The 140,128-nt window shown below is 36.2% G+C and overlaps 7 protein-coding genes and 1 long non-coding RNA gene across 10 annotated transcripts in view; 5 read left to right on the top strand and 3 right to left on the bottom strand.

Moving 5' to 3' along the window:
- The first annotated feature begins 53,003 nt into the window (after nucleotides 1-53,003).
- LOC110882811 lies at nucleotides 53,004-53,329 on the top strand. The gene is made up of 3 exons (XR_004869615.1): nucleotides 53,004-53,020; nucleotides 53,113-53,209; nucleotides 53,282-53,329. It is a non-coding gene; the product is annotated as an uncharacterized LOC110882811 (long non-coding RNA).
- A 26,956-nt stretch (nucleotides 53,330-80,285) lies between these two features.
- On the top strand, nucleotides 80,286-83,577 carry LOC110882810. The gene is made up of 6 exons (XM_022130740.1): nucleotides 80,286-80,493; nucleotides 80,601-81,818; nucleotides 81,939-82,371; nucleotides 82,449-82,666; nucleotides 82,716-82,845; nucleotides 82,935-83,577. The coding sequence occupies exons 1-6, from the start codon at nucleotides 80,286-80,288 to the stop codon at nucleotides 83,575-83,577; spliced, it is 2,850 nt and encodes a 949-aa protein (XP_021986432.1).
- A 7,540-nt stretch (nucleotides 83,578-91,117) lies between these two features.
- On the top strand, nucleotides 91,118-94,699 carry LOC110885953 (persulfide dioxygenase ETHE1 homolog, mitochondrial). The gene is made up of 9 exons (XM_022133695.2): nucleotides 91,118-91,565; nucleotides 93,125-93,253; nucleotides 93,345-93,452; nucleotides 93,560-93,694; nucleotides 93,781-93,822; nucleotides 93,932-93,991; nucleotides 94,060-94,113; nucleotides 94,286-94,310; nucleotides 94,393-94,699. Exons 1-9 carry the CDS (start codon nucleotides 91,332-91,334, stop codon nucleotides 94,482-94,484), a joined length of 879 nt encoding a protein of 292 aa, XP_021989387.1. The 5' UTR covers nucleotides 91,118-91,331; the 3' UTR covers nucleotides 94,485-94,699.
- Nucleotides 94,700-95,540: 841 nt separating this feature from the next.
- On the top strand, nucleotides 95,541-98,514 carry LOC110885951 (60S ribosomal protein L18a-like protein). The gene is made up of 4 exons (XM_022133694.2): nucleotides 95,541-95,937; nucleotides 96,400-96,475; nucleotides 97,845-97,959; nucleotides 98,124-98,514. The coding sequence occupies exons 1-4, from the start codon at nucleotides 95,742-95,744 to the stop codon at nucleotides 98,166-98,168; spliced, it is 432 nt and encodes a 143-aa protein (XP_021989386.1). The 5' UTR covers nucleotides 95,541-95,741; the 3' UTR covers nucleotides 98,169-98,514.
- Nucleotides 98,515-103,825: 5,311 nt separating this feature from the next.
- On the top strand, nucleotides 103,826-109,582 carry LOC110885950 (cytochrome P450 CYP72A219). Its single transcript, XM_022133693.2, has 5 exons — nucleotides 103,826-104,120; nucleotides 106,808-107,025; nucleotides 108,063-108,310; nucleotides 108,379-108,733; nucleotides 108,954-109,582. Exons 1-5 carry the CDS (start codon nucleotides 103,841-103,843, stop codon nucleotides 109,377-109,379), a joined length of 1,527 nt encoding a protein of 508 aa, XP_021989385.1. The 5' UTR covers nucleotides 103,826-103,840; the 3' UTR covers nucleotides 109,380-109,582.
- A 341-nt stretch (nucleotides 109,583-109,923) lies between these two features.
- LOC110885949 (dynamin-related protein 5A) lies at nucleotides 109,924-114,210 on the bottom strand. The gene is made up of 8 exons (XM_022133692.2): nucleotides 113,788-114,210; nucleotides 112,816-113,007; nucleotides 112,529-112,735; nucleotides 112,031-112,459; nucleotides 111,714-111,941; nucleotides 111,446-111,641; nucleotides 110,402-110,969; nucleotides 109,924-110,321 (listed from the first exon to the last, which is right to left on the bottom strand). The coding sequence occupies exons 1-8, from the start codon at nucleotides 114,133-114,135 to the stop codon at nucleotides 110,135-110,137; spliced, it is 2,355 nt and encodes a 784-aa protein (XP_021989384.1). The 5' UTR covers nucleotides 114,136-114,210; the 3' UTR covers nucleotides 109,924-110,134.
- Nucleotides 114,211-115,332: 1,122 nt separating this feature from the next.
- Nucleotides 115,333-119,010, bottom strand: LOC110885948 (solanesyl diphosphate synthase 1, chloroplastic). Of its 2 annotated transcripts, none has more exons than XM_022133690.2 (6): nucleotides 118,401-119,010; nucleotides 117,898-118,004; nucleotides 117,174-117,301; nucleotides 116,996-117,099; nucleotides 116,757-116,884; nucleotides 115,333-116,249 (listed from the first exon to the last, which is right to left on the bottom strand). In XM_022133690.2, the coding sequence occupies exons 1-6, from the start codon at nucleotides 118,642-118,644 to the stop codon at nucleotides 115,701-115,703; spliced, it is 1,260 nt and encodes a 419-aa protein (XP_021989382.1). In that variant the 5' UTR covers nucleotides 118,645-119,010; the 3' UTR covers nucleotides 115,333-115,700. The 2 variants fall into 2 exon arrangements, with proteins under 2 accessions (XP_021989382.1, XP_021989383.1); XM_022133691.2 differs by having other exon boundaries at nucleotides 117,898-118,001.
- Nucleotides 119,011-136,340: 17,330 nt separating this feature from the next.
- The window catches only part of LOC110885947 (ubiquinone biosynthesis O-methyltransferase, mitochondrial), a 5,230-nt gene continuing 1,442 nt past the window's right edge, over nucleotides 136,341-140,128 (bottom strand). Inside the window, exons 5-11 of one of the 2 annotated variants that reach the window (XM_022133689.2) lie at nucleotides 139,402-139,479; nucleotides 138,841-138,889; nucleotides 138,635-138,684; nucleotides 138,408-138,557; nucleotides 138,235-138,315; nucleotides 138,034-138,157; nucleotides 136,341-136,572 (exon numbers count right to left, since the gene is read on the bottom strand). In XM_022133689.2, coding sequence (XP_021989381.1) covers nucleotides 138,047-138,157; nucleotides 138,235-138,315; nucleotides 138,408-138,557; nucleotides 138,635-138,684; nucleotides 138,841-138,889; nucleotides 139,402-139,479 — 519 coding nt within the window. In that variant the 3' untranslated portion in view covers nucleotides 136,341-136,572; nucleotides 138,034-138,046. Of the gene's footprint in view, nucleotides 136,573-137,878; nucleotides 138,158-138,234; nucleotides 138,316-138,407; nucleotides 138,558-138,634; nucleotides 138,685-138,840; nucleotides 138,890-139,401; nucleotides 139,480-140,128 lie in introns of those variants that run through there. The other variant, XM_022133688.2, reaches the window with a different exon arrangement.

Genomic DNA, 140,128 nt, shown 5'->3' with positions numbered 1-140,128 from the left:
GATAAAATCGTAAATTAAATGGACCAATTAAATGGACCAATGAGGGAGTCGCAGGCAGCTGCCGGCATGACTGTAATTTTCATTGGGGGCAGAATTGTAATGTAACCAGGAAAACAAACAAAAACGATAGAGAAAATGTAAATTTAAGTTGAGAGCAAAATCGTAACTTGGCTGTGAGAAAAAAAAATCTAATGGCAAAACTGTAAATTTAAACGGGGCAAAATCGTAAATTTGAACCGATGACAAATTTGGAATTTTTAGCTAGAAGCAAAAGCGTAAATTTATTTTTATGTGGAGGTAAAAACATAATTTTGAACTGATGGCAAAATCGTAATTTTAAGGGGAAAAAATTAATGGCAAAACTGTAAATTTAAACGGGGCAAAATGGTAAATCGAACCGCGAGTAAAATTGAAATTTTTAGCTAGGAGCAAAAACGTAAATTTATTTCTAAGTGGGGGGTAAAATCATAATTTTGAAGCAAAACCATATTTTTATTTTGAACTGGGTGCGAAAACGTATTTTTGAAATGAGGGTAAATTCGTAATTTTGAGCAGTGGGCAAAAGCATATGTTTATTTTTAGGGGGGAACATAATTTTAAACTGGAGGCCAAAAACGTAATTTTAAAGTGGGTGTAAAATAATAAACTGGTGTAAAATCGTATTTTTTAGCTAGGGAAAACATATTTTTATTTTGAACTGGGGCAAAACCGTAATTTTGGCGGAGGGTCAAATCGTATTTTTTTTCTACCGAGGGCAAAATCGTAATTTTGAGCTGGGGGCAAAAGAGTAAATATATTTTTAACTGGGGGCAAAAATGTAATTTTGAACGGACGGTAAAATCATAATTTTAAAACGGGGATAAAATCATAAATTAATTTGGCCAATAGGGAAGTGTCAGGCAGGTGCCTGACACTATTCCCCTTGCCGTCCCTTTCCTCCAATCAATTGAAGGCACTATTGTCGCCGACTCTTGTATTTGTTGTGTTTAGATAATTTTTTTGAGTTAAATGTCATTTTAGTTCCTGTGGTTTGGGTAATTTTAGCAGTTTAGTCCAAAGGTTTCATTTTTTCCTGTGGATCCAAAAAGGTTTCACTGTTGCCATTATAGTCCACTGAGTTAACTTCATCCATTTTTTCTGTTAACGAGAAGGGCAATTCGGTCATTATATATGTAATTCTGTGAACTAGAAGGGCAATTCGGCCATATAAAATGATCGAATTGCCTTTCTCGTTAATAGAAAAAATGGATGAAGTTAACCCAGTGGACTAAAATGGCAATGGTGAAACATTTTTGGACCCACATGGGAAAAATGAAAACTTTGGACTAAACTGCCAAACTGGCCCAAACCACAGGGACTAAAATGGCATTTAACTCTATTTTTTTAGAGTAAATTGCCAAAATGATAGTACCAAGATCAAAAGTTAGTGATCAGTTAACGACGTTGTGACAAAACACACTAAGTTGGGGGTGACGGGCGTCAAAGTGATAGTTGGGGGTGGCACCGGCAAATAGCCAATAGTTAGGGGTGATAAAATTCAATAACCCTTAATTTGGTTATTGTAAAAGATAGTTTGGTTAATTCGCCGGCCAATGCTAGTTATAGGCATGGGTTGATTCTAGAGTTTAGGCAAGAGAAAAAATCAACTATATTAATTCCCCATATATTAATTAATGGCCGGCGGAGTACCGTACAATCCTTAAGTATCACCTCATAATTTATTTGTTCCCAGTTGATTTGATGAGGTATGCCCTGCTTGTCATAAGGCGTGTTTGGATTCTTTTGGGGAGCATGCAATTTATTGTAGAGAGCTCCCGGGGTTCAAATACCGACATAATTTGGTTAGGGATGTCCTTTTTGACATATTCAGGGGCGCTGGTATTTCTGCTAAGAAAGAGGCATCCGTTAATTTCTTGACAGACCCGTTGGAAGGGAGATCTACCATTCAACCAGCCGACATTCTAATCTTTGGATGGGTAGGAGGAAAACATGCCTGTGTGGATCTAACAGGGGTTTCCCCGCTTGTGGGGTTAGGGGTAGTGTTTCACGGTGGGTTAGGCGGCTTTAAAGGCTGCTTCGGGTAAAGTGACCAAACATGAGAAAGCGTGCCTTGACAACCAGCACGTGTTTATCTCATTTGCTTTTGATACTTTTGGTTTTCTGGCACCAGAGGCTGTGGATCTACTTAGTCGAGTTCAAAGGGTCATGCATAGTAATATTATGACCCCGAGATCTATGGACGTAGTTTTTAAAAGGCTTAGTTTTGCTATTCAAAAAGAGGTAGTGGCGCAGCTTGTTACCCATTTACCAACTATCTCGATGTAAATTCGAACTAAATGTAAGTGAGTATAAATTATTAATTAATAAAATTGATTTTTTAGGAACTTTTATACAAATGTTTATATACAAGTCTTAAAGCTATGTGTACAAGCCTCTATTATATAAATATTTATGTTTTTTTCCCTTAGACTATTTCAAAAAATAAAGATCTTTCCATAGAGTATTAGCGTAAGTATCAAATAACCCTTATGATTTACTTTTAATTTTAACAAACCATATACTTTATAAATTTACTAATGGGAGACTCGCGCGTTACAGAGGAGTCGATAATACCGGGCATGAATATATCACCAAGCCGAGACGGTGAAGGTTAAAAGGGTCGTGGGAGTTTTACGAAAGTTTCGCATAAGTCACCTTGGTTACCAAGTTGTTGATAGAGAGTCATGTATTCATCTCCTGTAATGGTTGCATTGAACTCAAGACATCCTGGTTTAGGCGGATAGGATTAATTGTTGAATTGGGATTAACGGAACCGTAAGGTTTTGTGTAAATTCATCTACCCTACACAAGGGGATGCGTAAATATCCAGTTGTGCTTACAGCTTACATCAACTTCTTTTTCTGGTTATACAAATGTTTGTTATTTTTTTAATAGAACAGTGTAGTTTGGATGTGGTGGTTAAAGACGTGATAATTTGAAATTGAAAAGACAGGTTTTAAAAAGATAAACATTATTGAGTTATTCACTATTGAGTTAAAAAACACGTCATAAAACCATTAGGATGTATTCGTATAGAGGTTGTTCATTTGGTGTTACGAGGGCTGCATGCGTCGATGATCTCGTGTATATTGGTTGACCACCATTCATCATCTTCCCAATCGTCGTCATTTTTTTCCTGGTCAACGCGTTTGTTTTCCAGTTCAGAGGGATAACAATAGCTCCCTGGTTCTTGTTTGTCTGTTTTGTTGGGTTGTTCGTCGACGTTGCTGAAATGGGATTTTGTTCGTTAATGAAAATGATGTTGACAATGTAAACGTAATTGATTTGTAAAAGTTGAATATGTTTTGGCGTACCTGATGTGGTCATGTTAACGTGCTTTGTTGGGGAATCCGCTTGCGGGTCATACTCACTGAGTGATGGTTTCGTTACAGCTGGTGTTTTCCTTTTCTTATTATGGTTGACTGTTGGGGCAGTTTCTGTTTCATGGGGACATGCGTTTTATGAACGTTAAAATGTGGCAGAGAAATAAATTGTGTGTAATTTGTTTTGAAGTGTGGTTGGTGCTATTGACGTACCGGGATGTGTTGGCTTTGGTTGGTTAGTTGTTCCCTCCATTGTTCCTTAGTTGGTTCCTGAAAAAGAGAATAATCGTTATCAGTAATTGAGGCCATGATTTTCATCGTAACTGGCCAGACGTAACAGTGAGCACCCGTAAGAATATGACCCATTTCAGTTTTCTTTTAGACGAAAATAATCCACTGGTTTTCTTACCATTGTTGCCCAGTGAGACAAGTCGAAAACAATAGTACGCCCATTACAATCCACCATATTTTGGTAAAGTCCAAACGAACCAATGTACGTAAATGTGAGTTAGGATTGGCGTTACTCCATAACACATGGCGTAAGTGCAATGTTAGATGATTTTTAAATGTAAATAGTAAAAGATTGTTGTTCAAATTTCAAAGCATAAAAATGTCGTGGGCTGCCTATTGGGGCTTGATGGATGTCCTGAAATTGGCCAGTTTATTAATTTTGTATTGTACTTAAATAAAGTTTACCAGGTATTTCATCAGTATTGTCCTCTTAAGAAACAAAATTCTGCACCACCGGAATCAGTCAATGGCATTTAATTTTTGTATTTTTTAAATCAATATTTTCAAAGACAACTCACATGCCATTGTTACTTTATTGATTTATTGGCTTGTAGGAAATAAGTTTAAGTATCCATACTTTAAAAGTCAAACACGTATAAAGATAAGAGAGGTTCGAAAGTAAATTAAATAGAATATTATTGAATCCATCACTCAACAATGCAATGTGAACATTAATTAACGAAACATAAATAATAATTCAGAAAGTTTAATGCTACCAAGGTTGGATATTCATACATCTGAATAATCAGATGTATTAGCATGTGGGGAAAAGAAATACGGTTTTGATGATGTGCGGGCTAATTTAACTGAGTTGGCGACACAAGCGTCTCAGTGAAGATTCCCCTATGTCTCCTTGAAACCAATTTCCTGCGTAGAAACGGTCCAATGGGTTGCCTTCTGTTGGGAATTCATAGAGCTTTCTTGGGCCACTCATAAGATACCACGTTCCGTTTGTCATGAAGTATGTAAATGTCACCCATGTTGAGAATGGTATGCGAGTCACTGGTGGTGTTGAGAAGACGTTGTACCAGCGATCGCCGTTAAGTGTCCATAAGTCTGATTTCTTTTTAGTCCCGCCACTTGTAGTCATTAAAAGCATTTGTAGTGAGTCTTGTACATTTGCCAAAACCCCCTCATAAATGGATGTCGGTGGAACTCATAAATGGATGTCGGTGGAACTGGGGGGAATGGCATCTCGATAATCTTCTTGGTGATTGTATTGAATGCAATAACGACGTTTATAAACACATCCCAAGATTCTGAGATTGTGAAGTACAAAGTGTTTCCACATAAAGTCCCATGCGACCAAATGAACAAACGTGTTGCATATTCAGGTTTTGTGTCGAAAGGTATTTGTCTCCAGGTTCCAAAACTCCTGGAGTAGATCTGTGTTGTAGTCACACCTGTTGGTCTCTTTATATGTAATACGTTGTAGTATTCTATAATTTCTACTATATGTCCTTTTGTTAACATATTATAAACTGCAGAATGAACAACTTACTGGGTACGAACCGAGTCCTATTTTGGTTAACAACCGGTTTCAGGTAGGACCCTGTTCCAAGTGAAAACCGAACCCAGGTACGTTCGGGTTCTTTACTGGGGTTGTATTATATTCGAAGGAGCAGTGGTGTTTCTAAATCATTATCAAATCCTTATGATTATATCAATGAAGGTACAAGACTACAGGTATAAGTATCATGATTATCAATCTGTTATATAACTTGATGTTATTATTAACTATTTCTAAACTTTTAAAGAACCTCAAAAAATGGTGCAGCTCTGAAGTGAACCAAGGAAACCAAACAGACTGAAGTAATGAATTTGCCGAGTACGAAAATAGGAGAAAATTGGCACCTGATAAACGGGGGGTTCGGACGCCGCGGTGTGAAGCGAGAAGCCTGTGCAGACCTGTTCATAATTGAGAAAGTCAGAATGTCTTTCGCTTACTTTTTCGGAAAACCGTATCATATTATAAACTCTCATACAAGCCACACCAGTATCATTTACAAAACAAGTTTGCTGACTTTTTGGGAAAACTGGAGTCACCGGTTGGACCCAAAAATGCATAAAAACCGGCTGACCCAATTTAATTTTAGCACGGCAAGTTATTGTAAAATATCCAATTCCTCCTTTTCTTTAGAATGGTGATGAGCCAGTTTACTGCAATTGAAGTTTTCAATGAAATCACTGTTTTGAGGAGCAACGGGATATTTTTTTAGTTGTTTCACTTTGAGGATCACATTCCACTAATCCACTCCACTAAGGTACTCTCAGTTTTTTCAGCTAAGCAATCCCAGAGTTGTTTAGCACTCTTGCAATGGAGAAATTGATAGACTTCATTTGAAAGAGCCATAGATAACATTGCTACGTTAGAGCACCATATCTCCTTTAGTACCTATATTTTTACCTCTACAACCAGAAAGAGGACACTCGAGTATCAAGTGTAGAAGAAAACACGTGTGGTTACAAGTAGTGACGGATCCAGAAGTTTTGTGAGTGGGTTCAAAAATGGTATGAGTCGATAATAGTTGGTTAAAATAGAAGTTAGAACAAATGAGTTAGGCCGAAACATGTCAGGCCAAAATAGACTGGCTAAAAAACTTAATATTCATCGAGTCAAGTGTATTGTAATCCTATCATACTTATATACTTACAAGACAAAGAAGTTTAAAACATCTTTTATCAAACCTAAAAATGCATAAATAATTGATATAACACAATAATATTCATTTCCACTCCTTTTTGTAGTTAATAAGGTATGACCAGGAAGTTTTTCATAGTAAATCAAATCCAGAATTCATAGACTGAGTATTAAACCGATGAAATACGACAAACAAATCAGCAATTGACAGAGCATTAAAAGACGATAGAATTCGCACCTGACGTAGGGGGATTCCGTATGCAGCCGTGTGAAATAAGGAGCGTGTGTGGACCTGGTTCAGAATTGAGAAAGTTACAATGTATTGAGTGGAACCGAAAGGAGAAGAAGAGTGGGTAATCCAAACCTGATAACAAGGCACTGAAGTGGCAAAGAAGTATAGAATTGAAGCATGGGTTTGATCTTAAATATTGGTGGATGAGGAGAAAATTCAATCATCATCTTCAATTTCACGGTCCACCTTTCCATCCTTCAATCTGCTCTTCGCCTTGATGGTTCCGTTTCAATCTTGGGATGACTATTAGGTTTCTTGAGGGGGCAGTTGAGGAAAGGTTTTTTGTGCGTGAGTATGAAGTGTGGGCTAAATTACTGTTCTGAGTGTCTTAAAATTTGCTACTTTTTACAATTTCACTCTTATAAAATAAGCATTGTTTAGTTGTACATATTGCATAAAATAATAGATGCCATGTAAAATTACATGTGTGTACATCACTTTTCCTTTATATATATTACTATAATATAATTATTCAATTCAAACCCATTTGAATTGTGAGTTAACACTTAACGCATGTGCGTGGCTTAACCTTTTTATGTCTAATTTTTTTTTCGATTAAATGGTAGCGTCATAAGGCGTTTCACTTTGCTTTTCACATAGAAATTCTTTTTCTTTTTACATTTTGGTATAAATTTTGCGTTTAACGTTTTTACGTCTATTTTGGGTCTGGTTTAACGATCTCGCCGTAACGCGCGTGTCTTAAATACTAGTTATATATTAATTTACAAATATTCTTCCTCTGACTCAAACATTATTCAATTTCTTTTTGCTTTTAACCCTTTAACTTTTCAATCTTTCATGTTTAACCCCTTTTTTTTCTTTTTAACCCTTTAACTTTTCAACCTTTTATGTTTAACCCTTATACTTTTAAAATTATCATACTTAACCGTTATACTTTTCATTCATTTTTTTACTTTTTAACCTTTATACTTTTAAAACTTTCATATTTAATCCTTATACTTTTCATTCAATTTTTTTTTACTTTTTCACCCTTACACTTTTAAACCTTTACATATTTGTCATGAAGAGTTTATTGTCACAATTGTTTTATGGTTTAACGGCACATTCGCAACGTGTGAATCCCATGTCAACTTAGTAATTTTTTTTATGTTTTACGTATCGGTCAAATTTTTACGAGTTAACACACTACAATGTGTGTGCGTGGTTCAACGACTTTTACTATTATTTGTTTATTTTTAGCCTTATACTTTTCATATTTTACAAACTTAACACAAAATTTTCATTTTTACGTTTCGGTTTAAATTTTGCGAGTTAACAAACTGTAACGCGGGTGTGTAGTATAAAATTTTTACATCTATATATTGCCCGTTTAATGGCCTAGTCTGTAACACCCCATGTTTCGGAAGTCAAAGTCAAAGTCAAGAATTAAGTCAAAGGAAGAAAATATTGCTAATTGCAATCTGTCTCTCCTTGCTCAATTCCTGTTTTGACTTCTTTGACTTATAGATTAGTATATTTTATTTTTCGCTTTAGTTGTATTATGTGGAGTAATTGTTAAGAATCGCAGTAATCAATGTACACTTATCGCTATGAGTCACCTTACGGCTGTGAATAATAGGAAGTAACAATGCGATAAAGTCAACTAAACGCTAATCGAACTAATCTAATCAGCATCGCGCTCGCAACTCGAATTACACATTTTGGTGATTGTTATACGTGTGTGTGCCTTATGTGTTAGTTGTGCATGTTTATTTATGTTATGATCGAATCGCAATCGAACTCAATCGCAATCGAATCGCAAACGCTAAACGAATACGAAATAAGGATGATTGTATGTTGATATAGTATGACAATTGGTGGAGAAGAGATAGTGCGAGATATGAGTAGTTGGGATTAAAAGTAATTTGACTAGGAAACTCCATCGCATCGCAACGCTTGCAATCGAAATCGAAACGGAAAAACTCGTTGCACCGAACACTCGAACCAGGCGACCGATCGATCAGGCAATCAGCCGATCGACCAACCGTCCGCTCGGACTGCCGTCCGATCGGACAGGCTGTCCGATCGAGCTGCCTGGCCGATCGGTCAGCCCTTTCCTCTTTTGGAACTCTATAAATACCTCCTGTCTCTTTCATTCTTTCCACTTTTGGAAACTCTCTGACCGAACAACTCGTGCTCCTCACCTTTTCTTCGATTTCTCTCGATTCCGGTAAGATCTCGTCCTAAATCTTGTACATTCTTGATCTACACGCACTCCTACACCTTTCTATCTTTTGAATCTTAACTTTTTACCGTGAAATCACCAAGATTCAAGGTGTTCTACGATGACGTCATCATGTGTTCTTGAGGAACTTCATGTTTTGGCCTTAATCCACCAAGAACAACTTAGATCTAACCGATTTCCACATAAACTAACAAAGATCTTTCATAGATCTAAACATCTTCACCATAAATAGGATTGAAAGATGGTTTTTCTAACTTTCTTTCAACTCTTTTACACTCAATGCACTCAAAACTGATAGAATCGGAGCTTGTGCCGACCTACTACTCATTTCCGCGGTTGAGTGACCAAGATCTGGATTCTATCTACGAGGTTCACTGTTTCGGGTTAAACATGGAACACCGTCACGAAAAGTTAACTGACCGGATCTGGGTGATTCCTGTTCGATCAGGAGTACCAAGTAGTGACGAGGTTACTGTTGTTTTGCACGTTGTCACAACTCCTCGATAAAAACGACAAACAATCAAACAACCAAGGGTAAGACGAACAGGTCGACCAGGACGGAGTGCCGTCCGATCGGACTGCTGTCCGACCGAACAGCAATCCGATCGACTGGCCAAACCGAACGGCTTGCACCTTGGGTCCCACACTTAAACTATTAACCAACATATAAAGCATGATCGTTAAACGAGTTGTTGTCCGATCGAACTACCATCCGATCGGTTAATCGCTCGAACGTGTGACCATTAGACTTCAACACTTAAACAATTTTCAACATGTTCAATGCACTAGGAATGCCACCTGATCGAACTGCTGTCCGATCGAGTGACATCCTGCTGTGAACTTGTTCTCACTGAGGTGCCCAACCGAACGGGTTGCCGGCCGATCGACCGACCGTCCGATCGACCGACCTGAAAGGTAGAGACACTTCAATGCTTTCAAATACTACAACAAAAACTTCAAAAGTCAAGCCATCATAAACAAACACATCCATCCCAAAGGAAGAAACAATCCACTCGAACGGCCATCCGAACGGACAGCCGTCCGAATGGACTATCACCCGCACGATCAGCTGTCCGATCGGACTACCATCCGACCGACCAGCTGTTCGACCCATCGACACTTGTTTTCGTTTTACGCATCACTTATCGTTATACTATCGAACTATTCAGGCTAACCTTACTCTCAAGCGCTCCCTTCAATCCATCAACCGCTGTGAGTATACTCGATCCCTTTTTGCTTTCGCACTTTTGGGTGTTACGTACGTTACTTATTCGAAATCACATCGAACACACTACACAATACTTTTAACGCTAACCGTTACCGCATGTTATACGCGACTTAATGAATGCTTGTTTGTTATGTTTACACATGGAATGCTGTCTACCTGCCTTAGCAACGATAGTACTATAGTTTGGACTCAGCACCCGTTCACACGGGGGTTGTTAAGGACAATTACTTGCATGGGTTACTGTGGTGATCATGTATTGCGAACTGCCTTGGGCAGTCAACCTGCAGTCATTGGTATCGATAGGTTCATGTCGATAACTAACATGCTTCGTTTTACTCAGTGTACGTGCTGGTTATGCGTAAACTATTTCGAACTCTATATGCTATTATCAAACATGTATGCTCGCCTTTACACTATGTGTATTGACTTTATTTTAACGTATGTGACAGGTGCTTAAGGTGTCTATTTGCTTGGAAATCAAGGCTAGGAAAGAGTCTTAGTGACCAACAAATAGTTGTCTGTACTAATGAAACCTGAGTTGTCAGAACAGAACAATTTGCCTAGATTTGTGCTGTAATAATTATTTTATCTTATATGACATCGTATGGGATGTGTTACTTAAAATATTTGGTAAATGTAATTGTTATGGAAACTTCTGGACAATCTGTTTCGCTCAGTGTCGCGCCCCGATGTTTCCGCCATCGGGTGGGGTGTGACATAGTCACAACGCGAGGATCTTAAGTCGAGTTATTATTCTTTGCTATGTTTTACATTCCGGACTAATTTTTCGTGTTAACATGTTGCAATGGACGTGCGTGATTTAATGTTCCGTCACAAAGCGCAGGTCTTAAGTACTAGTTAATTAATAAAGAAGAATGAAGGGGAACTAATATATCATATGTAAAGATAAACTAGATCAAAAATTTCCAACCTTTAATTGTTTTGTAAAAGTGAATAATATAAGTGTTGATGTTAACACTAGTTCGGATCAGTTATATGTATACATATAACGTCATGTGTAGTGGTAACCCACATAACCTCACATAAGCTCGTATAATGTAACATTTGTGCTTGAAATCATTGTGAACAGTTCAGTTATCAATAAAACAATGTTATTTGATCCCAATGTTTGTTTGGTTATGTTTTACATTTTCCATGTTTTGACTTTTGTTCGATTTTAAACTCTACATCGCTTTCTGGAGAATTATACGCAAACTGATGTGTAAACGTACTCAGTTTAATACAAAAAATACTCCGGAACATCAACATATACCTAACATACCTTAAATAACCTTTACATAGCTTAGAAATAAGTTTTGAAGGCTTTGGTATGGCAAAAACAACTTAATTCGCTTACAGGGACTAAATTTGACAAACTACGAAAGTATGCCAATTTGGACTGTAACAGACATTCCGGAACATGACCATAAGTTACACATACCATAAATATCCTTTACATAGCTTAGAAATAGGCTTTGAGGTGTTCGGTGTGCTAAAATAAACTTTTGGATCATTCAGGGACTAAAAGTGTCAAAAAGTGCATAAGTTTGCACTTTCGCGCATAACTTACGTTCTGAATACATCCGGACATCCAAAAATTTATGTCAGCATCATAATATTATGCCTTAGTGTTTGGCATGAGAAAAATCCATTCGTCGCGTCATTTGGATCGTTTTTCGCGCTTATGTGCATTCCGTCGTAATTAAGCGAACATCGTGATTGTACGGCCAAACGAACCGACATCTGCTATATTTTTTAGCATGTTTCATGTCCACAATGTTTAAGCATCATTTTAGGGCCTTAAAGATGGCTTAACAGGCCTTAAACATGTCGGAAATGGCCTTAAACCACAACAGGGACCTAAACTGTCATTTCTGAAACTTGTTTTCTGATCAGGACACCCAGGCGGCCCGCGTAAGCCTAAGGTGATCCTTTACACGGGCCGCGTCAGCCTCCCAGACCAGATTCAATGTTTTAATCCACTTGCAACAGCCTTTCAAACCTCCAAAGGGCAATGCCACTTGTCAAATCCCTATGGTGGGGGCAAAATAAGCCACCACAACATTGCGACAAGTGTACGGGTTAGATCGAGGCACGATATTCAAGAAACAATCCAAACGGTCTTGCATATCCTATAAATACCCCCCATTTGGTGTAAAACCCACAAATCTGATCTAAAAGCTCTAAGTTGATGCCATTGCTTCATACCTGAGCTCCTGGATCAAGATTAGCTTTCGGGGACCCTCCGTATGTGTTCTTTCGTTCTTTTATTCGCTTTTCGAGTCCGAAAGTCAAGCTTTGTTTGACTTTCTGCGTTGACCAGTTTATGGTCAACACGAAGTTCGTTTGAACTTCATAACGTGAGCGTGATCACGATGGTTATAGTCCCTAGTGACTACACCTACTGATTACCACGTTATCTAGGCTCAGTGACGAGTCGTAGTTTCGGCCAAAATGCGCATTCTTGCGTATTTTGTAACCAAACTACTCATAAGTATCAAAACTGTTTGTCTTAATACCAAACCTGTTTTCTAAACTTAGTTAAGCATGTTCTAACATGCTTAGCTCGTCACTTTTAGTATAGTGCTTATATAGGGTCGTAAGGTAAGCGATCTAAACAATCGCTTATACTTTCGAACCCGACCCGTTTGGTCGATCGTTAGGATCTGACCAAACACTTTAGGTGACCATAGTTGTATAGGGAATAACCTTCCGAGGTTATACCTTATGGTCACGACGTTAGGCGTTCCAAACGCGTTTTACGCGAACGACGCGTTAAAGTAGCATAAGCTACCTAAACGGGTCGTAATGGGTCGTAAGCACTTAGGTTAAGTTTCATTTTAGTATGTGGGCTTTGTTAAACCATATTACACGAGTCTCAATACTCGTTTGGTTTACGAACCCTCATCCTATCCAATCCTCCGATTTAGGTCCGGTATATTAACATAGTTACCTATATTAGGTGCCGTTTGATATCCGTGATCTCTAGCATTGTTTGGTTGTTATACAAGGACTTCAAAGCAATCTCAAGTGAGTACATTGAACCCCATCTTTTAAATGCTTTCAAGGTGTATATGTGAGTACATATACCCCTCTTTTACTGTTTTCAAACTGTTTTGGGGTGAAACACATGTGCCTACTTGTTACTTTCGTGCCTTTCATGCTTTCGTATCATATGCTTGATATGTTCATTAGTACATTATAGTACATGATTTCATTACATCTTATGCTATGTATGTCCATTGTGTGCATACTTAGTACATTGTTTTACTTTACATTTCTGCTATGTATGCTGATTGATAGCACACTAGCACTTTGATTTACATGACTTTTCTGCTTTGTATGTTAACTTAGCATACTTAGTACATGGTTTTCATATAACATGTGCACATTTGCTATAACATTTGGTTTGCATAAACGAGACTTATATACGTTCATTAACATTGGCTACGCCGCTCGGTAGTAAGTAGTGGTACCATAGGACTTGACAAATCCCATTCCTGACATCCCGGGTTTGTTTGGATGTAAGGAATGACTGAATCCGAAAACATTTCTCTTGATAACCTTGACTTAGGGTTATCCGACTGTCTCAAGGCTTGAATGTATGCATTAACTTACCACATAAATGTTTGTATCAATGTAACATGCATTTACTTTTCAAAACATAACTTTTGATATACTCAAAATACTTTGTTTTGTACATTTCTACATTTATAATTGTAACAATACTTTACTTACAATACATAACATATGTTGCACATTACTTGACTACATTTGGATTTCTGAACATTTGACATGGCTTATACAAGGACTTTTTGACAATTGGTGTAAACTTGGACTGTATACATTGGTGGTTTGTTTAAGTGATTAAGTAACGAAACGTGTGTAATATGATACAAGCATGGTGGATACGCCGCTGGTACTTCCTATATATAAGTGTTTGTATGGTATTACATATCGTAGCGTTATTTGAATCATTTCAATTTAGACAAATAACATTCTATACAAATATCACATCTTCCACAAGACATTGCTTTACAAACAATTTCTTTTACCCGACTCATTTTACTTGGTTATTTATTTAACCATGTATTACTCTTTTACGTATGCATATCATCTGATCTTATCGCTTTTCAAATGACTTACAAAACAAAACAAAACAATTTACAAGGTTCATGACTGACTGTTATTAAACGTTTTCTTTAAACTCAAGTCATGAATCCAATTTTCACAAAACCTATGTATCTCACAGGTATTTTTATGCTGACGTACCTATTTTCACATGTGTTTTCAGGAGCTTTTGCATAGGACGATGATCATGACACTAGGGCGGACCTGTGCCTTAGAGACATAAAAATGAAGATAGACTTAGATTAACTATGTTATGTACTCTTGATTTTCATGTTTAAGACAATGTAACACTCTTGTTGATAAATAAAATATAATTTTGTATGACATGGTTGTGAAACAATTAATTTTGTTACAACACTCCCCGACGTTTCCGCCACGCTTGGTTGTCCCACGTGGTCGGGGTGTGACAGAAGAGTTGGTATCAGAGCCAATGGTTATAGGGAATTAGGTTATTAGTAATGCTTTGACCTAGACTATAACATTCTAGGACCTTAACACAAGTTATCTTGTGTTTAGATTTTAAAACATGCACTTCACCTATCCTTAGGTGATAACCACAACGAGAACATCAATTCCGAATCCGCTTTGAAAATTAATCATCTGTTCTAGGATGATTGATTACTAGGTTTTGAACCCTCTGTTATAAGGTTTTGAACCCCTTTGAATTTTCAAAAATCTCGTCAAAGTTTTGGGTGCTAATAGTGTGAACACGTGCAAACTGGAAGAGTGAATGCCTGTACCCTGAGTTTTCTGTCTAAGGCTAGAGTGTTCGTACAAATCCACATAATCGGGCCAGTCACTCTTACCTGGGAACTCTTGGGGTGAGTGTTCACTTATAGGCGAACATGTCTTCGCGATGCATTATTTTGACCCATTTACTTTGATTAGACATTGTGTGTCGCTTGTTTGCTTAGCGATGCATGACCACCATCTTTGCTTTTGTTGAAATTGTTTCATCTCATTCTCTTCATCCAATCATCTCACTCGTTTCCTTTTATGTTTCCTCTTTTAGAATGCCTCCTCGACGCGACAATCAGATAGCAAATGCCGAACTGGCAGAAATCATTGCGCAGCAAATGGCTGCTGTTTTTCCAAACCTTATTGCTCAATGGAACCAAGCCAACAACAACAATGCTCCATGCAATTTCAAGAACTTTAACTCGGCTAAACCACTCAAGTTTAGTGGTTCTGAGGGAGCAACTGGGCTTCTTCAATGGTTTGAGAGCATTGAGAATACTTTCCGTCACGTTCAGTGTCCTGACAGTCGCAAGGTCGAGTTTTCTTCAAGTGTGTTCCAGAAAAGGGCTCTTACATGGTGGAACGGGGTTATGAGGGACCGTGGTGTAGAAGTTGCTCTAGCTCAGACTTGGGTTGAACTTAGGGCTCTTATGATGAGGGAGTTCTGTCCTCGTCATGAAGTGCGAGCTTTGGAGAGGGAGTTTGATGATTTGAAGCAAGATAGTGGTGAGCACCGGGCTTATACTGATAGGTTTGAGGAGTTGAGTCTGCTTGCCCAACAATGGTTACCCCACTCGACAAGGCTATCGAAAGGTACATCGATGGTCTACCTGACTTAGTGCAAGACATTATTACGGGTAATAACCCTACCACACTCCGTCAGGCGATCGAGTTAGCAGCGACATTGACTGAGTCGCAAGTTCGAAAGGAAAAGCTGCACAAAAAGGGTGACAAGGGTAAGAAGCAGGCGTCTGACAAAGAAGATAGCAAGAAAGGTCAAAACAAGAAGCGAAAGGCTTCCCAAAACTATGTCGTTACTGCACAGGCTCAAGCTGCACCAAATTAGCCTGCGCAACCACTAGCCAAGAAGCCTTATCTTGGTAATGCACCTTTGTGCAACAGGTGTAACGGCCATCACCCACCGCATCTTCAGTGTCGTCAATGCACCAACTGTGGAAGAAATGGTCATCTTGCTGCCACCTGCCGCATTCCTGCTACCCAGAATCAGGCAGTTCAGAACCAAGCCCAACAAATTGCTCAGCCTCTTGCTCAGCAACAAGGTCAAGCTGCACGACCTCATTTCCCTCCTGGTTCGTGCTACAATTGTGGGGATCTGACCCACTACAGAAACCGGTGCCCAAGACTAGCCAACCAGAATCAGAATCAGGCTCAGGCTCGAGGTCGAGTCTTCAACATGAACGCACAAGAGGCACAAGCAGATGATAATGTGGTGAACGGTACGTTCTTTATTAATAATCAGCCAGCATCTGTTCTTTTTTATTCGGGTGCCGATAAGAGTTTTGTGTCTTTATCTTTTGAGCCTTTTCTTCGCGTGTCTAGAACGAAACTAGGTAAGCCTTTGACAGTAGAAGTGGCTAATGGTGAACCCATTGTTCTTGATTCTGTTCTCTGCAACTGCCAGTTGAACCTTAGCGACCATCTTTTTCCTATTGACCTCACGTCTATGCAACTTGGAAGCTTTGACGTTATTGTGGGTATGGATTAGTTAGCCAAGCATCATGCAGAGAGAGTTTGTTTCGAGAAGATCATTTGTATGCCGCTTTCGACAGGTGAGATCCTACAGGTTCGTGGTGAGAAACCTGCTGGTGGTCTCAGACTCATGTCTTGTTTTAAAGCTCGGAAGTATCTGCGAAAGAACTATGTGGCATTTTTGGCACATGTTGTAGCAGATAAGGGCAAAGGTAAGTCTATTCAAGATATTCCTGTTGTTCGGGATTATCCTGAAGTATTCCCTGAAGAGTTACCTGGTCTACCCCCAACACGCCAAGTCGAGTTCCGCATTGATCTCGTACCTGGTGCAAATCCCATTGCCAGAGCTCCATATCGTCTTGCACCGTCCGAGATGCAAGAGTTGTCTAAGCAGCTTCAGGAGCTCTCCGACAAAGGTTTTATCCGTCCTAGCTTTTCACCTTGGGGTGCTCCCGTTCTTTTTGTCAAGAAGAAGGATGGATCTTTTAGGATGTGTATCGATTATCGTGAGCTTAACAAGCTCACCATCAAGAATCGATATCCCCTACCTCGCATCGATGATCTCTTTGATCAATTGCAGGGCGCTTCTTATTTTTCAAAGATTGATCTGCGATCTGGATATCATCAACATCGTGTGCATGAAGAAGATATATCCAAGACAGCGTTCCGCACTCGTTACGGGCATTATGAGTTAACAGTCATGCCATTCGGTTTGACTAATGCTCCTGCAGTTTTCATGGACTTGATGAATAGGGTCTGCAAGCCTTATTTGGATAAGTTCATCATCGTATTCATTGATGACATCTTGATATATTCTAAGACGCGAGCTGATCATGAGCAACATCTTCGTCTTACTCTGGAACTCCTAAAGAAAGAGCAACTTTTCGCCAAATTCTCCAAGTGTGAATTCTGGCTTAAAGAAGTTCAATTTTTAGGACATATTGTCAACGAACAAGGTATTCATGTAGATCCCTCCAAGATCAGTGCGATTAAGGATTGGGATACGCCTACTACCCCTACTGAAGTTCGTTCTTTTCTTGGCCTTGCGGGTTATTACCGCCGCTTCATAGAGAATTTCTCGAAGATTGCAGTTCCTCTAACTGCTCTAACACAGAAGAACAAACCCTTTGATTGGGGATTCAAGCAAGAGGAAGCGTTTCTGACTTTGAAACAAAAACTTTGCGACGCACCTATCCTGACTTTGCCCGAGGGAAATGATGATTTCGTCATTTATTGCGATGCATCTAAACTAGGTCTTGGCTGCGTCCTGATGCAAAGAAACAAAGTCATAGCATACGCATCGAGGCAGTTGAAGGTACATGAGAAGAACTACACCACTCATGATCTTGAGTTGGGTGCAGCTGTCTTCGCTCTTAAGATTTGGAGACACTATTTGTACGGTACAAAATGTGTGGTTTTTACTGACCACAAAAGTCTTCAGCATATCTTCAATCAGAAAGAACTCAACATGAGGCAACGACGTTGGGTGGAGCTTCTAAACGACTCTGACTGCGAAATTCGCTACCATCCTGGTAAGGCGAATGTCGTAGCCGATGCTTTGAGTCGCAAGGAACGTACTAAGCTTCATTGTGTTCATGCTCAATCTGATATTCAAGCTCAATCCGATATCCAAGCCCGCATTTCTCAGGCTCAACAATCTTGTGTTTCACAAGGTTTGATGGATAAGGAATTTCCTTATCACATAACACCTGATCTGGAACTGAAGGACAATGGATCGTATTACTTCATGGACCGTTTGTGGGTCCCGAGCCAAGATAACCTTCGTACCTTGCTTATGGATGAAGCCCATAAGTCTCGTTATTCTGTTCATCCTGGCTCAGATAAGATGTATAAGGATCTTCGTATTCAGTACTGGGGGCCTGGTATGAAGAAAGACATTGCCTTATATGTATCAAAATGCCTTACTTGTCTTAAGGTTAAGGCCGAACATCAGCGTCCTTCTGGTTTATTGGAGCAACCAGAGATCCCAGTTTGGAAATGGGAAAACATTACTATGGATCTCATTACTAAACTCCCGCGCACAAAGAAAGGTCATGATGCCATCTGGGTAGTCGTTGATCGTCTTACCAAATCAGCGCATTTCTTGCCAATCCGTGAGGATTTTTCGGCTGACAAACTTGCTCAAATCTATGTGGATGAAATTGTAGCTCGACATGGTGACCCTTTGAACATCATTTCTGACAGAGATGCTCGTTTCACTTCTCATTTTTGGAGAACCATGCAATCTGCTATGGGGACCCAACTTAATCTGAGCACAGCTTATCATCCGCAAACGGATGGTCAGTCTGAAAGAACAATCCAGACTCTGGAGGATATGCTTAGAGCTTGTGTGATCGATTTTGGTGGTAGTTGGGATTCACATCTTCCGTTGATTGAATTCTCCTACAACAACAGTTATCACTCCAGCATCAACATGGCTCCTTTCGAGGCTATCTATGGTCGAAAATGTCGTTCACCAGTCTGCTGGAATGAGATCGATGAGGCTCAGCTTACTGGACCTGCCCTCATTTTAGAGACAACTGATAAGGTTAAGAAAGTTCGTGATAACCTTCAGACAGCTAGAAGCCGTCAAAAGAGTTACGCGGACCTAAAACGCAAGCCCTTGGATTTTCAGGTCGGTGATCGTGTATTACTTAAGGTCTCACCTTGGAAAGGTGTGATCAGATTTGGGAAGAAAGGAAAACTTGCACCTAGATACGTTGGACCATTCAAGATCGTCGAAAGAATCGGTAAGGTAGCCTACAGACTTGAGTTACCTCCTGAACTTGGAAATGTTCATCCAACCTTTCACGTGTCCAATCTCAAGAGGTGTTTAGCTGATGAGAACCTCCACATACCGCTTGACAAAATTCGTGTCCAATCTCAGTTATATGTATACATATAACGTCATGTGTAGTGGTAACCCACATAACCTCACATAAGCTCGTATAATGTAACATTTGTGCTTGAAATCATTGTGAACAGTTCAGTTATCAATAAAACAATGTTATTTGATCCCAATGTTTGTTTGGTTATGTTTTACATTTTCCACGTTTTGACTTTTGTTCGATTTTAAACTCTACATCGCTTTCTGGAGAATTATACGCAAACTGATGCGTAAACGTACTCAGTTTAATACAAAAAATACTCCGGAACATCAACATATACCTAACATACCTTAAATAACCTTTACATAACTTAGAAATAAGTTTTGAAGGCTTTGGTATGGCAAAAACAAGTTAATTCGCTTACAGGGACTAAATTTGACAAACTGCGAAAGTATGCCAATTTGGACTGTAACAGACATTCCGGAACATGACCATAAGTTAAACATACCATAAATATCCTTTACATAGCTTAGAAATAGGCTTTGAGGTGTTCGGTGTGCTAAAATAAACTTTTGGATCATTCAGGGACTAAAAGTGTCAAAAAGTGCATAAGTTTGCACTTTCGCGCATAACTTACGTTCTGAATACATCCGGACATCCAAAAATTTATGTAAGCATCATAATATTATGCCTTAGTGTTTGGCATGAGAAAAATCCATTCGTCGCGTCATTTGGATCGTTTTTCGCGCTTATGCGCATTCCGTCGTAATTAAGCGAACATCGCGATCGTACGGCCAAACGAACCGACATCCGGTGTATTTTTGAGCATGTTTCATATCCAAAATGTTTAAGCATCATTTTAGGGCCTTAAAGATGGCTTAACAGGCCTTAAACATGTCGGAAATGGCCTTAAACCACAACAGGGACCTAAACTGTCATTTCTGAAACTTGTTTTCTGATCAGGACACCCAGGCGGCCCGCGTAAGCCTAGGGTGATCCTTTACACGGGCCGCGTCAGCCTCCCAGACCAGCTTCAATGTTTTAATCCACTTGCAACATGTAGGATCGTTCTCGGCCCTGTTTGAGTCGTTCAGAGAAGTTCGTATCCGAATTAAGAGGCGGAAACTAATAATTCGGTGCTATTGAAGCTGTATTCACTTTAAACTTGCTGTATTATTGATATTGAACGTGATTACAAGATTTGACAGCACTTCGGCAGCATACCGGAACAAACACCTTCAACTATGTGTTTATGGATCGCTCATATGGACCTATTTATAGACAACCTGGTTCGCTTATACGTACATGTACGTATAAGCGGACCTACATCGTGACACATGAGCGGACCAACTACATACCATATGAGCGAACCTAGACCTAAACATGACATAAAAGCGGACCTAACCTAGTGACTGATAAGCGAACCTTATACAAACATGTATTTCTAGGTTTCCGTTCCATATTTGATCTGTTCAACTTCAAGACTCAATGAAAGACGTAGTCAGCAGACGTAAGTGCACCAACAGACTCCCCCTCGGATGTTGACGGAGTCTTCATAGAGTCTTCGCACATGTCTATCTACAATCTTCATCAGTCGACAATCTGCCTCTGAAATATCTGTCGCTTCAAGAATCCTCGTTTTCTTTCTTCATTATCACCAAACTCCTCTCTCTCAGCTGTTGACACGGTGTCTTCAGACTCCCCCTCTCAAACAGCTAATCTGGAATTCATATCTTCATTCTGTAAGATCATTAACAGGCTCCCATCAGGTTCCAGATCGACACCTGGCTCCATTCTCTCTCAGGATCAATATCTGGCTCAAGTCCTGCACAATCTCTACCGAACCATAAGTTTCTACAAAGATTAAAAATTTTCGACAATTTAGAAACTATGTTGAACCAAAACAATAATGATTTTGCATTCAAGAAATGATTACTGATTCTTATCAAAACAACTTTACCATCTACACACAAACACTCCCCAAACCAGTTCTTCAAGTTTAGCACTTTGAATTTCGAAAATCAGCATCTCAACACCAGTTGTCGAAAATCTTTTTGATTTTTCAAAATTTATGCTAAAACACACCAAAAATCTTTTTGGATTTTCTGAAAGAAAGTAAATGCAGAAATGAAATATTTACAGACAATATTTTTGTGAGTTTGTGCAAGAGGATCATATCAGTTATGAAACATATCACAAACACCGTTAAGCTTGATTACATATTCAGTTCTAAAAAATTTACCTAGATTGTCAGTATGTTTGTCCACTTAAATTTTCACACAAATTTCAACTGATTCGAGATACGATATTAATGTTTTAAAGACTTAAACTTAATTGTGTATCACTCCACTTGAATATACTCCCGTATCCAGATCCCAAATATTCAGTCTTACAGGTGAGTATACCACAGATGATATCTGTAAAGGGGTAGATGCGAAACCGTGAGAGCTCAGGTCAGAACTTCCGTTCAGCAGAGAGATGACGGCTCAACTTTTGGTGGGTCCCCTTTAGAGGATCTTTTTTACAACAGCAATGACTATCAATTTTATTGTTTAATCAGATTGCTGAGGGTGAGCTTATGTTTCAAAGCTTTTAGCAGAAAGTATTATTCGGGGACTAGGTCAGTATTTCCATACAGCAGAAGTCCCGGAATAATACCCCAGATATCACTGAGCATAAAGACCTAGTATCTCAGAATACGGGACCTTTCAAACAAGATTTCGGGGGTTACCCATATATTCAAGAATAGTTACCCACGAATTAAGTAAGTTTGATTTAGGTTTATATCTCGTTTCAATTTACTAAATGTGCGAAAATCTACTGACACATCCGCAGTAAGATTGTTTATCACATTTTGGCTTTACAATTCTTTAGCATGCTGTGATAGTTCACTGATGTACTATCACTTCCTCTTTTATGCAGCTAAAACTCATTTTTCTGTTTTATCATGTTTTTGGTTTTATCAAATTTTCTGATGTTTTTGGATTTTCTAAAAATTCTTACTCCCCCTAAAATACAAATACATCTAAAGAAAATTGAAAACAAACTGTACAGAACATGACAACTGATATCGAAACACTTCAATTCTCCATCCGTTTGGCTTAAACAATCAGAACTCCCCCTCACAACAAACTATTTTCCCATAATGATTTCAAAACACTTAAGTTTGTTTTAATCAGAATGGTTTTTCCGGAAAATAAGTTTAGTTGCTTTTACCTTTTGTAAAAATGGGGCAAAATCATCACATTGTTTACCAATTTCATGAATGATAATTAAATCAAGTTCAATTTAATGACCTTGATTTAACCACTTGTAGGATCAACTGGTTCTCATTCTGAACCACTTTTAACATCCACAAACATACAACCACTTGAAGATTTAGCAATTAAGGTTTTCAAACCTGTTTTTCAACCAATTACCATCTTTTGGTTGAATTCTCAAGGTGCCGATTCCTACTCCTCGCTTACAAACCTGGGAGTTCCGGCAAGTCCTGCAAAACCTCAAACACAGATTAAGAAGGATGCCGATTCATGATCCACGATACCAACTTGGGATCTCCGGCAAGTCAGGATTTTATTCTTGAAAAAATATATCCACCCAAGCCTGACCTTCCTTGGGTGTAACCTCATTGTTTTCATTGTTCCTTTCAACCGACTTGTAAACCCATCCTTTGGAAGCATAAAAATCCTTAATGCTTTGGGCCTTACCACTAACCATTTTTCCAAAGATGCGTTTTACATTTCCGTTGAAAGTTTTTTCAACATCAATTTTCTTCTTGTCAGAATAAAATTGATTTGAAATTTCAACTTTTCCAATTTTAGATTTGTAATTTTTAGCATTCAGTGGCGGAAAATTTACATCGTCCACTTTCGGAATTTTTCTTACAATCGCTTTCTCAACATGTGGCTCCTCTGATTTTATGGAATCAGAATCATTACCAGACTTTTTACCTGAACCTTTTATAACCCATTTCTGATTTGTGGCATTGTCTATTCTTTTGGAAGCACTCTTTGAAGATTCTCCTTTTTCATAAGTTGAATTCTCAAAACCTGTGAACTTCCGGGTTGACAGTTCAGTTTTCTCAACAATTTTTTCTTTCATTTTTCTTGAGACTTCTTGTTTTGGTCGAAATGTCTTTGGACAATCTTTCGCAACATGACCCACAGCTTTACACTGAAAACAAGATCTCTTTTCAACCTTCTTCGGATCTTCCTTCTTCTTCATGTCCTCTTGCTTCTTAGCAAGGAATTCTTGATTCGTCTGATTTCTGAATGATTTTTCTTTTTCAGCTTCTGTAGTTTTTCCTGCAACAAACATTGTTTTTGGTTTATACATTTTCTCATTTTTATAGTTTTTCGGTGGAACAAAACCAAGACCTTTCTTTTTGTAATTATGATTATGGTTTGGTTTCTTTTGGAAACTATAACCACAATTGTAACCCATTTTCTTGTTGATTCTCTATTGATCTCTTGAAGTGTATTGGTTGGGTTTTCCATTAAGATTTAAATCTTTTATTTCAGAAATATCAATTTCTGTTATTTTGAAAACCTTTTGAATCATTTCAAGTCTGACACTTCTTATTGGAAAACTTTCATCTGAATATAATTTGTCAGAACCTTTCAAAGTATATGCCACTTTGACTGATTCATCATTCAAATTAGATTTCGAAAGTAAAAATTCTTTATCATAAACCCGTTTGTCCTTTTTGACTGTTGGCTTTGACGCACTGGACCCAGACTTTGACTCGGGTTTTGACTTCGGTTTTGATTCCTCATTGTCATCTGTGTCTAACACCTGATCGACCATACTTTTTATTAACTTTGACTCATGATCAGTGTCTGATGACGTATATGTGACATCAATACTTTCTGGTAAGTTATTCGACGACCCAGACTCCCATTTCAAATTGATCGCTTTATTGACTCTTTCTGAATTTGGATTTCGAGGTGAATATCCATTTCGACCGGGGGCGGACATCTATTGTAGGATACACTCGGTTTCTTACCAGAAGCTTTCAACTTTTCTTCATCATTTGTCACACACTTTTCTTCATCCGATGTCTGCTCTTCTTTGAACGTCTTCAAATCTTTCACCACCGGATAAATCCTATCAACCACAAAAGTAGAACATGAGTAACTATCTAATAATTTCTTAATTTTCTCAGTTTCTATCTTTTGTGTTGCCAACTCAAGCTCGAGATCTGCACATTTTTTTATGTTAAAGTTTGCCGTATCAAGCTGTCTCAGATAAGCTATTTTCAAAGTATTCATAGCTTCAGCTTGTTCACCATCAGAATCGGTATATTTGTTGATTTCTCTGTTCATAGTATCATACGATTCTTTCAACTTGTGAATATTGTGCAGCAGCTCATTGTTCTGCTTAATCAGCGAATCACAGTTTAAGCACTTTTCAGAAACTTCAACTCGTTCTGCATCAATCTTCACTTCATATTCTGGAACTTCTTTGACATTTCTGCTCGGTTGTAAAAACTCAGCTCTTCTTCTTTTCTCAGCTTTCGCTTCTTCCTTCAGTCTCTCTTCCTCTTCTGCCTCTTCTCTATTCCTTCTTCGTTTTTCTTCAGCAGCTTCCATGACTTTTCTGCACCTTTCTGCACATTTCAAATCATAAGCATTAGCAAAGAAAGCATGAGAAGTGTTTTTGGACATCTCTTTGGCCATAAGATTTTGATCTGGACAAAAATCATCCCAGGTAAAACCTTCAGCCAACTTCTCATCATCTTGTTCAGCCAAACACACTTTGCTGTCTTTCGGAAGATACTTTTCCCAGGTAAAATTATCATATTTTCCCTGACTAACAACACATGCTCTTTTCGAATTATCCATCACATCTCTCCCATGAGCTGTTTGTGCCTGCTGCTGTGCTGGTGGTGTGATTTGATGATAGATGGACTTCTTGTGATAGTCGTTGTTTCCGAAAGGATTCTGGGCACCGGTAGCTTCACGGTTTTTGCACTCCCTCTTGAAATGCCCCTTCTCTCTACAACGAAAACACGTAACTTTAGATTTATCAAAACTCAAAGCTGAAACATTTGCATCACGAAAATCATCACGGCCTGTAATTTGTTTAAACTTTTCAGCACGTCTCATCACACTCGCCATACACCATTTTATATCCATCAATTCCATTTCCTCAGCATCAATTTGATCGTAATCCTCTTTCGTGAGCATTGGATTTCCGATCTTTCCTGCAACAAAACAACTATAAGACTCTAAAATCATCCCTAACAAAGACATTTGATTTTTAGCAATCTCTTTAGTGTAGTCTTGATCATTTTCAAGGCTTAATACAATGTCACACTGAAGTTTACTACCATTCTTTGTTACAGAGATGTTAGGATCGAAAGATGAAAATCTTGTGCTGTTGCTTGATCCTTGAGATGCCTTCTTCTCAGGAGAATCTTTAACACTGTAAGCAGTTTCGATCTTAGGAGAAAACTTTGTTGAATCAGTAACACCATGCTTGTAGTACAGACTGATATCCTGTTCTCCATCGTAATTCTTCATTCTAGCAATCTTTCTCTGCTCCATCTCTTGAGCTTCCAGATGCTTTATGAAGTCTCCTAGTGTCATCTTTTTATATTCTGCTTTGTTGGACTTCAGCATCATCAAAAATGTTCCCCATGTTTCATATGGAAGCGCATCTGCAAGTTTTTCAATTAACTCATCAGTATCTTTCTTAACACCAAGTTTCGTCATATTTCTAACCAAGTTACAATATCTATCAATAATTTGCTTGGTGTTTTCATTTTTCAATCCCCGAAACAAATCAAATTCTTTCTTCATGAGAGACATTTTGTTCTTTAACATATCATCACTTCCTGTAAACTTTGCTTCCAACTCTGTCCAGATCGAATATGCAGTTCCATCATGTTGAAGCAATATCAAAATATCTTCTTTTATCGCTTGCTGAAGTAAACTCACCATCAATTTCTCATCTCGATATTTCTTTTTATCTGCAGTACTCATCTCTCTAAGTGTTAGCGGAGTACCATTCACAACATCGTTCTTTGTGGGTTTAACATATGGTTCCTCGGTGTGTTCCCACGCATCAAGATGATAAGCTTCGACCCAATTGCCAAAACGTTCAGACCACACGTTATAATCGTCAATATCCATAAGTTTCGGTGGTTTCTAAGACGTTCCGGTTTCGTTTTCAATCAAAGCACTCTGAGTAATCGAGGCCGGGGTTGCAAAAGCGTTATAAAATTCAGTATCCATCGTTCACAACTATCAAATTTTAACACCCTGTTCACAAAAGCGAGACTGATACAAAAGCGATACTATAACTGTTCCCAAAAGCGAACCAATACAGTGTCTTAAACGCGAACCACGATTTTAACCTTTGGAGCGAACCAGTAAATCTGATCAATAAGCGGACCAGTTGACTTGGCCAGATAAGCGGACCAACTAGACAAACCGTTCGAGCGAACCGTCAAACAAGCGGACCTGATTATGTCGATACGAGCGGTCCTGATGAGCTGACTAATGAGCGGACCAATGAATTGACTAATACGCGGACCGTTCGAGCGGACCGACCAATAGGCGAACCAAAAAAAACTTTGACCGGATGAGCGAACCGAGCGAACCCAATCAATGCCCGTTCGAGCGGACCAGAAGCTGTTCATTCGAGCGGATCAAGCTGAATTTTCGAGCGAACCTATCTCAAAAATGTTCCTTGGAGCGAACCAGACAGGTATTTTGGAGCGGACTTGATTGATGACGTCACTTTTTGTGCGAGACCGTAAAAGCGAACCCTCTAAAAATCAACTTTCTAGGTCGATTTTAGATCTGAAAACTTCTAGGGTTTGTTAATTCATGATTCCGAGTGCACTGTGTGATTTTGAGCTTGTTTTACCGTGAAAATTTTTGAAAAAAATGAAGAAAGTGTAGAAAATCAGAAGAAATGCAGCTAAAATGGTAAGAACTCCTCCTCCTGAGCTCTGATACCAATTGTAGGATCGTTCTCGGCCCTGTTTGAGTCGTTCAGAGAAGTTCGTATCCGAATTAAGAGGCGAAAACTAATAATTCGGTGCTATTGAAGCTGAATTCACTTTAAACTTGCTGTATTATTGATATTGAACGCGATTACAAGATTTGACAGCACTTCGGCAGCATACCGGAACAAACACCTTCAACTATGTGTTTATGGATCGCTCATATGGACCTATTTATAGACAACCTGGTTCGCTTATACGTACATGTACGTATAAGCGGACCTACATCGTGACACATGAGCGGACCAACTACATACCATATGAGCGAACCTAGACCTAAACATGACATAAAAGCGGACCTAACCTAGTGACTGATAAGCGAACCTTATACAAACATGTATTTCTAGGTTTCCGTGCCATATTTGATCTGTTCAACTTCAAGACTCAATGAAAGACGTAGTCAGCAGACGTAAGTGCACCAACACAACAGCCTTTCAAACCTCCAAAGGGCAATGCCACTTGTCAAATCCCTATGGTGGGGGCAAAATAAGCCACCACAACATTGCGACAAGTGTACGGGTTAGATCGAGGCACGATATTCAAGAAACAATCCTAACGGTCTTGCATATCCTATAAATACCCCCCCCCCATTTGGTGTAAAACCCACAAATCTGATCTAAAAGCTCTAAGTTGATGCCATTGCTTCATACCTGAGCTCCTGGATCAAGATTAGCTTTCGGGGACCCTTCGTAAGTGTTCTTTCGTTCTTTTATTCGATTTTCGAGTCCGAAAGTCAAGCTTTGTTTGACTTTCTGCGTTGACCAGTTTATGGTCTGTCACACCCTGGCTTTGCGGAAGCGTGGTTAATTTTGGTGTGACTTCTTAATACCATATCTTAGTCATAACAAAGCTATATGAATTAAAAACATGCAAGATCATCCATTAAGTTTTGAAAACCAAATACGATACCATTGTTTTAACGGGAATACACCCTAACAACCATAATCTTGTTCAACAAACAAACAAAACATAAACACAGTTTAAGGACTGTGACTTGTCCAGGAAAGAGTCACATTCCCTAAACCCCGGATGACCTCGGAAACTAGTGCAGCGGGAAAACGTGCCATACCGTGCCAGATCCTTTAATTCCCTGAAATACATGTAAGTTGTAAAATCAACAATAATGTTGAGCGAGTTCATGTGTTTAGTATGTGCGCGCGAATAAACCTTTATAACCATTGTAAGTGTGAATATTTTGCAAACTCTGGTATGAAAGCAAATAAGGAAACATATCAGTTAATGTGTAACCACATGGTCCAACCTGCGGGCGCATGAGGGGGGGGGATAGGACAAGGTCACCACATGGTCCAACCTGCGGGCGCATGGGTGGTGTTACGACAAGGTCACCACATGGTCCAACCTGCGGGCGCATGGGTGGTGTTACGACAAGGTCACCACATGGTCCAACCTGCAGGCGCATGGGTGGGGTTTGTTATGCTCAAATAGGCCTATCACTTGTATCCCTCGATCGTACTACGAGGACTAATGTTCTTAAGGTTTCACCTACCCAAATCACATAACCTAACAGTTCCTTCCTTAGCTGACCATACCATGTAAGAAATATGCGTAATCATAGTAACATGTATTTCACCCCCGCAGTTTAGAAAACTGAAAACAGTTAAGAGAAAAGGGGGACATGAACTCATAGTCAGTGCGTCTCTACCAAGTACTCCGAATGTCAGCTGTGCGACGACCTACATGTACTAATTCTATTAGACGGATGGCCGTGCCTTAGCTTTATAGTTTAGGTTTTTGGGAAATAGTTAGACAACTATTTCGTATTTATATTTTGCATGTACTTGGTAGTTAATCTCCTTCCCAAGGATGGGGGATTTAATACATGTGCGTTCAATTTATAATATTAAGTCTCACTTAATATATTTTCCTTTCTAATTCCAAATATAAATATTTTTCTCAAAAATATTATATTTTCATTTCACATAATTTTTCCCCAAAAATAATACGTTGATAAAATATTCGTTCATAATCATTTCCGTATAATGCGTAAGTTACGTTTTAGTAATCGTGTGGTAATAATAATTACCGTTGTAACTTATATGTTTATCGTGAAAGCGTTCGTATTATTTTGGATTCGTCAACGTTTGTAAATATTATTTTTACTCTAAAAATAATATTTGTGTATTTTCACAAAATAATCATAAACTGTGTTGTGAAAAAATATATTTACCAAATATATATTTACCACGTTTAATTTTGTGAAAATCCCACCTCCGAATATTTGTAAATAAAGTCATGGCGAAATATATTTTGAAAACATATCAAAAATAATTCTAACACTTGTAAATAATTCTAAGTGTTATGTTTTTAGAAAAATTTCGCCAGAGTTTCCCCTGTAACTGGAGATGGCCACGCTTTCAAGCGTATCATTTTCTTTTACAAAAATCGTTTCAACAACTTCTTGATTCAATCAAACAATTTCCGACACATCAACTAATCGACAAGTATGTAAATCGCATAAATCACATGAACTTGTAGTTTTTCCGAAACTATAGTGTAAATCCCATTATATTTTATGGATTTTTATATAAAGTAGCTTAATCTCGTAAAAACCTCGTTTTTAGAGTAAACCCATCTTTACAACTTCCCGTCATCTTTCACAAAGATTGTTATTTTGTCGAAACTTTTCATTTCACAAGTGTTTTATACACTTGTGGTTTATAAAAATCATACTTGTTAGTGTGATATCCGTCTTTTAGAAAACATGATTTTCTTGACGCTTGGTTCTATGAAAATACCATTTGTACATACGTAGATCCGCCCATTTTAAACACTATTTTACAAGTAAAAATACTTTTACACAAGTTCATGTTTCTCGTGTGGTAGAGTTTCACCTTTTAACCCTTGTACCATTCAAAACAAGCTTATGTCAAGATCCATGATCTTAACCAAACCGGGTTAAATGGTGATCCGAGCTACCACAACATAGATCGAGCCTAGATAACCACAAATTTCAATTACTACATCATTTACACAACTTATGATCTTTTAACCAACAATATTCATGTTTTTAGTAGACTTTTGTGCTTCAAATTGTAAGTTTCCGACTTTTAACCGTTACAACACATTTTAACCACCTTAGAATAGTTCGAGAGAGTGTTTTAAGTGTTATACCTCTAGCTCGGGGCTAGGGAAGATTCTATGCGACAAGGTGGTGGATAAAAGCAAGGTAGAAAGGTCCTTCGCCTTCCGTTAGCTCCAAGACTCCTCGTATGCGATCTTGAACACTTGTATATGCTTGTAATGAGAAGAATCAAACTCGAAAATGGATGGGGTGTCCAAGGGGGGTCTCGGCCATGAGTTGAGCAAGAGGGAGAGAGAGAGCTTTGTGGAGTTGTGTGAAGTGTAAGATCTCTTGTGTCATGACATGTTACTTATAGGCAAACACAAGTTCACTAACCCTTGGTTAATATGCTATCTAGATATCAAACATATCATATTAAAATAATCAATTTAGTACAAGGTATGTCCCCTTATAGTTGGGGCCGGTTAGGATGGGGGGGGGTCTTGGTTCGATTCCAACAAGTTTAGTTAGGGTTTAGTTTGGTTAACTAGGTTAGATTTAGGGACTAACTTGGTTAGTCACATGTTGTGCTTTATAGCGGGTGTTAGGGTGTTCAGGGACCCTAACTGGCTCAGAAAAAGATAAATAATGTTTCTGTCAATATTTTTATGTCCCGGGTATAGTCCGGTTGTTCGGTTGGATAGAAATCCGTTAAAGTGCTTAACAAAGCTTTTAAGTGTCGTAAATAACATTTTTAGTGACACAACTTATTCCCCAAAGTGTCAGGAATATTTCCTCATGTTTTGGCACTTTATTAGTTAGCCAGAGGCTGAAATGTTAATTAAAGTGCCGTGTTTTGTGTTCTGTGTATGTTTTAGGCACATCCAGTCACTGTAACTTATTCCTAGAGACGCAGTTCTACAACCCTTGTATCCCTACACTCACTATGGGTGTAGTAAAATATTTCTGGCTCATACAGGCCTTAGAGGCAGTGTCTGCCTGATGCTGGCTTTATCAGCATGTTCAATAGGTTATCCGTTCAAACGCTATTGTGCTTTTGTGCATCATGTTTGTCACTAAGGTTCGACATGTAAATTGTGTAGTGACAGTATGTAAAGTATGATGCAGGAATATACAAGTATTAGAAATCAAGTAGCAGTTCATCAGCAATTTCAGGTAAGCACAGTAATTAGGCAGCAATTAATTATCAATTAAATCGTACGGATACCTGGTTTAGTGAGGGTTGTCACATGGTCAACACGAAGTTCGTTTGAACTTCATAACGTGAGCGTGATCACGATGGTTATAGTCCCTAGTGACTACACCTACTGATTACCACGTTATCTAGGCTCAGTGACGAGTCGTAGTTCGGCCAAAATGCGCATTCTTGCGTATTTTGTAACCAAACTACTCATAAGTATCAAAACCTTTTGTCTTGATACCAAACCTGTTTTCTAAACTTAGTTAAGCATGTTCTAACATGCTTAGCTCGTCACTTTTAGTATAGTGCTTATATAGGGTCGTAAGGTAAGCGATCTAAACAATCGCTTATACTTTCGAACCCGACTCGTTTGGTCGATCGTTAGGATCCGACCAAACACTTTAGGTGACCATAGTTGTATAGGGAATAACCTTCCGAGGTTATACCTTATGGTCACGACGTTAGGCGTTCCAAACGCGTTTTACGCGAACGACGCGTTAAAGTAGCATAAGCTACCTAAACGGGTCGTAATGGGTCATAAGCACTTTGGTTAAGTTTCATTTTAGTATGTGGGCTTTGTTAAACCATATTACACGAGTCTCCATACTCATTTGGTTTACAAACCCTCATCCTATCCAATCCTCCGATTTAGGTCCGGTATATTAACATAGTTACCTATATTAGGTGTCGTTTGATATCCGTGATCTCTAGCATTGTTTGGTTGTTATACAAGGACTTCAAAGCAATCTCAAGTGAGTACATTGAACCCCATCTTTTAAATGCTTTCAAGGTGTATATGTGAGTACATATACCCCTCTTTTACTGTTTTCAAACTGTTTTGGGGTGAAACACATGTGCCTACTTGTTACTTTCGTGCCTTTCATGCTTTCGTATCATATGCTTGTTATGTTCATTAGTACATTATAGTACATGATTTCATTACATCTTATGCTATGTATGTCCATTGTGTGCATACTTAGTACATTGTTTTACTTTACATTTCTACTATGTATGCTGATTGATAGCACACTAGCACTTTGATTTACATGACTTTTCTGCTTTGTATGTTAACTTAGCATACTTAGTACATGGTTTTCATATAACATGTGCACATTTGCTATAACATTTGGTTTGCATAAACGGGACTTATATACGTTCATTAACATTGGCTACGCCGCTCGGTAGTAAATAGTGGTACCATAGGACTTGACAAATCCCATTCCTGACATCCCGGGTTTGTTTGGATGTAAGGAATGACTGAATCCGAAAACATTTCTCTTGATAACCTTGACTTAGGGTTATCCGACTGTCTCAAGGCTTGAATGTATGCGTTAACTTACCACATAAATGTTTGTATCAATGTAACATGCATTTACTTTTCAAAACATAACTTTTGATATACTCAAAATACTTTGTTTTGTACGTTTCTATATTTATAATTGTAACAATACTTTACTTACAATACATAACATATGTTACACATTACTTGACTACATTTGGATTTCTGAACATTTGACATGGCTTATACGAGGACTTTTTGACAATTGGTGTAAACTTGGACTGTATACATTGGTGGTTTGTTTAAGTGATTAAGTAACGAAACGTGTGTAATATGATACAAGCATGGTGGATACGCCGTTGGTACTTCCTATATGTAAGTGTTTGTATGGTATTACATATCGTAGCGTTATTTGAATCATTTCAATTTAGACAAATAACATTCTATACAAATATCACATCTTCCACAAGACATTGCTTTACAAACAATTTCTTTTACCCGACTCATTTTACTTGGTTATTTATTTAACCATGTATTACTCTTTTACGTATACATATCATCTGATCTTATCGCTTTTCAAATGACTTACAAAACAAAACAATTTACAAGGTTCATGACTGACTGTTATTAAACGTTTTCTTTTAACTCAAGTCATGAATCCTATTTTCACAAAACCTATGTATCTCACAGGCATTTTTATGCTGACGTACCTATTTTCACATGTGTTTTCAGGAGCTTTTGCGTAGGACGATGATCATGACACTAGGGCGGACCTGTGCCTTAGAGACATAAAAATGAAGATAGACTTAGATTAACTATGTTATGTACTCTTGATTTTCATGTTTAAGACAATGTAACACTCTTGTTGATAAATAAAATATAATTTTGTATGACATGGTTGTGAAACAATTATTTCTGTTACAACACTCCCCGACGTTTCTGCCACGCTTGGTTGTCCCACGTGGTCGGGGTGTGACATATAACATTTCGGTGTAGTGGTTAACACCACGTAACCCACCACATACTTCACAAAACACATTCCTCAACTCTTCGACACCCACATTCACCCTATTACCACCATCACGAGGAAGAAATTCACAAACCATATCGTCTGGTGGCGGTGTTTGTAACACCCCCAAAATACCACTTGCGGAGACTCCGCGAGGCGTGTTACGCATCAGAGTCTGAGCCACCAATCACATTGAACCAATGATAAACATTTAAATAAAACATATTATTAATTACCAAGCAAGTCTAATACCAACGTTAAATCCAAAAGATATGTTTAGCGGAAGCATAAGTGAAATAATATTCAATTGTTTAAAGTTCAAAACCACCAAGTCAACTGTTTAATCAAAAGGCACGATCCATGACCACTCCAGCACTCCCAGATAGCAAGTCCATGTCTCCAACCCTAACGACCTGCAGCATGCAGACAAGTGTGTCAGACCACGCTGGTGAGTTCAAGTTTTGTTAACGTGTTTTGTTACCAGATATATGTTAATGCGTTTCAACGTTGCGATACGATGTTGCTCATGCTAGATACCCTAGGGAGTGTGCCCATGTGTATCCGGGGAGTGTGCCCCTTAGCAACCCCAATGCTCCTAACCGAGCACTGGTAATGATCGATCCCATGTACAATAACCAAGACCCGATTTAATTGTTTACCCAGAGTTTCCCTTTCCAAATGTTTACCAGTTGTCCCAAACCACCGGGACGCATGCTAGAGAAATGCAATGAACTCACCTGGGATTGCTCGGTATGATACACAACAGTTCAATTAAGCTACAAAGTGATCAACCACGTCCTATCACAGTTATCATACCAATCAGATTCGTACACTAGCATTGCACGTATGTTCCGCACATATAGTAACAAGTTGTGTACAAGCATTGATCATCATGTTCACGTTTAAGCATGGCAGTTCTACAGTAACTTCACATAAGCAAGTCCAAATACGTGGCCCAATCAATTGGGCTGGTAACTGTGGGCCAGTCCTACAACAGGGTGTGCATGTTCTCGGTCTCGAGTCGAGACTAGCAATCTCGAGTCGAGACTAGTCGGTCTCGGGTTATATTGATCTCGAAGTCTCGAGTCGCAACAGGGAGTTCTCGGGTCATCTTGGTCTGGCCGAGACTACACGGTCTCGAGTCGCAACCGGACCCGCAACCGTGGTCTCGAGTTGTGTTGTTTTGTGCCGGTGTTATGGTCTCGAGTCGAGACTAGGAGTTCTCGACTCGCAATCTCTTGTCGAAACAAGGTGTGTAACAGATTTCCATGGTTAAACAGCAATAATCACTCCGTAATTCCAGCAACAACTTATCGGTTTCACAAATCGGATCAAACACCATGTTCAACAGTTTCATTTATTCAAATCATCATCAACAAGAACAGTAATTCATCATCAACATAAATATGCAACCGGATCATTTGATTAACAACTTCATAGCCGATTAATTCTAAGACTCGAATCTATGACATAACATCCGATTACATGAGCATATTCCAAAACACACATACAGGCCGATTACATGTATCCATTCGGTCTTCATACAACATGGACAATCCGATTCTTTCATGAACATTATCAATAATTTAACAAGCATCATCAAATCGGTTCTAGCTTATCATTCCACATACATTCCTGATCGATATAGTCTAAGCATGATATCACATCATCATTCAACACTTAAACAATAACAAAATACTAACCGATAAGAAGATGGTAAACAAGAATTGATCCAAACAAGTGGTCTTGGTGCCGTCGGTTCCGAGAGAGAGACGAGAGAGAGCTAGGGTTTGCAACTTGTGTGTGTTTTGATAAAAATGCGAGATGTTTACAACATCTCCTGTGTAAATCGGCTAAGGGAATGGGCCGAACCCACTTGGGCTGCCCTAAGGGTCCGCGCACAAGTGCAAAGCCCAGATGACTTGTGCGGTTGAGTGTAGTGTCGTGCGGTTCGGTTTGGTTGCATATACACGCATTCACGTATAATAAAACATAACCTTCATACATTAATTCAATTAACATAGTTCACGTAAGCACGTAACGTTACATAAAGTAGGTTCGAATTACGAGTTGTCACATCATCCCCAACTTGAAAGAAATTTCGTCCCGAAATTTGATAAGCACATCACAAACAGAAGTAAATCACAAAACGGTGCAATGCTAAATCAAGAAGGCTGTGCATTTTCCGCGGGTGTCACATCATCCCCCACTTGAATGGGAATTTCGTGCCGAAATTCACTAGTGGCATTAACATTAGGTTTGCTAGGTTTTGACTTGTCTTTGGGGAACAAATGTGGATACTTAAGCTCCATCTGGTCCTCGCGTTCCCACGTGAACTCTGGTCCACGTCGCGAGTTCCAACGGACCCTCACAATTGGGATACGACTATGCTTATGAACCTTAACTTCCCGATCCATAATCTCAACTGGTTCTTCGACAAACTGTAATTTGTCATCTATCTTTAGCTCTTGAAATGGTACTACTAGTGTTTCATCAACCAAACACTTCTTTAGCTGTGATACGTGGAACACATCATGGACATTACCCAACTCAGCAGGTAATTCCAACCTGTAGGCCACCTTTCCAATTCGTTCCAGAATTTTGAATGGCCCCACATAACGAGGGTTTAGTTTGCCGCGTTTCCCAAAACGCACCACACCCTTCCAGGGTGAGACCTTTAACATGACTCGATCATTAACTTCGAATTCCAACGGTTTACTACGCTTGTCAGCGTAGCTTTTCTGGCGATCGCGAGCTGCGGCCATACGGTTTCGGATCTGCACAATGTTTTCCGATGTCTCAAGCACAAGTTCAGGGCCTGTGATCTGACTGTCACCCACCTCAAGCCAACAGAGAGGTGAACGGCATTTCCGTCCGTACAGTGCTTCGAACGGAGCTGCCTGTATACTAGTGTGGTAGCTGTTGTTGTAGGAGAATTCTATCAACGGTAAGTGCTTCTCCCACCCCTTCCCAAAATCGATTACACATGCCCGTAGCATATCTTCAAGTGTCTGGATGGTGCGCTCGCTTTGACCATCCGTCTGCGGGTGATAAGCGGTACTCATGTCGAGTCGTGAACCGAACGACTTATGCATTGCTTGCCATAGATCGGAAGTGAAACGTGGATCTCGATCTGAGATGATGGAAGTTGGTACTCCATGTCTAGAGACGACTTCCTTAAGATAAACCGCTGCTAGTTGCGAAAACTTGTCTGTCTCCTTAATTGCTAAGAAATGTGCGGACTTCGTGAGGCGATCAACAATCACCCAAATGGTATCGTTTCCAGCCTGAGTTCTTGGTAGTCCTGTCACGAAATCCATGGCGATCTGTTCCCACTTCCATTTGGGTATCTCTGGTTGCTGCAGTAGACCCGAGGGCTTTTGATGTTCCGCCTTGACTTTAGCACAAGTCAAACATTTGCTGACGTAGGTCGCGATGTGAGCTTTCATGCTAGGCCACCAATATGTAGTTTTCAAGTCGTGGTACATCTTATCTGATCCAGGGTGTACGGAGTAACGTGACTTATGCGCCTCCTCCATTACAAGTTCCCGCAAGTCACCATAAAGTGGAACCCAGATGCGTCCGGTTACGTAGTAAGCGCCGTCTCCCTTTTGCTCCAGGCGTTGTCTTGAACCACGCAAAGCTTCAGCTCGGACGTTCTCTGGTTTCAACGCTTCTAACTGAGCGTCTCGTATCTGGGAAGGAAGATTGGACTGGATCGTGAGTTGCAATGCTCGCACACGCCTAGGTGCGTTATCCTTCCTGCTGAGGGCGTCAGCCACAACGTTCGCCTTGCCCGGATGATACTTGATGGAACATTCATAATCATTTAACAGTTCAACCCATCGTCGTTGTCGCATACTCAATTCTTTCTGGTCGAAGATATGCTGAAGACTCCTATGGTCGGTGTAGATGGTGCATTTGGTGCCGTATAGATAGTGCCTCCAGATCTTCAACGCAAACACCACCGCTCCTAATTCCAAATCGTGAGTCGTATAGTTCTTCTTGTGCACCTTCAACTGACGAGAAGCATAAGCTATCACCTTCTCGCGTTGCATCAACACACAACCGAGACCCTGAATCGAAGCATCACAATAAACCACAAAATCTTCGGTACCCTCTGGTAACGACAAGATCGGTGCACTACATAGTTTCTGTTTTAACAACTGGAAGGCCTCTTCCTGCTTCGTTCCCCAAGAGTATACCGTGTTCTTCTGTGTCAACGAGGTGAGAGGTTGTGCGATCTTCGAGAAATCTTTAATAAACCTCCGATAATATCCAGCAAGACCAAGAAATTGGCGCACCTCAGAGGGAGTCTTTGGTGCCGCCCAATTTTTAACTGCGTCCACTTTCGCAGGATCCACATGTATCCCTTTTTCATTAACAACGTGGCCAAGGAAATGTACTTCTCGGATCCAAAAATCGCACTTAGAAAACTTCGCATACAGCTGCTCCCTTCTTAAAAGTTCCAAGATGAGACGTAGGTGACGCTCGTGATCCTCCCTATTCTTCGAATAGACTAAGATGTCATCGATGAATACTATAACGAATTCATCGAGATAAGGCTTACACACACGGTTCATGAGATCCATGAAAACCGCTGGTGCATTTGTCAATCCAAAAGGCATGACCAAAAACTCATAGTGTCCATAGCGCGTTCGAAAAGCCGTCTTGGGAATATCCTCTTCCCTAACCCTTACCTGGTGATAACCCGACCTTAAGTCGATCTTCAAATAGAAACTTGACCCCTGTAACTGGTCAAACAAGTCGTCGATCCGGGGTAACGGATAACGGTTCTTAATGGTCACCTTGTTGAGCTCCCGATAATCAATACACATACGGAATGACCCATCTTTCTTCTTTACAAATAGTACTGGGGCTCCCCAAGGCGAAGAACTGGGTCGAATAAAGCCCTTGTCCAACAACTCTTGCAGTTGGTTAGACAGTTCTTGCAATTCCCCTGGTGCTAAACGGTAAGGAGCACGTGCAATTGAAGCTGCTCCCGGCGTAAGATCAATCTGGAATTCTACTTGACGGTGAGGAGGTAACCCTGGTAGCTCCTCTGGAAATACATCAGCGAAGTCTTGCACCACTGGTAGGTCTTCGATCTTTCTCTCCTCAGACTGAGCATTAGTAACTAACGCTAACATTGCAGGATACCCCTTTTGTAGATACTGCTGTGCACGCATGGCCGAGATAATACCGACCATCGTCCCACTACGATGCCCTTGAACTAATAATGACTCCCCATCAGGGAGAGGGATACGCACAATCTTCTCCTTACATAAGATTTCTGCTTGGTGCTTAGACAACCAATCCATGCCTACTACTATGTCGAAACTTCCGAGCGTAACGGGAAGAAGATCAATATCAAACACTTGACCCACGAGATCTAGTTTGCATCCGAAAAGGACATTCGAGGCTTCTATCGTTTTACCATCTGCTAGTTCTACTACTTGCTTAACTTCTAAGGGTGTTGGGGTTATCCCTAATCGTTGACTAAATTCTCTGGACACATAACTCCAATCGGCGCCGGAATCAAATAATACAGAAGCAATATGATTGTTTACAGGAAACGTACCAGTTACAACGTTGCCGTCATTCCTGGTATCCCCTGCTCCAAGCTGGAACACTCTGCCTCGAGCACCATTTCCCCCATTGTTGCCGTTGTTGTTGTTGTTCTCCGTATTGTTGTTATTCGGATGATTGTTGTCGTTAGCGTTTTGATTCAACTGAGGGCAGTCCCGCTTAAAATGACCCTCATCCCCACACTGATAGCACCCCTTCCTGAAACCCTGGTTCTGCTGGGGTGGTTGCCTCTGTTGTCTCTGGTTCTGCTGGTTCTGTTGTTGCTGGTGTTTGGGCTGTGGGGCCCTACAATCCCTGGACTCATGGCCCGCCTTACCACACCTGTTACACGTCCGTCCACACGGCCCAAAATGATGATAGCCACACTTGTTACACCGTGGCTTCCTCCCTGCATATGAACCCTGACTTTGGCTACTTCCCTGGCCTTGATTGACAGAAGACGACTGGCTGATGTTGCGGTTGTTGTTGTTGTTGTCTGGCCTTTTCTGAGTCTGACCAGCACTGGATGCTTTGTCGTAGTCGCTCCACTTCCGTTTGTTATCATTAGCAGATGTAGTAGCAGTGGGTGCCACAGCAGTAGTGGCTGAAATGCGCGGGGGTAATGAATTGCTCTCTACCTCTTGGTCCACAATCTTATGAGTCAGACGAACAATCTGTGTCAAATCATTGAGATGGGCTGCAGTGACCAAACTCTTCACACGCGGAGGCAACCCTTTGATGAATAACTCAATCCTCCGAGACATAGGCCGGGACAAGTTTGGGCACATGTCGGCCAGTTCATACGATCGCTTCACATACGCTTCGACTTCAGATCCAACCATCTTCAAGTCATAGTACTCGTTTTCCAACTTCTGGACTTCATCCCGAGGACAGTACTCCTCCCTGATTAGTTCTTTAAAGTCATCCCAAGTTGTGGCATTCGCCGGCTCGATGCCCAACAACTGTACCTGGGCATTCCACCACGTTAGGGCACCATCCGCCAAGGTACCCGCAGCATATTTCACCCTGTCCCCAGCGGGACAGTTACAGATGGCAAACACAGACTCTGCTTTCTCGAACCATCTCAGAAGTCCCACAGCCCCCTCAGTCCCGGTGAAGGTCTGTGGCTTACAGTCCATAAACATTTTAAACGTACACGCAGGCTGGTTGGGTTGAGGTTGCACTTGCTGACCAGCTTGATAGGCTGCTAAGGCCTCAGCCACACGGGTATTGATTAAGTCAGTCAACTCAGCCTGAGTCATGTTGATGTTGCCACGTCCGTGTCCTCGTCCACTCATGATTCTATATATAGAGATGAATCGATTCAGGAAATCGAAACGAGATGGAAATCAAGGATCGTGTCGATATCTATGTACTACCAAATTCACACATAATAGGGCAGAACCCTTCTCACGCTCGATAAGCCTCACTGGGACTTGCATGCACCCCACGATATTATTAAGTGTGCACCCATAATAATAAGGTAATTTGCATGCTTATCTCAGTGCCTCTTAGCTTGCGCTCAAAGTTTCCCCCGTTCACGCAACACAACAAATGGCATCACAGGTCTATGATTCACATGAGTCAAAGAGTAGTGTCACACTATCAAGTCACTATAGTATCAAGTGTATCGTGTCATGCAAGTTATGAGTGTGTGACAACTATGGGTGTATGCATAAACCAAACAGAGGACAAACCTTGCGATCTGGAGCTGAGTGTCATGATCGATTCTTCGAAGGTATTCGGTTATAGTCTGGTTTTATAAAACGTTTTAAAACCTAGTTCACTATAACCAGTGGCTCTGATACCAAACTGTAACACCCCCAAAATACCACTTGCGGAGACTCCGCGAGGCGTGTTACGCATCAGAGTCTGAGCCACCAATCACATTGAACCAATGATAAACATTTAAATAAAACATATTATTAATTACCAAGCAAGTCTAATACCAACGTTAAATCCAAAAGATATGTTTAGCGGAAGCATAAGTGAAATGATATTCAATTGTTTAAAGTTCAAAACCACCAAGTCAACTGTTTAATCAAAAGGCACGATCCATGACCACTCCAGCACTCCCAGATAGCAAGTCCATGTCTCCAACCCTAACGACCTGCAGCATGCAGACAAGTGTGTCAGACCACGCTGGTGAGTTCAAGTTTTGTTAACGTGTTTTGTTACCAGATATATGTTAATGCGTTTCAACGTTGCGATACGATGTTGCTCATGCTAGATACCTAGGGAGTGTGCCCATGTGTATCCGGGGAGTGTGCCCCTTAGCAACCCCAATGCTCCTAACCGAGCACTGGTAATGATCGATCCCATGTACAATAACCAAGACCCGATTTAATTGTTTACCCAGAGTTTCCCTTTCCAAATGTTTACCAGTTGTCCCAAACCACCGGGACGCATGCTAGAGAAATGCAATGAACTCACCTGGGATTGCTCGGTATGATACACAACAGTTCAATTAAGCTACAAAGTGATCAACCACGTCCTATCACAGTTATCATACCAATCAGATTCGTACACTAGCATTGCACGTATGTTCCGCACATATAGTAACAAGTTGTGTACAAGCATTGATCATCATGTTCACGTTTAAGCATGGCAGTTCTACAGTAACTTCACATAAGCAAGTCCAAATACGTGGCCCAATCAATTGGGCTGGTAACTGTGGGCCAGTCCTACAACAGGGTGTGCATGTTCTCGGTCTCGAGTCGAGACTAGCAATCTCGAGTCGAGACTAGTCGGTCTCGGGTTATATTGATCTCGAAGTCTCGAGTCGCAACAGGAAGTTCTCGGGTCATCTTGGTCTGGCCGAGACTACACGGTCTCGAGTCGCAACCGGACCCGCAACCGTGGTCTCGAGTTGTGTTGTTTTGTGCCGGTGTTATGGTCTCGAGTCGAGACTAGGAGTTCTCGACTCGCAATCTCTTGTCGAAACAAGGTGTGTAACAGATTTCCATGGTTAAACAGCAACAATCACTCCGTAATTCCAGCTAACAACTTATCGGTTTCACAAATCGGATCAAACACCATGTTCAACAGTTTCATTTATTCAAATCATCATCAACAAGAACAGTAATTCATCATCAACATAAATATGCAACCGGATCATTTGATTAACAACTTCATAGCCGATTAATTCTAAGACTCGAATCTATGACATAACATCCGATTACATGAGCATATTCCAAAACACACATACAGGCCGATTACATGTATCCATTCGGTCTTCATACAACATGGACAATCCGATTCTTTCATGAACATTATCAATAATTTAACAAGCATCATCAAATCGGTTCTAGCTTATCATTCCACATACATTCCTGATCGATATAGTCTAAGCATGATATCACATCATCATTCAACACTTAAACAATAACAAAATACTAACCGATAAGAAGATGGTAAACAAGAATTGATCCAAACAAGTGGTCTTGGTGCCATCGGTTCCGAGAGAGAGACGAGAGAGAGCTAGGGTTTGCAACTTGTGTGTGTTTTGATAAAAATGCGAGATGTTTACAACATCTCCTGTGTAAATCGGCTAAGGGAATGGGCCGAACCCACTTGGGCTGCCCTAAGGGTCCGCGCACAAGTGCAAAGCCCAAATGACTTGTGCGGTTGAGTGTAGTGTCGCGCGGTTCGGTTTGGTTGCATATACACGCATTCACGTATAATAAAACATAACCTTCATACATTAATTCAATTAACATAGTTCACGTAAGCACGTAACGTTACATAAAGTAGGTTCGAATTACGAGTTGTCACAGTGTTCCTCAGCGCTTTAGAACGCTATCGGCTACATCACACCTGATAACCCCACCACTACGAATAATCTAAGTATAGCTAAACTATAAAATAAAATCGGCTAGAAAAATAAAACTGAACCATCTGATTGGTAAACAACTATGTAGCACGGGAACGGGTACGGGATTGGGGTACGGGGACGATACGGGTACGGGGAACGACAAACTGAGAAATCCAAGATACGGGTATAGCAAAAAAATATAAAAAAATAAAAATATACAGTATTAAACAAAGTCCAAAATATATTAAACAAAGTCCATATAATGTGGTACGGTCTTAAACTTTGTGCTATTTTTATAAACTTAAAAGTTTAGGGACCAAATGTAAACTAGTCAAGATAGAGGGGTTAAATGGAAAAGAAGCAAACTTTTTACTAAACTCTTCCTTAAAAGTTAGTGCTAAGAGTGTAATAAAAGAAAACTAGAGGGTGTAAAGTGACAAAAAGACAATTTATTAAAAAAACCCTACAAAAATGAGAGCGCCGACCCTTTCTTTTTTCATCTTCCAACATTTGTGGCTGCTTACCAATACAGAACTACAATTCCGGCGAGATTTTTTAGTCGCAGAATTACCAGAGCTGTGGTTTCTCCGGCGAGATAATCCGACAACAATGGATACGTTTGGTTGCCGTCCCCGAAACGTTTGGTTGCCGTCCCCCGATTTCAGGAAACGTTTTGGAAACGTCCCCAGCCGTCCTCGTGGCGTTTCGGTTCCCGGGACGGGTACTACAGGCTCATAGCCGTCCCCGTGCTTCATAGGTAAACAATAAGTGGATACTTAATTTTGATTTATTTATGCTAATAGTTTCTTGTTTTAACTTTGGTTTTATGTATTTAAAACTTCTTTTTGAACGACATGAATTTAAAACTTAATTTACCTATATATTAAAAACAGAATTGAATGAATAGTAACATCACTAAGGAACGAGTAAATGGTATTGGGTATCGGTACCAGTATCAAATTTACTAAACCGAGTGTATTTTCGTTACCGGTTCGGCGTCGGTATTCATCGGTTTTTACCCTCAAATGTCGGTGCCGTATCAGTACCGATCCGTACCGTACCAGGTATATTCGGTACCGGTACCCACTTTTGGGGATTTCGATAACGTTATTTTCGGTATCTGTTGGTACTGAGCTCATCAAATCTTGTAGCAACGAAGCAATGCAAGTAATTGCACCGTTTAGATTACTTTTCATACACACAGTAAGTAAACTGTATTTCGTTTGAATGAAGTTTTATATACACAACAACTTATTTTGCTTTATTTTTTGTCTTTTTCTGTAATGAATGAATTTTAGCATGTAATATTAACTTGGATATTTAGATTATTGATGAGCAAATCGTATCAAATCCTGTAATCAAACCGGTATCATATCGATACCAAATCCTTTTCGGTGCCAATTTGGTACCCACCTTTTGGCGTTTTCGGAATCGTTACTTTCGGTTCGACACCAGTCTAGCACCATACCTGTATTTATTGATTTTTACCTTCAAATACCAAACCTTATTGTATCGAGCATTTTCGGTGTCAGTACCTAATTTCGATGATTTTCCGGATCGGTACTTCGGTTCCGTTACCAGTACCGAGCTCATCCATATTTTAACGTGTTAGCACCGTAATAATTGAACTGAAAACAACCGAATTTCCAACGTGTAGGACGTGTGGGCCCTATTATTATATATTAGGTTATTTAAAATCGCTTTTTTCAGGACGAACTGACTATCCTTTTCACGAAATTTTTATTTATGTTTTGCTATTCGGTATATGTTTGCCGTTACTAACACGCGTTTTGCAGTCGTTGGGTTCCCGCCGCAACGCGCGGGCGGAAAATCAACTAGTTTATTTTAATAACATCATATCCAAAATATCTTAAGAGGGTCCCCAATGTTGGGGAATTTCAGAAAACTGGATAATCAGAGAGGCGTGTAATCACTCTTTGATCAAATTATTTCGATGGTTCACCCGAATAATTCAATCAGATACAACTCTGATTTCGAGAAATTGAACCAGGGTATGTTGTTTTGTGTGCGAATTTTTGTGAACCAGGAAGAGGATGATCAAAAACTGTATGAGAATTTTGGGGTGTTTTGTAGATAACTGCCTCTGGCAGTTATGTTCGAATTTTAATCAAACTGCATTAAAACTGCCTTGACTTTTATAGGTTATGATTGTAAAAACATTTGGGTATTTTAATCAAGTGGAAAGAGGCCATGGTAACATGTTGTTTAGGAAACATAATAAGCATTGTATGAATATAAACCCCACACATTGCCTCTAAATGGTCTAAAGTTTTAATTTACCAATTGGATATTTTAGAAAAGAGACCAACAACAAATGGATTTTTACACGTTGCCTCTATTATTTATGTATTTGAGTTCACAAGTTTGCTCACAAACTGACATATAGCATGTAAATCCTTTTCTTGTAAAAAGTTTAGTATATAATTTAAGGATGCCACATTTATACGGACCTGAAGCAAATAAAAAGGGGTTTGAAAGACGCGTTAAATTAACGTTAAAATAAAATAAATTTGCACTAACATTTCGAAAATACTTGAAGTTGAGAAACCTTTTTTTCTAATTGGTATTATTCATTACAAATCGCTTTATTAGAAATTTCAGTCATTATTTAGAAACGAAGTTTTTACCATTCTTATTTAATAAGTTTATTAACAATAAGGTGTCAATGGCCGGTTGGCCTGGCCCGTTTGAACCCACACTAACTACACAGTTGGCTCGAAGTTGTTCTGACCCGGTAACCAATCTGAACGATCTATCCCAACACCAATATGTAATTTTTTTTAAAGGAAAATGATTAAGAATTGGTTACTGGTGTGAGATTAAATATATAAATGTAATATTTAATCTTGTAGCCTATATAATCATTTATATTATATTAGATCAAAATATATTTATTAACCTATTAATAATTAGTTGGTAATTGTTGATGGACCATATTACCCTTATTAACTAATTGGGTTTCCTCTTGGGTGTATAAATAAGGGGCTTATTAGAGAGTTAAAGGGTTACACACATTACACAATCAAACCCTCATAACAACATCAATTTCGTCACTCTCTCCCCTAACCAAAATTACCCTACCTTCGGTTTCATCACCATCATAATCTTACACCCTAAGGAGGAACCAGATCATCCTGACAATCATGTCGAACTCAATGGCTGCATCTCTGACTGGATTCTCTGCTGGCCTGTCTGCTGTAACAGGTATTATTCATGTTTTCCATTACATTTAAACAGAACTGATCCAACATGTGGTATCAGAGCATATGTTGATAAACTCAGTTCTGTTTTCGTATCCATTATTCTGGGATCAAAAATCTGGAAAACGGAAGTTTTAAAGCCTTCAGATCAAAACTGTTTTCGAGTTGTTTGTGACCAAAATCCCTGTTTTCGGAAACTGCTAATTGATAAACCGACTCGAAATTATAAAGGATTAAACTTATTGTCACGAAATCCATTACAAAACCATTAAAATCAGGTTTCGGATTTCCAGATTATGTTTTATTTTTTTTGGGTTCATCATAATGTTCTAAGAAAATTCGAAAAATTCCATAAATTTTGGAATATAATTTTGGATTAGTGAGTGTTTTAATGATTTTGATCTTAATTTTATCTATTAAATTTTCAAAAACTGTTAATGGATTTTCAGTTATTATTTCGAAATCTTTTGATAAGATTAGATCAGAAATAAAATAGGAAACACTATCCCACAATCCCTTAAATTTCGATTTTCAGTTAATTATCACAATGAACAGCATTAATAGTGGTTTCGAAATTATAATCGCACAAGTCCCTTAACAGTTGCACAAGATCAGATATGATCTGATCGCACAAGACATTCGCACAAGATCAGATCTCAAAAAAAAAAAAAAAAAAAAAAGAGGGTCTGATCGCACAAGGGAAATCGCACAAGATGTGTGGATCGCACAAGACTTGTGGATCGCACAAGGCATTACTGATCACACAAGTTATTGGGCCTTACTGATCGCACAAATTATTTGGGCCTCACTGATCGCACAAGGCCTCACTGATCGCACAAGTCCTTACTGATCGCACAAGTTATTGGGCCTCACTAATCGCACAACACTTGGGCTTTACTGATCGCACAACACTTGGGCATTACTGATCGCACAAGACTCGAAACCTCATTACTTTAGCTGTTTAAATACTTGGTTTTGTTAACACTTAATTAATTTATCAGAATCAGATAATTTTGGCAAAACCAAAATAGCTTTACTTGAATGAGCTTCTGATGTATTAATTCTGGCCAAAGCTGATTTAATACATCTATTTATTGTTCAAGTATTATTAAAGCTATGTTGAGTATGCATTACAAACCTGAAATGTCTTAATTCTGGCCAAAGCTGATTTAATTCATTTATGTTTAGCATGCTTGACAAGTGCATAACTAAAGTGATTGTCTCATTTCTGGCCAAAGCTGATTTGTCACGATTACTTTGCACACATACTTAAATGATTACACTTCTGGCCAAAGCTGATTTGTCTTCGTTTAAGTAGAATTTTAACTAAGTCTATTATTTTGATGTTAGTAATAGACATTATCACAGCTTCATAATTAAAATGGTCATTATTTATGCCTGCCTTAGTATAACATGCCCATTAGATCACATTAGGACTTCTTCTTTTGTATCATAACTTGCTCATCTTATTTCCACTATCAGCACCAAATTGCGGGATTCCACCTTTGACTGGTGATAACTTTGCTGAATGGAAGGATGCCCTCATGCTTACGCTTGGGCTGCTGGACTTTGATTATGCTCTAAGAGAGAATAAGCCAGCGGACCTTACCGCTACAAGTACTGCTGCTGAGCAGATAGTCCATGATAAATGGACTAGGTGTAACCGCATGTCTCTCATGTTCATGAAGCAGTCCATTCATAACTCAATCAGAGGGGCCATTCCTGATTCTGAAAATGCTAAAACCTATTTGGCTTCTGTGGAGGATCAATTCAAGGGAACATCAAAAGCACACGCCAGTACTCTTATCCTCAAGCTGGTGACAACTAAATATGATGGGAGGAGCGGCATTCGCGAACACATCATGATGATGCATGACATGGCCAATAAGCTGAAGGGCCTTGAGATGGAAATCAGTGATGGTTTTCTTGTTCACTTCATCATCACTTCGCTTCCTTCGTCCTATGAAGCATTCAAGATCAATTACAACACTCAGAAGGACAAATGGACGATGAGTGAGCTGATCGCTATGTGCGTGCAGGAGGAAGAGCGTATGAAGATGGATCGCACTACTGATGTTGCTAACTTCACCACTTCCAGCTCAAAGAAGAGGAAAACTCTTATCCAAGAAAGGATGCTTCTAAGGTTCAAAAGCCAAATCCAAATCCTAATACAAGTACATCTTCCAGCTCTAAGAGCTCCTTAGGCAAACCCTATTGCAAGTTCTGTAAAAAGACAGGACATAAGCAAAAGGAATGCCCTGACTTCAAGGAGTGGCTGGCTAAGAAAGGTAACGATTTTTTCATGATACTTGAGTCCTTTAATTTAAACGTTCCTGCTAATTCTTGGTGGTTTGATTCTGGTTCTATGGTTCATGTTACCAATTCACTTCAGGGATTCCTTACAATCCGGAAGCTGGGAAGAAACCAAAGAACACTTAAAGTTGGGGATGATCGGGAATTAGAAGTGAAGACCATAGGAACATTACAATTATTTTTGAAAACTGGTTTATGTATTAAACTTTATGATACCTTATATGTTCCTGAGGTAACTCGAAACCTTGTATCAGGACCAAAGTTAGACATGGACGGTTTTGTCGTTTCTCATGGTCATCGCAAACTCTCTATTCTCTATGATTCCGTTGTTTATGGTACTGGCATTCTGGATGGTGGTCTCTATAGATTAGAACTAGATGATAATTTTTCCAAATCTTTGTTGTCATATAATATTAATGAATCACTCACAAAGATGGAAAAGAAACAAATTCGAGACTTAGAGACTTCATCTATGTTGTGGCATCAACGTTTAGGCCACATCTCAAGAGAACGATTAAATCGTCTCGTAAAGGATGAAGTCTTACCTCCTCTCGATTTCACTGATTTTGGAACATGTGTCAAATGTCTTAAAGGCAAAATGACATCAGCGAATAAGAAAGGTGCCACTAGGAGCTCTAATTTATTAGAACTCATTCACACTGACATTAGTGGTCCCTATCAAATCGCTGGCATCACAGGACATACTTCATTTATCACTTTCATTGATGATTATTCTCGTTACATGTACTTGTATCTTATAAAGGAAAAGTCTGAATCTCTTACAACTTTTAAAGATTATAAAGCTGAAGTTGAAAAGCAATTAGATCGTCAGATTAAAGTTGTGAGATCAGACAGAGGCGGTGAATATTATGGAAGACATACTGATGTGGGTCAAGCTCCTGGTCCATTTTATGAGTTTTGTAAGGGCCAGGGGATTGTGAACCAATACACCATGCCTAGTACTCCTCAGCAGAATGGTGTCGCTGAACGAAGAAATCGTACCCTTATGAACATGGTGCGCAGTATGTTAGCCAACACTAATTTACCATTATTCCTCTGGACTGAGGCGTTAAAAGCAGCTGTTCATATACTCAATAGAGTTCCTTCTAAGTCTGTCCCTAAAACTCCTTATGAACTTTGGACAGGAAGGAAACCGAGTCTTAAATATATGAAAGTATGGGGCTGCATTGCTGAAGCAAAATTATATAATCCTTTCCTAAGGAAACTTGACCCTAAAACAGTTACCTGCTTCTTTATCGGGTATCCTGATCATTCAAAGGGTTATCGTTTCTATTGTCCTTCCCATGTCACCCGTATTGTTGAAAACCAAGCGTGCTGCGTTCCTGGAGGATTTCAAGGTCAGTGGGAGCAGTACTAACCCTTACGAAGAATTGCAAGAAGTACAAGACGCGGGGGGGAGAGACTCGTCGCTTACCATTACTCCGTTTACTCCTCTTGTACCCCATGCAACTGCACCTGAAGCCACTGCACATACTCCATCTCCACAACCAGAACCCATCATGCCTCATAACGAAGGCACATCAAACGCTCAAAACCAAGACAACGCTCAACCCGAAAATCAGCTCAGGAGGTCATCTAGGCAAAAACGGCCTACTAATTGGGATGATTATATTACCTACCTGACTGAAATGGATGCTGGAAAGCTCAATGATCCTATCTCTTATAATGAAGCCATTAGCAGTGATCAGTCTTCTGAATGGAACAAAGCTATGATTGATGAGCTTGAATCCATGAAGAAAAATGACGTTTGGGATTTGGTAGAATTACCCAACGGTGTCAAACCTGTAGGTTGTAAATGGGTGTTCAAAACAAAACTAGATCCGAATGGGAACGTTGAACGCTACAAAGCGAGATTGGTTGCAAAGGGCTACACTCAGAAAGAGGGAATTGATTATCAAGAGACGTTTTCACCTGTCTCTCGTAAAGATTCATTAAGGATCGTTATGGCCTTAGTAGCTCATTTTGATTTAGAGCTACATCAGATGGACGTCAAAACTGCTTTCCTTAACGGAGACTTAGACGAAGATGTTTACATGAAACAACCTGAAGGCTTTAAACCTGAAGGTCAGGAGCATCTAGTCTGTAAGTTGAAGAAATCCATTTATGGGTTAAAACAAGCATCACGTCAATGGTATCTCAAGTTTGATGAAGTCATGAAGAGGCAAGGTTTTATGAAGAATCAAGTGGATCAATGCACCTACCTCAAGATGAGTGGGAGTAACTTTACTATACTTGTCCTTTACGTAGATGATATTCTATTGGCAAGTAATAGTTTAGACATGTTGCATGAGTCGAAGCGGTTACTCTCGCATAACTTCGACATGAAGGATCTCGGAGATGCTTCTTACGTCATTGGCATCGAAATTCACCGAGATAGACACAAAGGGATCTTAGGATTGTCTCAAAAGACTTACATAGATCGTGTCCTTACACGCTACAACATGCAATAGTGCAAACCCTCCGTCGCTCCAGTAGTTAAGGGAGATGTTTTCGGTTCATTCCAGTGTCCGACAACAGAGGTTGAAAAGGAGCAAATGAGCCAGATACCTTACGCGTCAGTAGTCGGGAGCCTGATGTATGCTCAAGTCTGTACTCGCCCAGATATCGCTTATATTGCTGGAATGCTAGGCCGTTATCAGACTAATCCTGGCCTAGATCACTGGAAAGCAGCTAAGAAGGTCCTCAGATATCTGCAAGGGACGAAAGACTATAAACTGACTTATAGAAGAAGTGATCACTTAGAAGTGGTAGGTTATTCTGATTCTGACTTTGCCAAGTGCAAAGATGACAAGAAATCCACTTCGGGCTACATCTTTATGTTAGCAGGCGGACCTATCTCATGGAAGAGTCATAAACAACAGTTAACTACAACTTCCACAATGATGGCAGAATACATTGCTGTTTACAACGCAACCTGTCATGGAATGTTGCTTAGAAATCTGATCACTGGACTCAAAATTGTTAATTCCATTTCTAGACCATTGAAGCTTTACTGTGATAACTCAGCTGCCGTTAGTTTCTCGAACAGTAACAGTTCGACTGGAGCTGGCTTATATCTCGATACAAAATACTTGTTCGTACGTGAACGAGTTGAGGAAAATAATCTTTGTATTGAGTATATTAGTACTAAAGATATGCTAGCGGATCCGATGACTAAAGGTCTCCCACCTAAAGTTTTCGAAGAACATGTATCGAATATGGGACTTACTAAAGACCTTGTTTAATGGCATATTGTACTAGCTTATGTTTTAATTAATAAAATTTCCTCAGTTTGATTTTGTATGTCTCTAACATATGTTCTGCCGGTGTAATGACATATAGACAAATATAAATACAAATCAGACGCTAAAGGGCTTATACATATTTTGATCGTAACTATTAGGTTTTAAATTGAGGCTATAGTATGACTAATGGGGGTCCTGAGTCGAATGATGATTCAACGGCTGTATTTCTCTGCTATAGTTCTTGGTTTAAAGCTAAAATGAGTGTTAACTCCTGGCCAGGCTTACCTAATACTCATGATAAATGATTACTTGGCTAAGTGGGAGAATGTGAGATTAAATATATAAATGTAATATTTAATCTTGTAGCCTATATAATCATTTATATTATATTAGATCAAAATATATTTATTAACCTATTAATAATTAGTTGGTAATTGTTGATGGACCATATTACCCTTATTAACTAATTGGGTTTCCTCTTGGGTGTATAAATAAGGGGCTTATTAGAGAGTTAAAGGGATACACACATTACACAATCAAACCCTCATAACAACATCAATTTCGTCACTCTCTCCCCTAACCGAAATTACCCTACCTTCGGTTTCATCACCATCATAATCTTACACCCTAAGGAGGAACCAGATCATCCTGACAATCATGTCGAACTCAATGGCTGCATCTCTGACTGGATTCTCTGCTGGCCTGTCTGCTGTAACAGGTATTATTCATGTTTTCCGTTACATTTAAACAGAACTGATCCAACAACTGGAAAAGCGACAGAGGCTATTGCGGATGCTTCAGTTAGTGAGCATATCAGGACTTCGTTTAAGGAAGCGGGTGTCGGTAAGAATCTTTTTTGGCTTTTTGATTATGACAGCGAACCCATTCGATTAGGCGTTGTTCGCGCTTTTGAAAGGCTTTCAGTTAGGTGGAATCTCTTTCTTTCTGATTAAACTTTTTTTTGTCAAAGTTTACGAGTATAGTTTCATTTATAAGCACGTTTTTATTGTGTAAATGCAGCAATGATGTTTGCCAGAAAATTCAAGCTGAGGGTGTTTTGAAGCCGTTAATAAGATCACTGAAAAATTCGGATGCTTCAGAAAGTTCAACTCATATGGTATAACAAATATTGTATTTTACCTTTATATGCATTTATTTTGTGGTATTAATGATTCTATGAAAAATGCAGATCCTGAATATTCTTGGCCGGATATTAGATCCCACTAAAGAAATGAAATCAAAGGTCAGCATCTTGTGATCAGTTATAAATGTTGGAATGAAAAAAGTTGCAATAAAAATAAATTTCATTTGTGGTCAGTTTGAGTTAAAACTACGTATTTACACTTTAATGTTAATATATAAAGAGAATCTTTCATATAAAATGTAACAGGCCTTTGCATCCTAATTTGTATATTGTTACAAGAAGCTATAGCTGGATCCTCAAAAAGTGAATGTTAATGGTGGTGCTATGGTTATTGGGCATCTTTTGGGAGCTACGGGCAACTTATTTAATTCCTAAAATAACCCTATTTGCATCCTCTCACTTATGCAGCCCACCCTCAACAACAAGCTTTTCCTTTTGGGGCTCAACTATGGCAAGTGCAATCTCGACCGGTAAGTATTTTATATTATTCCAAATTTGAATCTCCTATTTTCGAAATTTTGAGTTGTATAATTGGGACTACAATATATCACTAACACAACCTATTGTTTTAGGTAGTTTTAAGGTTCATTATTCTTGAAACGTAACTAATTAGTGAAAGCAATCTGACTTTTTTTTTCCTTTATTTGATAGCTTCAGATTGCAAACGTCAAATCTCAAACCGCCGATTCATTGGTAAGAAGATCTAAAGCTGGTTTGAAACATTTAAAAATGGCATGGAACCGACTTTAACAAGTATAAACTACCCTAAAACAGCTAAAGCGGTATGTTTTTGTCGTATGCCTTGCTTATCTTAGGCCCTCACTTTGTAAGCGTCTTCGCCTAGGCGATAATCATCTGATATGCAACTGCTAAAGGACCTGCTAAAGGAAAGACTTAAGGTACATGCCTTTCATCACCTTAACTCGACCCATTTAACTATAAGTCGGATGATTTTGGTTTTTTTTCGTTATTTTTTTATAAGTTCTATCTGAAAATGATGCAAATACCCATGACAACTGAATGTATGCAGTGCTGTTTTGCCTAAGATGAAGACGACGACCACGAGAACTGAATGTGTGCAAGGCTGCTTAGCCTAAGATGAAGTACCTAATAGCACGCCTCGACAACAACAAAATTTAATTGGTTTATTGACTTTCTGTAATGTCTTTTATGCACAACACTCGATTTAACTAATTACCTTAGAAACGCTACTGGCGTCTTTTGATTATATTGGGAAAGTTGCAAATGAAAAATATAAAGTTTATTTTTATGTGTTATACACATGTGTCAGTGTGTGCGTATAGATTACGGATTCTGTTTTATAAGAAGTTTTTTTACTAAACTTATTAACTTGAGAAATGCTATGGCCTTCTCGGATTATACTGGGAAAATTGCAAATGAAATATACATCAATTTTGTTTTTATATGTTATGTACGGAGGATCGTTGATTGTATTTCAGCTGTTTTATGAAAGGTTCTTTAAAGAATCGATTCTCCAAAATTAATTGATTTAAAACTCTTACCGTCAAGTTTATGCATTAACAAAAAATGTCTTGGTTGTAAGATTAGTTAAAGATCTAAGATTTTTTTTTAAAGTGGTTTTGTTTCACCGTCCAGTTACATATACATATACGAGTGGTTTCTATGTAGGATAGAGAATATATGTATATTTGGACTTTGGAAAATGATACTTATTTTGATATGTGTATGTGTATGTGCGCACGGTCTAATTTGTCTTTTATACAAATTGAACTTTGTTTTTTTTTTGTTATTTGTTATTCAGGACATTAGATCATCAGTGAAGAAAAGTTCAGTTTAACCTGCATTCAAGTGACCGCGTCTTGAAACACCATCAGTATTGCCAGCATATAAGGTATGTACAACTTTACTTTCATGATTTCTTTTTTTTTTTGACACTAATTATTTACTTTATAGAAGTATTTCAGTTTGATTTGATTTCCTTGAAAAAATTTTTGTTATCTATTTCTCTAGGTATATATTACATAGACTATCAGTGTCAAAAGTGATTGAAGAAATCAAAGCCGCCGCAATCCGTTGGGTAAAAAAAATAGATCGAAATAAGTTGTAATAGTTTTTTGGCTGTGTCTTGGTGCTTTATTTTGGGTTTGTATTGTACTATGGCTAATGGATTGCCTCCATGTACTGTAATATGTTTCTTTTTTTGAGGATTCTATACAATTGGTGCTTGCTACTCGCAAGATTTCTAATGATATTATGTTGGCCTTTTAAAAAAAACCTGGCTCACGTTGAAAAAAGACTACATTTGGTAAGCGAAGTTTGAACGAGAGAGAATACACTCTTTTAGATAGATAATTGTTTAGATGGCAGAGCAACTTTATAACTCTATAGCCAACACATTAATATGTCATACATTTTGTATCATTTTAAGTAAGTATTCGCCACAAGTTATCTGCGAAGGCATCTACTTACAAGGTGACAAAGATTAGTGATTGGGAGTCATTTGTGTTCCTTAGGAACTACTTATTAGTGCGATCATATCTCTTGCTATATCTTATAACTATTCTACTCATGATATTATATGCAATTGTAGATTCGCAGACCAACTACGTATGGGTTGGCCGCAAAGGGAGAGTATGGAGTTATAAGAAATGTTGAAGGATGAACTTGAGGTCAAAATGGCTTTTTCATGTTGCCCCACTCTCATTGATATATGGATGTCACTTTGTTTATGATTTATGAAGTGAAGGATATCAAATTTTAGGTGTTTGTTAAATCAAAGAGGACTTGCATCTATAACATTGGATGTGGCAAGGCGTTCTACACCTGCCGGACTGCGCTCATGTTACTTTTAATAAATTATTAATGTAACATTATTTGTCTTTTTCTTGATATTCATGTACATAGTTTATAAAGAAAACTTTATACCTAATACCTAATGATGCAATTCATTTTGTTACTAATTTATGTCATGTTACTTTATTTGTATTACTTTTATTAATACACTTATGATTAATGTAATTTAAATTTTCCTACACGGGTTGGCCTAATTGAAGAAACATAAAAAACCCAATTCAAAATGAAATATGATACTTCCTTTATAAATGTTATTGTTGATTCTTTATATATTTTGTATTTTATAATTCAAAATTGAATTAAGTCATTATAAGTTAGTCAACCGTAATATTGGTTTGTTAATGGAATTTAGATTTTCATTTTTATGAATTGATTTTTTAATTAATCAATTCTCTAACTAATCGGCCATCTATTAATTAATAATTCAATAATTCGAAAAAAATATGTTTTTGTAAAAGTCACTGAAATATTTGTTATAAATAATTCAAAATATAAAAATCACATCTTTATATTATTGATAAGATATAGATGGTTTAACATTTTGAAAAAAGTGGAATATTTGCAATAAGTTTGAACAAATATTTCAATGGATTAATTAATTATATTAAATAGTAATTAACCTATATGTTATACTCAGTAATCCATTATATGTTTCACTCCTTCATACAATCCATTATATTCCTTTTGAAATGCTACTCTTTGAGATTTTAACCAACCTAAATGCTATATCAATTCATCGTTTCAAATGTGTATCCAGTGACGAGACGGGCTATCATCCTTTCATCTTGGTCTGAATCATTCTACATACGTAGAACATTATCTGGTAATATGTTGAAAATTATATGGTAATTGTTACCATTGATAAATCACATTGTTTGCATATATTATTATATACGATTAACATTGAATCATATTATATATATCCCACAAATTTTATACAACAGACCATTGTAATAAAATTAATAAAATATTAATATCCTTAAAAATAGAGCGACCCGTGGGTACCACGAGTTATAACCTAGTTATTATATATTAGGTTATTTAAAATCGCTTTTTTTAGGACGAAGTGACTATCCTTTTCACGAAATTTTTATTTATGTTTTGCTATTCGGTATATGTTTGCCGTTACTGACACGCGTTTTGCAGTCGTTGGGTTCCCGCCGCAACGCGCGGGCGGAAAATCAACTAGCTTATTTTAATAACATCATATCCAAAATATCTTAAGAGGGTCCCCAATGTTGGGGAATTTCAGAAAACCGGATAATCAGAGAGGCGTGTAATCACTCTTTGATCAAATTATTTCGATGGTTCACCCGAATAATTCAATCGGATACAACTCTGATTTCAAGAAATTGAACCAGGGTATGTTGTTTTGTGTGCGAATTTTTGTGAACCAGAAAGAGGATGATCAAAAACTGTATGAGAATTTTGGTGTGTTTTGTAGATAACTGCCTCTGGCAGTTATGTTCGAATTTTAATCAAACTGCATTAAAAATGCCTTGACTTTTTGTCTAAAAATTTATGACGAATTTTCAAAAATTTTATTTTCTAAGGCATTTTCTATAAAGCAATTTAACTAAAATAAAGCTCGACCCCAGCCAGGGGTTGCCGCCCCTTGGACCCTGCTCCTTGGGACGCTGCCCTCGGACCCCCGCCAAGGGGGCGTTGCCCCCTTGGAACCCCCGTAGAGTACGGGCTCCGCCCGTACACTTCGAATTATAATAATTCAAACAAGCGTGCACTCCCGCACCTCCTAACTTGCTTGATGTGTATTATTATTCGCTTTAATCACCAAGTCAAACCCGATTACACTAAAATATCTAACACCCAAGACCCAAATGGCCAAATGCATAACTAACGACGTTGATGAAATATTGAATTTTAATCAACTTTTATTTATTAGCAAGATTTATATAAATAACACATTTTTATTCAGATGTATTGATTGGTAAACAATAAGTAGATACTTAATTTTGGTTTATTTATGCTTTTAATTCGGTAAACAATAAGTAGATACATAATTTTGGTTTATTTATGCTTTTTTTCGGACGGCTAGATCACCCGGTTAGGTCTTTGGTCTTTGATCACCTAGGTCATGGGTAGGAATTTCACGGTTGGCATATTATTGCCAGTTTGAACCGGTGTCACAGTTCGTCCCCCGTAAGATTCAACTCAGAGACCTCCCGGGTAGGAACCCCACATAAGTAGGTAAACATTCCCACCTCCCTCCAAACCAATTGGTCTGCGGATCATTGGCGTTTATTTATGCTTTTAATTTCTTGTTTTAACTTTGGTTTTATGCATTTAAAACTTTTTTATTGAACGCCATGTATTTAAAACTCAATTTCCATAATATAAATTTGCAACAAATTGTTGCATTATGTGTTGTACCCCTTGCTTGGGGGGTTTTTCAAAAAAAAATTGTGATTTTTCATTTTCAACCCAAAAGTGTTAATCTTTGTATTTTAACACTTTTAGTTTGTTTACTTTTAATCCAAAACTTTTTATCTTTTGTAATTTAACCCAAAACTTTTTTATTTACAACTTTGGTCTCCATACTTTTTATCTTTCGCAAGTTTTTCGTTTTACGTTTCGTTCTAAATTTTACGAGCTAATACGTCCCAACGTGTGTGTATGGTTCAACGTTTTTCGTCTATTTTTTCACATTTGACAGGTATGTTGCAATGTGTCTACTTTCCCCCTTTGGCAAGTTCGCTACAACGGGCGGATCATACATTGACTTAATTATTCTTTTCTACGTTATTTTGCGAGTTAACACGGCGCAACGTGCGTGTGTGGTTCAACGTTTTTGCGTCTATTTTTTTTTAATGTAACAAGTTCGTCGCAACGCGTGTGTCCTAAATCGACGTAGTTATTTTTTCATGTTATATGTTTCGTTCTTATATTCCGCATTAACACGCCGCAACTTCAGTGTTGGTGGTCGCTACCAGCGGTGTGGCATTGATGTTATTTGGCATAGTTTTAGGCCTCCGCCGCAACGCGAGGATGCTTAATTCTAGTTTATTTTAATAACATGATATCTTTTTTATTGAACGGCATGTATTTAAAACTCAATTATTTTAATAGCATGATATCCAAAATATCTTAAGAGGGTCCTCGTTCCACAAGGCCCAAATGGCCGAATGCATAAAGACGTTGTTGACATGCGTAAAAGTGGGACCGTGGAGCTTGATGTCGGCCACCCAAATAATGGATGACATTCATATCTTCTCTCTGTACTAATAAACAAAAATTCTTTTTGGACACATGTCATTCTCTGGTAATTTCTCACCCTTTAATTTTTATTTATCTCTTTTATAAAATAACTAGGTTATAACCCCGTGTATTACACGGGTTGAATAAATAAATTTTACATACTAAATAATAAAATAATATATTTTAAAAAACCTCATTTATTGTACGGGTTGAATAAATATAATTTTATATATTAAATAATAAAAAGTTATATCTATAAGAACATGTGTACGGGTTGAATAAATGTAATTTTATATACCAAATAAAAAAATTATATCTTTAAAACCACGTGTATTACATAGGTTGAATAAATGTAATATTGTTTACCAAATAATAAAATAATACATCTTTAAAAAACCTCATTTATTACACGGGTTGAATAAATGTAATTTTATATACCAAATAATAAAAAAAATTACATCCTTAAAAATATGCGTGTTACACGGTTAGAATATATGTAATTTTCTGTACTAAATAATAAAAAAATATATATCCTTAAAAAACCTCGTGTATTGTACGAATTGAATAAATCTAATTTTATATATCAAATAATAAAAAGTTATATCTTAAATACCTCATGTATTACATGGGTCGATTAAATGTAATTTTGTATAGTGAAAATAAAAATATTTAATATATTAATACAAAGTTTGGTTTTCGTGATAAAAATAGATTATTCTATTATTGTAAAATTTGTTAACGATGTCTCAATAAATTTAACCCTTTATTTAAAACTCCGTAAATGTATAAATGATAAATAATATTAATTAATTTTATTTTAAGTTTCGTAAAATCAATTTGATACCAAACTAAACAAAATGTTCAAATATAATTAATTCAAACAAATAATATTATAAATGAGAAGGAGATTAAACTAAATGATAATTATCGATAAGATATTAAACTAATAATATTTAGTAGGAGGGTTATCTATAATATAAGATATTCAATTAAATAATATTTAGTATGAGAGTAATCTATAATTAGTTAGAAGAAATTAAACTAAAATAATAATTAAAGTTAATTACATAGTTAGTCCTTATGGTTTGTACAAAGTAACATATTTAGGTACTAATAGTTTAAAATCACATCCTAGGGTATTAACTTTTCATTTTGTAACGTTTGGAGGTATTAACGTTATTTGTAGGTTTAAAATCACATTCTGTTAGTACCTAAGTATGTTATTTTGTGCAAACCACAGGGACTATCTATGTTAATACCCTAGAAGTTAATACCTCCAAACGTTACAAAATGAAAAGTTAATACCCTAGAAGATGATTTTAAACTATTAGTACCTAATTATGTTATTTTGTGCAAACCACAAGGACTGACTATGTAATTAACTCTAATAATTATCTATAAGAGATGACCTAATATGATGACAAGTGTCTCTAAAATGGTTTCTTTTATTATATAGCATAGATATAGATGCATATTTAAATAAAAATTCCGTTAACTAAAAAAAATCCACAATTATTTTATTTATTAAATAACCCATGTCTTTTAATCAAATTTATATTATGTATTATTTTTAATACCATATATTCTAAATTACAAAAGATCGTGGTGTTACAAAAACTACCAAATAATTGTCCTATTCCTATATACAATATCATATTTTAATAGGAGGGTTATCTATAATATAAGATATTAAATTAAATAATATTTAGTATGAGGGTTATCTATAATTAATTAGAAGAAATTAAACTAAAAGAATAATTATCTATAAGAAATGACCTAATATGATGACAAGTGTCCCTAAAGTGGTTTCTTTTATTATATAGTATAGATATTAATTTATATTTAGTGTACTTCTTTTGTTAATTTCAAGATAAATAATTCTGGAATCTAATAAATATTTCAAAATATTATATTATCTCTTATATGAATTGTTTAAATTTATATTAAATTTTATTTTATAATTATCCTTTAATTAATATTAATTACTATAAAATAGATGGCTCCAATGAATGACATGTGTCCCCTAATTGGTTTCTTAAATATTATATTATCTCTTATATGAATTGTTTAAATTTATATTAAATTTTATTTTATAATTATCCTTTAATTAATATTAATTACTATAAAATAGATGGCTCCAATGAATGACATGTGTCCCCTAATTGATTTCTTTTATTATATAGTATAGATAATAATAATATTAAACATCAATTTAACTAAATCTATTTATCTCTTTTGTTTTCATAATTTGAAATTTATTTCTTTTTTAACTCTAAAGTTTCAATCTTTGCAAATTTAAATCTAAAGTTTCAATCTTTGGTATTTTAACCCTTTTGATTAATTTAGTTTTTCACTTCTAATTTCAAAAGTTTTCATCTTTTGCAATTTAACACCTTTAGTTTTTTTTTTTTACTTTCAACCCAAAGCTTTTAATCTTTTGCAATTTAATCTCAAGATTTTTTTTACTTTCAACTTTAGTCTCTTATATACTTTTCATCTTTCATAAGTTCTCCGTTTAACGTGTCGTTCTAGATTTCCGAGTTAACACGCCGCAACGTGCGTGTGGGGTTCAACGGTTTTTCATCTATTTTTTTCCTGTTTGAAATGTCCGTCGCAGCGCGTCTATTTTTTCCCATTTTGCTTTTCTTCTAACATGATATATAACTAATGATTCCCCCCGCCGCAAAAGAAACCATTTTTGGGACACATGTCGCTTTATGAGGTGTTCTCAATTAAAATTTATAGAAGAGATTTAGATGATAAAGATAAAGATAGCTGATAACCATATATTAATTATTAAAATTAAAAGATTTTGATGATAATAATATGGATAAATGATAACCATATATTAATTAATAAAATTAAAAACTATATATTAACGTTTTTATTATTTATAAAGATAAAGAGAGTTTTAATTGTTTATATAAAAGTTTATTATCTTTATCTTTATTTACTATCTAATAACTGATGGGTAATGAAACTGATGACGAACCGGACTCGGTTAAGAATTATTTCCAAATTCTAATCAATCACAAGTAGTTCAAAAGGAGCAAAAAAATTATTGTTAATTCCTCTGATGCTACTATACTAACCTAATCAAATATGAAAGTAAAACTATAACATCATATTAGGGTTATCTTCCAATCAATCACAAGTAGTTCAAAAGGAGCAAAAAAAAAATATTTGTTGTTAATTCCTCTGCTAATCAAATATGAAAGTAAAACTATAACATCATACATGAAAATAAAAAAAATAACATTTTTTCTTTTAACGTTTTCTTTTACTTTTTCCGCTTATTAATAACTGAAAATTTAATCGATTTAACCATGCGTAATACTTAAGTTTCTAACCTATTAATAAATCAATAAAAAATAAAGCAAAAATGTTAACTTGTGTAATACACAAGTTTCTAACCTAACAATAAATAAATAAAAAACAAAGTAAAATGTTACAAAACATCGAAGTTCATTTTTTTTCAAAAACATATCTTGACGACCATATGTGTTAAATTATATTATATTTAATCAACCCGTGTAATACACGTGTTTATTTAACCCATGCAGTACACGTTTTTAAAGATGTAATTTTTTTATAAAGTTATATTTATTCAACCCGTGTAATACACGGGGTAGCAACCTAGTTCTATTATAGAAAAAAATCAAATACAAATACTTTTATTATACAAAATGTACGAACAAGGTGAAAAAGGTAAAAAAAATATGGTGGCATTTTCATAATTATTTATCCGTAGAATAATTATCAAAATTACCCTAGAAATGATCTTTTAAGGTGATTTTGATCTTGTAGGGTAATTTTGTAAAATGTTCTTGTAGGGTAATTTTGATCTTGTAAAGTAATTTTGTAAAGTATCATAATTATCCTACAAATGATCTTGTATGGTAATTTTGATCTTGTAAGATAATTTTGATCTTATAGGGTAATTTTGTAGAGTATCATAACTACTCTACAAGTGTATCAAAATTACTCTGCAAGTTTTAAAATTACCCTACAAGAAAATTTTACAAAATTACCTTACAAGATCAAATTTACCATACAAGAACATTTTACAAAATTACCCTAGAAGATCAAAATTACCCTACAAAATCATTTATAGAGTAATTTTGATAATTACCCTACGAGCAAATAGTTACGAAATGTCACCGCTTTTTTTTTTTTTGCTTTTTTATATCTTTCGTACGTTTTATACGATAAGGTTGTTTGTACATGAACTTAACTCTATATTATTAATAGCATTTGAAATTTGAACATGTTTTTGTTATTTTGTTTTTATATCAGCGAGCTTTTAAATAACATTTGAATTCGAATATATGTTTATGTTATTTTGTGTTTAGAGTTAATTATGTTTTTCGTCCATGTGGTTTATCAGAAATCACTATTTCAGTTCATTAATTTAAAAATTACCAAGATTGTCCTTGTGATTTCAATTTCGTAACTATTACAGTTCACCCACACTAACACCGTCCAGTTATTACTACGTTAGTTTATTTGAAATAACCATAATTCCCATATTATTAAAATTTACATTCCATAAATTAGGAACATATTTATGCATAAGTTGTTATACTTCATGTTTTGGGGGGCTTTAAAAAAAGTTGATTTTTTAATTTTAACCGAAAAGTTTTTTATATTTTGCAATTTTAACCAATATAAATTGTTTTTTTTTTCACTTTTAACTCAAAAGTTTCATTATTTTCAATTTAACCTCACAATATTTTTACCTTCAACTTTGGTCCCTATACTTTTCATTTTTTTTAAATTTTCGTTTTACGTTTCATTCTAAATTTTGCGAGTTAAGACGACGCGACGTGCGTGTGTCGTTTAATGTTTTTTTGTTTCGTTCAAAATTATGCGAGTTAACACGACGCAACATGCATGTGTGGTTCAATATTTTACATTTATTTTTTTCGTTTGACAAGTTCGTCGCAACGCGCGAGTCCTGGATCGACTCAGCGTTGATGGTTGCTGACGGTGGTGTGGCATTAGTGCTATTTAGCATAGTTTTACGCTCCTGCCGCAACGTGGGGGAGCTTAAATCTAGTTAAAATTAAATTTAAAATTAATAAAGAGTTAGTTAGTTTTTTCGTCCATGTGGTTTGTTAAAAATAACCATTACAGTCCATTAGTTTTAAAAATTGACAGAACAGTACCAGTATCCTTCACTTTACTTTTCACCCTCCCCGTTTCTTAAGATCCGGCCACCTAATTTTCCCCATCACAATCGACGTTAGTAGGAAAACTTAAGGCCTACCTGAAAAACTTGAGGGGTGGTGGGCATAATGGATGGTGGAGGTGGTCATCGTTCAAGTATGTGTGTGTGGTGGTGGGAGATGTCGAAGATGGATGAAGTGGAGAGGGTGTGGAGCCAAAGCAGATTATCTTTTGGCTGGATTTGAGGAAACAAGGAGAGCGAAGAGTAGAGTAAAGGATATTAGATAGATGAAATTGTTAACCGCCATTTTTGGTGAGTTGAAGGTGAAACTTGTGAAAGTATTAGTACTATTTTGGCAATTTTTAGAACTAATGGACTATAATTGTTATTTTAACAAACCACGAGGATGAGAAACGTAACTAACTCTTTATCTATTTTAATTTAATTTTAACTAGAATTAAGCACCCCCCACGTTGAGGTTGGGCGTAAAACAGTGTCAAAATAGAACCAATGTCACACCACCACTAGCGACCACCAACACTGACTCGACTTAGGACCTGCGTATTGCGACGAACCTGTAACAGGAAAAATAGACGTAAAAACGTTGAACCACACATGCACGTTGTGTCGTGTTATCTCGCTAAATTTTGAACGAAATATAAAAATGTTGAACCACACACGTACGTTGCATCATATTAACTTGAAAAATTTAGAACGAAACGCAAAACCGAAATTTGTGAAAGGTGAAAAGTATAGGGGACAACAGTTGAAAGTAAAAAAGTTGTGAGGTTAAATTACAAATAATGAAAAGTTTTGGGTTAGAATTAAAAAAACAAACTATGTGGGGTTAAAATTGCAAAATGTAAAAACCTTTTAGGTTAAAAGTAGAAAATCAAAAAAAAAATTTTTTTGAAAAAACTCCCAAAGCATAGGGTATAACCTCATATGCCCAAAATTGTTGCTTATTAAGAGTATTTAAATAATAGGGGCATTATGGTCATTTCAAATAAGCTAACAAAATAACTAGATAGCGTTAGTGAGAGTGGATTGTAATAGTTACAAAAGTAAAACCATAGGGACTGTTTTGGTAATTTTAAACTAATGGACTGAAATAGTGATTTTTGACAAACCACAGGAACGAAAAACGTAATTGTAACGCCTCGCTTTTCGCAGCTTTCCGTTTTTAGAAACTTTGTATCGTAATTCTATTTTCGGAAACTTGTTTCCTTTGTAATCGTATCTCATTTCGAATCGTTGTAAATCCGAGACTTCAATCATAATAAAATTAATCTTTGTGTGAAATATACATGTTTAAACATTGATACATACATTCGTTTGATACATGATTCATGATTCCCATAAACGTAAGTTTAACTCGTAAACAACTATCGTGTATTCGAAACTCTTAAACGTTCCATACGTACAAACACTTGGTCAATTGTTACAAGACTTGAATCCATGTTTTACACTTATTTGATACCTAAAATATATATTATACATATTTGTTTGTTACATACTTATAAATCACATATATCCTTCCTTTTTTTCTTACTTAAAAACATGTTGTTATACATTATTAGGCCTTGTGACATGTTAATTAAACATTATACATCATAAATACATAACATATACCACAAATATACAACTTAATATGTCAAAAAAAAAGAAAAAAATATAAAGATGGCAGTTCCGATTGCAGCTTTAGGGTGTGTTTGGTTGTCTTGTTTTAATGTTAACTACCACCTAATCTTCTTAAATGCACACATAATTCAAACCCTAATTACTCCCCTATAAATACAACACTTTCCCATCCTTTTTACCACTTTTACTAGCTCAAAACACTCTCTAAAACACTCCTAAACTCAGCTGAGTTTCAGCAAGTTCCAGCAGAAAGTTTCAGTCATTCTAAGTGAGTTTTAACTCACATCTTCTTCTATTTCTTTCTTGTTTATTCTTCTAAAACACTTCGATAACCTCTAGGAAGGTTTTCACAAGTTTTCTTGGGCAAACGAAGGAGAAACCTCACCATTTTTTAGGTCCAAAGGGCACTTTAAATTCTGCTTGTTTTTTACTTCTTGTATCTTCATGTTTTTGATAGAAACTTGGTGGAATCTTGTTCCCACCAAGCTCACAACTTAGTCTATGGTTGTGGGTTTGTGTTGAGGTGATTTCCATCAAAGTTTGGGTTCAAAAACCCATTTTAATTCTGTTTATACATGGTATTTGAATGATGAAAGCAAGCACAAGACATCATCTTCCATATGATGAACTTGTGACTTGTGAAGTGTGAACAAATGGAAGCTTGGGCTTTCTAACCTAAGTTCCACTCCTTCATTTGGACCTTGTGTATGAACACTCTTGTGACTTAGAGAATACTTGGTCATTTGAGCTTATGTTAGATAGGTTTATTTCCTTGTTATTCATGACCATCTGAATCATCATTTTGATGGTTTGTGTAGTGGTAAATCATCATTATTCATGACCCTCTGAATTATCCTTGTGATGATTTGTGTAGTGGTGAATCCTTGATATTCATGACCCTTCGAATCATCCTTGTGATGGTTTGTGTAGTGGTGAATCCTACAAAGAGGTTAATCCTCCATACTTGACATACATGATAATCTTTAATTGGACTTAGTTTTAGGATGTTATAATTACTATATAAACTATACGTATCTATATAAAAACATGGCTGAATTTGTGATGATAATCAAGTCATGATTATTCGTCATAAACCTAGGCTAATATGTCTAAGAATCTAAGTTACTTGTTATGATTCTAATGGGCAATTTGGGACCCATGAAACCACTTAACTTAGTGTCATAAACGAGAACTTAGAGCTAGACATTACTTTCGTATACATACTTTTTGATACTTTAAATTCCAATTTTCAAAACTTCTATTCTTAATCTATGAACTTACACACCTTCGTTTACCCTTGTAAGGTGACTCAGTGTTCCATCCTCAACAAACAACTCTTCACGGGATTATCAAGTTTGAAGCTTGCAAAACCGTGAGTACACTTGACCCATTTTCGTTTTACACATTTTGGGCGTAACATGTTAGTTTATTAAAATCACGACACTTAAACTTTATCTTATGCACAAACAATCCAATACATGCATGCATACGTTATACTCGATACGTCTATCTAGGTTAGTTCGTTTTGTGATTGAACTTGTCATTAACTTCGATCAAGCCTACCTTAACATGTATAGCGTTATAGGAGTAACGCACCGCATGTGAACGTTGGGTTATGTTAAGAATCTTTTACTTGCGTGAACTTTGGTTTGACTTGTTTATCACATGCTAGATTTACGCTAATCTTGAATAACTTAGTTTGCCATGTGGATTCATTTAAAAATTTTTGTACTTATGCTATATACTTAAACTAGTGTACTCGTCAATGCTTTTTGTGTTGAACTATATTTTTAACATGTTGCAGGTTGATAATGTTGATTATGATGAAATCTAGTAGGGACGATACTAGAAACACATCTTTAAATTACTAGATTTGTTTACTTTATTTTGTTGAACTTGTCGTATTTGCTTTCCAATGTTGTACTTTGATTTTTCATGATGTAATTGACGATTTAAGTTATGAAATGAAATTTGGTTTTGAATTAAATATTGTCACGTAATGTTATGAAGTCTCTGAGCAATCTCGTTCGTCTCACTTCGATGTTTCCGCCATCGGTTGGGGTATGACAGTAATTAACTCTTGTTTTTATCTTTTAAATAGCATTCGAAATTTGAATATATGTTTATGTTATTTTGTTTTTATGGTTTACGATTAAATACAAAGGCTCCTAAAAATAAGAATTCGTATAAAGGGTATCAAACGGACTCCGATTGACCTCATTGAAGTGGCACTGAAACCGTCTCATCGAACTCTGTAACATTTCCAAAGTTTTTATTCATAAAATTTAAAATAAAGTATATAAAAACTTATGTTATTAAACGGATAGATCTTGGGTAAGTTGACCGTTAGAAATATATGGTACTTTGGTGAATATAGGAACCGTTTAATAATAATAATAAAAATACGTTATAATTAACCTTACTCCGTTATTAATTAAACTTAGGTCAAAATGTAGATAACAATATTCTCGTTCTAATGGCATATTCATCATTTTATAAAACGTCATATTTTAGAAGTTATAAGCACCAAATGAGTGAAGCAGCTGAATCTATATCTATAATAAATGAAACCATTGGGGGACACTTGTCACCCTATGGTTAATGCCAAATAAGCTGACACATCAGCACACATGTGGCATAGCTAAAATTCAAGGATTGGACAAGCTTCTTTGGTACGTTTCTTTGATATTCTCTCTCTCTCATTCAATCATTTACACAAACCGTTTACCCAAAAAAACCCTAAACGGCGATTTTGATTATCGCCTCTTCAATCAATCTTCTTCCACGGCGATTGTTCTTCTCACTGTTTCAGTCGATCCTCTTCTACAGCCTTTATCAATCTCTACACCTTCATCAGTGATAATCGACGGTAAGCATTCCGGTAATCTCTTCTTTTCCGATTGATTTAAAGAATAAGGTTGGTTTCGTTATTTATTGATTCATGCACTGAATGTTAGTTAAAGATCCATGTTTGATTGTCTGTTTGGTATTGTTTTTTTGGCAAAAGTTTTTGGTTTGGTTTGATTGTATGATTTTGCTTCGATCTTTTGATGAACACAGCCTCTGTTTGTAGTTGTTGTTTAGAATAAACCGTGATTGATGTTCTTTTTGTTTACTGTTTGAATGTTATTTGAAAAGTCTCTTCATATGGACTGTTTGTTTTTTTGTTTTAGATGAACACATTGATTGTGGATACTCAATATTGAAATTGATACGCCGAGTTTTGTTGTTTATTTTTTATACTAATCAGTCTGTATAAGGAAGTCTTATGTGAACTGTTATTTTTTAATAAATCTTATATATGTTGGTTTATTGTTCCTGACTTAAATTAAATTTTATTTTGTCATTTACTGTACATCGTTTGAAGGCGAGATGGTGTACGGATTCGCTGCCCGTGTGTGGAAGAATGACAAAAAATCGCTGGTTAGTATAGATATTATAAGCATTTATAAATTCACTGATATTATAATTTCCATTAACGAGTTTGCCTTTTCCTTTTACAGAAACTTCCTGCTGATTATGGTGACTGGATTAAGAAGTTCGCGTATCCAGAGAAGAATGCAGTCATTCAGACAGTCAATGGGAAGATCTTTGAAGTCAAAGTGTTCAACCTTGCAGGCGACTACTTTCTTTACAACAGCTGGTTGGATGTGGTCACTTCATTGAAATTACCAGATAATTCGTGGGTTGTTTTCCAGTACGAAGAAGCTTTGACTTCGTTCCGCATGTTCCACTTTTATCAAGATATTTCGCTTGCGCCTTCTAACTACTTCTACTACAAAGCTGGACATGTCAAAGACCGAGACGACTCCATGGTAATTGATCATATAAAGTTTTAAATTATTTTATCCTTGCATTCATACATTGTTTTGTATTTCATGTATAGCATCGATACTGATATATGGCTATGTACTGTGCGTAGTATGTGAACAGGTTGTTTGTTCATCCTTCCCTCCTGAATACCTGTCCATCATATCCTGTCGTTGTGCGGGGAGTTGGAAATCGCAAATGGTTTGTTCGGATGGATGTGTTAGACCATGAGCTTTACATTACTATAGGTTGGAGTCGAATCAAGAAGGAGATGTCGATAACGGATGATCATTTGTTGGTTTTTGAAATGGTTGATTTCAATACGTTTGATTTGAGTGTTTTTAGCGGTAAGCCTGCTCTTCTAACATTCCCACCTGAACTCTGTGTGATAAAAAAAGAACCAACTGATGAGTTAATTGAAGTGTCTGATGATGAAGTGCCTAATCCGATTGCTGAACCTGTTATTGAACAGAGTGATGATGACGAAGTACCGGTTACTTTTGTTGTTGACAATCATTTTGTAAGTTTCTATTATTTACTTATTTATACTTTTAATGTAAAATTTGTGGTTATATTACTACTATTTATTTGAATACCAGTTTTTAAGAAATTTTATTATAAAAATTTGTATTCTTATTTGTAGCGTCTGAAGAAGAAGTGGGCACAAATGCATGGCTTGGATCAGAAGATGGATTTGACCATCAAGGACGGCGCAGGTCTAACTTGGGACGTGGCTGTTGGTGTGGAGCTCTCCCAAGGTTGTCCTCGCTACAATGTCACCGGTATGCGTGAGTTTGTTAGAGACAAACAACTGGTATATGGTTCCCACTTTCAGATGATATATGTTAAAAGTCAAGGTATGTTGATTTACATATGAGCTGGTGAAGGTATGTGGTATGTGTCGGTAGTATATGTTGAACAAACAGGTTGTGGTTAGACAATGATTAGTATTAGTTTTTTGGTGCGGTCATTATGATGATCGTTATGACTTGATATATGCTGGGGATACACTGATATTTTTTTTGTGGCCATTTTTATGTGTGGCTATTATCATCCGTAGACTTATGATGCCCGTGTCCTGACATTGATAAAGTTTTTTGCTACACTTTGGTGTTTATATTAACTTCCCTACGACTTGATGACTTATATATTTTAAAATGAAATGATCCAGGAATGAAATTGTGTGTTTGTTATAGTATGGTACAATTAAAAAATTGAAAATATTAAACAAAAGTTTTGGATTATTTGTTAAATTCAATTGTTTAAATCATCGAATGACATTGGTAAATAATTTTTTTAATTGTCAACTTTCTGTTTTCGAATTAATATACAAATCTGATCCAACTAAGTATATTTTTTTTAACTTTCAAATTTCTCCTTTAATCAAATATTTGTTATATACATTTTTAATTTAGTAACAGTTTTGACTTTCAATATGTAGATTAGTAATTGAATATCCTTTGAATCTGTTTCTTAATTGTGAAGTTTCTGTTTTCAAATTAAAAAAAAAACAGTTTTATATGTGGAATGTTTAAAAGTTTAAAAAGAAAGTCTTAATTGAATAAACAAAATTCTTAATGACGTTTTATTTATTTTTGGAAAGTAAAAATAGATTTTAAAAGTTTAATATGGAAGGTTTTTTTGATCCTGCGGTTAACCGATTTTTTTTTTTTTGTAATCAATGATTTTTAAAATCTATATACCGGATGCCACATTTAATGAATCCATTAACTTTATTTAAAAAAACAAATTAAACCAAAAAATTTCATTAATATACTACCAAATCATATCATTATTTTAAGTAAATCTTAAAATTATTAAAGTTTCATTATTATATTTACAACTATTATTAAGTTTAAAAAAGTTAGTTTTCTATTAATAATAGTATTTAATTCAAGTAAATATCTCCAAAATTTTTAAGTTGGGGTTTTTTAATAAAGTTATTTTTCGGTTAATAATAGTATATAATTATGTTAAGTATTTTTTTAATTTTCAAGTTTACTGAAATTTTTAGAAATTGTACTAAATTCAATCCACTTTTATAAATAACGCATTATTTTTTAATAAAGTTAGTTTTCGGTTAATAATAGTATATAATTACGGTAAGTATTTTTTTTAATTTTCAAGTTTACTGAAATTTTTAGAAATTGTACTAAAGTCAATCCATTTCTATAAATAACTCATTATAATTACGGTAATTATTTACTCTATTAATAAATTTAATTTTCAAGTTTACATAAATAACTTAACTGATTTCTTATATATATTTACTTACTAATTACAATTTCTTTCATCCTCAAAACAGTTTCATCATATTCTGGTGTTATTTCATCGAAATGGATGAAAATAATGTGAGTATGTTAAACAATCTTGATTGGAGATCAAAGTTGTTTACCATAAAGGTCAAAGTTTTAAGACTTTGGATACGTGTGAATCCAAAGAGATAAGGTAAAATACTTGCTATTGAAATGGTGGTGATGGATGAGCAGGTTAGAGTTTGAATATCATTTTTATTTAAAAAGTTCACTTTACTTTATTTGTTGATATTTATGTTAACGATTTTTTTTATTAGGGGACGAAGATGCAGGCTACTATTTGGAACAAGTTTATGAAAAAATATGAAATTTTGCTTAAAGAAAATTATTCTTATTACATTTATAAATCTCAACTTTCTGTGATTAAGTCAAATTTCAAACACTTTGACAAGCAACATGCTATTAGCTTAAACTTTGATACATCTGTTAAAAAGTGTGAGAATTTTGATGGAAGTGTGCACGGTATCTGTTTAGCATCTTTTGAGTCCATTAAAGCCGGTGAAGTCGATGTCAACTATCGAGTTGGTTTGTACTTCATCATATATAACCACATCAGAAATTAATATAATATATATAAATATATTTATTTTAAAAATGTTTGCTTTTGTGCTGAGTATATTTGGTTTGATCAGTTTTTTTACAGATTTTATCGGATATGTAGATGAATGGTCTGAACCTGAGGAGACGAAAACGAAGATGGGAAAAGATAGCAAATTCATGAACTTGCAATTGCTGGATGAAGAGTCTGTTTATTGATTTACCTAATTTTAGTTCATTGAAACTTTACTATTATATATTTTTCTTTCATGATATACTCTGATTTTTTTAAATTTCTATTTATGCAGGGGTATCCAGTTAAACTGCACCTTATGGGACGAGTACTGTGACGAGATGTTTGGCTCCATTCAGAGCCTTAAAGAGGAAGTCCATGTTGTTCTTCTTGTGCAGTTTGGTAGTTTCAACAAGTATAAAGGTATTTGCTATTCATAATCTTTGTTAATTTTACATAATTTTTTCTATGATTTTTAAAATTCAATATCCATTAACTGATGTTAACTTTTTTACTCAGGGAAGGCAACGCTCTCTGATGTTTTCCATATAACAAGACTGTTTATCAATGCTGACATAGAGGAGATTTGGTCATTCAAAACCAAGTAAATATGGTTTTAATTAATATGAACTCCTTATTGATGTTGTTAAACTTTTCATTTCTTATTTTATTGGAAGCAGGTTTGTGGAGAAGATATGTAAAACAACCTCTAATGGTCAGAAATCAATTGGTTCATCTGGAAGCATCAGTGTTGCGGATGACTTTTTAGTTAAGCATCCGTTTTCCAACTTCCGTGATATTACTCTGTTTGAACAGGTATGTATCTAATTTTAAGTATTTAAAAAAAAATACATTAAAGACACTATTTTTTTTATCAATTTATACTTACAGTCTCTGTTTTCCTACATTTAATTTCAGCCATGTGAGGTCATAGTTGTTGGTACGGTCTTGGGTATTGATGATAAAGATGACTGGTTTTATCTCGGTTGTGAAGAGTGCAACCGAAAGGTGGAAAGAACTTTGGTTATAGATGAGGCTGAAGATGGTGCAAAGGAACCCAAGTTTAAGCAGGTTTTGGTTTGCTCAAATCCTGAATGTCCTAAAGAGGTTGTCGGTGCGACACCAATGTAAGTTAATTTTATTTGTTGTTAATTTATAATCGTTTTGCTTATATTACTCGACTTTACCAATGTTAATTGAATATATTTTGTGAACTACTTTTCGTCCATTTAGTTTTAGGATTCCGATCAGAGTACAGGATTCTGCAGCTATTGCGTCATTGACTTTGTTTGACCGTGAAGCAAGAAAAATGTTTGGCATGACCACAATTCAGTTGCTTGAGAAGTCAAAAGTGGAACAGGTAAGTTATTTTACATCAGTTTTATTTTAAGTTGTTATATATGGTACATATTAGTAATGTCGATATATGATATTTATGTTTTCAATAAATTTTAATTCACGTATTATAGGCATCTTCGAAAGAGAAAACCATGCCCTATCAGTTTAAAATTTGGAATGATAAAAAAGTTTGCTTTCAAGATTCAAGTTGGTTAATTCAATATTGACAACCATATTGATGGTTATGCTGCGTTGGTGAATGATCCAGCCATTATTGAATCTTTGGAGAGCCGAATTCCAGCTGATCAGGTTAAATCATACCAACCTTTTAATTAAAGACATGTTAGAAAGTTTATTATTTTTGTTGTCTCTAGCCTTATTATTTTATGAATTGCATGGTGTGGATGAGCCGGATGCTGATGTTTCACTTAGCAATTTATCAACTCAGAATCCTTTTGCTCTAAAGGTATGAAATATATCTTAATTTCATAAAATACCAAATTTTGAAAAGATTTTTTTTTTTTAGTTTCTAATGTTGAATATATCATACAGGATGTTGTGGATTCTATTGGGGATAGCTTCACACCCGATTGCACATCTAAAGATTGTTCAAAGGCTTCGTCTGCGGAATTGAAGCGTAACCTTGCGGACGTTTATGAAATTGAAGAAACCACGTCTCTATCATCAACGAAGGTTAAAAAGACTGGTGACGTAGATGTCGCAATTGATGGTGAGGAAACCATCATGCTGGTTCCAAAGATTGAAAAGTAGTTCATGTTTAAAGTATGTGTTTCAAAAACAATTTGGTTGTTTTCCGGTTTTTGATTCGTTGGTTTGGTTTGGATGATTGATTGGTTTGGATATTTTTGTTATGGTTGGTTGTTTTGTTGGTTGGTTTTTGGACAAATTACTGTTTGTTTTTTGAATATTGCATATGAGTTATAATCCTTTAAGGTTCATATTTTGGTTAATTTATGTTTGTTTGTTTTGCAAATTTGTCAAGTTTTATTATATAGACAAAAAAATGATTATCCAGGTATAAATTTTCTGTTTTACAAGGTATTATCGTTAAAAGTATTGTTGCTTTGGTTTTATTTTGAAATAGCCATTACACGAATTGAACTAATTTAAATACTGTATTAATTATATAAATAGTAAAACTATATTTTATTTGGAGTAGGGTTCGCACGAAAAGTGTGTTTTTCCTAGAAAGTCTAGGAAGCGATCTGGTCCATCCGATTGGTGTGTTTAAGGGTTGAGATTAAATCAATGGCAATCTTGTAATATTTGAGTTTAATTAATTGATTGTTTTAAATGAGTATGGGCAATTTTGTCGATGGCCGTATTTTAAATCAATTAGATAACCGCCTAGTTCCTAAATTCAAGCGATTTTCCCTCTCTCTCTCTCTCCAAACCCATCTTGGAAACCCCATTCCCTACCAAAAATAACTACAATCATGGAATAAGATAACTTTAGAAACGATGGAGAACACCGGATCAAATTAAAACACTTCTCCAATCTCCACCATCTCCGAGTTCATCATCACCATTCAAATATTGTTCTTATCATCTCCGTTTTCTTGACGATGTGTTTTAACAGCAAGCAAATTAATACAGTTGTGTTTTAGCAGCAAGCAGATTCATACAGTTGTGGTTTAGCATCCAGATTCATACAGATGTGTTTTAACAGCAGACAGATTCATACAATTGTGTTTTAGCATTCAGATTCATACAGATGTGTTTTAACAGCAAACAGATTCATACAGTTGTGTTTTAACAGCAAGCAGATTCATACATATGTGTTTTAACAGCAAGCAGATTCATACTGTTGTGTTTTAGCATTCAGATTCATACAGATGTGTTTTAACAGCAAGCAGATTCATACAGTTGTGTTTTAACAGCAAGCAGATTCATACAGATGTGTTTTAACAGCAATCAGATTCATACTGTTGTGTTTTAGCATCCAGATTCATACAGATGTGTTTTAACAGCAAGCAGATTCATACAGTTGTGTTTTAGCATTCAGATTCATACAGTTGTGTTTTAACAGCAATCAGACTCATACAGTTGTGTTTTAACAGCAAGCAGATTCATACACTTGTGTTTTAGGATTCAGATTCATACAGTTGTGTTTAACAGCAATCAGATTCATACAGTTGTGTTTTAGCATTCAGATTCATACAGTTGTGTTTTAATAGCAATCAGATTCATACCCTGTGTTTTACCATCTTTATATTGTGGGATCTATAAAAAAATTGACTTTAGCCCTGTAAACTGTTAAAACACAGCACCAAGAACATGCTGATAAAATCCAGTAATCTTCTGAACAATGGAATATGCGATGTAATGTGACATGGAATGTTAGTTAATGAACACATTGACTTCCAGATTTGAATTCGAAAATAATAAAAATTCCGAAAATCATGGAATTTTAGTTAATGAAGATACATTCCAAAAAGAAAATTAAAATGTGAAATTACATGATAACCCTTCTACTTAAAATCCCTCAATGACACATGTCCAATTCTTATTCCTTCCTAGACTTTCTAGGAAAAATAGACTTTCCACCCAACTCCTACTCTTTTTAAAAATCCTCAATATTTTCAAACTTATAATATGAGATTATAAAAAAACCGCCAATTTTTAAATATTTACCAACAAATAAAATTGGTAAGAATTTGTTTCCTTTTTTAAATTATATAACCGAAAATCTTCAATTTTCCAGCATAAAATCAGCGAAATATTTATAGATTTACCTCCAAATTTTTATGATTTAAATTGTTTCCTTTTTAAAACTTATAACCGATTTTTTTTTTATTTTAAAAATTTCCTTTTTTATAGTACACTCCATCACTATAAGAACCTCTCTTCTTATTTCATAATACGCACACTCAATGTTTTAGTCTAAAACAAAACACTCTATCACAACATTCATGCATTTTTGAAGTTCGAGGTTTCATAATTTCTCATACACGTAAGTGTTATGTTTCTGTATTATACTTATACATTTAAATTATTCGAATACCTATCTTAATTCATTTGCATGTTCTGTATGATACAATATTAGGATATGCCTAAACGTGCAAAGCCTCAAACGTTACCTTCATTTCCACTTCCTACTGCTGCCCAACCTTCGAATAGTACGTATTTTATTCTTATTTATGTTTACAAATATAATAAAAAATCGTATAATATCTAAATATGTTACGTACCGTTAATTTTACTTAAATTGTTTTAAGTGGTGATCGTAGAAGTCCTTTGTTTAACATTACGAATGGTAATGTTTCCAATTTTGTCGACATGAACTAATTTTTTTTTTTTTATAAATTGTTATATTTTTTATATGCATTTTATTTTTCAGTTGATCCTAATCAAGTTGAGCGTCAAGACTATGTTGAACACAGAAAATTAAGGAAACTATATTTAGATAATAAAAGACTTAAAGCAAATAATAAATCTTCGAGTTCGCAAAACGTCATTCGGTCATCCAACATTTCAGTATCCGATACAAATGATTGTCGTGTCGTAACACCAATTCAATCATCCTCTTATATCAATACCATGGATAGACGTATTTTGCCAACCACACCTTTAACAAGTCCGTACGAGGCGTATACATCAGGTTGGTCTTATTTAACTACATATATAAATTGTGTTTATTATTAATATGACTTTCTTTTGCTTAAAATAACTAATTATATAATGCATAAACATCTTTCATACCGTAATTTGATCTTTTTTTGTTGCAGTTCAATATAGAAGAAGTCCATTAGCTAATATTACAAATGGTAAATTCTATTATTTTTTACAAATGAATACAAATTTTCATTTATAGTTTGATATTTTATGGACATGCCTCCTTTTTTTTCAGTTTGTCATAATCATGTTGAGCATCAAGAAGCTGTTGGACGGAAAAAAATTAGGAAAGTATATTCGGATAACAAAAGCCGTGATGCAAATAATAAATCTTCCACTTCAGAGAACATTATTCGGTCAACCAACGTTTCACTATCCAATACTAATGAATGTCGTGTCGTAACACCAATTCGTTCATCTTCCACTTCACAGAACGCGATTCGGTCAACCAACGGTGTAGTTGAATCTGGAGGAATTCCTTTGTCTGACATTACAAGTGGTAAACTCTTTAGTTTTTTAGATAGGTTTAAAATTTTTAATGTATGATTTGATTTTTTATGGATATCCATATTTTTTTCAGTTGCTCCTAATGATGTTGATCATCAACAATCAGCTGAACGAAGAAAATTTAGGAAGTCACATTTAGATAATAAAAGAAGTAATGTGAATAACAAATCTCCCACTTCAAAAAATGTTACTCGGTCATCCAACGTTACAACCTCCACTACAATTGGATGCCCGATCGTAACACCTATTCGTTCATCGTCTTATATGAATACCATCGATCGACGTTTTTGGCCAACCACACTTTCAACAAGTCCGTATGAAGCATCTACTTCAGGTTGGTGGTATTTTTTAACGGATTTCAGATTTTTTTTATTATGATTTTGACATTTTTATTTTATTTCCTTGATATCAATGTATAGGTGTCAAAGACAATGTGAATATTTATATGAACTTCATCAACTCCACATTCAATAAATCAACCTTCGCTCTCAAGTGAAAGATCAAATTTTAAGACGATACGTAGAGGTAAAGAAAGGTTGTCTAATAAAGGTCGTTGCGTATATCCTATTCCAATGCTTGACTTATCTTCCGACGATCCTATTATTCCTCAACAATTAGCTGAAGATCCATATAAAGGAATTTCTAATAGTAAGTAGCTTACACACTCACTACTTTAAATTTCATTTGAAGAATCTCATTATATTATTTTTGTAACAATGATCACAATTTGATATTTATATTTTTGTATAATAGATTATTTGGATCATGAAGATCAAGTAGTTGTAAGTGGCGTATGTAACACTAAGCTGTGGAAATTTGAAGCCGGAAAAGAAAGGGTTTACTTAGGAAGAACAAGTTACACGCTTTGTTGTGGTTATGGAAAAGTACATCTTCCAGATTTTAAAGAGACGTGTGAGGAATATCAAAATCTTTTCAAGAGTTTAGACGACAAGAGCAAGCATTTCTTACTGAATATTCGTCGTTTTAATTCTATGTTTGCCTTCACTTCAATGGATGGTAAAGTTGATTAAAAAATAAATAGAGGAAATGCTCCGTATGTATACTGAATTAGTGGCGATAATTATCATTCATTGGGAAGTCTTCTTCCTAAAGAAGGTGGTGAACCAAAATTTGCGCAACTTTACATTTACGACACAGATAATGATGTATGTAATCGGAAAACCGTACTTAGGTATCCCTTCAAACCATTTCATTATTTCTTTGTTTGATTTATTATTGGTTTTATGTTATATAAACACTTACTGATACTTTGGCTTTTGTCTTACAATTGCATTACAGTAACTCAAAGAAAGCAGCTTCCGCAACTTCTGATTTGCTTGACACTGGACTCATACAGTATCTTAAGGTGGTTTTAGATTCAAATAATCAGCTGGTGAAAACTTATAGGCATGTACGAGAACGGTTGGTTGATAATCCTCATGTTGACCTAAAACTACGGCTTAAGGCAAATAGGTCTAAAGATGGTCGTACATACAACCTACCAATGTCGTCCGAAGTTGCTGCGCTTATAGTTGGAGACATTGAGGATGCTCTTGATAATCGTGATATAGTTGTTGAGTCGAAGAAAGATGGTCTACAGCGTATTAGCGAGTTTCATCCATCGTATCTCGCTCTTCAGTATCCACTGCTTTTCCCTTTTGGTGAAGATGGTTACCGAATTTATATTCTTCATAGAGAAGGAAGGGCATCAACGAAGAAGAAAGAGTTAAAATGTACAATGAGAGAATATTTTGCTTACCATGTTCAAGATAGAGTCAATCATTTATCTTTGATTCTCAATGCTCGGAGACTTTTGCAACAGTTCTTGGTTGACGTGTATACGATGATTGAAAGTGAACGATTACTATCCATACGTCTACAGCAAAGTAATCTAAGATCTGAGACATATGAGAACCTTAAGAAGCTTAGACAAATGGTAATCCAGATATGTCAAATGTTGGAACACGCGTACTACTACCGTCTTCGTTTACCGGAGGATCGCGTTATATGAGGGAGAATTATTATGACGTGATGGCCATTTGTAAATGGTTTGGTTACCCCGATTTCTTCATTACGATAACTTGTAATCCGAAATGGCCAGAGATTAAACGATTTCTGAAGGACAAGAACATTAATCCGGAGGATAGACCGGACATTCTATGTCGATTGTTCAAAATTAAGCTTGACGCAATAATAAAAGACTTGCAAGAGAAATCTTTATTCGGCAACGCATCGGCAGGTAAGCATCCATTTAATTGAATTACTTTATTATAGTTTTTTTGGTCTGCTACATTGATAACCATAATTTAAAAAATTAGTATTTTAATATTAATTATCCTATTGCAGTTGTGTATACGATAGAGTTTCAGAAACGAGGTCTACCTCATGCCCATATCTGTCTGTTCTTAAATGACGAAAGCAAGCTTCCTTCGGTTGACCATGTTGACAACTTTATTTCTGTCGAGATACCTGACAAAAACTTAGATCCAGATCTGTATAATCTTGTCAGCGACTACATGATTCACGGTCCTTGTGGTGTTGCAAAACCAAATTATCCGTGTACGGTAGAAGGTACCTGTTCGAAGAAATTTCCAAAGAAGTTCTCTGAGCAGACTACTCTAGATTCGAATGGTTATCCGGTACATAGACGAGCAGATTCAGGATTTTTTGTTGAGAAATCTGGTATTCAGCTTGATAACAGAAGCGTGGTTCCGTATAGCAAAACCCTTTTGAGACGTTATCAGGCACACATTAACGTCGAATGGTGTAACCAGGCTGCGTCCATAAAGTATTTGTTTAAATACATTAACAAAGGACCAGATAGGGCAGAATTTGGTTTTGTACAAAATGCCGATGAAGGTCAGCTTGAAGATAGTAAAGATGAAATCAAAGAGTATTACGATTGCAGATATTTATCGGCTTGCGAAGCTACATGGCGCATCTTTGCATTTGATGTTCATTACCGGTATCCATCCGTAATGAGGCTTCCGTTTCATCTACCAGATAAACAAAACGTTGTATATGGCCCTGGTGACGATCTTGATAGTGTTCTTCATAAACCATCTGTTGCTTCTACGATGTTTTTGGGGTGGATGGAAAAGAACCAAAAAGATCCGTCGGCGCGCAGCCTTACTTACGTTGAGTTCCCTACTAAATTTGTTTGGAAGCTGAAGGAAAGGGTATGGGATAAGCGGATAATAGGCAAAACCATTGGTCGAATTCACTGTGTTAATCCTTCTATGGGCGAGGCTTACTTTTTAAGAATCCTTCTTAATAAGGTAAAAGGGCCTAAGTCTTTTGAAGAGATCCGTACTGTGAATGGACAAGCCTTCCTAACATTTAGAGATGCGTGCTACGCTAGAGGCCTTTTAGACGATAACAAGGAGTATATAGAAGCTATCAAAGAGGCATACTACACAGGTTTAGGATACTATCTTCGTAATCTGTTTGCTACAATGTTGGCGTCTAATACATTATCAAGGCCGGAACATGTTTGGGAAAACACATGGGAGTACCTTTCGGATGGTATTTTATACAATCACCAAAAGCTTTTGAGGATCGAAGGTATGCAAATTGTTATTTAATATTTTCACAGTTATGTCTTATATATAAGTGTTTATGAAATTCATTTTTTATTTATAAGAATTTTAATAATTCAATAATTTTTTCATATAATTGTAATAGGTTTGTCTCTTCCAGAAGAACAAATAAGGAACCTAACGTTGCTGGAAATTGAGCGTTACTTATTACGTAACAACTCAAGTTTAAGTCGGTTTCCGTCTATGCCTCAACCCGAAAGTGAGTCAATATATTCAGCAGACAACCGTTTAATTGCTGACGAGCTTGGGTACGATGTAAGCGCTACTGCGATCGAGTTTGATAATAATTTAAGAAGCCTAACTGATGAGCAGCGTTTAGTGTTTGATGAGATAATTGCAGCAGTTAATAGTAATGCTGGTGGTGTGTTCTTCGTCTATGGCTACGGAGGCACTGGTAAGACGTTTCTGTGGAAGACATTATCTGCATTCATTAGATGTAAAGGAGATATTGTACTAAATGTTGCATCAAGCGGTATCACATCTCTTTTGTTACCTGGTGGACGTACTGCACATTCAAGGTTTCATATACTTTTGAATTTAACAGAAAGCTCGATGTGTTTTATTAAACGGACGATGACGTTGCTGATTTATTAAGGAAAACGAAATTGATAATTTGGGATGAAGCACCGATGAATCATAAACATGCGTTTGAAGCACTTGACCGAACAATGAAAGATATCTTCAAATGTGAGATGACCTTTGGTGGTAAAGTTATGGTGTTCGGTGGTGACTTTAGACAGATATTTCCGGTTGTACCAAATGGCAGTAGGCGAGAAACCATTAATGCTTCAATCACTTCGTCGTATATTTGGAGTAGTTGCAAGGTCCTTACGTTAACCAAAAAACATGAGGTTAACCGTAGGAGTGAACGCATCTGATATAGAAGAGATTAAAGCTTTTGCGAATTGGTTGCTCGAGTTGGGGGAGGGAAAAATTGGTGGCAGTGACGATTGTGAGGTGGTTATAGATATTCCTGAAGATTTGTTAATCAAGTGCTCTGAGGATCCTATGTCAGATCTGATCGCTTTGTATATCATTCACTTCTCCAACTGTACAAAGATAAAGATTATTTTGCTAAAAGAGCTACACTTGCACCAACAAACGAGGTTGTTCAAGAAATTAATGAAAGATTGCTTGCTTCGTTTCCTGGCGATGAAGGGGAGTATCTGAGTTCTGATAGTATTTGTCAAACTGATCAAGCAAAGAACAAAGCACATGCGAGATTATATTCTCCCGATGTTCTGAATGGTCTTAAAATTTCTGGTCTGCCTAATCATCGATTAGTCCTTAAAGTTGGTGTACCTGTAATGTTGCTTCGTAATATTGATCAACAAAATGGTTTATGCAACAGTACGAGACTACGGATTACTAAACTTTATAAACGTGTTATAGAGGCTGAGATTATATCCGGCGGAAACATAGGGACCAGAACGTTTATTCCACAAATCAGTTTGACACCGTCGGATAAAAGAATTCCTATCAAGTTTCAACGACGACAATTCCCCTTAAATGTATGTTTTGCAATGACTATAAATAAAAGTCAAGGACAGTCTCTATCAAGGGTTGGATTGTATTTGAAATATCCAGTTTTCTCACATGGTCAGCTTTATGTTGCGTTATCAAGAGTTAAAAGCAGAGCCGGTGTGAAGTTGCTTATACTAGACAAAGATTGGAATGTAACGAGTAAAACAACAAATGTAAAGTTTTTTCCGGCATTTGAATAGTTTTCTGTTTTTTTCTTTCAATGTATGTATTTGTACACAACATTTCATTTCAAAGTAAATAATATGGTTTGGGTTGAAGCTCGCGTATTACGCAGACATTAACCTAGTTAATTATAATAAATAAAATAATAACTTAACTTATCAAATTAGAATATGTATATACTCTATACACGTGGAAGATTATAAGAAACATGTAATCAATGAAATATAGCCTCCAAGACAATTCATTGATTCAACTACAAATAAGAATCAACCTTTCCTCAAAATTTCCTACCTGTTCTATCTCACGCACTCCCCTCTCTCTCTCTCTCTCTCTCTCTCTCTCTATATATATATATATATATATATATATATATATATATATATATATAGGGGGCTGCTAGAATGAGAACCACCCCGAGTTGTAAGAACCGCGAGAACTACACCCCACGGAGCGCCGTTCGCCATGATTTTTTTTTACAAGTAGATGTGTGTATTATAAACACAGCCGTAAAAAATCATGGCGAACGGCGCTCCGTGGGGTGTAGTTTTTTACACCACAAGTTTGGTGTTTTTTAATTTTTTTCTTTTTTCTTTTTTTTTTCACCAAACTTGTGGTGTAAAAAACTACACCCCACGGAGCGTCGTTCGCCATGATTTTTTACGGCTGTGTTTATAATATACACATCCACTTGTAAAAAAAATCATGGCGAACGGCGCTCCGTGGGGTGTAGTTCTCGCGGTTCTTACAACTCGAGGTGGTTCTCATTCTAGCGGCTCCCTATATATATATATATATATATATAATTTTTATTAGTAAATTTCACCTATAAAAATAATAAAATTCTGCCCCGTTTGAAATGTTTTAACCCCTGATCACTAAGTCGATACCCTGTCCGATTGATCTAGAACTCAGCAACGCATGTCAAGACTCTGCCCGACTAAGTACGTTGAGGTTCTGTCTCATGACGTATTAATAAAGTTGAATTGGGTTACTATACTTAACGCAAGTGCATTATATATTTTATTAAATAGCTCAGGAGTTACACCCCTAGATTATGCTAGGAGGCTTTTAGTTGAACCCTAAAGTTACAAAGTGAGTCATTCTCTTTTTCTACCAAACTGTTTTACTAAACGTCAAATATTTTCAGTTATACTTAGAGTGATTGAGTCTTTATATTTTACAATTGCTGCCGGTATATGTGGTTTTGTATACACTACTAGTAAAGCGTTACTATTAGACAACGAGTTAGCCAATAAGTAATATGACCACAGTCATGGAACTGCCAACATGATAAATACTGAATGAGTATATTGGTAGATATAAACATTGTAATCGCTCTCAATACTGTAAAGTTATAAAAGCTTATTTTGATTAAAATAGAATGAACTCGCCAGTATTTCTTGCTGATAAAATCTTTTTAAAACGCGTTTCAGGTAATTTGCTGTAAAGATAATAGAAGCCAGCTATGGAGCACTGAAGGCTTAAATAAAGTGGCTATAAATACCTGAATAAAAGAAGAAATTTACATTTTATCAGTTTGGGTTTATCCATATAAATGTATTATGAATGAAACATGGGTTTTATCCCATTTGTTTATTATAAAAATTTGGTGTTTTGAAACTCTGAAATTTATTTCCTAACTACGATCCTGATGTTCTTATTTCCGCTGCCAAATTAATAAACACCGGTAGCACTTGACTGGTCCATGGCTTCCGCTCCCAGGGTGGGGTCGAGGGTTGTGACAAACTCTACGATGTGAGATTTTAGGTTTTCACTTTTGGATTTATAAGTTGTAGTTTTTAGATTTTTGTTTATTATCATTGTGTCTTTTATAAAATTGCATCATTATGCCTTTTTTTGCGACTCATTATGTCTTTTTTTCCTGGACATTGTGTTATATTTTTCGGCATTGTGTTATATTTTGCTCAACGTTGTGTCATCTTGTGTGATTCATTGTGTCTTTGTACATTTTTTATTTTTTACGAGTCTTTATAGAATAACTTAACTCTTGTTTTTACATCATTGAACTTTTAAAGAGCAATATTACTTAGTTATTTTTTTAAAAGAGAGAGAAGTTACTTAATATCATTGAACTTCTAAATAGCAGTAATAGTTAGTTACTTAATTTATAAAAGAAAGAGAGAGAAGTAAGTGGTCATTACACTTATTAAAAACTAGAAGGGTGGTTATGTGATACAGCGGGAAACACAGACATTGTCAAGGTGTACATTGTTTAGTTAGTTCAGTTATTATCCTATTAGAACCGAAGTCATTAGTTAGTCTATTTTATTACCCAATTGGTTTTTGGTTAATCGATTCGGTTTATTTGATTAAATCGATGTTTTTTGGTTTGATTCGTTTAATTTTGGTTAATAGTCAAAACCAAACTTAGGCTAAACAATTTGCTTATAAATACATGAAATTAAGATATAAATACATGAAATGAAAGTATAAATACATAAAAATAAGGTATAAAATATGAAATACTTGAACTAAACGTATAAAAACTATAAATATATGAAAATATGAATAATTCGGTTCGATTAATTTTGGTTAAACGAGGGTACAAAAAAAAACGATAACCGGTTTTGGTTAATCAGTTTTCAGTTAATATAGTTTTTTGTTGATTTCGGTTCGGTTTTCTCTGTTTTCGGTTCAGACGATTCAGTTATTTCTCATTCTTATACATTGTAAATCACGTAACATATCAATTTTTAATTAAAAAACTATAGTAATACTATACTCAAATTAATGATAATAAAATACTCATTTTTATGTTGTAATTTAAAAAAAAACATATATTAACGTACAAAAAATTATGATTATTTAAAAATAGTGAGGGTAATTATTTTTATAAGGGGATAAAATGTAACTACGAATTAGTTATATATAATTTTTATTTATTTTTTATTTCAAAATCAATTCTATCGTCAATCACATTTTCTACCAATTAGAGCATCCACAATAAGCTTATTTTTTGACATTTTTAAAGAGAGAGAAAGTGACGTGGATGAGAGAGATGATGAGTTAGAGGAAAGAGAGTGTGATGGTGTATGTGAGGAAAAATAAGAAAAAATGGGTTATGTGAATGAGAGTGAAGAGAGAGGAGAGAGAAATTGTGTTTTTATAGTTTGTGAGAGGGTCATGAGAGAGAAATGGTTTTATTGGTTGGGCAAGTGGTCATGTGGCATTTAAAAACATCATCCAAATACATGCTTAGACTATGGGGTATGGGGCGTGGATTGGAGAGAAACGCTCAAGTCACCACCCCGGGTGGGCTTGGGTTTGGGCGTGGCCCCTTGGGCGGGAGTTTAAGGTCGGGCGTGGGGCGGGGCTACCACATGACATGGCGGAACCTCATTGGCCAAGAGCACTAGCCCTTTGAAATTGACTTTTTTTCCACGCCACCCAACCCACGCCCCACCATACCCCTTTGAAATTGCCTTTTGGTCTTGGGTGTTCCATAATCCACGTGTCTCACCATGTCCCCAACCCACGCCCCACCATACCCTACGGTCTTTATTGTGGATGCTCTTAATAATTACCCATCCATACTCAGTCTCCTAGTTGATTTCACATCCCTCCCAAATCAATATGATGGTTTTGAATAAGAACAACCTAATAGTGATTCAATCAAAATGCATCATAATCATAATCAAGAGGTTACCATGAATTTCATAAAATTGTAAATAAATCATTGTTCTTAAACCTAAGCTTATCACTAAGATGTAATGGAATGCAATAACGAGGTTAACATGAATCCATTTCTGCAAAATGCATCTATAAAAGTTGTTAAAAACATGAACCCAATCCTAAATCACTCATTTAATCTCTTTATTATGTTTTATAGTAATCATGCATTTTTTGTTATCTTTGATTATTTCTTTTCTAATTTATATGAATATTAAAGTTTTGTAAAATTTATGATATGTAATATCCCGGTATCATTTATACGAGTATTAAAGTTTTGTAAATTTATGATATGTGTTTGTTGAATTGTAGTATTATTAGGTTGTTTTAATTAATATCAAAGTTGGACCAAAATGTGATAAAGTCTTGATATTGAGATGTTGTGATAAAGTCTTGATATTGAGATGTAAGTGTAAGTAATAACGAAGAACATATAACATGATATTTTATTAAACACTAAGGTGTTGTTTGCTTTTAAAGAGGTAAAATGTCTGCAGTCTGCGGACCATATCTGTAAACATCTATAGAAAAGAGGTGGACCAAACCTCTGCAGTCTGCAAGAAGAATGTTATTTGTTTTTTAACACGTATGTAGACTTCTAAAATAAACTGGTTGTGGTGTACTGACGGTAGTGGTGGGTGGTGGTGGTGCTGGACGGTGGTGGTGGACGTGAACGGTGGGTGGTGGTGATGGATGGTGGTGGTGGTGGTGGACGGTGGTGGTGCTTAACCCTCTGCAGACCTTAGAAGATCTTAGAAATGGTTGGGCCAAGTCTGCACTAAGAAGATCTCGTGCATACGTTTTTTTAATGAAACGTCTTCGGAAAAACAATCTGCAGATCTTTTTTTAAAAAAACAAACACCACCTAAAAGATTTAACATTAAAGGAGGACAATAAGAATAATGTGCCTTCGTGTAGAACCATTTGTCAAAACAATGGTATGATTTTATTGAAGCTAAAGATTCCAAACAAGAACAATAAGAACTTAGACAAGTCGACTGTAACAAGGCTGATTATGAAGACAAAAAAAGCAAACCAGAAAAGTAGAACATTGACCAAAAATTAAATCGACCAAGATGACAAAACAAGGAAACTCTAGAACGACAAAGAAGATTAGAGACTACATTGTTGATTTACTCCCGCTTGTCGTGCACACATATAATGTATATACGTGGGCCTTTGGGGGAGCAAAAGTGAAATTGTCCTAATTTTAACGTTAATTTACTAATTTCGTGAAAATAACGTTAAAAAGCGACGGACGGTTAACCATACATCATATGATTATGCTGATAGCCGAAAGATAAAAGGGTACATGCACTATATTTTTGATCACCAAGGAGCCCATCAAGAAGCCCAAAGAGAGGAGACAGCCCAGAGTAAATGCTCAGCCCAATATGCAAAGGAAATAAAAATAGAAGGACCATTAGACAAATTGTAACATTTTAAAATTTCCACAAAATTCATTTTGTTTATATCGGTTTTAGAAATTTTCTCGTAGAAGTCCAGTACTGATTATTATGTCCATTTTACATGATAAAAAATATGCTAATCATACAAACAAACAATTATACTGATGAGTTAGATTGTAACATCGTCGTACCTTGGGATGTTTTCAATAATTAGTGCGATTTATTTGTTTAATATATCTTGTTATGCATCTCTCTTGTTATTATATATGTTTTATATCTATATATTTTCATTTGATTCAAGATGCTAATGGTGTGGAGGCTTCACACTTTGTTTCTGTTAGATTTAAATCAAGCTTTCACGATGGAAAGACCTTGTATTTTTATGTTATCGTGTTCAGATTTGACGTTGTTATTAGTTGACTTTTTAAACTATCATATGTTAACATGTTTTTACGTATAGTTTTATATACTTTGTCATGTTTTATTGCTCTTACAAAAAATATAAAATGGGCCAAACAGACAAAAATACCCAATGGGCTAATTCGTCTGCATATGTTTCTTTTGTTCTTCCCACTTTCTAATAGAGTCAAAAGGGACAACAAAACAACGAGCAACTTAAATATATACCAATCTGCATAGTACATCAAAATTTACATTATATGGAACACATTCAATGAACTTGAACCATTTGACTTTAGCGATTTAAATTTTTCTTAAACCGCTAATTAAAAGAATAATATATCAAAGAAAACATAAACTAACATGTAGCTAGAGTTATAACACAATACACCAAAGTTTACAATCTGTGTGTTACATCAAAACTTACATTATATGGACCACTCCAACCAATTAAGACTTGCCCTCTTTTTAATCCATCAAAAACCTTAGGGTTGTTTGTTTAGCTTTTAATAGGGCTCCAAATGGTTCAGACTGTTCATTACTTAATGGTTCAGAGTTTAGACTGTTTGTTTTGCAAGCAGATGTCTGAATGGTTAAGCATTATACTGAGTATGAATGGTTAAGACCTCTAATCTGAATTAACTAGACATTTGTCTCTGAATGGTTAAACATTATACTGACTCTTACTGGTTCAGCACTTAATGGTTCGGACCTCTTACTGATTCAGCACTTAATCATTCAAAAGTTGTCCAACAGCCCCTTACTCTTCTCCATGAACCTTCTCAGACACATCTCCTTAGACCGTGGGGTATGGTGGGGCGGGGGTTTGGGGCATGGGTTGACACGTGGCTTGGGGGGCTTCGCTGGGCTGACCCACATTGAAGACAGTATGGTGGGGCCGGGGTTTGGGGCATGGGTTGACACGTGGCTTGGGGGGGCTTCGCTGGGCTGACCCACATTGAAGACGGTATGGTGGGGCGGAGGTTTGGGGCGTGGCCAACCCAAACGGCTATTTTAATATTTTAAAACAACAAATTTATATTTTAATGATTTTTAAATAAAGAAAATTAAATAAAAAAATTCCTAGTGCTTATAGTTTTTCTTTATCTATTCTCTCGTCTCTAACATTAGTTCCAACTCTTCACCTGATAGGTGATCAATGGGCTGGACTAGAAATTTCATATCATCTCGTCTTTGGATGCAGAAGGACCATCGTTGGGGGGTTGAGTTTCGGGGACGGTTTCGGTTTGGGAAAGGTTGGTGAAAGGTTGATGGGCGTTTGTGGAATTCGGCTAGGTATAGAATCGTCGCTGGGTGGGAAGTTAGTATACAAACGATTCGAGAGATACGATGCGTAACCCGCCACATCGGGCATAGTGGAGCGTATTAAAAATGGAGGCATTGGACGATTGGGTGGTGGGATAGTATTTTCTTGGAATGCCCATGGGTTGTTCGGGTCATAACCACGATTATGAGGATGCATTTTTCGTATTGTAGAATGAGAATAGAGATGATTATAGAAGATGTTGAGTGTATTGTGGTTGGATGTGGTAAAAAAGGAATAGAAGTGTGAGTTTTATAGTGAAAAAATAAATTTTTTTTACACATAGCCGTTGGCCAACGACTAGTTTGGTTTGGCCATTGAGAGCCCGCCATATCATATTGATAGACCCGCCCCACGCCCGGCCTTAAACTCCCGCCCCTTGGGCCACGCCTAAACTCAAGCCCACTCGAAGTGATGGCTTGAGCGTTTTCAGCCAACCCACGCCCCAACCCCACCCCATACCCCACAGTCTTACTATTATTAAACACTTGGTTGTTTCATAATAATTCAAATGAAAAGATAAACAAACAATATATAAATAGACAAACAATATTCAAATTTAAACCATATGGATACAAGGATAATCATTGTCAAACTCGGGCTTAAAAAACTACTTACAAACTGAACACAAGATTTATTAGTAAAATTCTAAACGGCCTGAACTCTCTTAAAAATTAAACAACCTAAGCTTGAGCCAGATTAAGAAGCTCGGACTATTCTCAACTCGTTTATACACAAGACAACAATAAATAACACGTGGACCAATAAATAACAAAACGAGCACTTCAATGAACAACAAGATGAGCTAACCGCCATGGCAGGCCAATCAGCCAATTGTTTTCAGAATTTCATTCATTTCTTTAATCGCCAATTTGCAAAATTCCAGTTGGTTCATAACTTCATATATATAGATATAATCGCCTGCAAATATAATACCAATTTCTGAGATATGCTACGATTACGATGTTTATTGTTAACCAGCTGTAATCCTCTTCCATTTAACCGCCAATTTCTTCATTCTCCGATCGTATCGTGTTCGTCATCAGTTAGATCGAAGATGCAATCGATCAACTATACAACAGGATCTTCAACGAAATTGCTGTTTCGTCAGCTGTTTGAGAAGGAATCATCCACTTATACTTACCTTCTTGCTGATGCTTCTCATCCAGATAAGCCTGCTTTGGTTCGTATTCATTCTTAGATTTTATGTTGATTTGATTGTAACTTTAGCTATTAATTCTGAATACTTAGAAATTAGGGTTTGGAATTCGAAATTGAAGCTCTATAAATGAGGTTGCTGCAGTATTTATTTAGTATTATTTATTGATTTGAAGTTAGGATTAGTATATTTAATGAATTATACGTTAGGTAAAATTGTCTGATTGTGAAGTTGTTGTAGAGGATGCTCTTCAATAGACGAATAACCGTTTGCTAGTCGGATTAGTGCTTCGCTCGCTTTGCTGTATTGCATTTTGTTGTCCAATTTTGTATCCATATGTTAACTTATTGTGATATAAAAATGCTATCTGAATCATAGTTGTCAAAGGCGCAAAAGTGAGTAGATAAGCAAGCCGCATAGCATAAACATACCATTTTTGGGGGTCTTAGATATGTGTTAGGCTAGTTTAGGCTGGTACCAGACCATTTTTGGATGTTTCAGACTAGTTTGCCCAGAGTTTGCAGAATTTGCTGGAATCTCGCCCGAAGGTTGCTGGAGCGCCTGGATGCCAGCAAGGCGTTTTCCTTGCGCCTCGCCTCGCCTGAGAGCCTAGGTGCGCGCCCAAAGGGCTTTTGACAACATAGATCTGAATAGTGAAGTATATAAGACTATAATAGAGGATATCGTATATGTATTATACTTAAAAGTTATGCTATTTCATTGAGGGACATGGAAGACTGATTACAGAAAGCAGGAAAGGGTTTGAGTTTGATTTAGGCTGCTTTACATTGTTTCTAGGGGCCTTCCCTTAGTTATATGTCTAGATCCTACATGTTAATTAACCTATGTGTTTGGTAACATAGAAGTACAGCTTGACTTGACCGTTAGACAAAAAGCCGTTTTTGAGTGTCTACGAGCACCACATGCACAAGATTTTCTTCTTGCTATACCTATAGATGGGCTAGGCCAGCATATGTCGCCGGTGGAGTACCGTACTATCCTTAAGTATCGTCTCATGATTCCTTTATTCCCAGTCGATGAGGTATGCCCTGTTTGTCATAAGGCGTGTTTGGATTCTTTTGGGGAGCATGCAGTTCATTGTAGAGAGCTCCCGGGGTTCAAATACCAACATGATTTGGTTAGGGATGTCCTTTCTAACATTTTCAAGGGCGCGGGTAATTCTGCTAAGAAAGAGGCACCCATTAATTTTTAAACTGACCCGTTGGAAGGGAGATCTACCCTTCGACCAACTGACATTCTAGTCTTTGGATGGGTAGGAGGAAAACATGTGTGTGTGGATCTAACAGGGGTTTCCCCGCTTGTGGGCTTAGGGGGTAGTGCTTTCACGGTGGGTCAGGCTGCTTTAAAGGCTGCTTCGGGTCAGGCTGCTTTAGAAGAATCCTGTTGAATTTTTCCATATTGGATATGACTTATGAGTAGTTCAATAAAGCCAAAGATTGTACAAGATATGGTGTTGATGCATTGTTTATGTTCATGTCTGCGAAAGACTTTCCGTTCATTTTATGATCGTCTTAAGAAGACCACTTATTTGATTTGTTTTTTTATATATCGGAAACTTGCAGTTGGTTGACCCAGTAGATAGGACTGTGGATAGGGATCTATCTCTTGTAAATGATCTAGGATTGAAACTCGTATACGCTATCAACACCCATGTGCATGCGGATCATGTCACTGGGAGTGGGCTGATCAAGGTATAAAACAGACTTCACGATCTGTACTCTTTTTATCAAGAACCATAATGGCACTATTGAAGACCACATATGACATGATCATTCTATGCAGACTAAAGTTCCTGGTGTTAAGTCTATCATTTCCAAAGCAAGCAAAGCATCAGCCGATATTCTCGTTGAAGCTGGTGACAAAATTCAATTTGGCGATCTTTATTTGGAGGTTAAAAAACTTATTTGTTTCAGATGTCACAAAAAGGGTTGTCTGTTGTGCCATTAACTGAACTATTTACTAAATAATTAACTAATTATTGTCGTGTTTTACTTCAGGTTCGTGCAACTCCAGGGCATACAGTAGGTTGTGTTACGTATGTTACCGGTGATGGACCTGATCAGCCTCAACCTAGAATGGCATTTACTGGTGATGCTTTGTTAATACGTGGATGTGGAAGAACGGATTTTCAGGTTCAGTAGTATAATTATTAGTATTTTAATAAGTGGAAACTTTGTCGATAATAGTTAGTTTTTTTTTAATAATCATTTTGTTGCAGGGTGGAAGTTCTGAGCAGCTATATGAATCGGTCCACTCACAGGCAAGAACATACAATTCTACCAATTGAAAGATGAAAGAACTGATATGCATCGTGTTCTCGATTTTTCTTTAAAATGCAACTGAATATCTTTTGGTTATCATCTGTCCAGATCTTTACATTGCCAAAGGACACGTTCATCTATCCTGCTCATGATTATAAAGGGTTCACGGTTAGCAGATTTTTTTTTTTTTTTTGGCAATTTACGTACGGAATGTAGGTTCAACCAATGGTTTTCAGGTTAGCACTGTGGGAGAAGAGATGCTATATAACCCTCGCCTCACAAAAGATGAGGTACGTTAATATCATTCTTTATGCTAGAGGTGGAAAATATGTGTATAATGTATATTTTACCCTATAAATGCGTAAATATTTCAAAATTGGCCCAGAAAGTAAAACTAGTGATGACTCTCATGGAGATTTTGTTTTGTTTTCTGCATACTAATCTAACCTTTTTTTATTTCAGGAAACATTCAAAAGTATCATGGAAAGTAAGTAGATGATAGTGTTCATTTGTACAAATGATTAATAATTTATAAAAATACGTCATTTTTTAACCAAATTTCTTAACAGATTTGAAGCTGTCATATCCGAAAATGATAGACGTGGCGGTGCCAGCTAATATGGTCTGTGGGTTGCAAGATCTGGAGTCGAAAGCTGCTTGATTTCGATTGTATGTTTGATGTACACCAATATATCTCTTTATAGAAAAGATGTATGTAAATAAAGTGTTTGCGAGATTCGCAAACTTTCAGTTTACTGATGAATAACTTTACTGGTGCTTCAAGGCTTGTTGCCTTTGCATTTGTATCATTGTTACAAAAGTTAGTCCTGCATGTGAAAAATGAGACCAAAGTTCATTTGAATGTTTTAGTTGTTACGTTTTTCTATGTAGTTAGAATAATTATAAAACTGATGGAAGCAACAAAATTACTATGAAAGTATGAATTGACCAGTTTATATGGTTTATCCAAGTCAAACTTACCAAAGCAACACCTACTAGATTCCAAAAGATAAGCATGAGTGACGAGGAACCAACACATTTTAGGGTAGATGTGTATCTTGATTGTGACACACTCCCACCACCATTTCATGCAAGCCCTCGGTTGCTCTTCGCATAACAGTACCCTCGATTGATTTGATTGTGCGTTGACTTCCTACCTAAATGGACACTAGCATTCGCTATGCAGTCTAGCATGCAACAACCAAAATTCCACTACTCTCTGACACCATCCATTTGGCTTGACCATCCGACAACCCCGATCTCTCTTGGGCTAGTCCTATATTCTGAAGTCTCCATCTCTTAGCCCCGAATCAAGTGTGCAATGACCAACACTCCTCATTGACATGTTCTTGACACCCCATTATGTCACCCAGGGATAGTAATCTCACCCATGAGCATAACTCCCGACCAGTAGTGTGGGGTCAAGATGAGTATACATTTATGACACATTCTACATTTTACTATTTACATATTTCAAACTTTTCCGCAATAACGCATACTTCAACCATTCGATTTATGAGGATACAATATTTAAATTATGAAATTATAAACATTAAACCTAAAAAGAACAAATATTTCCTTTATTGCTTGGTTAGGTGAGTCGAATCATTAACTTCTGGACGTCGACTACTCGACAAATCACAACCATTTACAAAATTATTACTTTTTTTAATACAGAACGATATAAACTATAAATTAAATTATTAATTAAATTTTATGACAGCAAATTGTACTCTCAATCAAACACCTACGTGTCCATACCCAATTAGTCAATGACAGTTGACACACACGAATTAGCTGTACACAAACACATTTCGATACAATTTCCGTTACACAAAAGATCTAACTCAAAACCCTTGAAAAACTTGCATCAGTTACTTCACACCTTCAATTTCTTCTCCAACAAGAAATCAAAATCATGAGTGAACCAGGAAAGGACAACAATCAACATCAGTACCAACATCATCCGGATCAACCGCAACCGTCACCGGCACCGGCGCATCAGTACGGCACTTTTCAGCCGGTGATCGGATTTCCTCAGCCTGTTCCGCCTCCCGGAGCTCACGGCGGACCGTCGGTTGATCCTTATGTTCACGGCTACCAAGCCGTTGCAGGTATGATGAATAAGTCAAACTCCTTGCGTCAAAGTCAATTACACGGTTAATATTTGATACTACTTGTTGCTGAAGTCGTGTAACCTCTAGAACCGTTAGATTTAGTTAATAGTGTTGTATTTGAAGCATGATTAACAACATATTTCGCAATGTGGATGAGTGGATCATGTTACTGTTGGATTGAATATCAGATTTATATAAATGATGTTTTATTTCTGGTACCTTATAGTTTATACTAATTGTAGGTGATATAGATCATTGTGACCTGCCAATTTCATAAGTAGATATTGATGTTTGACTATTTTTTGAGTTAAAAAGTTTTGAGGTGGTTGTTGATGGATAATGATCATAACATTATAGATCCTTGAGACTGACTTCAGATTGTTAAGCTAGTTGTACAAAAGCTTAATTAGTTTCTTAAGATGTGTTGACTATATTTTAGCAATGTATATGGTATTCTAGGTTATGTTGTTGCTGAAGGACGACCTGTGAGAGAACCTCGCCTTCCTTGCTGTGGTATTGGTATTGGATGGTTTTTGTAAGTCATCTTCTTGTTACATAATGAAGTCAAATATTATTGCCTTATTGGTTTCTTGGATGTGTTTACTCTTTGCATATGCTCCTTTCGAAGAATATCATTCCTTTGTTCAAATTGAATGATTTGGTTTAAAAGATATGTGAAATATTAAAGAACATTTTTTCATAAAGTTTGGTTAGGATCTTCAACGATAACAAATAAACTTTATGCACATCATGACAGATGCAATTTCACCCCTTTGTCTATGCATCTAATTCCCGGTGAAGTAGGATTTAAAAAAAATACCAATGTGCAGCCCAGAGTTATGTTTGGTCTTAAGGACATTACCTGTTTGAGTCAGAAGTTTCCTTGCAATGATTGAAGCTGCTGTGGATATTATTACAAACAAGCATATTTGTGATTTATGAATTGAAGTTTTATCACTTTTCTGTTACCTTTTCCACCTTAATATATCATTAATTAACCTGCCAGAATGGGATAGAGGTTTCTTTATGTGGTGTTACTTTCAGTTTTCCATAATTATTGGTTGCTTTTGGGGATTAAATAAATGTTTCCCAGCATCCTGAAATCCCAACATGTGCTGCAGTCATCTTACCATTTAGTGGCCAAGATTAGGTAGGTATTAAAGTAAAGATTATGGCGTGGGCCTGATTGGTATTAAGTAATTACCACTAAACTAACCTTTTTCTAAAGTTTTCAGTTTCAGTTATTAATACAAGAAGCAGGGTAGTTTTAGTAGTCAGTACCAACATTATAGAAGGTTTTGGTATTGGATAAAAAAATTAAAGAGTTACCTGCCATTTTGGTCCTTGTGGTTTGTCCATTTATGCCAGTTCAGGCCAAATTTTGAATTTGTACCATTTCCGTCCTCGACATTTTTGAACCATGCCAGTTTCGTCCAAAAAACTAACGTCTGTTAAAACCTGTTGTTTAATGAAGGGTAAAATGTCATTTTCCATTTTTCTTTTATTTTCTTTTTTTATACCCTATTAAAATCCCACCCCTTTTAAGAGAAAGGAAAATAAAAAAAAGGAAAATGACGTTTTTACCCTTCATTTAACAACAGGTTTTAACAGACGTTAGTTTTTTGGACGGAACTGGCATGTTTCAAGAATGTCAATGACAGAAATGGTACAAATTTGAAATTTGATCGGAACTCTGAACTGGCATAATTGTACAAATTAACTCAAAACTAAAAGAAACACCACCGCACTTAGTATACATCTTCACCGTGAAACTTTATTTAACGGGGAATCAGTTTGCCAAACGTCTTAAAGTCCTCTCCTGCTTTAGGATGGTTTACTCTTATTCAGTCACTTTTCCTAGTGAAACTGCGTTAACATCCATCTGATATATCTTTACTTTCAAGGTTCATTTTGGGTTTCTTCGTAGCTGCAATCCCCTGGTATGTTGGAGCATTCATTCTACTATTTGCTCAATACGATAACAGAGAGAAACCTGGATATGTTGCGTGTCTAATCGCTGTAAGATTTCTTGTGTTTTTAGTAGACATATATTACTTAATCATAACTTTATTACCTTAAATATCAACCGATCAGTGTTCAGTAAAAGACTAAGGAGGTGTTTGGTTCGTTTGAATTCAATGGAATTGAAATTTAAAATAATTATACGCAAATTTGCTATGCAGGCTATAATTGGAACAATTGCTGTGATTTTTGGTGTTACAAGTTGATGACTGCTTCACCAAGCGTGTAAGGTCAGTCGTACTGGATTAAGAAGTCTTGACTGATGCATATAACTATATAAGAAATCAGTCTAGTTGATGGTCCCTTTGTTTTTACATTTTATATTAATATGAAATTGATTGTATTATGATGTGAATTTGTAGTGTGGGTCTGTGTTACTTGTATGTTTCCTCCTTAGTTGTTAATTGCATTTGTATGTAATGTATATAATAACCACTAGTCCTATACAAAACTACAAAGAATTATGTGTTTCAAGTATTTCTCATTGTAACTTGTAAGTTTCTCCATGCAAATTAATGTTGGGTTGTTGTGATAAAAAGATTTGGGTGATTTTATTTGGTCTTTATGCGATTGTTACCAGAATTGGCAATTTTTAACAATGTCAAACACGTTTGTTGTTTTGAGCATGTTAATTTACAAGATTCATAGTTGGTTAAGCATTATTTCTAGTTGTTTGAGCATGTTAATGTACAAGATTATCTCTAAAAGGGTGGAACTTCTCTTTAATATGGTAGAGGTTGCTCCAACTTCTCCCTTACATGTTGTAAGGGGGAGGGGGTGGTGATCACTCACCACTCACAATATCCAATCAAATTCTGCCATATCATCAACCATTATTCCATCACTCACAACTTTTTTTAGTGGCAATGCTCATCACTCACAGCACCCAAAAATAAACTCTCACACCCCCTCACATCCTTTCCTCATCACGCGTTGATTTTATCACCGAAACAATCCTTCACGTGTTGAAGTATGTTCGTGGCGGTGGAAAAATTGAAACTTCCACACGTGAATTATGGACATCACGGAGAAAAAGTTCTCCACCCCGCCTCCCTAAGGGATCATCACAAACCTCACACTTTTAAGAAAAATATCACCTCATCTCTCTCACACACACTTTGAAGAAAAAAGATCACCTCTTCTCTCTCACAAATTTAGATGGTCATTAAATTTTTTCTCACTAACCATGGTATAATAGTAGTAACCATCCTTACAAGTCTCAAAGCTAAAAGCTTGGCTTCAACTCGCTTTAATAGCTAAAACGAGCCAAAGCTCAGCTAGAGCTTGACTCGCAAGATTATGTATAAAAAAATTTGTCAATATATAGTGATATAGACACACAAAAAAAAATACTGAAATTGTAAATAATAAACAAACTAGACGTGAGTATAAGCTTTTAAAATTACTAGATCAAGCCATCATTTTATGCTGCAAAACGACCTAAGCGCGAGCTTAATGTCTCTCTTAACGTAAAGGAGTTGGAGGTCCAATCAATTACCGCTTTAGTATCTTATTTAATTACCTATGTTATTTTGATTTTTATATTAATTAATATATAAGATAAATTTAAATTTAAATAATATTATAGAAAACTTAGTTTTACCAAGTTGATTAAAGATTCTCGATACATCAAATTACGAAAAATTAAAACCTCGCAAATACTTTTATCTCCTTTTTAAAACAATATTAACTAGAGCAACTTTTAGCTTCTAAACTGTAATTAAAAAAAAAGGTAGAATAAAAAAGAATCATATAAAGAGCTTCAAGAAATGATATATACACATTTTCTGATTATCATATAAAAATTAACTGAGGACAAAAAAATGCAACAAACAAAAATGAATTTTCTTCAAATAGTTTTTTTTTTTAATAGCAAAAGGAACCACTTTATTAAAACCAAAGACCACAAACCAAACCCCCAGCCGCTGGAAGCTGAGAAACAGAGAAGCAGAAAAAAAAAAAAAAAAAAAAAAAACCAGAACCAAAACTAAAATTATACTACATATTTATTTAAGCTGAAAACTCTCTAATCTTCCCATGACACCTTTTGTTGCTTGAGAAATATAAATAAATAGAAGTCAGAAATTAAATGGTCCCCCCGTCTATAAATTCTTAGGCCTAACATGTTTTATTTGATGCTTAACTAAAGTGATTGCTGCACACAAGTAGAGATTCTTCAACCACTACAATTACATTTTTTATTAAATTATTTTCAGCCGTTCAATTATTTATTTTGTTGTATTTTTCAATATTATTCAATTTAATTGAATAAAAAAATACAAGGGTTGTAATGTGTTGTTGCTCGTAAATTTCTTTTCACTTTATATAAGTTTGGAATCTTATATATAGTTAAATATAAAAATTAGTAAATCTGGAAAAGTTTTAGTGTAAGAGTATAATGCGACTTGACACTCAATAAATTATAAAATGAAATATTATCTCAAACATGAGTGTATTGTATGTGTGTATATGAGTCTTCAAAATACTAACTTTATAATCACATTGATAATTTTTTCGTAACTCAATGTTAATAACACTAGAGTCACATATATAAATTATAACTGGTATAGATGTGTTGTCACATTGGTAGCACATTAGAATTGGACTTTCTAAATGATTTTTCATCACACTTCTAGTTACCTTTATTACTTATTACTAGCGTATTATTAATACGAATATCTAACACCGTTTTCTTTGTAATTTGACCTCTCGTCATTGATTGAATATTTGAATAAAAGGCAAAAACGATACTTGGTTAAAAGATTTGACAATGGTTATTGATACAATTTACGAAAGCAAGGTTTATAGTTAATGGATATAGACTTTATAACTTATAAGCAATTTGTGAATTTAGAAAGTTAAATGGTATGGTTGAGTTGAGTAGCATATGCCATGAACACCAAATATTGAATACATCAATTTAGATCCATCAACTCTCACTATAATTGAGTCTAGCATTTGGCATGTGACTCTTAGAGGGTTTTGGTCAACTCCTACATCTATATTCTCGTTTAACGTATAAAAGCCTTTAAAAAGGAAATAAAACACATATTATATTTAATAAGGTGAAACGGGTATCAAAATTTATTTTGTAGAGAGTTTGGGTATCGCTTTGTGTATTTCTTCGTAGGGAGTGTGGGTTGCTTTGTGTATTTCACCTTCGTACCACATAGATTGAAGCCTTGTATATATACTATTAGTTAGTGTATATTATATTGTATGGTATAGAATAAGACTATATTATACTATACTATACTATACATCAGACATGACATCGTTAAGAATGAACGCAAAAATAATTTTTTTTGAAAGGCTAAACACACACACATCACACTACTCCTAAATTACACTTTGTCTAAGGTTAGAATCTGAGTCTTTTCTAAAGAAGCTTTGTTTCGTACCACTGAGCTACAAACACAATTAAGTAATTGAAATGTATGAAATTGTATAGTATAAGGCTGGAGGGTGTGGGATGGAGCCCCTAGGGGCTTTATCAAGACACGTCAGTGCCACGTAGGCTCCACGTCAGTCAGGGGGCTTTATAACGCCCCCTTTTAACTTGCACGGTGTGAGATGAAACCCCCTATTTAACAAAATTAAAAAAAAAATTGATTGGATGACATGTTGTGGGCCCCACCTAAACACATTCATCTGCCTCGTTACCATGGTAGCGCTTCAACCATGGCGCCCCCCATTGAATTTGATGGTATGGATGATGGCGGAGGGGTGGCGCTATAGATGGCTGAGGTGGAGGGATGACGTCTCCCACACCCTCCAGCCTAAGATTATGATATGCATCATACATGACATCATTAAGACTGAAATAAAGAAATAATTGAAGTGTATGATAAGATTATGATATGCATCATACATGACATCATTAAGTCTGAAATAAAGAGATAATTGAAGTGTATGATAAGATTATGATATGCATGATAAGATTACGATATGCATCATACATGACCACTGAAATAAAGAAATAATTGAAGCTTATGAAATTGCATACATGAACGGTTTGTATAGTGATGAGAAAGTGGCAAAACCTTTTGACTTCTGTCTCACAACTCATTTTTCAATTGGATTTAAAAAAACAGAAGTAAAATGAATCACGAAATCTCACATGATGTGAATTAAATCTGTTATATGTACGGAAATTAAAGCAACTAAAATGTCAAATAAATAAACAAATAAACAAATAGATATACTTTAAGCTATTTCTGTTATCTAATTAATTGGTAGTGGTGCGTATAGAATTATATATCGTCATGGGAGAATGTGGGTTCAGGTTTTTACTTACAAGTTCATAACATGAATTGTTGACGTTAAAGATCACATGTTTATTTTTAACTTATATGCAAAATATTCTATGTGCTTGGTAGCTACAAATTCAGGAATTTTCATGAGATCGAAAATATGTCACCCAACAATGGCCAATCAGGTAGTGATGTACGCGATTCGAGCCGCTTGTGAATTACTCAAATTATGTTTGCTAAAAGCTTTAATTGAGCAGAAATTAAACGAGCTTAAATTTAAACTAAAACATATTTAATAAACAATTTAAACCTGAGCTTCACACATTATCGAGTTTGACTAGACTCAATGGAGAAGCTTAAGATTTCCGACCGGGGGGTCGAAAACGCATATACCAAAAAGAATCTATAAAACTGAGGGTCAAAAACGTATATACCCAAAAATTTCTATACAAAAACAACATATTTTCTATTACTGAGCGAAAAGTTTGAGGAGTCGGCCTGCTCCCTCCCCCCTCCACTATGCTACGCCATTGACTAGACTCATGAGACTAAACATACCTACTATATATGATTTCAATTTATTGTAATTACTAATCTATAATCACATAACAAGTATTATATATATATATATATATATATATTATGAAATTATGATACAATAACTAAATGATTTTATGTTCTATATATAAATTTATAAAAAAAATTATACATATATAAAATAAAATATTTGTATAAAAAAATAAACATTAAAAGAGTCGAAACGAAGCTATCTTCAAATTGAAAAATCACTAATGAGCCTAGCTAGAACGTAAAAGATTACTCACGGTCCAAGTTCGAGTGTTATAAATAGAGCTCCCATCGTCTTTCTAGCCGGGATAAAATCACAACCAAATCTCGTCACATGAATAGCTTCAAGTCTTCAACAACCTTGGTCCAAAGTTTATATTTATCCGAAAGGAATCTCCATCACCATTTAGTAAGAAGCGAAATATTTATGTTTTCAAAATTTACTAAGCCTGAGCCCTCTAAGATCCTTAGGTAATGACACCCGATACCACGCAACCCAATTAATTTTTTCTATAACATTATATTCCAATTAATACGATAAAAGAAAACCAAAACACACGTATATATACATATATATGAACTTATAAACAATACATTTATAAATATATAATAATATAAATAAAAATTACAAAACAGAACATCCACTTTATTAATTCTATATTATTTTCAAGGAAAAAAGATTAACCAAATTCCTTAGCAACCTATGCACTATTAATACATTTTAGCATCTAACTTGGTTTTCATATTTGTAAAAACCTTGAACCACTCTTTTTCCTTTTCCTTTTTGTTTTTCTTCAACTCAAACAAATCATTATTCCATCTTAACATTCAAGTTTATACATAAACATACACAATATACTATTATATATATTATATAAAAAAATGTGTATATTAAAAATAAAGTGGTCCAACCCTAGATTCGAAACTTAGTAAATTAATTATTCAAACCAATAGTTTTGTAGTAGCTCCCTTTAAGGATACCCTTTTTCTATGCTTATAAATTTCTTACCTCCCCAAAAGAAACATGCACATATACTTCTTTCCTATAACTACTAGCTATGGCCACCATGTTGTCATTGCTTGCGTCACTAGTGGTCATTGGCGGTGCATGGTGGGTGTGGTCGGTGGTCCGGTGGGTCTGGCTCAGGCCTAGAGCCATCGAAAGATGTTTAAGGAAACAAGGTCTCAATGGACCATCATATAGATTGTTGCATGGTGACACTAACCAGATTGCTACCATGGCTCGACAAGCGGTCAAGAATTCGAAACCACTTAGTTTTTCCGATGACTTCCTTCCCACCATTCTGCCTTTCTATCACTACATCATTCATACATATGGTAACTTTGCTTCTAAGTGTGTGTGTGTGTGTTTTTTTTTTTTTTTTTTTTAATTATTGGTCTAGTAGCTACTTTAAAAGCAAGTGTGAAATTAAAATGTTGTACGAAGGTGGTAATGGTGGGCATGCAACAGGGTTACAGCACACATACAGTACCCAGTTGCATACAATTATCAATATACATACAATGAATCAATTGTGCAAAATTTACTAAAATAATTTGAGAATTATCTTTTTTTTTAACCTCAATTATTCACAACTCCAATATTCCTTTTTGAGTTAAATAAGCAATCCCAAACACCCTCTTAGGGGCTGTTTGGCAACATCTGAATAGTTAAATGCTGAACCAGTAAGAGGTCTGAACCATTAAGTGCTGAACCAGTAAGAGGTCTGAACCATTAAGAGCCTGTATAATGCTTAACCGTTCAGAGGCAAATATCTGACCAATTCAGATTAGAGGTCTTAACCATTCAGACCTTGTATAAATCTTAACCATTCAGAGGCAAATGTCTGAACCATTCAGACATCTGCTCGTGAAACAAACAGTTTGAACCATTAAGTATTGAATCAGTAAGAGATCTAAACCATTAATAAGAGACTCGTTAAAAGGTAAACAAATAGTCCCTTACATAATCAAGATATAGAAACATGTTGGTGGTAAGCTTAAAGTAAAAGTTGTATACTATTTGGCTTGATTTTCATGTCTAATGCAAAATCATGTTTGATTAATCTTCACTTAAGGAATATTCATTCCAACTCTTATCTTGACCAAATCCACACTTTATATGTAGCAATCTGTTCTTTCTTCTACTTATTTTTTTTAAACTTGTTTTAATTTATAAAAGATAAGCTAAAATTTGTGTATGCAAAAGACAAGCTAAAATATGTGTATGCTGATTACCGACTCGAAACATCAAAACTAGACTTATTCATTTTGTCCACGCCTGGAAGGGTCGCAGCATCGCACCATGGCCCGACCTGCTGACCATGAGTTGGTCGTCCTCCTTTCTATCTTTCTTTTGGTTTCTTCAATTGTTCTACTTATACATATATTGCTGATGTTCTAGAATACATGATATGTGTATATGAGTATTTTGTATCACTTGTTTATATTTTAATTCTCTTCAATATAATAAAAATATAGATATTATCATATATGCATAACAAACACTTATAATTCAAAATTTACCCAATTTATTGTGCATGATTTGGTGCAAACTAGCCAAAGTAATTTGACCCGTTTGACTGATTGATTTGATAATTATCTGAGTACTAGGTTGGTAAGCTGGCTTGTTTTATTTAAAATCTGGCTTAAAGCAACTTAAAAACCGGTCATTTTATCAAACCAAATACTAAGACTGGAGGGTATAGAGAGCCTCATCCCCAAGAGGATGGGCCGCCACGTCACCGCCACGTAAGCGGGGCTTGAAAGGGATGGACCTAAGGGGTGGGGATGAGCCCCTTTATGTATATATATGTATGTATGTATGTATAGGTATATGTGAGAGAAGGAGGCCCGTCAAGACCGGCGAGTGGGAGCCGTTTGGGACTAGCCGGACCGAGGGGGGCGGTGTGGGGGACCGGCGCCGGGCCTAAGCCGGCCCCCCCTACCCTTTAGTCTAAAGGGTAAAATACATGGAAATGTATCTAATATGAGGCTTATAGTTATTATAACCAAGTTTAACTATTAACTCATCCTCTAACGTAACCAACTTTTTACTTTTGATGCAAAATAATGTTTCAAAAGAATATTACATCAAAAGATAAATTGTAAAGTGGCTTAGTAAGTTTTAAAATTCAAATGCTATATCAGTGTAGGAAAAAAAATCAAATACAAATAGCCTTATCGTACAAAACATACGAAAGGCATGAAAAGGTAAAAATGCGGTGATATTTTTGTAATTATTTACTTGTAGAGTAATTATCAAAATTACCCTACAGATGATCTTGTAGGGTATCATAATTACTCTACAAATGATCTTGTAAGGTAATTTTGTAGAACATTATTATTAGTCTACAAATGATCTTGTAAGGTAATTTTGATCTTGTAGGGTATCATAATTACTCTACAAATGATCTTGTTAGGTAATTTTATCTTCTAGGATAATTTTGATCTTGTAGGGTAATTTTAATCTTGTAGGGTAATTTTGTAGAGTATCATAATTACTCTACAAATGATCTTGTAAGGTAATTTTGATCTTGTAGGGTATCATAATTACTCTACAAATGATCTTGTTAGGTAATTTTATCTTCTAGGATAATTTTGATCTTGTAGGGTAATTTTAATCTTGTAGGGTAATTTTGTAGAGTATCATAATTACTCTACAAATGATCTTGTAAGGTAATTTTGATCTTGTAGGGTATCATAATTACTCTACAAATGATCTTGTTAGGTAATTTTATCTTCTAGGATAATTTTGATCTTGTAGGGTAATTTTAATCTTGTAGGGTAATTTTGTAGAGTATCATAATTACTCTAGAAATGATTTTGTAAGGTAATTTTGATCTTGTAGGGTAATTCTGATCCTGCAGAGTAATTACGGGTAAAATAATTTTGTACGATAAAGCTATGTGTGCACGAAGTTTACCCTAAGTGTAATGTTAGGATATATTTGTATTAAGTTGTTTGACGTTATCAAGTGGTTTGGGTTGTAAAGTTTTGAATATGAGATACATTTTGCTTTGCAGGTAAAATATCATTTACATGGCAAGGACCAAATGCAAGGATGACCATCATGGATCCAGAACTAATTAAAGAGGTTTTGGTAAACAATAAGATTTACAAGAAACCCACCCCCAACCCCATGGTCAAACTAATGGTTCCTGGGATACCCACCTACGAAGACCAAAAATGGGCCAAACATCGCAAGATTGTCGCACCTGCTTTCACTCAACACAACTTGAAGGTTCATTTAATCTTTTTTCTTTTCTTTCTTTTTTCTTATATTAATGACATGAATCATGAATGGTTGCATACTTTATGGGTATGTATTTAGGGGCTCCACAGAAGATGTTCATGTGGACCCCCTTAACTAATATATAAATTTAAAATGGAGATCATTTATATTATAATGTTTTTCTATAAATTATTACTAATAAAAAAGTTATGAATTTATGTTTATTTATCACATCTGTTACTAGCTAATTATCTTTATTTTCATATGTTGAAAATAGTATGCGTTTTGAATAATCGGAATCAGATAATTAACTGTAACAAAACGTGATGTTAAAAGATAGTGTTTGGATTTGATTATATTACTTGATATCACAATAATCAGATAATCAACTATTTGAGTGTTTGGCAAATATATATTTAAAAAAATAAACAAGTGAAAATCCTTTCCTAAACGCAAATAATCAATTTTTGGAAAACTGTGTTTTGTTGCAGTAGGGGAGGAGCTGCTTTTGGAAAATTGCGTTTTGTAACTTTCTAAACGCAAATAATCAATTTTTTTTAATTTTTTTAACCTAAACACTCAAAACTGATTATTTACGATTTCAAAACTCAATAATCTAAAAATCTCCTTCAAAACTCAACGCCAAACACCCTCTTAGTATATATACATATATATTATATTCCATTATTATATTATATTATAGTTTATAAGAATCTTTATTCCTTATCGTGTTATGAATTTACATCGAGATAGTTGGTAAACGGGCAACAAGCTACGTTGCTACCTCTTTTTGAATAACAAAACTAAGTGTTTTAAAAAATATTAATGTAAAAAGTGAGGCCCAAACAAACCAATATATGAATGTAAGGAAAAATACATTGCTGGAGTTTGTTCTTAGAAACATAGAATATTTAAAAAACTAATATAACAAGGCATACCTGTTAAAAGAAAAAAGTTAGAGAGCCTATAATTTTTAATTCAGTTTTGTAATTAAGACGACATTTTAACCATTCAGCCCATTTATTTATTATCATTTATAATGGCAGCATATGTTTTCGGCTATGTACACGAGTTGTAACGACATATTGATAACCGAATGGGCCAAGCTGGTCTCGGAGAACGGTTGGTGTGAGTTGGATGTGCAGCCTTACATCGATGACTTCTCAAGCGATGTGATCTCCAGAAATGCATTTGGTAGTAGCTATGAACAAGGTAGAAGGATATACCAACTCCAGAAAGAACAAGCCATGCTCACATCTCAAGCTCTAACGTCACCCTACCTACCCGGCCGAAGGTAGATCAACAATACTTGGCCACGAAAACCGACTGTTTTTAATGAAATGGTAAACTATATATATGCAGATTTTTACCTACCAAAGCAAACAGGAGAATGAAGGAGATCAACAATGAGTTGAGGTCGATTCTAAGCAAAGTTATGGACAAAAAAGCAGTCAATGCGGATGAAGAAGATTTACTATCGTTGTTGTTAAAATCCACCAAGATAACTAATGGGGATTCGGGAATGAGTGTTGACGAGGCGATTGCAGAGTGCAAAGCATTCTATTTTGCTGGGCAAGAGAGCTCTTCGAATCTCTTGGTTTGGACCATGATTTTGTTGAGCCAACACCAAACGTGGCAGGCGAAAGCCCGGGAGGATGTTCATCGAGTTTTTAAACACAATAAACCGAGTTATGAAGGGTTGAGTCAACTCAAAGTTGTAAGTATACATTTAAGTTTAACCAAATAGAAAAAATGAGGCAACCTTCAAGGGGGTGGCACAATAACAAGTGTTTGAATTCCTCTAGTGGAGGTGTCAGGTTCAAATCCAGCTTCCACTTGTTTTCTGTCATTACCCCCCTTGCCCAGTGCAAACTACGTTTTACCTTATTTAGTAGGGTATTCGCTTCATAGGAATTTCAATATGTTTGTGTAAGCAGGTAACCATGATTCTATATGAAGTTCTCAGACTATATTCTCCTGCGACCATATTCACAAGAATCACATACAGCGAGACCAAACTTGGAGACCTAACCATACCAGCCGGGGTACAATTCTTGTTGCCGGTTATATTTGTACATCATGATCGTGAACTTTGGGGGGAAGATGCAAAGGAGTTCAACCCCGAGAGATTTTCAGAAGGAATCGCAAAGGCAACGAATAACAAGCTAGCATTCTTTCCGTTTAGTTGGGGTCCGCGAATTTGCATCGGGAATAACTTCGCATTGATGGAAGCGAAGCTGGCTATATCTACCATCCTACAAAATTTCTCATTTGAGTTGTCACCTTCTTACACTCATTCACCTTCATATGTTGTTACTCTTCAACCCAGACACGGTGCACATTTGATTCTGCGTAAGATATAGGACCTAAACCCGCGCTTACTTTAAACGACCCTTGACTCACCTCAGTGTGCTAGTTTTTGCTATAGCATTGTATCAATGTCTCGGGAATATTTTTTCCCTGAAAGTGTGTTTTAACATGATTTGTAATTTGGTTATGGTTCATGACTTCATGTAATTTGGGTCTTGCGGGCCTTTTAGTGTATAATGAAACTACTGCTTTTACATTTTGGGCCCTGCAGGCTGCTTTTTCATGAAAAAGATCCAATCATCTCTAACAAAATCTAGTTCTGATGTACTCTGTGTATTTAAAATGTGAATTATTCCACGTGCAGAGTTAGATATGAATATGGCCCCCATTACAGTGATGAACACTTTAAAATGGATCAGAGTCATACCAAGAAACCGAAACATGCTGAAATTATAGAAGCAGTATTTGACTGATTTTGAGTAAACCCAAACTGACCCGTTATATAAAACGCAAACAAGAGACCCAAATTGACCCGTTATAAAAAAACACAAACAAAGTGGCAGTCATATATAACTAATTTTCAGGGACAAGAGCCACTTTCAACAAACAAACAAAAACCATATATGAAACACAAACAGGAGAATCAAGATATGTATGTATTATTCATTTGCTTACGAGATCAAAGCAATTTCTCACATGACATCACAGGAGTTTATATCAAGATACGTATGAAATTTCTCACCAAATGTACGTACGGAATATTCACCAGCTTCATTTGCACACAAAATGAAAGCATTTTCTCACATTATCAGAGGGACGTTGCGACCGACTTGAATTCAGTCAAACAAGACTGCAATGTCTTCTGGCGCTTCAGAAGAGACTCCCTTTCATTCTGAAGAATGTCAATGGCTCCAGGTGCAACAAACATATCCATAAACTTCTCATCTTTTACCGCAAATAAATCCATTCCCAATGCCACCATTAGATCTTCACGGCTGAAATACAAAAATAATATATAAGTTCCAACATCGAACTAATTGGTTTCAATTTAGAAATATATTATTAATAAAAATACCATGGGGTTAGAAATCCTGAATTTAAAGCTGTAGTCACACTCCGTTCAACCAAAACTTCACGGATCCGTGCAAAATGTTGTGCAGCTAATGAGCATATCTGATTGTAGGTTGACCCTTGCTGTGAACTGTTTTGACTAGCCATATTGCCCAACATTTTGTTTTCACCTAATATTCTGGGATGGCGTTTTCTTGCTCCACCGTCAATGGCGTTTTCAGGTGATGGTGTCTCAGGTACAGTCATGGAAGCTTCTCCTGCTGCTTTTAGAAGCTTCCCCGGTGTTGTTTGCTGATTATTATTATTAGTATTATTATTTACTGGAGGTATATTTTCTTGATCTGAAAAATCAAGGCATGATGTCTGGTAACTGAAAGTGGAGTTTGGGCCTGGCCCATATAAGAGATCAGTCTCGTAGCACACTTGAGAATACGGGCTTGTGACCGAATCCAAGTGTTGTCGAACGAGTTGCTTGCGTTGTTTTGCAAGATCTTTTATGAAACAGTTGTACGAACGCCTTAAGGCAGCATGAAAACCAACATACCCGTCCATATCCCCAGGTTTTTTCCCATCTGTTAAGCAAACAACAATTATTATTACTTTCATACATTTGTATATACTGGTGGTATGAAATAATATTAAAGTTCCATTAATATGCTATTTTGTCAACATCAAACAAAGAAGTTTGGCCTCTCAACTTTAATAATAAACAACTTTAGCCCTTCAACTTTAATAATGACATGTTTAACCCCTCAACTTTAATAATGACATGTTTAGCCCCTTAACTAAAACACCTTTAGCCCCTCAGCTTTAATAATAAACAACTTTAGCCCCTAAACTTTAATAATGAAATTTTTAGCCCCTAAACTTTAATAATAACATGTTTAACCCCTTAACTAAAACATCAAACAAAATTTAACCCTCGTGATTTACTTAGTTTTATCTATGTTTCGAACCCACTGCGGAGCGCGGGTTGTAATCCATTAGTTTTTATTACTTTCATACATTTGTAAATACTGGTGGTATGAAATAATATTAAAGTTCTTACAATCAAAGTGAAGGTGTTGGTTTTTCTCCATTGCAAGATCAAACAGGTTGATTAGAACAAACGCAAGCCGTTCACAGGCAGTATCGAGAAGAGGTGCAAGCCATGATTTGGCAGAGGCACGCGCAATCTCCGCAGCAGCCTCTGCGATTCCCCTTCCACCTCCTCTGCCAGCACGTGCAAGTGTTATATTCGACATCTGTCCAAAAGATGAGCCAGTTAAATAAATAAGTTAACTCATTATATTTCAAGTAAACATTTACGATTTTACCTTCTCCCTTGAAACAGTAGGGTATTGAACTGAATAAGCAGCACATCTAAATTCATGCATAACTCTTTCGAAAGCAGCACCACCGTACAGGCGTATGTTGGCATTCGGTGGTTTTATATCAGAAATTACTCCGGGCCAACTTCCCATACCACTTTCGGATTTCTCTTCTTCGGTTGTTTTTCCCCATTGCTCAGGGTCAGGATCAGCAGCTCCATCTATTAATGCTCCCTACAGTATTTCAAACAATGATCTCGTTAGTTGAAAGTACTAAACCATTGTTCTTGTAGTTAGGAATGAATGAATGAATGAATTCATACCATATGGTTGCAGATGGAGGATGCAAACGACATTGCGGATTTTCTGAGGTGAGCAACATCAGAAGTTGCTAGAATTTTGGAGTCCAGGATGTTTAACTGAGCAGTCACTTCACTGCAACGTTGTTCAAGCAAAGCCAATATTGAGGGTGTAGCTTCTTTATACCTCCGATGAAGCTCGGATTCCAAATAATCTCTCAGACAACCAAAACCTATGCGGGATTTGTATCTTTCTTCATCATATCCACCTTTGACATTTTCTTTCAGATGGCGTATAACATCTGAATCCACTTGAGATATTTGCCTCCTGAATTCATCGTTTGAAACTGCCGTTCTTTCTTTTGGTAGGGCCACAAAGAACGGCTGCATGTTCTCTCCAAGGTAGCCACTTGCACTTAGGTATCGATCAACCTCCCACCGTTCAGTAAATTCCTGCAGAAATAAAATCAAGATTGATATGCTTTGTTTTCCAAGCTGTTTTAGGTTAAATTGTCTATGTACCTTAAGCCGGTTATCAAACTTGGAGACAACAATTAACGTTCTTCGAAAGGCTGGATCAATGTCACGAATGGCATCCAACCACAAAGATGAGCACCACTCCACGCTGCTTTGCTGAAGGAATAAAAGGATGCGATGAGGTGGACTAGCTAAAGATATCACCATTGAGAGAATTTCTTCTGGTGTGCTTTCTGGTTCGCCCTTTTTAGCCTACCAAATGTGGTCATTCAGAACTTCAGATTATTATTAAATTATAAATATGTTAGGATGTATGTATATGTATCAATTACCTTGAGAACAAATCCTGGAGTGTCAATAATGGTGAGATTGGGACAATGAGCGTATTCAGCCCTCATTACAATCGGTTTAGAAGAGACTGCAGTTTTAGTCTTCTTTAACATCGCATCAGTTCTTGATTTGATGGTATCAGCAATGGCTAATGATGATACAATAGGACTGCCATATTCCTCAGAATCCTCCTCCTGACATGTTACTTTCAAACTTCAGTACAATTCATATACACACAAAATAATCACAACCAAAATCTTGTTTAAAGGGAGTAAACATTAGTTTTTAGACAGTTTCCAAGTCCTCATGAATTAACCAACTGAAACTCATTCAACACAAACAGAATAATATCCAAATTTGAGCAACAAAATCCGCTGAACCTGAATATGTAGCGTGGTCAAGATAACATACATTTACGCCTATATGTGTCTACATATATGCAGAAAGAAAAACAAAAGAGATTTATTATAATATTTCAATTATTCTTCAACTGAATTCAATTCTCACACACCGTACCGCTCTTTTGTTTTCTAATAAAGAATTGAAGAAGCTTGTTTCATTCTCTTTGTTTCTCTGTTCATTTTGTTATATTAATAACAAAGATTCATGAAGCACAACTACACAGTCTCTCCATAATCAATAATATTCAGGAACTCTAAACCCTAACTATGCAGAAATAAGTGATCAAAACTCAATAACTACACATTCTCTCCATAATCAATAATTTACAGAAACTCTAAACCCTAACTATGCAGAAATAAGTGATGAAATTCAATACTAAACCCTAATTACTACACATTCTCTCCATAATCAACAATTTTCAAGAAATGGAAACCGTAATTAGGCAGAAACAAATTATCATATTCAATACTAAACCCTAACTAAACATTCTCACCATAATCAACAACATTCAGAAACTATAAACCCTATGCAACAATAAATTCAAATTGACATGAATTAAAAAAACAATTGACCTGAAATCGGCACCGAGGATCAAGAGCAGTAGGATCATGAACCATCTGGAGTATGAGAGGGCGGCAGGTGCCCATTTCAACCTCTCGGACATTGAATTGGAAGCCAAGAAGTGCTTCTAGAAGCGAGCTTTTGCCATCCGATTGACCTCCGAGAGCCACAATCTCCGGAATAGGAAGCTTTTCGCCGAATGCGACGGCGGCAGACTGAAGGCGGTTGTAGGCTTCGAACCGAGACTTGGAGAAAGACGATGAGCCGGTGGTTTCGTGGTGGTGGTTTGACACCGGAGAAGATGATGAAAATGTATCGGTGGTTGTGTGTGCAGGTGGTGTTTTCAGGAAGGTCGCCATTGTTGATCGAGCAGGTTTAGAGAGAGAGAGGATTCAGTTGGTGGTAGTTATGGAGTTTGTTAGTGGAAATGGGTGTGTATATATAGGAAAGAGATGAAGATAACAGAAAAATAACCGTTTGAGAACTAAAAGTTTGTTTAAAAATTGGGCCCACGTCATCAAACTCGTTTAGGATCAATGGACCGAACGGGTTTGGGGTTTGCTGATTGAATTGTAACCCGGGTTCGCATTTTGGGTTAACTTCGAGTTGTTTTGGGGTGTTTATCGAATCGAATATCGAATATCGAATTATTCGAATCAAATAATTTTTGTTAACTTTATTTAATTCTAAGTTTATACGATTCAGTTTTCCTGCATTGTTATAATCATTACTAGTATTTAATGAGGGTCGGCTCAAACATAAGTAAAAACAAGCTAGGGGTTTGGGCCCTTAATTTTTTTAAAAAGAAATACATATAACGTGTATATTAGGCTGAAGGGTGTGGGGAGCATGGGTTGGGTCATCAATCGACACGTAGGACCATTAATGGATTGTTAACCATCTCTTTACCTTATCAACCATGGTTCGCATGGATTAAACCATGACAACTATGAGTCTCCTTTCCTTTTTCAATATTTCATTTTTTCTTTTCACAAAAATAAATTAAAATAAGAGAATAGTGGTTTGGGTCATGACCACACCCTTATGGTAGTGATTCTGGATGATGGATCAAAAGCGTGTGACATGACGCTAATGTGGAGGGTCATGGTGACCATGAGTGTTATGACCACACCTTATAGCCTTATATTTGCTTTCATCAATTATAGAAATAATTCGAGTGTAGTCTAGTGGTAAAATTGTGTTCTTTCCTTTGTAGGTCTAGGTTCAAATCACTTAGTTTATAAATTCACTAGATGTTATAAGTTTCATGTATAAGTTTATTCTTAGTACGCAATATCCACGCTAAATAAAAATCGAAAGCACAAATCCAAAAAAATAAATACAATGAAGGGGCCCTGGATTTTTATTTTTATTCTTAGTACGAATGAGAGGTTGCAAGATGTCAACATTTGAGCTACTTTGAGATTGAAATGATGGAAAGAAGACCCTTACTTGCAAATGCAACCAAAACCAACAAACCACTTGGGATCTACCTTTCCAATTTACATAACTTGAAACTGATGAATGATTATGAGATTCAAATGCCACAAAACAAATTCAAAATTCTTATTTTATTTGTATAATATTTCTTCTTATATAAACTTGAAGCTCGCTTCAAGAAGCAACTCAACATTGAAGATTTGGAGCATATATCAAACAGTTCCATGAATCCAAAAACATGACAACAACTTACAAATATGATCAATTTCAAAAAATATGTTCAATATACAACAACACCCATGAATGTTTGTTTCTTTCTTTCTTCCTGTTATATGATTTCCTATAGCTTCATAACATTTTTCGGAAACCGACCAGGGACCATGAACACCTTAAAACCTCCAAAAAACGAGCGTGTTTCTTGACAGTTTCATCTTGAACCCCACACTGAACAGTTTGAACTTCTACTGTTTTCCCATTTCATAATCTAGTCAATACGCTCGAGATTAAACTTGACCATACCCTCCAGAGCCAACCGAAACGAGCTTGGAGGAAGGCATTGTAGACACTGGATTGCCACATCAGCTTTCTGTTTAGCAAGATTTCGCGCTCTTTCAATTCCATCACTATTCATCACGAGCTCAATAGCTTCATTAAGAGACCCCGTTTCACAAAACTCCGTCTCGATTATCTCTCTCAGCTTTGCCTGTTTCTCAAGAGCAAAAATCACGGGTGCAGTCAGGTTTCCTTTCGCCAGGTCACTGCCAGCTGGCTTTCCCAGTTGTTCTGCTGACTGTGTAAAATCCAATATGTCATCAACAACCTGGAATGACAGACCAAGATTTTTTCCGTATTGATACATTTGCTCGCTGATGTCATTGTCAACCGCGCTAAAGATTGCCGCTCCTTTTGTGCTAGCAGCGATTAACGAAGCTGTTTTGTAGTAGCTTTTGATCAAATATTCATCAAGTTTAACGTCACAATCGAACAAACTTGACGCCTGCTTGATTTCACCGCTAGCAAAATCTTTAATAACCTGTAATATTTCAGGCTTTAGCTTCCACTTTCAAATATAGATGTTTTAAGCCTTTCGAAGTATAACACTTAGGGGTGCAAACGAGCCGAGCTTGAGCCTAAAATAAAGCACGTTTATTTATCGAGCCCGATCTCGAGCCTGACATGTGAAGCTCGTCAGGCTCGTCGAGCCTTAGTGTAAACGAGCCAAGCTAATTTAAACTTGTTTACGATCCGACCCCGAACCTAAAAATAAGCTTGTTTAGTAATCGAGCCCGAGCTTCACTTATTGAGCTTGCGAGCCTTAAAGAGTCTATCAATTATATTATTTTTGTTTAATATATTAATTAATTGATAATAAACGAGCCGAGCCTGAGCCGAGCTCGAGCTTGAGGAAGTACCAATGAGCCGAACTCGAGCTTTGAAAACAAAGCTCGAACCGAGCCGAGCTCGAGCTCTCATAAGTTAATCGAGCTCGAGCCTGGTCGAGCTCGTTTGCACCCCTAGTTGCAATGGTAATATGGTATACCTGGCTAATGAGTTTTATGACCTCAAGATTTTCAAGATTCGCGAGGTACCATGATGATTGTGCAAACATAAAATCGCCAGCTAGAACCGCGACTCGTGTACCATATAGTTGGTGGACGGTTTCTTTGCCTGTATAGAAAGAAAAATGCTTATATCATGACATCTTTATAGGGGACTAATTCTAATTGTTTTGAAAGTGATTATATGAATCAAAATCAGATGAGTATACAAAAGTTTTACCTCTTCTCATGTCACTCTCATCCAACACATCATCATGTATTAAGCTTGCAGTATGAATCATTTCAATGATTTCGGCCAAACGCCTATGTTCTCTTGTGAGTTCCCTAAGCCGCAAAAGGAACTTATTACATCTATATCGAATCGTTCGAGTTTATTCAGATAAGAATGAGGTACTCACACTAAACCTGTAAGCTCTAATGTGGCTCTTGACACTAAGAACACCAAGGCTGGTCTCATTCTCTTCCCACCCGCACTAAATATCTGCTCAGCAGCTGACATTAAAACCGGGTTTTCTGCCCCAACTATCTACGAAACGATTAACATAAAAAAAAAAAAAAAAACATAATAAGTATCTTCACAAATTTCAAAAACATATTGGGAGTACATTCAGAGTTTTAGGCCCAAATGAACAAGCAACTGTAAATTAGTGGTCTGTTACTAAGGGGAGGGGGTGGTCACTAGTGATAGAATTCTATCACTCGCAAGCACCAATCAAGTTCCGCTATGTCATCAACCATTTTTTTATCACTCACAACCTTTTTTAATGGGGGTGGTCATCACTCACCACCACACCCAACAATTTCCCCCGAACCAACAACTACCCTCACAAAACAAAAAATAACGGCGTGATAAAAATAACGAAAATCAAGTTCCGTGCTACTATAACGCGTTATAGGAATAGGTGGGGGTGGGAAAGTGGAAACATCACGCGTTATATATTTTCCGTTATAAAAATAACGGGAGTGCCCCGCCAACTCTAATTATAATAGATCCATAAATCAATTGTGATTCTGATTCTGAAGTACCTTGTGCTAGCAAATTTGACTCAAGAAAGTCAAAGTTGTCAACAGCATTCTAATTCATTGATGACAAAAACAAAAGCCAACAGGTAGGTAACTCACAGATTGTAGATTCTTGTTTAAGGTTAGAAGGTCATCAGAAACAGCTTCAAACAAACTTGTAGATTCTTTCTTCTCACTTAATACAGATGACAGGCCTGATGCATCTGCTATTCACAAACACTAGATTAAATCAATATACTGAACCCCTTAAAAAAATCAATAAATTAAATCACAGCATAATGGTTTGAAAAGGGATTATGCTATACAAACCCCCCCCCTCCCCCCAACCCACCCAAAAAAAAAAGTATACATCAGGCCTGCTGTTATGTCATACGGGCCGGCCATGTGATGTCATACAAGTCTTATGACAGACGGAATTTGGTGTCAAATGCGTTGTCATAAGGACGTATGATTTGGCAAAATACGACCCATATGATTTCGCCTGCCATATGACCTATACAACATCATAGTATGACACGTTCAGTGGTGTCTAGAAAGTGTGTCAGGTGTTCCAACTAACAGATGCGCCCACCGAAAAACAGAAATGAATTCAGTAAAAGTACCATCAAACAGAGTCTCAGGAGCTTCAGGGGAAAACACTCCACATTTGGCAACATTACCATCACGCCGGCAACACACCAATCTCCGGCCACCACCGCCACCACCACCACCACCACAGTACCCCCTAATCACCTTCCTTTTATAACTTTTCGAAACAAATTGGTTCGATAAAGAATTAAAAGAACACCCACAAGCAGCAAAATCAGTTGGACCAAATTCAAGATTATGGCATGTAGCCAGCATCATCTTCCTAAACACCCCCAAGATCAAATCTTTCCTCAATAAAACCCAAAACCCAGATACAAAACTTCACTAATTTGAACATAAACAAACACCCAGAAAGCAAAAAACCATAATATCAGAAAACAATGCTGTTAACTAGAATCTTGAATAAATGAATAGATATACTGGGTTTTTTTAGTGGATGCAGACAGTCCACATATTTCAAACAACGAATTTAGTTTTTAAATTTATTTAGTTTAGTATTGGTTTAATTAACAACAGTGATTGTTGTTGTGTAGTGTAAGGTGTTTGTTGAATTGACATACGTTATATGCCAAGATAACTTGGGAGAAAAGGGCACCTTATCTGCGGGTTCAATTTGTGTGTGTGGTGTTGCAATTGGTGGCCAATTGAGACGCATTCATTGGTGTGATCTCAGAAAAATTAAGATTTTTCTTTTTTTTTTTTTAAATACGTACTTTTTATTTCTGTATGGTTAAGGAAAAATCTGTAATCACGTGGAAAAATATAGACTTGTGATTGAATTTAAATATTATCACACACTGAATCCTTAAATCGACATTTTTAATATGCGTCGTACAGGTCTATACGAGTCATATAACATTTTCAATTTTCAATAAAGACTGATTTGCCAAATTTTGTCTGATTAATTGAACATATACGGGTCATATTAGGGTTTTTTTAACCTAAATTTTCTTATACATTTATATATAGTTTAACAAAGTTTCTTATAATTTTTACAATTTTTTACAAGTTTCTTATAGTATTTTAAAACTCTTTTTTTACAAATTTTCTTATACGTATATATTTTTAAATAAAAATATTTAAAAATAATTATACCTTGTATAATCCTTAGCAATCGAAAACATACCTCTCCTAAAAAGATAGTAGAGTATAGGTTTGGTACATATATCGTATAGTATAGTATAGATCTTGTATGAGCATATAGGTGTAGTAAATATCCCGTTTATGTTTATAGCTGTAGTATAGGTATAGGTATAGTGTAGAATAGATGTAGTATATGTGTAGTATAGGTATAGTATAAGACCTCGTATAGACCTATATGTGTAGTATAGATCTTGTATATGCTTATAGTTGTAGTATGGTATAATATAATAAACTATAGTATCGTATATAACATTCATTATATAATTTTCAAAAATTATGAAATTTTGAGTTATAATTTTCAAGTGTTTTTTGTTTAATGGATATAATATGTCAAGTAGAGACAATCTACACCCTAATACAACACTTATATACAATAAACGTGATAATACCGAACGTCACCGACAAGACCCGTACGGACAATATATGCCATAATACCGAACATATTAACAATATACGTTATAATACGAAATTTAACAACAAAATACATCAATTAGTGATACCGTACGACGCGTATACATACTGTGACAAATGGCAAATCACCGGTGATTCCGTACAAGCTAATCATTATTTTATTTACATAATCTCATGCATTTAGCGTAATTTAATTACGTAACTGTGTCGTTTATTAGATAAAAGTGTTAGGACAAGAAAACAATGCTAAAACTTATGCTGGTTTTCGTCGTATTTCGAAACCAGTCAAACAATGTCCTAAAAGTGTTGGTAGAAAGTGCTGCGCGCACTATTCACGGTTACACTATTCATGCCAGCAAAACCGTGAAAACAGAACGAAACACTGAAAAACGACACACAGATAACATAACTGAGTCCATTCTTATAAGAAAACACTAATACGAAAACATATCTTGCAAAGATACAAGACTTTCTGGTATGACGCCCTCATTACTAAAATGTCCGTTTCGGCTAATATAACATTTTTAACGCGTCCGAATCCGCAATATAGCATTTCCGGGACTCCGAAATTATGTCAATTGATGAAAAACACGGTAAAACATTTTAAGGATATCAACGGGATGTCCAAAATCACAAGCTTCTGGTATTACATCGCTATGCATTAAACTAGTTCGTTAATTTCAAACCTTTACTAAACTCCACATTTTTACACTAAAAATAGCCTTTACAAGATCACTCACATATGGAGTAAACATGGAGCATTACTAGGAGTCTTCTTGGAGCTTATTTCTTCTTATTTTCTTGTCTAAATTAGTGCAATATTGTAAGTCTTCAAACCACCATTTTTAAGCTTTAAATTACTAGTTAATCATAGAAGTACAAGTTGGTGATCTTGAATTTAAAGCTTAACATAATCAAAAACCCTAAACACAAAGCTAATAAACACTAAATATGAATATATTATGTGTTGATTTATGTTGTTTAGTGTTAATATGTTCATGTGTTCATGATGATTATGTTATTTTTGTTAATATTAGTGAGTTAAAGGCAATATTTATGATGATCATGTTGTTAATTTCATGTAGTATTTTATATTTGTGTTCATCTTATCATGATGAACATAAATATGTGATTTAAACATGGTTATGTTCAAATCAAGAAAGATCATCATACTCATTTCATGAGCTAATCATATAATTTTTGGATTACATAAAGAAACAAGTGTGTAAATGAGTTTAAAGCTCAATCTTGGGAAGTTAGTGAACTTTGTTTTTACAAAATAAATTAAACAACTTGTTTATTTATGAAAAATTAGCTTAAAAAGTCTAACTTTTTATGTATAAAAAGTATATTATGAAGGTTCATGAAATGTGAAGGCTATGTTAGCATATAAACATGTTTAAAAGAAACTTGGTGAATAATGGTGATTTAGTGAATTGATTATTGATTTAAACGCGTTTTTGTAACGTGGGAAATGTCATAGTTTAGGGGAAACTATGGCGAATTTTTCTAAAAATCTAATCGCGATTAAAGAGGGGATTAAGGGGTGATTAACAAGGTTAAACGCGATAAGTGGTCTTAAACGTCATTATGGAAACTTTGATCGGAATATTTAAAGTTTAAATATTCAAGAAGTTCTTACGAACTTAAATTTATTCTTACAAAAATAAATGGGTAAAAATATAACAATGTGTAAATATAATTTTTGGTAAGAAAAATTATATATTTTCGGAAACTTGCTAAGTGCTTGCAATGTGTGCTATGTATGTGTATGTATTAGATACCTATAGGGTGATCAAAATAAATACACGTACATGGTCCTACATGGTCCAAGAAATGCTAGTAAAATCAAATCGGACAATTAAATAAAATGGCCGAAATGGAAATACATAACACTTGATGACGACAATTTGGGCGTATCGACATCATAAACAAGTTACTACAATGTCGAGTCTAAAAATAACATATTTTTAGACACTAAAGCGAACGCATAACTAAGTGGTCAAAAACATGAATCCGGAAAGTCGAAAACTATAAAAATTACCAAGTATTTTTCATGTGAAAAACGAACTTATTAAGTTACATGCTTGGTGAATTTTTGGTAAAAATTGCAAGAGTATATTTAATGGACTCACTAGGATTAGATTTGGGCTAGACCCAAATTACTAAAACTAGGGCTAGGCCCAATGACAGTAAAACTAGGGCTAGGCCCAATGACATTAAAAACTAGGGCTAGACCCAATAACAAGAAAACTAGGGCTAGGCCCAATAACAATGAAACGTGGGATAAGCCCAATGACATAGGTTCGAAGCCGTTCGCATATAATTCAATACGTATAGAATCCATGAATACACATAACAATCGAGCGAGTGATCTATCAACGCTCTAAAATACAAAGTTGTTCCAAAGATGACAAACGAGAACCTAATAAAGAATTCAAGATGAACAACTTGTACGAGGTCCGAAAGACCTAGTGACTAACGAGATTAGTACACATGTAGGTTACTGACACGTACGGACGCTCACTTCGATATCATATTACACGGAACGCAAATTTGTGAGTTCATGTCCCCCTTTTCTCTTAACTGTTTTTGAATTTATAACTCTCGGGGGTGAAATACATGTTACATATGTTTCAATGGTATGATTTGGCTATGAAATGAACTATTAGATCATGTGAGCATAGGCTGAAACTGAAATGCCAATAACTCTCATAAGAAACATGGACAAAGGTTAGATCTAATGGGTACGGCCGAGCCCCACTCATGGTCCATTTATGACTACTTAGAGTGCTTTTGTGTCCCAGTCGAGGTGATTCGACAACGGTCAAGGGGATTTGACACAGTCAAGGTGATTTGACACAGTCGAGGTGATTTGACACAGTCGAGGTGATTCGACACAGTCGAGGGGATTCGACATAGTCGAGGGGATTCGACACTAATAATAGCCCACTTGGGTTGGGTACTCCCTATGTTTTCACATATATTAATGTCCTTGCAAAACATTAATTGATCTATTCATAGACGCTTTACATACTTGTTTTCAAAGGAATCTCTCAAATGTTTACAAGTTTATTGGAACTCATACAAAACGCATGAACTCGCTCAACTTTTGTTGACTTTTTAAAACTACATGTATTTCAGGAAACAAGTCTTGAGCCGGTGATACATGATTGGATGCAATGATTACCTTTCTTACGTCACATGTAACACGCTTCCGCAACTAGCAGGGTGTGACAGATTGGTATCAGAGCTCCGATTGTAGTGAACCGGGGACAAACTTTTATAAAGTTTGGTCTACAATCACCAAGGGCTCTCACATGAAAACAAAGTTGATAACATTACAAAAATGATTTCAAAAAGTATGACAAAATGACAAAAGGTTTTCATTGTGTCACTATAACATGAGGATCTATCACGCGGGCTCAATCATAAGTAACTGATATGGTTCAATACATGTTTAGTCTATAAGGAATAGACTTGAAAACACTAAGGCTTACATGTGAAACATGAGAACAAAAATAACATGAGATTTAGTGATTATATATATAATGTATTTATATATGTGTTGTACGAAATATTTGCCAAGAATAAAAATACCTTCGACTATGAATTCTATTTTTACACTTGACTCACGTGATGAGAATGATGACCTCGCGTCTATTACGAAGCTTATGGCGGTCGTGGTCCCTAAGCGAGACCTTAAAGCATTATCCCATGGAAGATGGTTGTTTTCCCTCGGATGGTATATGTCCGGCTTCGGTACTGACGACGAGGCGGAGGTGGCGGCCTTGGACAACAACTCTACTAGTGGGACGAGGTCCCTGAGGCTCATACTAATCGTGATTGATGACACTCTCGTCCAGAAAAGGAAGATGAAGTACTCATCTTAAAGTTGCCCCTCCAGTTGCTATTGTTACGGATTCTCTATATTTCTATTATGTCTTACATTGTGCCCTTTCACGAGTATTGACAAGGGGCATTGGCACGTGGACCAACACAAAGGTCCTTTCTATGTTGAAGGTATGTAGACAATAGACTCCTCTCTCTGACTGTTCGTCTGTTTTGAACGAGAGACACTGGGGTGACCATGCAAGGCAATTTATTATTACGGGGGCCCACGTAATAACAACTCGTAGTGCATGGGGAATCCTGGTGGGCTCTGTGGGTCAAGCTAGCGATCACTATCCATTCGAAATTCTTAAGTTGTTCAAGTTTCTATCTAGTAGAACGCTAACCGGAATGGTTACTATAACACTCTATGATGCAGGAAGACCACACGTATTTTTCATACTTAACATTTGATCTATAACACGAGTCGTTCGATACTAGTCATCGAGAGCAAACAAAGCTTGTTAGCCACTCATGGAGGATTTCCCTCAACATTCTCGGAATTCTTGAACATGGGTTGGTTCCTTGGTGTCTATGACACCTTATCTTAATTATTAGAAATGATTACATTAAACTCCGTCGTTTGACATTTGTCTTATTCTAAGGGATACTATGGCATGAGCCAAGCTACAACCCTTTCATTGTATTATTCGACATCTATGGAACTTATAACAATTTTGTCGAAGCTCGGGGAGCTCAAGGAGTATCAACGTATTCGTCACACGGGCTAGTGCGGCGAAGGATTTTTCCTACTTTGGGCGATCGAGATCCACGAAGTATGGGATACACGTTGTAAAAAAGATTAGAGACGACCGTTTGGTTTCTCCTCCTCAACGAATTACTTCTTTTCCTAATTAGGCACATGGCTAATACACTCAAGAGGTATTATGCATTTTGGAATGCATTTCTTCATGAATATCATTGTTCAAACATACCGGAGCAACGCTGTCTTGAGGTTTCCCTGACCAATCACATTCTTAATTCTTAGGCGCATGATAGACTATATCTGTCCAAATAAAAGCCTAGACCCAATGATACTATGTATCGGAAACAACGTGGCGTCGACAAGAAAATCTACGCCTAGAAGAGGGTAAGTTAATCAGCGCCCTACTATTAAAGTTGAACTAGAGGTCATATGGAACAACATGAGGTTGTCGAGTCGACACTAGTGATGGTATTGACGGTACCGGTAGTTCAAGTGGTTCAAATCCCGATGGGACGAGAGTGAGTGGCAATGCCACAATGCAATCACACCAGATTTTAATCCTAAGGCTTTTCCGGATTATAAGCCGCGAGACCTCATTGATACGAAAGGTGCGGTGAGTTCTATCCACTAGATAAAGACAAGGAAGTCAGTTAACCTTGCTAATAAATGTACTCCTAAGTAAATGTTTTGGTAAACGAATAGCCTTCTGTTGAATGAGGCGTTAACTTGGTGGAATCTCCAAGTGCAAGCTATAGGGAGTAATACAACAAAGAGGTTATTGTGGGAAGAACTCAAGAATCTTAAGCGAGAAGAGTATTGCTCGCTAGTGGAAAAATTCCAAGTTTGGGAATCGAGCTCTAGAACTCGATCATGATTAGAGCTAATGTTGTTAGTTACCCCGACGCCTCTACAATCTGTCAAGGATTGATTGCATATTGGATAACACTCGAATCCAAACGCACTGAGCACTACATTTGGGGTTTAGCCCTGACATCCGAATCATGATCACATCATGTCACCCTACCTAGTTTTATTTTCAAGTAACTCTCTCAGTTAGTCTCACCAATGATGTGGTGAGGATGGGGGACTGCCCAAGGAGGGTGTTAAGAGAAAGAGAAATCCCGTGACACGCAAAGCGAAGGCGATTACTGCCATAATCGATGCTCGCATTAAGAAGTATGCTAATAACTTGTCAAAATTCGGAATGAGATAGGTAAAACTTTCATCAGGAGGGCACTTGCAAAAGTGACAAGAGTAGCAGTGTGGTGAGACTTGGCACAAAACAGAAACTAATGAGTTAGCTATATTTAAGAATGAATGAGGTGGTTTTTACTATGGCAATGAGGTCACTACGAGCATGGATGGTTAAGGATGAATCAAGCTAGTGAGTAAGCAAGTCCAGGGGTATGCTCTACTCTACAACCATCATGTATCAATTCTTTGGATACCAACGCCGGCTTAACTTAGTGTCTTTAGATACTAAGCATATACACGAATTAGAGTCATGTAGGTTAAACATGTCTTGCTCTATCAAGTTAACTAATGAGGAATTAGCGAAGTCATGTGAAGTCATTAAGGGTCACCGATATGTTCCTATCAACCGACCCGTTGCATCCGTTTTGTTTAACACCGGTGTCGGTATTGGCTTCATCCCCATAAAATTCAAAGTATGCTTGGCCGAGTCAAGTAAACAAGACGTCCTCCCATTCAATAGGATTGACCAATGGTAAATTAGTCAAGTCAGGAAAGACATCAAAGGATGCACACTCGAACTTGGAGCACGAAAATTCAGTAACGACTTTTCACTCATTCAATTAGGTTGTTACGACTTAACTTCTAGCATAGACTGGTTGGCCGACAACCGAGCAGAAGTAGTTGTGCTGCGAAAACTATTATTCATTTTCCCCCTGTCTGACGAGAGAACATCTTTTGGTGCACGGAGAGAAACACGACACACGGCTGCTGACCAACAACTGTATGAAGGCTCGGAAGAGTCTGAGAACAGGATGCATCGCCTTTCTTGCCCATGTGGTCGACAAGAAGGCCGAGTAGCGCAAGGTGGAGGACATCCCTGTGGTAATGGAATACCCTGAAGTCTTTCCAAAAGACTTGCCGGGACTACCTCCGCAGCGACAAGTCGAATTCAGTATCGAACTTGTGCCAGGAGCTGCACCGGTGGCAAAAGCTTCATATAGACTCGCACCCTCGGAGATGCAGGAATTATTTATTCAGTTTCAGGAATTGTTTGACAAAGGATTCAATAGACCGAGTTTCTCACCTTGGGGAGCTCCGGTGCTATTTGTCAAGAAGAAAGACAGAACCTTTCGAATGTGTATAGATTACCGAGAACTGAACAAGTTAACCATAAAGAACCGGTATCCTTCACCAAGGATTGACGACTTGTTCGATTAGTTACAAGGTTCTAGCTTCTATTCCAAAATTGATCTAAGATCCGAGCACCATCAGCTGAGGATCCAAGAGGAAAGCATTCCTATGATAGCGTTCAGGACTCGCTATGGGCACTACTAGTTCCTTGTTATGCCCTTTGGCTTAACAAACGCTCCCGCCGTATTCATGGATTTGATGAATCGGGTATCTAAGCCATATCTCGACAAGTTCATGATCGTATTCATTGATGACATTTTAATATACTCATGAACCAAGGCGGAACATGAGCAACACTTGAGAACTATTCTGGAGCTACTTAAGAAAGAACACTTGTATGCTAAATTCCCAAAATGCGAATTTTGGATTCGCGAGGTCCAATTTCTCGGTCACGTTGTGAACGAGAATGGAATTCATGTGGACCCAGCTAAGATAGAAGCTATAAAGAGCTGAAGTGTTCCAAAGACCCCAACGGAAGTAAGACAATTTCTGGGTTTAGTGGGATACTATCGAAGATTCATCGAGAAATTTCTTAAAAATTTCTCAACCGCTAACCTCACTCACTCAAAAGGATAAAAAGTTCGATTGGGGTGAAAAACAAGAAGTGGCATTTCAAACACTCAAGGATAAACTATGCCAAGCACCAACCTTATCACTCCCTGACGGTACTGATGACTTTGTGGTGTATTGTGATGCATCGCACCAAGGTTTGGGTTGTGTTCTAATGCAACATGAAAAAGTCATCGCGTACGCGTCACGACAATTGAAAGTTCATGAAAAGAATTATACCACTCACAACATGAAGTTGGGCGCAGTGGTATTCGCTTTAAAGATTTGCCGTCACTATCTCTATGGTACTATGTGTACCATATTCACAGACCATAAAAGTCTTCAACATATATTCAATCAAAAAGAATTAAACATGCGCCAGCGGCGATGGGTAGAATTGTTGAATGACTATGACTGTGAAATCAAGTACCATCCGGGCAAAGCAAATGTTGTGGCGGATACTTTGAGCCGGAAAGAGCGAGTCAAAACTTTACGAGTACGAGCTTTAGAGTTAACCATTCAGATGAACTTCACTACTCGTGTGCTCGATGCACAACTAGAAGCTCTAAAGCCGAAGAACATTCAAGCAGAATCCTTGCGAGGATTAGAGAAACGACTGGAAGAGATCAAAGATGGCACAAGGTACTTCACGGGAAGAATCTGGATTCCTTACTTTGGCGGATTGCTAGACTTAGTGTTGAATGAAGCACATAAGTCAAAATATTCAATACATCCCGGATCTGATAAGATGTATCAGGATGTAAAGGAATATTACTGGTGGCCTAATCTCAAAGGAGACCTGAGATTCCCGTTTGGAATGGGAACATATATCAATGGATTTCATTACAGGACTCCCACGGACCTCTCGAGGTCATGACATGATTTGGGTTACCATCGACCGATTAACCAAGTCAGCTCACTTCTTGCCAACTCGCGAGAAAGACAGTACAGAGAAGTTAGCTGAGCTTTATCTCAAAGAAATAATAGCACATCAAGGAGTACGTATTTCAATAATCTCGGATCGCGATGGTCGCTTTGTGTCAAGAATATGGCAATCATTTCAGGAATCGCTTGGATCTCGTCTGGATCTAAGCACATCATTTCATCCGCAAATCGATGGACAAAGTGAACGAACCATCCAAACGTTGGAGGACATGCTTCGCGCCTGTGTGATGGTTTGGGCGGAAACTGGGATACTCATTTACCTCTGGTGGAGTTTTCCCTATAATAACAGTTATCACACAAGCATCAAAGCTGCCCCATACGAAGCACTACACGGACGGAAGTGCCGATCACCGCTGTGTTGGGCGGGAGTCGGAGACAAACAACTCATTGGCCCTGAACTAGTCCAAGAGACTGCTGACAAGATAGCAAAGATACGAGACTGTATCAAAGTGGCTCGTGACAGACAAAAGAGCTATGCGACAGAAGACGTAAACCATTAGTCTTCGAGGTCGGAGACAAAGTCTTACTGAAAGTCTCGCCTTGGAAAGGCGTAGCTAGATTCGAGAAATGCGGAAAAATAAACCCGAGATAAATTGGGCCATTTGAAATTCTAGAAAAGATCGGTACCATCGCGTTCAAGTTGAAACTTCCAGAAGAACTCAGTAACGTACACGACACATTTCATGTGTCGAATCTTAAGAAAAGTCCAACAAATGAAAACAGTTATCATCCTAGCGGATGGAATTCACGTAAACGACAAACTCCAGTTTACCAAAGAACATGTTTAGGTTATGGACTGGAAAGTCCACAAGACAAGGAAAAGTCGTATTAAACTAGTAAAAGTCCGATGGAACTCACGTCACGAACCCGAGAATACATGGGAACGTGAAGATCAAATCAAGACAAAGTATCCCCACCTGTTTGAGAAGTTTCCTGCAAAGGATAACTCAACGTGAATTTCGGGACGAAATTCTTTTTAACAGGGGGAGAATGTGACAAATGGCAAATCACCGGTGATTCCGTACAAGCTAATCATTATTTTATTTACATAATCTCATGCATTTAGCGTAATTTAATTACGTAACTGTGTCGTTTATTAGATAAAAGTGTTAGGACAAGAAAACAATGCTAAAACTTATGCTGGTTTTCGTCGTATTTCGAAACCAGTCAAACAATGTCCTAAAAGTGTTGGTAGAAAGTGCTGCGCGCACTATTCACGGTTACACTATTCATGCCAGCAAAACCGTGAAAACAGAACGAAACACTGAAAAACGACACACAGATAACATAACTGAGTCCATTCTTATAAGAAAACACTAATACGAAAACATATCTTGCAAAGATACAAGACTTTCTGGTATGACGCCCTCATTACTAAAATGTCCGTTTCGGCTAATATAACATTTTTAACGCGTCCGAATCCGCAATATAGCATTTCCGGGACTCCGAAATTATGTCAATTGATGAAAAACACGGTAAAACATTTTAAGGATATCAACGGGATGTCCAAAATCACAAGCTTCTGGTATTACATCGCTATGCATTAAACTAGTTCGTTAATTTCAAACCTTTATTAAACTCCACATTTTTACACTAAAAATAGCCTTTACAAGATCACTCACATATGGAATAAACATGGAGCATTACTAGGAGTCTTCTTGGAGCTTATTTCTTCTTATTTTCTTGTCTAAATTAGTGCAATATTGTAAGTCTTCAAACCACCATTTTTAAGCTTTAAATTACTAGTTAATCATAGAAGTACAAGTTGGTGATCTTGAATTTAAAGCTTAACATAATCAAAAACCCTAAACACAAAGCTAATAAACACTAAATATGAATATATTATGTGTTGATTTATGTTGTTTAGTGTTAATATGTTCATGTGTTCATGATGATTATGTTATTTTTGTTAATATTAGTGAGTTAAAGGCAATATTTATGATGATCATGTTGTTAATTTCATGTAGTATTTTATATTTGTGTTCATCTTATCATGATGAACATAAATATGTGATTTAAACATGGTTATGTTCAAATCAAGAAAGATCATCATACTCATTTCATGAGCTAATCATATAATTTTTGGATTACATAAAGAAACAAGTGTGTAAATGAGTTTAAAGCTCAATCTTGGGAAGTTAGTGAACTTTGTTTTTACAAAATAAATTAAACAACTTGTTTATTTATGAAAAATTAGCTTAAAAAGTCTAACTTTTTATGTATAAAAAGTATATTATGAAGGTTCATGAAATGTGAAGGCTATGTTAGCATATAAACATGTTTAAAAGAAACTTGGTGAATAATGGTGATTTAGTGAATTGATTATTGATTTAAACGCGTTTTTGTAACGTGGGAAATGTCATAGTTTAGGGGAAACTATGGCGAATTTTTCTAAAAATCTAATCGCGATTAAAGAGGGGATTAAGGGGTGATTAACAAGGTTAAACGCGATAAGTGGTCTTAAACGTCATTATGGAAACTTTGATCGGAATATTTAAAGTTTAAATATTCAAGAAGTTCTTACGAACTTAAATTTATTCTTACAAAAATAAATGGGTAAAAATATAACAATGTGTAAATATAATTTTTGGTAAGAAAAATTATATATTTTCGGAAACTTGCTAAGTGCTTGCAATGTGTGCTATGTATGTGTATGTATTAGATACCTATAGGGTGATCAAAATAAATACACGTACATGGTCCTACATGGTCCAAGAAATGCTAGTAAAATCAAATCGGACAATTAAATAAAATGGCCGAAATGGAAATACATAACACTTGATGACGACAATTTGGGCGTATCGACATCATAAACAAGTTACTACAATGTCGAGTCTAAAAATAACATATTTTTAGACACTAAAGCGAACGCATAACTAAGTGGTCAAAAACATGAATCCGGAAAGTCGAAAACTATAAAAATTACCAAGTATTTTTCATGTGAAAAACGAACTTATTAAGTTACATGCTTGGTGAATTTTTGGTAAAAATTGCAAGAGTATATTTAATGGACTCACTAGGATTAGATTTGGGCTAGACCCAAATTACTAAAACTAGGGCTAGGCCCAATGACAGTAAAACTAGGGCTAGGCCCAATGACATTAAATACTAGGGCTAGACCCAATAACAAGAAAACTAGGGCTAGGCCCAATAACAATGAAACGTGGGATAAGCCCAATGACATAGGTTCGAAGCCGTTCGCATATAATTCAATACGTATAGAATCCATGAATACACATAACAATCGAGCGAGTGATCTATCAACGCTCTAAAATACAAAGTTGTTCCAAAGATGACAAACGAGAACCTAATAAAGAATTCAAGATGAACAACTTGTACGAGGTCCGAAAGACCTAGTGACTAACGAGATTAGTACACATGTAGGTTACTGACACGTACGGACGCTCACTTCGATATCATATTACACGGAACGCAAATTTGTGAGTTCATGTCCCCCTTTTCTCTTAACTGTTTTTGAATTTATAACTCTCGGGGGTGAAATACATGTTACATATGTTTCAATGGTATGATTTGGCTATGAAATGAACTATTAGATCATGTGAGCATAGGCTGAAACTGAAATGCCAATAACTCTCATAAGAAACATGGACAAAGGTTAGATCTAATGGGTACGGCCGAGCCCCACTCATGGTCCATTTATGACTACTTAGAGTGCTTTTGTGTCCCAGTCGAGGTGATTCGACAACGGTCAAGGGGATTTGACACAGTCAAGGTGATTTGACACAGTCGAGGTGATTTGACACAGTCGAGGTGATTCGACACAGTCGAGGGGATTCGACATAGTCGAGGGGATTCGACACTAATAATAGCCCACTTGGGTTGGGTACTCCCTATGTTTTCACATATATTAATGTCCTTGCAAAACATTAATTGATCTATTCATAGACGCTTTACATACTTGTTTTCAAAGGAATCTCTCAAATGTTTACAAGTTTATTGGAACTCATACAAAACGCATGAACTCGCTCAACTTTTGTTGACTTTTTAAAACTACATGTATTTCAGGAAACAAGTCTTGAGCCGGTGATACATGATTGGATGCAATGATTACCTTTCTTACGTCACATGCAACACGCTTCCGCAACTAGCAGGGTGTGACACATACAACACGATACGTTAGAGTACAAGTGGATTCCAAACAAAATTACACGTAATCATAGAATATGATACCACACGAAACCGAACGTCACCGGAACGACATGTATAGAAGGTATTCTGAATAAAATGACAAGTAATGACAAAAATTTTAGGTCTTGCCTTTTCAGTGCGTATACGAGCCGCATTTTGACGTATTTTGACGTATTTTGTCATTACGCGTCGTTTTATAAAGTATATGCTCTATATGTGTTGTATCGGTGACGTTCGGTTCCGTGTGGTGTCGTATTCTAAGATTACATGTAATTTTGTTTGGAATCTACTTGTACTCTAACGTGTCTTGTTGTATGTATACGCGTCGTACGGTATTATTACTTGACGTATTTTGTCGTTACATGTCGTATTATAACATAAATACAATAGTATAAGTATAGTATATTATAATAAACTATAGGTGTAATATAGGTCCCGTATATGCTTATAGGTGTAGTCTAGATCTCGTATATGCTAATAGTTGTAGTATAATATAGTATATGTGTAGTATAGTATAATAAACTATGGCATAAGTGTAGTATATGATACGGTTATAACATAGATAGTATAGTATAATAAACATGTACCGAACCAATACTACATGATAATTTTTAAAAATGTTTTTTTGTTTAAAAAATAAAAGAATTCTTTTATTAAACTTTAAAACTATGATTAAATGTATACAAAAATTTGTAAAAAAATATAGTATATAATATGGTTATAACATAAATAGTATAGTGTAATAAATATGTACCAAATCTATGCTATATGATAAATTTTTAAAAAAATGTTATTTGTTTAAAAAATAAAAGGTTTTTTTATGAAACTTTGTTAAAACTATGATTAAATGTATAAAAAAATTGTAAAAAAAAATCAATGCAATACTACCCGTATAGGTCCAGACAACTGCCAGACAAGAACTATAACACATGCAGATTTGACTTTTGACTTATAAACCTATACGACCCGTATTGAAAAAGCAAAATGTGCAATAGATTGGCTAGTGTGCTAACATAATTCCCCTTCTTTTAAATACGATAGAGTAACATACTTTTTTCTTAAAAAATTATCATTTATTGTATCTTTTATCAAATAAATAAAATGATTTCGAATATTTTTTTATATAAAAATAACTAGATTTATTAATTGAAATTAGCTTGAATTCACTAACGTCTAGAGTCAATGCCCGAGGCTATTTAGGACCGAAACCAACTGGTTATGAAAATCTAAAAACCAAAACCTGCTAGTTACGCACGAGTTACAAATTTTAGCCCAAAACCGAACTTAACCAATCCATACCCCTAGTTAGTTAGCGGTTTCATATTGTGTGTTGTTTTTTAACTGCTATACTTTTGACCAAGAGGACTTATGCTATTAGGCTGGAGGGTGTGGGATGGAGCCTTTAGGGGCTTTATCAAGATATAACAGCGCCACCTAGGATCTACGTTAGGCAAAGGGCTTTATCACGTCCCCCTTTAACTTGCATGGTGTGGGATGGAGCCCCCTATTAAACAAAATTAAAAAAAATTATTTGGTGAAATCATGTGGGCCCCACCTGAACATATCCTTCTTGGCATTACCATGGTGGCGGACAACTCCATGGCGCCCCGGTTTAGCAGCCACGGTATGGGTGGTGGCGCCGGTGGGGCACTATCGGTGATGAGGTGGCTGGGTGGCGCTCCCCACACCCTCCAGCCTTAGCACAAGGGGTGAACCTTGGGAGTTCTTTTAAGTGATTTATAACCGAGAACTTAGATAATTTGTGTTATTAAATAAAAGATCGTTTAATTCGCGGAATATTTTAGAATTGGAATTGGAATTTGTATAGGAATCGAATTTGAATGACTTGGATTTGGAAATTAAACATTCCAATTGGAATTCGAAATTGTTGGAATTAGAATCTCAATTCCATTTTTGATGTGTTTGGTTGTCAAATGAATTGGAATCCATCATCCCGGCACCCACCACCCCCGATTCGGGTCAAAACGGTTCCGGAGGGAACGGTACGGGTCAAAACGGTACAGGTCGAAACAGTTCGCATCGAAACGGTTCACGTTGAAACAATACGGGTTGAAACGGTTCTCGTTGAAATGGTTCGTGTTGAAATAGTTCACGTCGAAACGGTTCGCCTCGAAACGATTTGCGTCAAAGCAGTTCCGTTCCAAACGGTTCGAGTTGAAACGGTTCGGGTGGAAACGGTATGGGTGGAAACGGTTCGGTTCCAAACGGTTCGCGTCAAAACGGTTCGAGTTGAAATGGTTCGGGTCGAAACGGCCCGCGTAAAAGCAGTTCGGTTCCAAACAGTTCGGGTCGAAACGGTTTATGTTGAAATCGTTCGGGTCGAAACAGTTCGTGTCGAAACGGTTCGCGTCAAAGCACTTCGATTCCAAATGGTTCGCGTCAAAACGGTTTAGGTCGAAACAGTACGGGTCGAAACGGTTAGGGTGGAAACTGTACGGGTCAAAACAGTTCGATTCCAAACGGTTCGTGTTTTGGTTCAAGTCGAAATGATTCGGTTCCAAACTGTTCGCGTCAAAACGGTTCGAGGTGAAACAGTACAGGTTGAAACCGTTCGGGTTGAAATGGTGCGGGCCGAAACGGTCCAAGTTTCCAATGAATTTACTTTAATCTATACTATATAATAAAAGAAACCAATAAAAGGACACATGTCATTCATTGGAGCCATCTATTTTTTTAGTTTTTCTCATCTCTACCTCCTACTTAATTATAGATAATTAATATTAATTAAAAGATAATTATAAAATTATATTAAATTTAATATAAATTTAAACAATTCGTATAGAAGATAATATAATCTTTTGAAATGTTTATTAGATTTCAAAATTATTTATCTTGAAATTAATAAAAGTCGTACACTAAATATAAATTAATATAATGTAAAGAGTTAAATGTCATTTTAGTCCCTGTGGTTTGGGCTATTTTATCAATTTAGTCCAAAGGTATTATAATACACAAGGTTTATAAAGATTTTTTCATTATTAATTGGTATATAAAATTACATGTGCTCAACCCATACAATACATGATGTTTTTAAAAATGTAACTTTTTTCATTATTTCATATACAAAATTAAATTTACTTAACCCGTACAATACACGGGGTTCTTAAAGATATAACTTTTTTTATTGTTTGAAATATAAAATTACATTTATTCAACCCATGTAATAAACGAGATTTTTAAAGATATATAGTTTATTATTTAGTATATAAAATTACATTTATTCAACCCGTGTAATAAACGAAGTTTTTAAAGATATATATATTTTTTTATTATTTGGTATATAAAATTATATTTATTCAACCCGTGTATTACACGGGGTTCTTATAAAATTACATTTATTCAACCCGTGTATTACACGGGGTTCTAACCTAGTTCTTCACATATAGGAAGGATTTTGAATTCTTTTAGCTAAAGGAATTCCATGCCCAATTACAATTTCAATTCTCTTGTCAACCAAACACACAAAGATTGGAATTGAGATTCCAATTCCAACAAATTTTGTGAAGATAGAATTCAGAAATTCCAATTCAATTAAATTCCATTGGATTCTTGCGAACCAAACAACTCTGATCTCAAAATTGATGTTCGCTTATGCAGTATCAGTTTAAGGAAATAGGAAAATAGGATTTTTTTACAAAGAGTGAATCGAATTAGTTTTTTACTTCAGAATTTGAATTTGTACAATAGTTTCCGCTAAGGTTTTAACATTATTGAAACTACCATGAGCATAAGGTGTTAGCAATTTAGAATCATATAATACTAATAATAGATCAATATAATTTCATTGCACAATTCGACACCTACTTGTTCCAAATCAGATCCCTCAAAAGGTAGGTACTCCCATTCTTTCAACAACCAAAAAGTTTCACATTTTTTTAACATTGATATTGATAAAGTTGCTCAATTAGACTAAATGGAGTCTTCAGGGTATGGACAAAGTTCCCACTCTTGCACGTAGGCGTCACATAGGCTATGTAGGTTTTGTCCTGCACATAAAAAACGCAAGGGGTGGTTAAGGGCAAGGGCAAAGGTTGGAAATAAAAGAAAATTTAAGTGGGTCAAGGTTGGAAGAGGGGCATCGCCCTCTTGGTATGTTGGTGGGGTTGGTGTTGGGGCGTGGAGGGGGTCTCACCTCCCCTCTTCACGCCACCACACCGTGTGGTCTTAGATACAACAGCTGAATTACATGCGTCTTCAACAACGTGAATATGATCAAGCTCACTATCATGATATGATTATAATTGTTGATTCAACTATATGATTAACTAAAGTGATACAATTGTTGTCTGCTGCTATGTTTTGTCTTTGGTTTCACCTTTTTTTTTCTCATTTTTAATGTTATTATATATTTGATTGTTCGATGGTAGTAATGAGAATATAACATATGTGAATGCTAGATGTTAAAAGTTAAAGAGTTTGCGTGATAATTGCAGTTCGGGTCTTACCTGACCCAAAAAGCCTTTAAATCGAGTTGATAGATATCCAAACACTGTAAGTTAATGACTATGAGGAAAAGATGTACTTAGTCCACCACCAAATGAAACCTGACCCAACCTTTTTTCAACAATCTATTAAAAAAAACAAATGAAAGCGTAATATGGCTTTTGTTGATTGTTGACGTGGTTAAAAACTTAAAATGGTTCACTTAAACCATTGAGTTTGTTAATGTGGAAATTTATGTGGAAAACATGGTCAACATATCATTTCTACATGGTTTTCACATATGATAGGCACGGTTTTACTTTCCACACGTGTGGAAACTGCCTAATGTTTCCACATTCAAGCTTCACGTGGTTCTTGAATTAACCCACCTCTCAAATCCAAACCATCCAAATATCCATACTTTCCCGCGAAAAAACAACCCGCCAAATCGTCCAACGATTTCTCAACCCGCCATTCGATTCCACTGCTATTAAGTAGGAGAGTGGCGCCATTATTGCTGGGAACACTAGTTTGGATGAGAATGGAATGGGGAGTACAACTGAAGAATCAACTTATCAGGTTGGGGTTTCAAGGTTTTAACTTATGTTTAAAATTGTTCGGTTCAGTTAAGTCGGTTAGTTTTATTATGGTTAGGTTAATTTGGTTATTTCCTCACCCTTATGTTCATACTTGTGCTAGCCATTAGTAGGCATGTGCGCGTTTCATTTCGGGTTGGTTTCGACTTTTGAGCTCCCACCGAACCATTGGTTAATTGTCCAGTTAAGTTAAGTCGGTTAATTCAGTTAGGGTTAGTGATAACAAAAAGATGACTACACGTAACAGGACTTGATTAGGAAATATAAGAACCACTGATTAAAAAAATTATCTTGATGAACAAAGTCTATAAGTACAAGGGTAAGATCTAAAATCGTTGTAATGTTACTACTGTAACTGCATTTCTAAAGGGCAACCAGAGGGATTACTTATTGATACAAAGAACAAGAAGATGAAAAACAAGAGCATACCATTCTAAACTGATTAATTATTGGCTGTTTTTATACCGAAGGCGATGAAATTGACGCCAATATCATCAGTAAGAGACCATTGACCGGTCAACGGGTCATATGCAAAGCCAGCCATCTCTTCAACCTACAGAAACACTATTAGATAACTAAACAATAAAAAATTATGGTGATGTGATGAACTTAGATTATGTATTTTCTTACAGAGATTGAAGCGCGCTGCAGTATCAATACTAGTTCTTCGGGAGTTAAAAAACTCGACCATTGATGTGTGCCCTTAGGAAGCTGTTTAATATATACAACTTTAAAACTTGAAAGCAAAAAAACAAAAAGAAATAGAAAAAACGACAACTGCAACTAGATTGTTGTTTTCATACCCAATGCAGGATGTATTCTGCTGCAACAATTGCAGTTGCGTATGCTCTCATAGAACGGTTAATTGTTGAGATGACGGTGGCCCCATTAGACACAGTTAATGATGACAAGGATTTGCAAAACTCAGCGGGATCGGCCACGTGTTCAATTACCTGAGAATTGTTCAGATAACTGTATCAGCATTTTAGTGGGAAAAAATTGCGACATTTTTAAAGGTGAGCCATCATACCTCTAAAGCAATAACTGCATCGAACGTCATCTGCTCTTCAACCAAATTTTCTGTTCACATAGTTGTACATAAATATTTTTATACAATTCAACTTGTAAAAGATGGATATCAAAGAAGAAGAAAAAAATAGGCGTTGTTGGCTTTCATAGACAGGGCAACAACTTTATATGACAAAAAGGAAAAGTTAAATAAAGTCTAGTAGGTACCGGCAGTTGTACAACGATATTCAATTGATGAAGCTACTGGATCCAGATCCTAACAAAGCAAGAAATGTGGTGGATTACATGTCATTATGTACCCATAATAATACTAAATAAAGACAATTTCCTTTCCGTGATGCCCCAAACTATACGCAAGAATTCCTTTTTGGTAAAGTTAAAATTAGTAGTCATAAAAATGTTCACGGTGCTGATTTTGGCGCACAAACTCTTCTATTTTCTCATTATGGAAGGTATTTTTTTAGATATTTGGTGAACAGTCCAGCATGTTAACTAAGTTATGTGCTTAATCTGACATACCATATTTTTATTGGACGAAGGGTGTATTGTTTTATGAGGACTATGATATTATGTGTTATTGAACTTATAAATATATAAAACAGCCCACGTTTAAGGTTATACAAAGCAAGGTTGTCTATTGAGTACCTAGTACCTAACCGGTTAAACAGGAAATAAGTGGATACTTACTTTATGCAGTCGAGTTTTTATATAAAAACACATGTGTATTCCCAAATTATAGTGCAAATATAAGGTTGAAACTAATCATACCGCATGAAGTCGTGCAATCTTGATATTCTTCTCCACAGCATCTATTCCTGTCACTGAAGCCCCCATTCGAGCCAAAGGCTGACAAGAGTCAACACAAATTTTAATGCTTGAGTCAGTACAAGTATAGATATAAAAAAGTAGGGTAAAGTTCTTGTACAAATAATCTTAACATACTAAACATACAAATTGAAGGAAAACTTAAAAAGACAAGGTGGCATTTTTGTAATTATCAATAACTATCAAAGTTACTCTACAAATATACCTAAAAAAACCTAACCACTCCCCCCACCCCCAAAAAAAACCTAAACCCCCCACCCCCCAAAAACCTAAAAAAAACCTACCCCCCCCCCACCCCCAAAAACCTAAAAAAACCTAACCCCCCCCCCCCCCCCAAAAAAAAACCTAAAAAAACCTAACCCCCCCCCCCCCAAAAAAAAAACCTAAAAAAACCTAACCCCCCCCCCACCCACCCAAGCTAAAATGCTAAAAACTAAACCCCCCAAAAAACCTAAAAAAATAAAAAAAAAAACACACAAATTATTTTATTTCATTTTTTTAACATTTTTTATTAAAAAATCGCTACTTTTAGTAGCAGCCAAAAAAAAAATTTTTTTTTTTTTTTGCTAACGAAGTGTAGCGATTTTTTAATAAAAAATGTTAAAAAAAATTTGTGTTTTTTTAGGTATTTTTTGTTGTAACTTTGATAGTTGGTGGTAATTACAAAAAT

This window comes from Helianthus annuus, chromosome 10 (assembly GCF_002127325.2).
Source record: "Helianthus annuus cultivar XRQ/B chromosome 10, HanXRQr2.0-SUNRISE, whole genome shotgun sequence".
In the NCBI taxonomy this organism is placed as follows: Eukaryota; Viridiplantae; Streptophyta; class Magnoliopsida; order Asterales; family Asteraceae; genus Helianthus; species Helianthus annuus.
This window is presented reverse-complemented; position numbering and strand designations above follow the sequence as displayed.

Bases quoted from the DNA above. Each gene is read 5' to 3' on its own strand.
- LOC110882810 (XM_022130740.1), top strand. From the start codon at position 80,286: ATGGCCATTTGTAAATGGTTTGGTTACCCCGATTTCTTCATTACGATA. The intron at 80,494-80,600 runs GTAAGCATCCAT...ATCCTATTGCAG, and splicing joins ATTCGGCAACGCATCGGCAG to TTGTGTATACGATAGAGTTT. The intron at 82,846-82,934 runs GTGCTCTGAGGA...TTTTGCTAAAAG, and splicing joins CCTGAAGATTTGTTAATCAA to AGCTACACTTGCACCAACAA.
- LOC110885953 (XM_022133695.2), top strand. From the start codon at position 91,332: ATGCTACGATTACGATGTTTATTGTTAACCAGCTGTAATCCTCTTCCA. The intron at 93,823-93,931 runs GCAAGAACATAC...TCATCTGTCCAG, and splicing joins ATGAATCGGTCCACTCACAG to ATCTTTACATTGCCAAAGGA. The intron at 94,114-94,285 runs GTACGTTAATAT...TTTTTATTTCAG, and splicing joins CTCGCCTCACAAAAGATGAG to GAAACATTCAAAAGTATCAT.
- LOC110885951 (XM_022133694.2), top strand. From the start codon at position 95,742: ATGAGTGAACCAGGAAAGGACAACAATCAACATCAGTACCAACATCAT. The intron at 95,938-96,399 runs GTATGATGAATA...ATGGTATTCTAG, and splicing joins CGGCTACCAAGCCGTTGCAG to GTTATGTTGTTGCTGAAGGA. The intron at 96,476-97,844 runs GTAAGTCATCTT...TTTACTTTCAAG, and splicing joins ATTGGTATTGGATGGTTTTT to GTTCATTTTGGGTTTCTTCG.
- LOC110885950 (XM_022133693.2), top strand. From the start codon at position 103,841: ATGGCCACCATGTTGTCATTGCTTGCGTCACTAGTGGTCATTGGCGGT. The intron at 104,121-106,807 runs GTAACTTTGCTT...TTTGCTTTGCAG, and splicing joins CTACATCATTCATACATATG to GTAAAATATCATTTACATGG. The intron at 108,734-108,953 runs GTAAGTATACAT...TTGTGTAAGCAG, and splicing joins GGTTGAGTCAACTCAAAGTT to GTAACCATGATTCTATATGA.
- LOC110885949 (XM_022133692.2), bottom strand. From the start codon at position 114,135: ATGGCGACCTTCCTGAAAACACCACCTGCACACACAACCACCGATACA. The intron at 112,460-112,528 runs GTACATAGACAA...TTATTTCTGCAG, and splicing joins AGTTTGATAACCGGCTTAAG to GAATTTACTGAACGGTGGGA. The intron at 111,642-111,713 runs GTAAAATCGTAA...TCTTTTGGACAG, and splicing joins CTACTGTTTCAAGGGAGAAG to ATGTCGAATATAACACTTGC.
- LOC110885948 (XM_022133690.2), bottom strand. From the start codon at position 118,644: ATGATGCTGGCTACATGCCATAATCTTGAATTTGGTCCAACTGATTTT. The intron at 117,100-117,173 runs GTGAGTACCTCA...TTTGCGGCTTAG, and splicing joins TTAGAGCTTACAGGTTTAGT to GGAACTCACAAGAGAACATA. The intron at 116,885-116,995 runs GTAAAACTTTTG...CTTTCTATACAG, and splicing joins TGAGAGTGACATGAGAAGAG to GCAAAGAAACCGTCCACCAA.